At 33.9% G+C, this 144,179-nt stretch overlaps 2 protein-coding genes and 3 pseudogenes across 2 annotated transcripts; all 5 read right to left on the bottom strand.

The window, feature by feature from the left end:
- Positions 1-6,366: 6,366 nt before the first annotated feature.
- On the bottom strand, positions 6,367-9,023 carry LOC149555026 (uncharacterized). The gene is made up of 3 exons (XM_089833573.1): positions 8,393-9,023; positions 7,550-8,091; positions 6,367-7,164 (listed from the first exon to the last, which is right to left on the bottom strand). Exons 1-3 carry the CDS (start codon positions 8,955-8,957, stop codon positions 6,724-6,726), a joined length of 1,548 nt encoding a protein of 515 aa, XP_089689699.1. The 5' UTR covers positions 8,958-9,023; the 3' UTR covers positions 6,367-6,723.
- A 1,701-nt stretch (positions 9,024-10,724) lies between these two features.
- Positions 10,725-11,315, bottom strand: LOC149555025 (ubiquitin-conjugating enzyme E2 27 pseudogene; annotated as a pseudogene).
- Positions 11,316-33,029: 21,714 nt separating this feature from the next.
- Positions 33,030-110,075, bottom strand: LOC149555024 (ubiquitin-conjugating enzyme E2 27 pseudogene; annotated as a pseudogene).
- A 189-nt stretch (positions 110,076-110,264) lies between these two features.
- LOC149555023 (ankyrin repeat-containing protein ITN1-like) lies at positions 110,265-111,928 on the bottom strand. Its single transcript, XM_089833572.1, has 2 exons — positions 111,329-111,928; positions 110,265-110,975 (listed from the first exon to the last, which is right to left on the bottom strand). The coding sequence occupies exons 1-2, from the start codon at positions 111,891-111,893 to the stop codon at positions 110,860-110,862; spliced, it is 681 nt and encodes a 226-aa protein (XP_089689698.1). The 5' UTR covers positions 111,894-111,928; the 3' UTR covers positions 110,265-110,859.
- Positions 111,929-113,694: 1,766 nt separating this feature from the next.
- Positions 113,695-114,291, bottom strand: LOC149555022 (ubiquitin-conjugating enzyme E2 27 pseudogene; annotated as a pseudogene).
- Positions 114,292-144,179: the final 29,888 nt, after the last annotated feature.

The raw sequence follows: 144,179 nt of genomic DNA, 5'->3' as shown, positions 1-144,179 counted from the left end.
AAACCCAATGGGGATGATACCCATAAGATGATTCACTAAACAAAATAATCATGTTAAGGATATTGACCTTGTTAGGAGTCTATGAAGTACATATAGTGTCTCAAATTGTTGATAGAGGACTAGGCCCTGTTAAAAGACTCAACCCTATTAGGAGTTGCTTCAACCCTATCAAGATTTTCTTTAAAACTTTAAAACTTGCATATGAAAGTAAACAAATAATGCTAAACAATAAATATAACTTTACACAAAGAGAACTCATAACACCATTATTTTTTAACTAGGCTAACCCTAGCCAAGGGAAAACCTCAATGGGGATGATACCCATAAGATGGTTCACTAAACAAAAGAATCATGTTAAGAATATTGACCCTATTAGGAGTCTATGGAATACATATAGTGTCTCGAGTTGTTGATAGAGGACTAGGCCTTGTTAAAATCCTCAACCATGTTAAGAGTTGCTTCAAGCCTGTTAGGAGTTGGTAGATCATAAAAAATGTATACAAGAAGAGCCCACTACCCTAACATACAATTATACAATTAAGTTCCTTCACAAGAATAGATATATATACAATACTTTCTTACTATTTTATCTCATAGTTGCTCTGATTACAACTTTAGATCTCACATCATATAAGCTCACACATCATATATACTATCTTCACAATAGTTCACATAATATAAGCTTGCACATCATTTATACTATCTTCCCAATAGTTTGCATCAACATATATTCCTCGCACAACCCATACACATCGCACTCTTATCTATGCAAGATAAGATCTTCATATATACCTTGATGATTATGAAACTATGCTATGTCGGCCTTCATGCTCTCACAAGATTGTCCAATTATAGTTTAGGATGTCAAGTAATAATGATTAAGTAATTATTTTATTACCAAAATAATTCCTTAATTCATACAACTCAAAACTCTAATATTCTCTATTATGCTCTATTAAATACCCAAACTGGTATTTCAACTACAACTTGCACCATACAATCTATACAAGTATGTGCACTAGCATATTTCATCATGACATTGTCATATAGCTATCCTCAATTGCAAATAAGCTAATTCAAAGTGTGTCATCCATACTCATTACATCTGTCTCTATACTGCTATAAATTTTCTAACACTTAGACAATATTCTAACTCTAAATACATAAATGAAATGTTGAATACATGTTGCCATAAATGACAACACTCTAGACATATAGATGACCATACTACCAACAAGATCATGGGTAGTAATAAAACATGCATAATGTTTCTCCCTCCTACAAAGCCTTTCTAGTTCTTGGAAACTAGTTTATCCAAGATAGGTTTCAATCTGTTCACAAGGACTTTAGCTATTATCTTATAGATAGTGTTACATAGGATAATGGGTCGGTAGTCATTCATAGAGGTAGGGTCTCTAGTTTTAGGAATAAATGCTATATAAGTCTAGTTGGCTATATCCACCATAATGCCTATTCTAAATAAGTGGCAAATAACCTTTAAAATGTCTTCCCTATTATCTCCCAATACTCTTGCAAAAACATAGGTGGGAACCCATCATAACCCAAATATTCGTAATTTTGGAAGGAGAAAGAAGCATCTTTAATTTCTTCTCTTTTGACCTAGGAAGTCAACATTTCATTGTCTTCATTCAACAATAATAGGGGGCCAACACCTAAGGAGGTCCTAAGAGCCTTTCGCTCCATGGTCTTGTACTCCATTATAAATGAAGAAATCAATTATCTCATTATTGATATCCTCCTCTCCTATGACCACCACCCCATCAACACAAACATGGGATCTTATATGCTTTTTGCTTCTATGTTTCAAAGTAGTTTGGTGAGAGAACCTAGTATTTTTGTCTCCTTCCTTTAGCCATTTAATATGAGATTTTTGTTTCCAAAAGGTTTCCTCCTAAATTGAGAGAGTAATCCATTGGTCTCTAAGGGACCATTCCTACAAGCTCAGGACAATATATTGCTAGTTTTTTTATTTTAATACTTGAACCTCATCCAACCTATCCTCAATACATCAACCCTTTTTTTGTCAAAAATATTTACAAAGGAAACCTTTTTTCACTTTCTGACTTTATCCCTTACCACCTGTAGCTTCATCTCAAAATTAAACATCAGGGAGGTCTTAGCAAGCATTTTCCACCAAGATTTAATTAGGTCCCTAATATTGTGATTAGATAAAAACATATTTTTAAATCTAAAGGGACCACCTTCTTTCCAACTTTCCACTCCAAGTGGAGAGCATTGTGATCCAACCTGGTACGGTCTTTGGATTCCTGAAAAAAATTCATCTGTATTAGTCTAGTTAGGAAAGAGAGGCCCTGTCAAGATGAACTTTGACAAGACTAGTACCTTGTCTCCTAATAGACCAAATGAAATTATCCTCCCTTAGATCAAGGTCAACAAGTCCAAAGTCAACGAAAAACTCCCCTAACTTTTCCATGCTTTTTTAGAAGTCTTCAACACCACAAATCTTTTTAGAAGGATGAATGAGGGAGTTGAAGTCACCAAAAACCATCCATTTAGAATAACCATTATTTAAAAGATTAGAAAGGGATTCCCAAAGAATTTTTCACTGACCTCTATTATTTGGGACATAAACATTGACTATATTCCGTGATCACCCAGTAGATAGATCATGTAAAGTAATACTAATAGAGTTACAAGAGGAGTTCAAAAGAGTACTTGAAAACTTACTTGCATTCCATATTAGAGCTAAACCACCTGACACACCTTGAGAGTCCTGAGAAATCTAGGAAGCAATAGGCCAAACAAACTTCACAATCTTCTCCATAATTTCTCTACTCATTTTCATTTCTTGTATAAGAAATATATCTACTTTAAGATCTTGAAGAGCACACTTCAATATATGCTACTTTAGATGACTATTTATACCCCTAAGATTCCAAGATAGTATTCTAGCCATAATAAGATAAAATGAAACTGCTTTGATTTCAATAGACTAGTAGACATGAGAAAAAACACATAAAAATGATTAAACCTTAATTATTGCATTTTGATCTCTCTTTTCTAAAGAGGGGCCCAAGCTCCCCACTTCATGTCCCTTGGACATGGAACTAACTACCTTACTTTATGTCATTCATGCCTTGTTACTCTTTTCAACATCGAGTTTATACCTTTTTTTGTTCTTCTTATGAACTTTCTTCCACTGAAACTCCTCGGTAATGTCACCCTCTATAAAAAAAAAGATGGCATCCCAAAGGGAATTAGGTAGACTAGCTCTAAAGGGAACATGATGTAGTATCTAAAAACCTTCAAATGTTGGGGACATAGAACAAGGTAACACCACAAGGATACACGAGCTATCAACAAAAGGGGGGATGGCATCATCAAACCTAGAAGAAGATGAGGAGAAAGGGAGAAGAGATTTCACTAACTAATCCATAATCTTTTGTTGAGTTAGGGGTGAGAAGAGGGCTTGAGATGGAAAGAAGGGGCTTAAAGGCTTTAGGAACTTCCTTAACTATAAGAGAGGTTGTGATTGTGCTTTGAGTTAGATCAAAAGCATAGAGGGATTCTTAGGATCTACCTGAATTACCACATCTTCCTAGGCCTCCCTACTCAAACTTGGAGGAAGAAGAATAAGAGAGGTCAACACAGCCAAATTTTTTGTAGTTTACATAGAATAAGTCTTCTTTTTTCAAAAACAAACAATTATACATAAGAGCCCAACTTAGAGTCTAAAGTAATAGATATAGGAAGAATCTTGTTCACTGTAATGTTGACACAAATTCCTAAAAACAAAAAATGATATTTTATCTGAGTGACTTTATCCACCAACAATAAGGAACCAAAAGTTTGAAGAATACTTCTGAAAATCTAAATATCCTAGAACTCCAGAGGGAATCTTGGTAGTCTAACCCATGTGGATGCTAAAGTTCCCAAATCAATAGCTAGGTTGAGTTTACGTTTCCACTTAAAAAATTGAGAATGAACATCCTAGTATTAGATCCTAGGGACTAGGTCCCATTCATGAGAATGAAAAGAAAATCCTCCTTAATTGCAAAGGAGAAAAAGAAGAAGTCATTTAGGAGGGTGTTACCATTAACACTTTCTTTAAGATTCCAAGTGGTCACTACTCATTTTCTCATCTCATCAATGGTTGGTCGATAAAGAAGGAACCAGAGAACCAAGGAGAGCTCCACCTTAACCACCACCTCTTCAATGATATCATCAAGAACCAAAATCATGCTTTCTTTTATAGTACATAATCCCCTTGACTTGGGATGGGTAGACCCACCAACACAAGCACCCACAAATTTATCTACAAAAGAGCTTCCTCTAGATGGAAACACTACAGGGACGCTTCCCTCTATTGTTGAAGCACAAGGGGACAAATTAAAAAAACCCACAAAGGAATCAAATAGACCCATAAAGATAATTGAGGAACTATGAAAATCTCCATGACCCACTAGGAGAGGCATAGAGCCGAATCAGAGAGAAAATAAAGGGAATGGGAGAGGCCAATGCTAGGGGAGAAGGACAAAGGGCCAAAGGGAGTGGGAAAATGCACTTACTATCTCTATAATTAAGCTAAACTTTAAGCATATAATAATTAATTTTTTTTATTAATTATTATTATGTAACATTTTTCTATGGGATCCTAGTGGAGGTTGGGGTTCAATGCATTACTAGATTGCGATTGCTTGAGGACAAGCAATCTTGGGGAGGGAGGTACCTTTTAGGTTTTTGATCTCCTTCATAAGGATTTATCTCTCTTTGTAACAATTAATTTATTCAATATAATTGCAATTTCTTCTTTGTATTAAGAATGGATCTCTGAATTTGAGCCTCCATAGTTTTGTTTCTTTCAATCTCTGATAGGTGTTTGCATGTGATGATTCTTAGGAGCTATGGGTTGAGCTTTCTTCAACTTCAATATTACATCAGAGCTATGAACTTCCATGCCCATGCTCTCTTCATGAGAAGTATAGGTGTGTTATGAGGTGATCAATTTTAGGTACATCATTAGGCTATTGTCATAGAAAGAAAACTTAGTATGCAAAATAGATAGAAAATAAAGGTAAAACATCAACCCCCCATGACACTTAATCATAGTAGTGCATGTACAATAAGTTACAAGATATGGTGAATCCAAAGAATATAGTAATATGTATGAGTGCCCTCAGATGACATTGCTTGAATCAAAAGGAAAAATAAGGTAAAATGACTAAAAGAAAAATAAATAAGGAATATTACGATTTTTTATTGAATAGAAATTTATGTTTTTCACATTGAGAATGCCTCCTCTTCTTTGAATTTGTGAATTCCAGCCTCCATAGCTTTTCTCATCTAGATTTCTATGACAAATATTTGCATGTCGTGATTCTTTAGAGCTATGGGTTGAGCATTCGTCAACTTAACATGGTATCAAAATGCATAGAAAAATTTCCACTCTACTGCATTTCAGGTTCTTTTATCATATGGACACTCTTTTATTCCTATTTTTGAGGCCACAAACATACCTTCCATCTTTTATTAATCAACTCTTCAGACTTAGTCTTCTCTACCTAGTCTTTTTTTATACAGTAGATGTTATTCAAATCAATTGTTTGATAATGTTTGCAACTTCATGCTTCAGTGGTGTTCTTCCTAATCATCCTTTTATTTCCATATTCTAGGACATTCTTTCCATCTCTTTTTGGAGTAGAGTTTTTCCCATGTGGTTTTCTATATTCTCCTCTTTACAAAGATTTGGTTGTGATTGGGCACCTCATTAGGACCTTGTTGCTAGGACCCAAATTTACTTCCAATAGTAAGTTTCTAGATTTATAATTACTCCCTTAGTTTATCTTAAGGGGGTGTTAGAGTAATAAAGTTTTTCTTTATTAATTAAATCATTTTGATTTAATTATTAAGTCACTTATTATCTCCAATATACTCAAGCTAAAATTTAGGCATATAATAATTAATCATTTTATTAATTATTATCATGAAATCTAGGTTAGTTGTCTTTTAGGGTTTTGATATTATTCATAAGGATTGATCTCTCTTTGTGACAATTAATTCATTAAATATAATTGCAATTCATTTTTTGCATAAAAAATGTTTCCTCTTCTTTGGATTTCTAAATTTGAGCGTCTCTAGTTTTGGTTCTATCTTTCTATGTCAAGTGTTTGCTTGCCATGATTCTTGGGAGTTGTGGGTTGAGCTCCAAAAGCCTACCACAAGAACTAATAAGAAATTGTAAACTTTTTTTTTATGAGCACAATAATACAACACAATTAGAGATATAAGATAAAAATACAATACATGACCTTTCAATTATACATGTAAAATATTATAAAAAAATGAATTGAAATATTACTCCCTTTTATAAAAACCCACGACATGAATAAATAGATTTATCATTTTTATCTTCATATAAAAGCATACAATAATATGAATCTTCATTTACTAAGTAGTCAAATACATATTTCTTGTCTATCATCCTCGACAAATTTACTCAACTCATTAAACTAATCCTTTTGACTAATGTGACTCGAGAATAACCCTATTCTTGAATTTCAACTAAATACACCAAAGTACCCTAGCCAATTTACTCCACTATTGCAAGGCTTACAAGTAGCCAAGCAAGTAGCCAGAAAACACAAGCTGAGACGATTCCTCCTATTAAGAAGCTCCACGTTGCATAAGTCACTTCCTCTTTGAAGACGTGTCTTTTGGATTGGAAAATCAGATCTCTTACAACTAGGGAACGCCCACTGCCATGATCCACACAATTGCGCCCACAATACTATACGGTGATTGGACGGACATAAGAAAGGTCGTACCAAATGCCAAGCTCAACGCTACCAGTGCTGTCCACAATCCTTTCATAGAGCTCCTCAGAAGGAGGGAGTCTTCATGATTGTTGTAAACCGCATAAATGAGTATTATCGTTGTTGCGATTGCACTGCAGAATGCCATCGCGTCAAACAGCACAAATGCCACAAATACCGGTGTCTGGTTATCTTTACTTGGCAAATTCAGTGCCGTGTCGAAAGCAACGGTGGCGATCAAAACTGCACTCACTGAAATCATCTGGGCCTTGTCTGATTTTATATTACTTTCCAATGACCTCTCCCACGTTTCTTCCTCCACCATCTTTGGACTACTCCGAGCGCCATATTCTTCAAGCAGCCCTTTCATCTGGATTGGAGAAAAACCTTAATAACAAGAGTTTCTTTGGTTGTGGGAATATAAAAATGGGAATAAAAATACTTATTTTCAAATAGAAAATGAGGTTAAATATTTCTATTCTTATTTGGTTCACCCAAAATTATGTTTTTTAAAATAAAAAAAAATTAGAATACATATTCGTATTCCACTTATTTAGGTAGAATAGCAAATCCTCATTTTTAGGCTACATATTCCAATTTTATTCCTATTCCAATTCTGATTTGGTGCATTCAAACAGAAAATTCAAAATTTTAAGAATATAAATATGCCTATTCCACTTGTATTCCTGTTGCCAAATGATAATGGAAGTGATAATGCATTAGAAATGGGAAAAGATAAAATATTCATTGCTTACTGCAGAGAAAAGACGGTCGTCATTGTTCATTTTCTCCAACACAATGTCCAACGGTGTTTTACCATGCTTATCAAGATTATTGATGAGCTCTTTTGAGATTATTGAGTGCATCAAGTCTTTCATACGCCTCGAATTATTTTCAAAAATTTTAACTGCGTTCTCGGCCGCCAAGTGAAGAGCATTTCTGCCGTCTTCATCAACAATCTCTAAGCAGTCGTGGGCATGTGTCATTATTTCCTTCACTAATTCAACGTTCCCCTCTATAACTGCTGTTTGAAGGGCTGACCGCTTATTCTTATCCACTGCATAACAGAAAGAGCTATCTTTCTCCAACAGTAGTTTTGCAATCTCTGATCCTTTATCAACATGGCAGAGGCTATGCAGGCACGAAATTGGTAAAAAGTTAAGCAAAGGAACCCAAACTCTAGACTGGATAGCCACAGCCTTATCAGCATAGGCAGCCGCATGCAGTGGCGTCCTGTCAAATTTATCAACTTTCTTAAGGAGCTCGGGTCTTTGATCTAACAGAATCTGAATCACGCCTACACGGTAGGAATTAAATAATACATAAATGTTCTATCTAATATAATATTTAATGGTGTTGGCTACGTTCTAGACATGACAAATGCATACAGGCTAACACTCTCACACATCAGATACAACCGCATGTGTGGATATAATAAAGCCTGCCTTCTGATATCTATCCCATCAAAAATATGGGAAGGGCTATTCTCCAAACTGTATAGTTGATCAATTTTTAAAAAATTAAAAATTATCAGAATCACTTTTAACTTACGAATCAAACTTAGTATGTATGATACTTAAGCTATCCAATGGGAATACCTGTGTGCCTGTGGGAGACGGCAGCGTGGAGAGGTGTTCGACCATCAGATTTCCTGTTATCTGAAACAGAAGATGTAAGATGCACCAGTTTCAAGACAATTTCCTCGTGACCTTCCTCGGCTGCTTTGAATAGAGCAGTCTCACGAGCCTCATTCACGATATCAGCCAAATCATGATGAGTGCTTTGCTCCAGCAAAACATTGACTACCTGGAAATGTCCTCCTTTGGCCGCTTCATGGAGAGCAGTGTTACCTTGTAAGTTTTGGGCAGCAAGAAATTGGTGGTTTTCCTCCTCTCCAGCCTCAATGTCATCGTTCATACGTTGAAGCAACGCCTTAACAATTCGAAGATGGCCATTCCTGGCAGCCAAGTGAAGCGAGGTATTCTTGCCAGGCGTAACCTGGTGGAGAACGTCGAGGGAGGCATTAAAGGTGGCTGTTTGAAGGGGAGCACTCCCTCTCTCCTCTTCGGGGAGAATTTCATGTACTCCTCCATCTATCAATTTCCTCAGAGCCTCCACATCGTCGCAGATACCAGCTACAGCTGCATATAACCCTCCGTCCATTCTCTTGGGAAAGATAGAAGAGGATTGTAATTCACTCAAATTCAAGTCAATCAAACAACACTGGTGATCTATAGTAGCAACGCCATCTACTGTATGTATTTATAGTTTTTTCGTTTTTCTTAAATCTTTTTTTAAAAATTCGTTTAATATATTGTGGAAGATTCGAACTCATTACTAGTATGGATCTTGCTATTGAATCAAATGTCACCTAATTTAAAACAATCATAAATGTTTCATCAAATATATCAAATTCTATCATTCAAATTTTGAAGTCTTTTAAATTAAATAAATTAAAAAATAAAGATAAGGTCAATTTTTTAATTTTGGAAAAAATCACCTTCTCATCTAATGTATGCAATTCTACTATTCAAATTGCAAGTCTTCCTACCATTCAAACTTGAAACCTCTTGCCAATACACTATTGACCTGCTGGTAAAGTTGTCTAATTCTGAGTGAACCTGCCTAGAATCGAATCTTGAGCCGAGCCTTACTGAATGCAAAACGTAATGAAAATAGAATAAATATTATAAAAAATAAATAAATCACCTAAATATTACTTCAAATAAATTAATATATAAATGAATAGATAATAATAATTTGTTTAATTAAAACAAAAAAAGTTTAGAGTTTTTATTAACATATTATGTTCACCAAAATTTTGAAGTACAAATATAAATTTGATACCTATAACAAGAGTGCTGCTGTCGGCAGACTTGTCCTTTAGTAGAATTTTCTTTTGCGTGTGGAAACACATGATTTCGGAAGACTTACGGTTGCGTGGATTTTTCCAGTGCCGTGGGCTTAACAGGTACTTTTGAAGCTTCGTATTTCTTATTGAGTTTGAATACTGAGGTAAACATAAGACATTATTGAAAGGGATGGTTAAGTAATTTGGATTAAGCAAAGATTTTTATGAAAGACATGTAAGGGAGTATTGAATTCACAATTAATTGATTAAGAATCTCAAAAAAATTGGACTGTTTAATATCCACAAGAACTCTGGAGAAAGAACTTTCTGAATTTTCAAACACACAATCAAAGTAAATTAGACCACATAAATAAAATATTATAAAAAATAGTAAAGAAGAAATAATAATAGATTTTAAAAATTAAAATTATATTTGTAGTCATTGATTTGAATGACATAATCATTTTTTTAAAAGAATAGTAAAGATCACATTGATATAGAATGAAGTAAGATGTTAATTTTTCTATTAAGTATTAGAATTATTTTTAAAAAAATTTAAGCATCTCTAGTTAGATGTGATAGTGTTCTAAAATATATTTGTTGTAGATCGTAAGAATATTGCATTAATCTAGATCTGAATGATCTCCATAATATTATTTCAAGACACAATAATTATGGAAAGTGTGTAGCTAAATAGAAAATATATTAAATAATTATAGCTTAAAAGATTTTATGAGTCTTGAATCCTAATGTTAGAAAGGATCAAGCTAATAGATAAATCCCATACTACGGGAAGAATATTTTGAAGACTAGTCAAAAAATTGAAAGGTTCTTAAAAACCTATCAGAAATCAAGTCTCAACGAAAAAGTTGAAAAGGGATGAAGCTAATAGATAAGTCCCATACTACATGAAGAATATTCTAATATTCTATCAAGTCTGACGAGTGTGTCGTTCTGACACTGAATAGATGCAACTATTAACTGTCCAATTCTTGATCACGCATACAAAATTCAAATTCAATTCTCGTAATGTCTTATTGATCTCAAAATACAGATTTCATTTTTAATGAACTCGTATCTTAGCCGGTGCATAGCTTCTCAAGTGCCATATTCTCATCTCCTTTGAATTGCTGAAGAGCGCATCTGACTGCATCTTCATCAAAACCCATCTCGACAATTTCGCTACCTTTGAATTCCATTACAAGCTGTGCCCTCTTTGCAAAAGACCGAGTCCAGTGGCGAGCGGTGAGGAGGAAAGTAGGGAAGTCATTCAAGTACTGCTGTGCTACAACCGCATCCTGAGGATCGCGGGGCTCTGGTGTGGAAAGCAACGCTTGCAAGGAGATCAGCGCGGTTTTGAAGGAGAGAGCGGGGGCTGTTCTTCAAGATATCCAGGCATATCGCACCGTTTTGGCTGCTGATGTTCGGATGCCACACTTTTTAATGAATCGCATTTTGGGGGGATCGAAGGGATAGCCATCTGGCAAGCGAATGTCAATCTGGAAGGAGCCCCCTTCGTATGGGCTGTCTATGGGACCTGCGACCGTTCCACGCAAATGGGAGATATCATTCTCATCGCAGACTTCAACACTTATTCCCGATAAACTCTCATCATCATGATCTTTCTCTATCTGGGTCAATTCCCTCTGTACGCGCTTGCTGTCCATCATATTTCTCAATACAAATTTCTATTTATATATCAATAAACTGTGTATATCAAACTTAGAAAACCAATGACAATCTTCTCTCTGTAAATAAGAATCACAGGCGTATCAAACGTAATGCTTTAGAAAGTGTAAGTGCACTCCAAATATATATCTAGCTATTGTCGTTGTTTCTCTAGAATATGTTTTATATTCGCTGTTTGGTAATCTCAATCGGAATTGGGAATAGGAAGACATATTCCAATTTTGCCCCTAAAATGAGCATATGTCTATGCTAAAAAATATCTGTTATTGGAATAGGCCATTTCCATTCCCATTCCGATTTTTCATTAAAAAATATTTTTTAATTTTTTTTTTTCCAAAATTTTAAAAAAAAAAAAAAAAAAAAAAAATTGAATTTTTTTTTTTTTTGAATTTTTTTTTTTTGATTTTTTTTTTTTTTGATTTTTTTTTTTAAATTTTACTTTTTGAATTTTTTTTGTTAATTTTTTTTAATAACATTTTTTAAAATTATATCTATTTGTTTAAAAAAATGAAAATGAAAATGAATTAACTAAAAAAAATAATAAATTTTTAAAAAAATAGGAAAAATGTTTTTAAAAATACAAAACTTAACCTTATTCCTATTCTATTTTTGTACAGCCAAACAATAGATTAACATATTCCTCGAATTCCAAGTGCACCAAACATGATTGGAATTGCCTATTTCTATTCCCATTCCTCATTCCCATTCCCATTCCATTTTTCTATTCTAATTTTCTATTCCTATGCCAACAACCAAACGGAGCCCAAATGTTGTCAACTTGTCACAATGTTGCCTAATAACATTGACAACTTTTTGTCAATTCAAAATTTCAATGGTCAAATGGTTTGGAATCTAGTTTGGATAAGTTTTATGGGAGTCTAGTATATATTCCAAGACCTAGATAGTTCATTTATAATTTAAGAAGTAGTTGTTGAATATTTGATTGAAGAATTAATTTTGGTTTCTATTCTCTAACAATAATTTCATATTTTTAGAGCTTAATGTGTTTGAATCCTTATTGAGAAAAGATGGAAAATATTTGTGGCTGATAAGAAATTTAATTACCTTTATTTTGAACTTGGAATTACTTTGTTTGGTGAATATATGGTGGATATTCAATCAAAACAATATTGACAAGTTTAAAACCCTGACCAACTAGGGGTTTGGGAAAGAAGGTGCAATAAATCTGTTGATCTTATATTGGTTTTGATAATTGAGTGTCAACACACTTAAGCGTTTTACCAAGTTCATGCTGAGCTAATAACATATGCTGAGTATAATAGATGCCAAGTTGCAATGAGTGCCGAATCACTCATGTGCCAAGTGAATAGACAATGCCGAGTAGATAGACAGAGCTAAGCAAGTTTCAAGTGATGAGTGAAAAGATGCTAAGCAAGTTCAAGTGCTAAGCAAGACAAAATTTTAGTATGTGTCGAGCATCAGTATTATCAAGTGCCAAGTAACACAAAATTATCCTAGTTGTTTGTGATGGCATAAACAACCATGTAAACCATTTTTGAGCTGACATATGGATAGATCTCGAAGATTTGAAGATAAGATTGAATCTATTTGGATTCCCTATGCAATCTACATGCAACCAATCAAAAAAATAGAGGGAATTGAGCAAGAAAATTGGATGAATCTCAATCATAAATTCATACCTAACCTTAAGTCACCAAAGTCCTTTTAAAGGGAGACGAAGCCCTAGAATTTTAGTATGTGAGAGAGAATGCATGCAAGAAGGTGATGATAGTAGTGAAAGGGGTGAATTGATCAGCATACATTCAAGGTGATTTAGAAGAAGGATAGCATTAAAGAATTAGTTAGCTTTATAGAGGATCAAGGTCACAACAATTTCATATCAGATCAGAGAAGATTGAGATGAGCTAAACTAGGATTTGAAATTAGCAATATCAAATTGTGAGTGTATCAGATCAAAAATTCTACTGTACTTTCTAACAACTATATCAGTAGGATGAAATCCTTTGTATTAAGGTTGACATAATGGTCATAGTGAAATCTGTAACACCCCGCCAAGGGACCCAAAAGAATTAACCTAAAGTTTCACTAAGTTTGCTAAACATTTTTTTTTTTTTTAAAGTAAGAAAGTATGACATACACATCAAACAAATAGTAGCGGAAGCAATAACATGTAATCATCGACAAACATACATTGCAAGTTACATTTCTTAAAGATCCCAAGACGTTGAGTCACGTTTAAATTTAATTAATTCTAAGTCTAACAACTATCACATTCATATAAAAGAATAATCAGAAACTCCAATGTCCATAATATACATTTGTTCCGAATGCTCCTTGGCAAATTAATTCGGAATGCTCATTCATCCACTGTACGTGTCACAAGGTATGAAAGGCTTAAAAGAATATACATATGTAAATATCAAGATACAACATCCTCAAATCCATGATACAAAGTACAGTAAAAATATATGAAACTATTCACCATACATGATACATCCATACATCCATAATGATAAAACATCTATCATAAAATCTAACCATCCATCATACTAATCCAAGAACATAGTGTAGGTAAATGCCAATCACGAAAACTCTAGCCACGGTGACCACGGAACGGATCTCAATAGTAAGAGTAAAAGCACTACCACCCGACCGCGTGGAACCTAAATGGTCCACTCCCACCGCGCTGAGGAGATAGTCTCAAGTCCCAAATAGGATAACAAAAAAAACCTATAATCAAAATTACTCTCTAAGTCCAGGAAATCCTATAAGTATGCTAACTCAAGGGTTCCTAAAAAGATCAACATCTAAATCCCAGAGGTACCACAAGACACATAGGAAACCTAATATGCAAGTGGGAAAGTGTCATCGCAAAAGTCATGTAGAAGTTACCCGAGCAATCCCTTAGGAATCTCGGGTCCCTACTGATCCTGCAGCCACTAGTATCCTCTCGTACTGACGAGGCATACTATGGAATGCAAGGTCGTAACCAAGCGTCCTCTCTACCCCATCCTAGTCTGTACTAGCACTCATGGCATGGGAGAGAACATACAATTATCTTGTTAGGTTCATTTTCTCTCATTTAGTGTAAATGTTTTCACTTATTAAAAATGACTTACAATGGGTTTCTCAAGGCAGCCTCTTAGGGCTCCGACCCCCATTGCAAGCCACTTCCCGACTCTACACATAGATAACCTACCCTAGCTCATGAATTCGTAAATCAAAGAATCATAATAAAACCATCTCAGTCCTATACGAGCAACTGAAAAACATCATAAAAAGATAATCCACAAATTATATCAGTTCTTCATGAGCAACAGATAACATCAAATAGTAATCATGTAATCACGACAGTTCTCTATCAGCAACTGAAGGCATCAATGATAAGTCACAAAATCCAATGGTTCTCTAATGAGCAATCTAGAAAGTAATACAAGTATAACTGATCGAGACTCAGAAATGGTTATCAAATATAACTGATCGAGACTCAAAAATGGTTAAGTTAGGTATTCTCAATTACATACACCTCAGCTTCACACAAGGAAACTGGAAAGCAATAACAAACAGTAAACACAATCATGTCATAGAGCACTTCATCACATTACCATGGTCAGGTTAAGAAAGATCGAGACCAAATCATCATGACATCACATTCACAACCCCGATCCTCTGGTAACAACCTGAACTGGTCAACGCTAAACCAACCCCAAAAAAATTCAAAGTACAAAGACAACATCAAAGTCTCAGAGATTGGATCTGAAAGTATATTATTTAAGTTAAGGTAAGGTTTATGTTTTAGTTTAATGTCGAATTCAAGTAACAAAGTTTTCACAACTACCCTTTTACGAATAACTCATTTCTATAATAACTTTCATTAAATCAATATCCAAATTTATAATTTAGTCAAATAAAATTCATTATTAATTAACTTAATTAAACTAATTTTAATTAAATTAATCAATATTCATTTGATCTAATTACTTATTTTAATCTAACTAATAGTTGTTAATTTATTAATATTTAAGCAAAATTATTAATAAATTAAAATTTACAACTATATCTATGCATTTAATATTTATTTATTAAATGTTAAAAAAGTTTAATCTATTATAAAATTGAATATATTATAATTTTATTATTTAAAAATTTTAAATAAATAAAATTTGTTTTAGTAATTTTAAAAATTAAAAAAAATAAATAAATATAAAAAAAACGAAAACCAAGTTTTTTATTTGCTTAACATACACGTTTATAGCCCGTCGGCTTTGGCCGCAGGCCTGCGGTCGCAGTACCTGCGACGCAGGTACTGTTGGCCTTCGACAGTGGGGAGCGGGTACGGGATGATTCCCTCCCCCCCCACTATAATATAATTATAATAATTTTTTTTTTATATATATTTTTTTTAGAATTTCAAATATAATAAAATACATCCAATTTTTTTTTTTTTTTTTTTAAATAGTTTTTGTTTAATTTTCAATGAAACAATTTTTTTTTTAAAGGATATATATATATATATATATATTTATTTATTTTTATATCTAGAACTTTCAATTACATAAAAACAAAACCCTTATTAAATTAAATCTTAATTTCTAAATCAAGAAAACAATGGTTCTAATTAATTCATCCAGTCTCCATGGATACAGAAATTATTGAGGAACAATTAATAAATTCACAATATTGAAAGCTTAAAACTTTCATCATAGAGAATTCAGATCTACAAACCCCAGACACGAAGAAGGCAGGAAGGGATAATTGCATATTTAATGGATAATAAAAAAAAAACACAAGACCCTACCTGATCCTGATGCTATTATGCAATCTCCAGGAACTGTATGCGAATTCGCTCCTCTCAATAACCTTCCCCTCGAAGACTTTCTTCGTATCAGCCTTCTGAAATTTGCTTCCAAAATTTGTCCCCCAAAAATTCCCGTCCAGATTCCTATCCCTCAAAAATGAACCCCCAAAGTTGTGATAAGCAAATTCTCCTCAATTCGGGGCACTAATTGTGCGTTTACCCGAGAAGACTCTTTGCACAACTCAGTTAACTCCAATTTAACTTTTATTATCTTTTCTTATTTTTTTTGCATTCAACTTTCATGCACCTTAAGTTGAATTATTAAATAACTTTATTTAAAATTTCACTTGACTTCAATTCTTAATTAATGTATTACTTTAAATCTTATGTGCACTTTTAAGAAATTAAAATAACATTATTAATTTTTATAATTTAATCTTTTAATTTAATTCTTATATTTAACTCATGTTTAGATCATGCGATCTAGAATTCTTAATAAATTAATATCTTTCAACTTTTTAATTTATTTTAGAACTTAATTGATAACATATTTAATTAATTTAAATAACAATAATATTTAGCATTTATTTAAAAATGAACTCCAAATATATTATTATTAAATTAAATAAATATTATCCTATTCTAAATATATCTTGAACTTTAATTTCCAACTTTAATTCTTTTATTTAATTAATTAATTAATTAATTAAATATAAAGATATCATAATAATTCCTTATTAAATTAAATCATTAATTAGTCTTTTTAATTAGACTTAATTTATCGAAAAAAAAAACACCAAGGACTCATAAAGCAACATACGAAAACCCAACATAGAAAAATACATACCAAATCAAACAAAAAGGGTTATAATCACGAAATTACATCATTTGATGCATTCGGAGGGCACTTAACTCAGATACTTGTCCTAATTATCAATTAGGACAATTGGCTAAAGGGTTTAAGATTTGGACTTAAGAGTTTATCTCCCCTCTCTTACCATTGAGACAGTGCGATAGGGTATGCTCATCCTGACAATTCAGGGAAGTCGATACCCGGTACCTGCAACCTGCATAAAATCCACGCATGTACAAACACAATATTCTAAGCTAAACAGGCAATGGCAGGAAGTGGTGCATCGTGTAGATCCCGACTAGCAGGTGACTACGACTCCCTTCCTTAACCATATCAGAAACACCATACATAAATAAAACAACACGCACACCATACACATGCAGTATGGGGTAAGTATCCATAAGAGGCACATGGAATAATAAGCCATCTAACTAATCATCATCGATAACTAAAACCATTGAATAATCATCATACATGCATGAAATATAGAGTACCAAGTAATCTCATCATACAATAAACTGAGTGTAAACATCCTCTGATAATCTCTAAAATAATAATACTACTCATCAAACATAAATTGGCCTAAAAGAGTTTGGCAATCATATCATAAATGTAGCTCGAAAAATGTAAACTAGGGGCAGGCACTACAAAATCCTTTAATAGGGTGACATTCCAAGTGAATATTCTAAAGTCATTTAGCCATGCACATTTCTAACAGGGTGTTAAAATCCTTTAACAAGGTGGGATCTAAAAATCCTCTATAAGCCTTTAACAGAGTCGGCCTTTCACATGGTAGATCATGAGAATGGTCAGCTCATGTAACCTTAATTGGTAAACTTTATTGCTGCAATAGTGAAGAATTGTGGGTGTCATCCCCACCCTAGTTTTACCTTCTAATTGGAGGGTTTCTGGGTAATCATATCTGGTGTCAAGTGTTTATGTGGATGCATTTACTTTACATGTTATTTCAATATGTTTATGCATGAATTATTTTAAATTTGAAAGTTTTATTGGTTAGAGTTTAGTACTTCTGATTCACCCCCTATCTTCCTCTTAGAACTATACATTTTCCCATTTGTATTTCCAACAATTGGTATTAGAGCCGAGTTCTCATTAGGAGAAGACTCACAACTTGGAGAAAAGATCTTGAGATGGAGCTTTATAAGTTGGGAGAGACCATTGAGAATCAGGAGATTGATCTCTTACTACAACAACTGAATGAAGCCAGAGATGCCTTGAAAAGTTTGCCAAAGAGAAGGAAAGAGATTGCCATAACAGAAAATGACACTCAATACAAAGAGATTGACACCAAAAAATTATTTGTAGATGGTAACTCCTATGAATTTGATGTAGCAATAGAAGATCTCATGGACAAGAAGAGAGCAGAAGCTGAGGAGATCAAAAATCTCAAGTTAGAGCAAGAATCACAAGCTATATTGCTATGTGAGGTGACTAAGAAAAACAAGAAAGATATAGAAGACAAGGCCATGATTGAGGAGGACAAAAGAATTTTGTCAAATAGATTGGAAGAAAAGTCAATAGAGTTGTTTAGGATCTCAAACATGAAACTGGATACCCTAAGCCAAATGATGAATGCCCATCATGAGTTGAATGTCAAGGACATTGAGATAACTACATTGAAGTTGTAGAATGAACAACTCAAAAATGACCTAAAAAGAGAGGAGTTTGCTGAAAGTTTCAACAAGAAAAATCAAGCCATCAAGTACTTTGAGAAATTACTAAAATCCCCTAGAGAAAGAAACAATAAAGGTAAGAATTTGAAACCTACTTGTCATCATTGTGGAAAGAAAGGACATACAAGTAATGTTTGCAGGAGAAATAATGCTAGTTAAAATGTCAAGCCAAAGAATATGACACATTGTTACAAGTGCAACAAACAAGGTCATCAGGCACATGAATGCAAAACCAGAACCATGCATGCACCAAGATTTGAAGGTCGCTACTATAATTGTCAGAAGTTTGGATACAAAGCCTTTGAATATAGATCCAAGTCCACATGGTCATCAAACAAGGGAAGAAGTCATGAAAATTCCTACAATTGGGACTACAATACAAGACATAGATGTCATTACTATCAAGAGTATGGACACATCCTTGAGAATTGCATAACACATTTTAGTGGTAGATACAATGGTGGTTGAGTCAAACTACATGCTTTAGTTGTTTGAAGACTGGTCATATCAGCAAGCATTACCCAACAAGGACAAAGACACCTAACTTAGAGTTCAATAAGGGAAAAGGCAAAGTAGATGTTGAGAACATTAGAGGAGAGATGAACAAAACATGGAAAAAGAAAGATGGATGCAACACATCAAATGAAGGGATCACTTCACCTGAAAGGTCGAGTGATCACACCTCACCAAACTAAGCAAAAGGAGGTATGTGGAACTAGTATTTAAATGTTTCACCATACATCAGTTCCAAGATAAGTTAGTACTGAAAAAGGATAAATTAGCATGAATAAAGATGCAAGTCAACAAGGAAAAACCAAGATCAAATCTTTAATTTTTCATCTTAATGCCAAATGTGAAAAGTTCTCTTCGATTGCCAAGTAAATTCCAATGTGTGGCAAGTTGTTAGTTGAAGTTGAATTAGTAGTGGTTGTCAAGTAAATGAAATTACTATTGAAGTTGAGTAAGGGTAACTCTAATGGATGCCAAGTAATGGAAAATCAATGGATGCTGAGTAAAATAGAAATTGCATAGAAGTTGAGTTTATAGTTGTAGATGCACTTTGCATTAAATGTAATATTTTGAAAGGGTATAAGGAAAATTTTTACCCATTTTTCATCATTACAAACATAGAGAAAGATCGAGTAGAGTGCATAAGTGATTAGAAAGTAGAGATTGAAGCTTTTGCACAAATTCTAGTAGAGATCATGCATTGTTCCATCAATTTAAAAGGTATTCTTCACATGTTGAGCTACACAATTACACAGTTTAATATCTATTGAAACCCTATTTTGCAAAATGGCCTCTAGCTCTAGAAATCCTAAGGATAAGGAAACTTTTGAAGTTTAGTTGGTTTTTAATGAGGTTAAGCAACCAAATTTTAGGCCTATTCCTGAAGTTGCATATAAGATAGACTCGGCAGGGGCATTGTTAGTTATTCCACCCAAGGTCATAATGGTTCAAGAATAAGGAAATGTTACAACTACAAGGTTGGAGGGATAGGAGACTTGGAAATTCATCAGGAATATGAAAATTTATGTGAGAATGGAGTGTTGGAATAATTTCAAATCGTTGAAAGGAAAGGCTTAACTCGTGCCCTAGATTTTCCCACTATTTTTAAGACTGAATAGAATAAGAGAGGAATGTCAATTGATACCATCAAGGATCCACTTCTAGAATTTCTTGTGAGGGCTATATCTCATAAATTCTATCAATTAATTTGATTGAATAGTGTGACATGCATTGCACTTGATGTAGGGTACAAAATTATGAAGAAAGATAATACTTATGATCTAACAAAGCTACAACTATAGCAAATCAATTAGAATTTAGGAGCAATAAGGAGATCAAAAAATGATCAATGTAAATTTGGTTCAATTTTGATATGTATATTCTTTTATGTTCATAATGAGTTTCCTTCTTTTGGTAAAGTAGGATGGAAGACCAATAGGTCTATGACAGTACAAATTAATGAGTATGTAGAGCAAATGGGAGATAACTTTGAGTCTGTAATGACTAGTTACTTTGAAGATTGCAAACAAACCATGAAACAAAGATTGAGAATCCCAGTTTCCCTGGTGGAAAAGTACTACAATGACATTTTCTTCTTAGTAGATATTGACTACACATTTATCCAGGCTGCAATACCTAGAGTAAGATGGCTAAGGCCTTTGGGGTATGAGATTAATATAGATGAAGTATTAGCAGACATCACTGCATTACTTGCAAGGGAAATCAATAAGTTAGCAAAGATCTTTGGGAGCTATCATGTTGTGAAATCCAAGGTAGAAATGGAGTTCAAAATTGCCTCAACTCTCCAAAAGAAAGATAAATTGGTGAAAAATCTGAAAGCCAAATTTGGTGAGGAAGCTAAAGGTGAAGATGAAGAAGAAGAACAAGAACAAGAATAAAAAGAATAGGGTCAAGAACTTCTTTCCCTAACACAAGGAATAGGTGAAGATGAAGAAGAAAGTGTTGAAAAGGAATAAGCCAAGGAAGAACCATTAGTACAAGAGACAAAGAAAAGAAAGGAAAAGTCACAAGCAACAGGTCAGGCTAGCTAAACCAAGCCATGCTAAGCCTACTACTCCAACCACAAGAGCAACCACAAGAGCCACAACTTAGAAGGCTAAGGATCAAACAAAAGAGAACAATAAGGCTACTAAGCAACCAGGTCCAGTGCAGAAGAAAATAAGGAGGAAATATGTTGCACAACTAGAATCTAATGAAGAAAGGACTAAGTTAGATGACAATAGCCAGTTTAGAGTGGTAAGTCATGCACCCAAGTCTATTATTGATAATTTTTGTGAAATATTAGGGATAATGTAAACTTGACTAGTTTGAAAAGTACTAAATTCAATATATTAAGTATAGAAGAGCAAAATAAGGTGGAAGAACTAGTGTATGCCATGATGAAAAAATTCAAGAATACTCCACTTGAATTCACCACTACTATGCCTGAGGATTTATATTCCATTGTTGAGATAAATGGCATTATTTCCTAAACACGGAGAAGGAAATAAGGGAGTCTACATTGGCACAAGTAATGTTAGAATTATCAAAAGGCCAAATAACAAAAGAAAATAAGGAACATGGTAGGAAATTTGCACCTAAGTACAAGGCCTTCAACATTCTACAAAACAAGATTGAAGATGTTGTCAAGAAGTCCACTCAAATGTGGAAGATAATATATGGGCTAACTACTATTAAGGAAGGAAAGGAGGATACCTTTGAGGGAAGGAACAATGAAGAAGAGGAAGAGAATGAAAAAGAAGGATAAGTTGAGAAAGAAAAGATAGATAACATAGTGGAGGAGGCACCACAAAAAGAAGATGATATGGAAACTGATAAGGAGTAGCAAATAAATCAGAGTGTGCAAGACACACAATTGCCACCACTAAGCCCTCCACATAACAACAAAACACCTAAAAAGACAATCAAAGTAAAGGATGTTCCTAACAACTTAGTTCAGAACATCAACCCACTCACTCCAGAGGATCTAAAGAAGATCCTTGACCAATCAACTTTACAGGCAAAGTTGTGTGACAATCTAGTAGTGGTCAATGTGGATGAGTTGCAGAAAGCAGTAGCTGATATAACTAAGGACAAGGTGACTACACAAGAAACATCATTTTCCATCCCTATAGCTACAAGTGGACAACCTCAAGAGCAAGCATCAAAAGATTCATTAGCTAAGGTTGATACCACAGTGAAAGTTATCATAACTGGACAGAAAACTCAAATTGCCAAGGATCCCACAAAGGAACAAACAAGATAGATAGAGGTATCTATTCCTACTATACAAACTCAAGGTGCACCATAGATAATAGTGATTGATCAAGGAGGATCACAAGAAGAGAAGGACATTCCAAAAGAAAAAGGAGCAAGAATCCATTCAAACATTGGTTAATTTACCAACTACTAGCACTCCTACAAAAGTCCTTTAGAAGCTGAGCACCAAAGTAATGCCACTTCAAATTTCAGCACCAAGCTCAAGCTCTACAAAGGTTGTAAGGTTACTTCACTTTGGAGACCCAACATTGGATGAAGAAATTGGAATACCAAAATATGACTATGCAACCATGAACATTGAACAGAGCACTAAGGTGTAGGAGGCATTGGAAAGAAAGAAGAGCAAAGAGGTACTTAAAAAGGAGTATAAACAAAGGCAAGCATTACATGAAATCAAAGACATCTTTCTAGATGCATTAAACTTGCATACACCTGATGAAACCAAGCCAATATTGGAACAACTATTAGAAATTGTTGAACAGGTGACAAATGAAGACCAGGAGACTAATGGAAAACTTATGGAATGGTCTAAAAAGAAGTTTCAAGGAAAGCTAAATGAGACAATATCTAGCGGAATAACACTATCACAAATGGAAATGGCTACAAAAATAGAAAAAGTGAAGAAGGTACTTGAAACTATATTCTCACTATACACCAAATTGTGTGACCCCGCACTCTTCACACAAGAGACAAGCCACATGATTTTCAGTTTGGAAAGGAATTTGAAGGTTTCAAGCACACAAATACCTCAAAATCTAGCATAGAGTGAGAAGCACTTTCATTCCATGCTTCACACACAAAAGGAATTAGTTGTATTAATAGTAGAAGAGGCTAATACTAGAGACAAGTTAGTTCAAATTCAAGCCTCCCTAATCCCACACATGCAAATACTCTAGAAAGAACTAACCTATGCTGATACAGTACTCAAGAAAGATCCTAATCTTTCAACACTTGATGGATTAGTTTATCTTACAACTGAGACAACCATCCAAATCAAATCACTAGATGTTGCAATAGACAATTGGGATGTTGCTCTCAAGATTGTAATGAAAGTAAACAAGAACTTCTTAGATAAATACACATTTAGTGTATAAACCCTTTGAAATCGGTGTCAAAAAGGGGGAGAAATATTAAAGGAGAAGATTTATGCAATGGGGAAATATGTGAAAAAGGGAGTAGACGAAGAAAGCAACAAGAGGGGAGCAACAAGAAGAAAAGCAAAAGCAAGGCATCATATTAGAACATATCAGATAAAGAGTATCAAAATGAAGACAAAGATTATTAGCAAAGTCAAATCTTATTCTAAGAGAGATTTTGGATATAGAAAAGGCACAACAACTCAAGGGGAGTCTCAAAATTTTGAGGTATATAGTTCATTGCAAAATTTTGAGTAATTTTGAAGTTTTGTATATATGTCGAACAGAATGTATATTATACTTGAGGAGATTAGATTCATCATGTATAGTTAAGTGTTTTTGCCACTCATGTCAAAGGGGGAGATTGTTGATCTTAGATTGGTTTTGAAAATAGAGTGTCAACACACTTTAGCCTTTTACCAAGTTCATGTCGAGCCAGTAACATATGCTGAGTATAATAGATGTTGAGTTGTAATGAGTGCTGAGTCAGTCATGTGCCAAGTAAATAGTAAGTGTCAAGAAAATAGATAGAGCCGAGAAAGTTTCAAGTGCTGAGTGAATAGTAGATGTCAAGAAAGTTCAAGTGTCGAGCAAGAAAAAATTTTAGTATGTGTCGAGCATCAATACTATCAACTGTTGAGTAACATAGAATTGTCCTAGTTGTTTGTGATGGTACAAACAACTGTGTAAACCATTTTTGAGCTAGCATATGGATAGATCTCAAAGCTTTGAAGATAAGATCAAATCTATTTGGATTCCCTATGTGATCTACATGCAACCAATCAAAAAATGGAGGGAATTGAGTGGGAAAATTGGATGAATCTCAATCATAGATTTATACCTAACCCTAAGTCATCAAAGTATTTTTAAAGGGAGACGAAGCCCCATAATTTTAGTATGTGAGAGAGAATGCATGAGAGAAGGTGATGATAGTAGTGAAAGGGGTGAATTGATCAGCATACATTCAAGGTGATTTGGAAGAAGGAAAAAATTGCAAAATTAGTTAGCAGAACAAAGGATCAAGGTCATAACAATTTCATATCAGATTAGAGAAGATCGAGATGAACTGAATTGGGATTTGAAATCAGCAATAGCATATTATAAGTGTATTAGATCAAACATTCTATTGTACTTTCTAACAACTGTATTAGCAGGATGAAATCCTTTGTATTAAGGTTGACTTAATAGTCATAGTGAAATCCTTTAATAGGGTGACATTCCAAATGCGTGTTCTAAAGTCCTTTAGCTAGACACACTTCTAATAGGGTGTTAAAATCCTTTAATAGGTTAAGATTTAACAATCCTTTGTAAGTCTTTGATAGGGTAGGCCTTTCATAGGGTAGATCATGAGAATGGTCAAATCATGTAACCTTAACTAATGAACTTTATTGCTACAGTAGTAAAGAATTGTGGGTGTCGTCCACACCCTAGTTTTACCTTCTCAATTGAGGGTTTCTAGGTAATCATATATGGCGTCAAGTGTTTATGTGGATGCATTTACATTACATGTTATTTCAATATGTTTATGCTTGCATTGTTTTAAAGTTGAAAGTTTTATTGGTTAGAGTTTAGTACTTTTGATTCACCCCCCCTAGAATCATACATTCTCCCATTTGTATCTCCAAGAAAATCTTCATTCCACCATTAGAAATTTTTAATTTTCAATAAAATCAAGGCTTTATATGTACTTTTATTGTTCCATGATGTTTGAGACCAATCTCACTTGGTCATTGTATGGAATAAGTCAAACTAAGCCTAGGCATTCTTTATGTGACTAGCCTCAATCATAATGAGCAAGAGTGTAGTTTGATTGGGTTATGTGGTGATCATATTAGTGGTGGATTTGATGTTAAATTGAGTATATGTGACTTTTTGAAAAGGCACTTGGATTAGAGTAATTGAATTTTTATGACCTTTGTAAATGCACCAATTAGGCCTATTAGGGCTTATAAATGAGGGTTTTTGGGTTCAAGGGTCAAGACGACGAATATCCAGATCAAGAATTTTGAAATATTGTATTTCTATAAAATGGATATCTATATATGCCATCTTTTAGGGTTATGTGTAGGATGTGTTAGAGAAAAGTTTGGATTAGTTGATTTGATGACTTAATTCTAATAGGTCTTCTACTGTGCCAAATAGAGAAAATCATGTATTGAGCTTTTAAGAGTGGATCTAAGAGGTATATATGTAAAAATATTATTGCAAAGGAAATGTAGAACTTTTTTCAAGTCTTGAAATTGTCAGAATGATCTAGAATCCTAAAATGCAACCTGGGTGAAGCACTTGGTTGAATCTATTTGTTAATCTTATAATTAATATAATAACAAATTTAATCTCTCTCTCTCTCTCTCTCTCTCTCTCACACACACACACACACACACACACACACACACACACACACACACACCCTTACATGTATATGTATATACTATTATTATATTAATACTTTCTCATGTAACAATAAACATAAATCTCAAATATAATGAACACACACACGCACACACACACACACATATCTATTCACAAGTAAATTTGGACCTATTTTTCTACAAGGGTTGGTCAAATTTTTGACACTAAATGGTTAAAACATTTTGTCATTCAAAATTTGTCAAAATTTTGACACAAGACTAGGCTATCTATTTATCAATGAAATATGTCATAAAAAATGAGCCCAATCTCTAGTAGGAGGTGATGTCAAGCATGATTTGATTCCACATCAAAAATATCAAAAAATCTACCAAGGCATGTCAAAACTTTGATGATTTCCAATGGATTGTAATGTGGTTCCCATGCTATCGATGATAGACCTCGTCGAGACCTCTACCTAAATCCATCAAAACTTTGACAAAATCCTAGTAGATTCTGACATCGACATTTCCATGTCATTGATGACAAACATCATCAAAAGATCAATGAAAGTTCATTGAAACTTTGATGAGAGCCCTATACTGGAAAAAATATTGATAATGGATTACAATATTGTTAGTATGGGTAGGCTCAAGGTTATTAGAGGCACATGGATAGCTACATGGATTTCTTCAAAACCAGCTTCAATAAGTCAAAATGACAAGAGAATGCACATAAATTAGAAATTGAGTCATTGTATTCATTGATCAACAAAATAATTATAAAACTATACATATTAAACATATACACTAGAATAACAAGTGTGTAATAAATAAGGAACCTAGATTTAGTTCTCAAGTGAATTTTGATTTGGATTTAAAGTGTCCTTCAAATGAGACATGTAGCTAGATGGATGGATGTGTTTAGGGAAGCTTTGGTTCAAAAGGAAGAGTTGAGTGTGAATTTAGGGTGTGTTGATCAATGATAGAGCATCATGATTTGGACCTATTCATGTTGCAATGTATGATGTTTGATTAGATATAGAGTCTATATAAATCCACTAGGTGCATTGAAAAATTAACATAAAAATCATTAAGAGGAGAAGACTATAACATGCCATAGAGTTCTCAACACCTATCCTTTGATGATGCAATCTAAAATATTTCTCAAGAATTTATGTGTCATGAGCTCTTGACCATTCGAAAAAAGGCTCAATTTCAAAGGAAGTTGTATGCCATTTCTATCATTCTTGTAACATGGAAGAAAGGACATCGTTATTGAATCTTTACTCCAATTTGTACACAAATATTATAAAAGAAATGGAATGGTTTGACCATCTTCATTCTACCATTTTACAAAATTTGATATATGGGTTGCAGAGACCGTGTGGAGAGACATAGATGCATAGATAAGTATGGAAGATTTTATTACCAAACATTAATAATGAAAAATTGGAAATGTGAAGACTTATTAGCCAAAGTCTTATGTTTTATTAGCATCATGATCTATGATAAATTAAGAACTAACACCCGAATTGATGAAGGCAATTGGGACATATTTTCTATTTGAATGAACACTAAGCTATTACTAATGGAGCAACTTACTTTTAAGGGAGTAGTAACAAAGTTGGGAGAGGATTTGATCAATTTATATAAGAAAAAACTCAACATAGTGTTGAGACAAAACATAGAACACAAAATCTAATCAAAGACTAACCCAAGATTTTTAAAGTCTATATATGTTAAAGTTATTTTCAAAGAAGTATTTGATATTTTTTGAACCTTTATGCTAGGAGTAATATTTTAACAAGTTTCTTAATGTCTACTAGATGAAATTACATTGAGTTATATTCAAAATTGAGGATATGTGAGATCTTATTATATGGTAGTTGGGATTCTAGTGATGTTGATGTATAGAAGATAAAAAATAATACAATAATGCTTTTCCTTTTGTTTTTTTATATCACTTTTTTTGATGATTTTAGTTTGGGTTCCTTTGATGCACTCACTGATGCAAGAACCTTTCCAATACTTTTGGCTATAACTCAATTTTTAAAATCATAAAATCCTTGACACACTTACCAAACTTCACATTATCATGGTTTCTATTTTAATGGCACTTTTTCAAATTTCACATTATCTACATTCACACATTTACTAGAAATGGTTCTTATTTGTTAGAATACATGTTATTAGTAAGAAAAATGAGGACCACAAATCAAAGTTTGTGAGGTCAAGTAATCTTTGTCTTATCTATTTATACCTAGTTATACAAAGTGAGTAAGTTAATCTGGAAAAAAAACATGTAGTTTACAAAAACATGATAGCATGGAACATTCAATACACATGGCATAATAAATAGAAATCTTGTATATTGATATTATCAAGATCAAGCATATACATCTATCTTGTCCTTATTATCTCCAACAGCATTAGTACATATCTTTGTCTACCTTTGTCTTTCTTTATTCTATACACATCTTGTGTACACACATAACCTATATGAATCCTATCTATGCCCACATTTTTAGTTACTTCTTTTATTATACAGATATCTAGTTGATGGGATATGTTCCATCTATTCTACTTCTATTCTAGATGATAGCATTTATATATTGAAATCTACAAGGTTTTTCTATTCTATGTGTGTTTGGATTTGTGATGGCTATGTTTGCACTTACTATATTCTTGCCAACATCATCCTCTTTCAAAAAAATGGCATTTCCTTTAGTTGGTTGTAGAGGGAGAATATGCTTGTAAATCTCCTCTAGGATTAGCAAAAACATTGTCCCATTGTGTATTATATTGTCCGCACTAATCCATCTTACTTTCATTTTCCCACAAAGAAAAGTTTAATATTGAAAACATTTATTTTTAAGGAAACTGATAACATGTGGCTACATGTGACAAAATATAGCAAAAAAAGGTTCCAAACCTGCAAAGTGACATTATTCTCCCATGTTTTGGTGTATGTCCTTTATGTCTTTGACTTCTCTCCCTCCTATCTGAAATAAGATTTAGCCACTCTGAATTGAGAATGTATGTACAACTTCATTCCATATGCATGGACAATAGGTGGAGGTGAAAAATACACAACATTTACATCACTTCAATAGGTCTATAAGTTTTTTAAATTGATAGACCATCATGAACATTAGAACTCTAGTTGCTATGGAAGAGAGAATGTCCTCAAGAAGGCAACAAATAAAAGGTCTCAATTTGCTTGCATTCTAATGACATTGCCCTTGCTTATAAGAGTTAAAATTACAATGTTCATGATGGTCTACAACTTAGAAAACCTAGTTAATAACTTGTAACAAAAAATAAAATGTGTTACATTTTTCAATTCCACCTAATGTCCTATGCATATCAATTGAGATTGCATATTGAATTAGGGCCTCCTTCTACATGGCTTGAAACCAAGAGATTGACATAGTTAACATCTAAAACTAGCACCATATATACTACTACATTTCTATTCAAATACAAGTAACAAAAAACCTTCAATTTACCCTACTCCAAATATTTACCATTAAAAGTTTAATGTTGTTAATTTATTTACCACAACATTCCTATTGAAATCACATAGGAAAGACATGTGAACTATTTTATAGAATGCCTCAAAGAAATGTGGTCTCCTAGCAAGCCAAAAGTGTGGGATGTGCACAAAACTTATTTGTTGGTGTCCAAAATTAAGGTGTCAAGGTGTGAACAAATACATATTTTGTTGCAGGGTTAGGTGTTTTAGACAAGAGGATAGTCCTAGAGGCATGGACTAAAATTGTTAGATTCCTAGGTGGAGTTACAAAGTTTTAATGTAATATGTTAGTACTTATTCACACCTCACCCTTGTCTTCCTCCCTCATTACCTAACATATCAAGTTAACATTATCTCTATTAATTTGGTCCAGTCAAGGATAATATTTTAATTTTTGTTTGAAATAATTATCAAAATAACATTTTATCAATGAGGGGCTAAATATAAACACTAAAAAAAGGTCAACACCTATGAGCCCCATTTTTTTAACAAGTCTTGCATATTTTACATTTGATCTTTGTCATCCATTAATATTGTTTCATTCTTCCTTGTCATCGAATATTGATTTGTGTCCCTTGCATCTGTTAGTGAACATATTGTATTTTTCTATAAAATCCAATAATTCAATCTATGCCCAAGGAAAAAAATTAATGGTGCTCACAAAAGTTGGGTAAATGTTACTCTAAGCCCTTTACAAAGATTATCAATCAATTAGATATAACTAAAGAATAACAAGCCACACACTTTTTCCAGAGAGTGCTTAAGCATCTCTCATGTACTCTTAGATACAAAGGTGCAATTTCACAAATTCAAAAATTGAACAAGTAATTGAAAAGCACATAGTCTTGTCACAATAGAATAAGATTGGATAACAAATTGAATCTTACAAGAACTTAAATTGATTTCTATGAATAAAGGAAAGATACAACAATCTAAAGAAGCAACAATATATATCATCCACAATTAATCATCATAGCCCTCAAAGTAACTACTTACGATTTAGCTTGAACTCCAAGTTTCAAACCATGCAAAAATATTAATAGTTATATATATTCGATTAAATTTACCAAGCATAAAGTCTTTAAAGAAATGACATTTTTATATATCACTACCTTCTATCTATTACTATCTCCACAAAAGAGAAACTTCAAGCAACACTAATCTATAAAAGTTCTTCTATGCAACTAAAAGCTAACCCTTTCCTAGTTTAATGCTCTAGCATTTATAGTTTTTTACAAACCTGAAAAGGCCTTTATGAAAACCTAGCCTTTCAGTTAAAAATAGTTAGGTGAAGCAGTTAAAAATAGTTTTTAAATGCTTAGAACATAAAAGATAACCATCCATAACTATACTTCCTTTCTAGTATTTTTACCATCCACCATGGTTTGCTTGACGAACTTCTAGCTCCTGAAGGCACTCACAAATTCCTACATTGCGTGAGAATGAGGGTTCTTCAAACTAAGTAGCTTCAATCTGCAAGCATCCTTTTGCCACCTTATCTCCTGGATCCTTTGAATCTACCTTGGCATAAGCTCCTTATTCAAGTACAACATCGATTTGATGTTAGCTAGGGTGGTAAAGTCTCGGGAAGCAAAGGTGTCACTATGCTTAATCCCATGTATGGTGTCACCAAAGCTTTTGGTCAAGGTATTAGAATCCATGCTTCTATCATCAAATTACAAGATATCTATGGGGTTTATGATCTACATATCTTTTAGTATCTCTTTATGCATCCCAATGACTTCAAGCTCCACTACTTGTATTTTTTCTATATCTACCCTATAGATTGAATCTTTCCAACCCATGTTGCTTTTAAGGATGAATAACATGCATGAGTCCATGAATTTCATGGGGTTCTCACTCAAGAACTTCAAAACTACATACCTTTCAACATCATGGACATGAAACAAAATTTCCTTGCATCAACTCTGATCTACCTCCCATAACAAAATGAGTGTCTAGACCTAACCCAATAGTACTTTTTCCTCCATATATGTGGTAGTAAAATCTAGTATAAATTTACTCCCTTCTTTCACAATAGATTCTACCCATTCATTCACTTCCTCTGAGAGTAACCTCCCTTTCTTAATTTTCTTGACTAATTGTTGACAATCTAATGAATTAAGATCAAAAGATTGTGGTGTTTGAATCAATGGGAGAGCACCAATATTCATCAAAGAGTATATATACTCAGTCATGGTAATTATCATCTCTGTCTTTTTTTTACTATCCTTTTCAGACTGAGTCAACACATGTTCCACTACAAACTTGAAGAAATGATTCTCGGTGTCCCTAGAAATGGCCCCCAAATCCATGGTAGTGACCTTGAAACCTTCAAGATCAATTTCTCCAGAGCCTTCCTAATGCTAGTAGGTGGCCACTTCCACTATAACTCTACCAGTTACTAGGTCTTTCATTAACCACACAACACTTTTTGCCTTCTTGTTTTTGATATGCGGGCCACATATTTCATGACTATATCTTTAACAGGTATGGACACAGGTTAGAGATTGTGTTTCTTACTCATTGAGTTAGATAGCCAAGGTGGAATGTGGAAATGGCCACTACTGAAATAGATCAATAAGTATGTATGCTTTCTTGCTTTCTATTCAACTAGGTTAAACTATTACAAAATATGGGAGCATTTGGCTTCAACCCAAAATACACCAAAAACTTCAAACTAATAAAACTATAAAACTAAACTTACAACTCTAATGGTTGCATACAATGATGCCTAGAGAAATCACTGCTTCATAGGATAAATCACTATGAACTTACAAAATGACAAGAAGATTCAACATGTGCTACTATAAACACAGAAAGTGAACCTTCTTCCTATCCTCTTATCTTTGTTCTAAATATTGTTCCTCTACTTTGATCTGCTGATCTTTTTCCTTTCTTTGAACTTTTCTATGCTCTTCTCTAATCTCTCTAACTGATCGAATGGATTAGATTCATTCATTTTTTCTTACTGCAAAGTTTTCCCTCTCATTTTTAGAATTCAAACTCACCTATGGAGTTAATGAGGGTCAGGTAGGTAGGTGGGCATTTGGCTCTAGGAGCAATAGACCAACCACATTAAATTTCTAACAATAATAGCTATTAATATATGAAATGTTTGATTAAATCATATTTCAATTGACAAATAATCTTGAAAACTCCATCAAAAATACAAAACTATTATCTAATTTAAATATCATACACTAAGATTTGATTCTTAGATTAAACAAGTTTTAGTTTAAAATTGATAAGAATTAAGCAAGTCATAATTTAAAAATGCTAAATAGTCAAAGTTCAATTATTTTTCCAAATTTAAGTCCATTTTACTTTAACTAAGGGGGTCTATTTTATTAGAGAAATGATATTTCTAAGAAATTAATATTTAAAGTGCAAAATATATAGTATTCATTAGACAATGCTAATGATATTCTTGTTGGGTTTATCAATTTCAAACTTCTAAAAATTATGTGTCGATTTTTCATAGGTCATTTCCAATAAAAGATCAAGCTTTCATAAGTTCACAATTTCATGTTGAGAATAAATCTAAAACTTGTATATTAGCTGGTCCATGGCTTCTCAAGTGCCATATTCTCATCTCCTTTGAATTGTTGAAGAGCTCATCTGACTACATCTTCATCAAAACCCATCTTGACGAACTTTGCTACCTTCTCTTCCATTACAAGTTGTGCCCTCTTTGCAAAAGACTAAGTCCAGTGGTGAGTAGTGAGGAGGAAAGTAGGGAAGTCATTCAAGTACTACTTTGCTACAACCTCATCTTGAGGATCACAGGTCTTTGGCTTGCAAGGAGAGAGTGGGGGTCCACTGGTTCTTCAAGATATCCACACATATTGCACCATTTTGGCTATTAATATTGGGATTCCATGCTTTTGTAATGAATTTCATTTTGATGGGATCAAATGGATAGCCATCTGGTAAGCAAATGTCAATCTAGAAGGAGCCTCCTTCATATGGGTTGTCTATGGGACTTGTGATCATTCAACACAAATGTGAGATATCATTCTCATCCCACACTTCAACACTTATGCCTGATGAAGTCTCATCATCATCGGGATCCCTTTGACTTGGGATGGGTATACTTGCCAACACATGCACCCAAAACTTTGTCTACAAAAGAGCTTCCTCCAAGATGAATCATCAGAGGGATGCTTCCCTCTATTTTTGAAGAAGAGGGAAAAGGCTTAGTAGAACCCACAAGGAATCAACTAGCCCCATATAGACAATTGGAGAATGAGGAAAACCTCCATGACCCACTAGTAGAGGCATACAACAGAGTCAAAGAGAATAGGAAGGGAATGAGAGAGGTTGAGGCTAGGGATGAGGGTCAAAGTGCCAAAGGGAGTTGAAAAATATAGTTACTATCTCTATACTTAAGCTAAACTTTAGGCATATAATAATTAATTTCTTTAATTAATTATTATCATACAACCTTGGTTAGTTACCTTTTAGGAATTCCATATCTTTCACAAGGATTGATCTCTCTTTGTAACAATTAATTCATTCAATATAATTTCAATTTCTTCTTTTTATCAAGAATGGATTACTGAATTCAAGCCTCGATAGCTTTGCTTGTTTCTATCTATGACATGTGTTTGCATGTAGTGATAGGAGTTGTGGGTTGATCTTTCTTCAACTTTAGCATGGCATCAAAGCTATGGAATTCCTTTCCCATGTTCTATTCATGAGAGGTATTTGTATTTTCTAATGTGATCAATTTTAAATACTAGGCAAAATAGATGGAAAACAAAGGAAAAATATGAACCCCATAGACACTTAATCATAGTAATGCATGAGCACAATAAGTTATTATTGAAAGGTATAATTTTGATGCTGTCATTTATGGAAACATATCAGTTATGTGAAGAGGGTAGATCATGAAGATTCAATTATGTTAGTTATACTTTTAGTTATACTTCAAAAATTTTCTAATTATCACACAATTTATCTAGTAGAACAAATAGATTTTTGGTCAGTCAGGTTTATTGAGACATTATTGGCATGTGTGTCATTAGGTATGGAAAGGATGGAGTGTTAGGATGACATATGCATGAGTGAAATTCATTATAGACACTAAAAATCAAGTGATGGTTAAATTAGCAATCACAAAAGAGAACATGCATAATAGAGCATGACATGAAATATATAATTATAGAGTAAGGAATTATTATTGTTAAGAATTAATTACTTAATTAATTAGGGACAACATCCTAGATGTTAATGTTGTATAAAATTGATTAATTGTGTGTTGTCTTTGATATTACACAAATGTCATATCAACTATCAGTCAGTGTTTACCGATGTCAATTGGTCAATGAAGATAGTTTTCCTTTTCTATTGAGCATTCACAGGTTTACTCTAAATAGATGGCAATATCTACTGAGCTTACTTGGGTGTCAAAGGAATTTAGGCAGGAAAGAGTGTTAACCAAGCTCACTCGATTAACAAAGGGAAAGTTGGATAGAGTTAGTATCCACTGAGTTCACTCAATTTCTAAAGGATTTGTACAAGTTCATAGTATTAATAGAGCTTTTGTTGGTTAACACAGGAAATCCTTCCAAAGTTAGTTTCTACCAAGCAAGGTCAACTTGTGAAGGATTTTTCTTATTTTGGCATATGAAGCTTAATTACTTTATGTATTGATTCTGGCTGACTATGATGATGAATATTTGTTATTGTAATTTGAATTTGGGTCAACTTGATAATCTGAATGGTAAAAGTAATAGGTCAAGTTGAGATTTCTAGTGTGATGATTGAATTGAAAAGAAAAGTGAGGGAGTGAACTTGGAGGATAAGCAGGTATCGTCATGGAGCAAAAAAGTAATATTTGATTAGGAAGGATCAAGTTTAAGTAGAAAAGAGATTTGGATTCAGAAATTTAGTTACATTACAATTAGGTCATTTCATTGTTACTCTCTAACCATTTTAGTAGTGATCTAAAATCTCTTAATAGAGTTGGTTTAACAACAAGTTGCTAATCCTCTAACAAGGTGACAATTCCATTAGATTTTTTTAAGACCTCTAGCAAGTCCACTCTTAGCAAGGTGAACAAATCCTCTAATAGGGTCACACCTAACAATGTGTTTTGTAACCTTTGATAGGGTTGGCTCCTAACAGGGCTCACTTCAAAAGAGTGAAAAATAGTAACTAGTTACATTGGTGGTTTTTCTCAAATTGGATTTCCATGTTAGATCTTAGTGTCTTATGTGTTCATATTATTTCTCTCATGCTTGAAAGTTAAGTACTAATAATTTTAGATCTACTAAAAGTAATTCTCTTTGCATTTACCAAGTTACAACAATTTATGTTTGTTTACCGAGCATCAACAATAATAAATTTTCTCAGTCTAAATTTTATTGTTGATATCCAAGGGATTTGGGATCTATTTTAGTAGTAACTAATTCAACCCCCTCTTATTTACTCCTTCTATATTTCCAACAATTGGTATCAAAGCTTTTGGTGCTTGTAGGAAAGGTTTCAAGGACCTAAGATAAAGATTAGGATGTCTTACAAGAGAGAGATTCCAAAGCTAATCAAATAATAATTTTTAGCATGGTAGGGACTTGTGAAACTTCATCTAGCCACCATTAGTGATTCAGGCTACAAATACCTTAATGAAGAATACAAAACTCCTACTGACACATTATCTATTGGAGATCTTGCTGAGAAAAAGAACCATAACATCATGATGATTGATATTGCATCTACTCTTAGTTATGATGAATATGAGATCAAAGATTATAATACTACTTTTGATATGTGGAACAAGCTAAAGGATATCTATTATGGTGATGACAATGTAAAGAGAGCCAGAGTAGAAAGCCTTAGAGGACAATTTGATCAAATGAGAATGAGAGAAGATGAAAATGTTGCCACATATGTGGAAATAATCAAGGCCAGTGTTAGTGCAATCAGAGCATCTGGAGGAGAAATCAAAGAAGAAACTATTGTAAGTAAATTTCTCAAAACATTGCTTCATATCTATGTAATTAGAGTATCTACTATTCAAGAAAAGACATGTGAACCAAATCAAAAGTTGAGTTTGGATGCCTTAGTAGGAAGATTGACAACTTTTGAGCTAGACAACTTTGACAATTATGTTTCAGCTTCCAAAAATCTTGAGTCTACATTTGAAGCTAAACTTTCATTCAAAGAAAAAAGCAAGAAAATAAAGGACAATTAGTCAAAAAGTGAAGAGGAAATAGAGGAAAGTTCTAATAGTGATCTTGAAGTTGTTGAAGCTTTACTTGTAAAGAAATATTCTAGAGGTAGAGGAAAGTACAAAGGTACAGTTCTTTTAATATGTTTTTCGTGTGAAGAAATTGGTCATATTGCTACTAGGTGTCCAAATAAAGAAAGAAAAGATGAGAAGAAGATCCATAAGTACAAAGGCAAGAATGAAACCAAAAGTCACAAATCCTTCAAAGACAAAGGTAAGAAGACTTGTTTTATTGCTAAAGATTCTAATAATACTGAAGATGAAATAGTGTACATTGCTATAATAGAAGATAAGATGGCACTTATCTTTCATGTTAGTAAAAATGATACATGGATCATAAAGAGTGGATGTTCAAATCATATGACTAGAGAAAAAACAAAATTTGAACACTTTGAACACTATGATGCAGGCAATGTAAGGTTTGAAAATAATGAAACTTGTTGCACAAAAGGGAAAGGCCAAATCTCATTAACCAAAGAACTTGTATGTGACAATGCCTATTGGGTTGAAGGACTAAAATAGAATCTATTGAGTGTGGCATAGCTAATCAATATTGGATTAGAATTCATGCATGGCAAGGCAAGACTATTGGATAACAAAGGGAATCCGATTGGATCAGGAAAACAAACAAGAGGTAACCTATTTTATCTTGATCTTGGTGATTGCTCATGTTTTATTACTCAAATAGAAGAAAGTTGGTTATGGCACAAAAGACTACGTCATGTAAATTTTGATAATATGGTCAAAATAAGAAAATTCAGAAAAGTAAGAGGTATCCCTAGTTTGAAGAAACCAAATGTTGGTTTATGCAAAAATTGTCAGATTGGAAAAATGGGAAAGACTAGTTTTAAAAGAAAAAGCTATCATTCTAAATATGTCTTGGAAATTGTGCATACTAACTTATGTGGACCCATTGGTGTAGAAATTTATAGTGGAGAGAAATTATTTATTCTTTTTGTTGATGACTACTCTAGAATGATGATTGTTATGTATCTTAGAGAAAAGTCAGAAGCATTTGAGAAATTCAAATGGTATCTAGCAAGAGTTGAAAAAGAAACAAGAAAAAGATTAAAATGCTTAAGATTATATAGAGGTGGTGAATTCAATAATTTTTTCATTGAAAGAGGAATCAAAAGGAAAAAATTAACCCCTGCCACTGTTGAGCAGAATGGAATAGCTAAAAGAAGAATTAGATCCATCATGGATTGTGCAAGGACTCTAATGATTGAAAAGAATGTTGCTATTAAATACTGGAAGGAAGCCATTAGCACCACAATCCATACTTTGAACCAAGTATAGTTGAAGAAGGACTCAAGTAAAACTCCCTATGAATTATGGTATGGCTACAAACCCAATGTAAGTTATTTGAAAGTATTTGGTAGTAAATGTTATATCTTGAAAGTGTCTAGAAAAGGAAAATTTGATGTGAAAGATGATGAAGGTACATTCTTAGGATATTCCTGTAGAAGTAAGGCATATAAATGTTTGAATTTGTCTACTCATAAAATCATAGAAAGTGCACATGTGAGAATTGATGAGTTTTTAGAAAAGACTGAAGAAGAAAGCAAAAAGAAACCAGAAGATTACAAAAGATTTGTTTACTACGAACCTGATACATTGAAAAATAATAAGGAGACTTCATCTTCCGAGTCTTCCACAGTTACCAAGTTTCAAGAAGTAGAAATTGAGTCACATTTTGAAGCTATCAAGTTAATGTCTACTGAGTCTAAATGACCCGAGCCTAAAGTTGAAATTTAAAATGAAGATAGTGCAATTCATTCAAAAGGAAAAGAACCTGTATTGGCCAAGTATGTCAAAAAGCATCATACACCTGATCAAATTATTGGAGATAAATTAGAAGGTACTATGACAAGAAGCAAATTAAAAGGTACATGTTTACTTGCTGATTTTGAACCTAGAAGTATTAAGGATGCTCTAGAAAATGAAAGTTATATTGAGGTAGTGAACAAAGAAATAGAACAAATAGAAAAGAACAAAACTTGGATTGTTCCTAGGCTTAAAGATAAAAATGTGATTGGAACAAAATGGGTATTTAGAAATAAGTTGAATGAAGATGGACAAGTATTAAGAAACAAATCTAGATTAGTGTGTAAAGGATATTCTCAAAAAGAAGGAATTGATTATGATGAGAACTTTTTTCATGTTGCAAGATTAGAAGGTGTTAGAACCCTACATGCATATGTAGCTCATAGAGGGTTCAAAGTATATCAAATGTATGTTAAATCTGCATTCCTGAATGGAATTCTTGATGAAGAAGTCTATGTTGAATAACCAAAAGGTTTTTTTGATCCTAACAAAAGGGACATGGTCTATAAATTACACAAAGCACTGTATGGTCTCAAACAAGCTCCTAGATCCTGGTATGAAAGACTACACAACTACTTGATACAGATTGGTTTTTAGAGAATAAATGATACTAGTAGCTTGTACGTCAAGGAAGGACTGGATAATAAAATTGTGTTGGAAGAGATATTTGTGGATGATACTCTATTTATAGGAAATGATGACCTATGCAAAGAATTTTTAGAACAAATGAACAAAGAGTTTGAGATGTCCATGATTGGTGAAATAAAATTCTTTGTTGGATTGCAGATATAGCAGAACAAAAATGGTATCTATATCACTCAATCTAAGTATATAAAAGAGATACTCAAGAAGATTGGAATGGAAGATTCAAAATCAGTTGGTACCCCCATGTGTATTGGACTCAACCTTACCAAATATGACAACTCCAAGAAGTAGATTAGACCTTATACAGACCAATGATTGGAAAATTATAATATGTAGTTCACACAAGGTCTGATATTGCCTTAGTAGTTATGATAGTGGCAAAATTCTCTGCTAAACCCAGAGAAAATCACATGATGGCAATCAAAAGAATCTTGAGATATCTAAAAAGTATTGAAGGTTATGGTTTATGGTACAAAATTGGAGGAAACCTAGACCTAAAGGTATTTACTAATGTTGATTGGGAAGGAAATATTGATGATAGAAATAGTACTAGTGGTGGAGCTTTCTTTCTTGGTAAAAGACTAGTATCTTGGACAAGCAAAAAGTAAAACTGCACATCCCAATCCACAACAGAAGTAGAGTATGTGGCAGGAACAATAAATTGTTCCAACATTGTTTGGTTTAAACAATTTTTGGAAGGAATGAAGGTTGAAATCAAAGAGACAATAGTAATGTATTGTGATAACACTAGTGTAATAAACATACCAAAGAACCTAGTGATGCATTCCAAAATAAAGCACATTGCTATAAAATATCACTTTGTCAGAGAACTAGTGTAGAACAAAGAAATTAGATTGGAATATATCCATACAAATAAATAAATTATAGACATATTCACTAAGCCATTACCTAAGGATGCATTCTTGTATCTAAGAGGTAAGCTAGGTGTCATTCCCCTATCTGAAGCACACTTTTTTAGTGATGCATTAGCTAGAGCATACTAAAGATCAATCAGTTGATGTAGAGTTGGCAAGAGAATATTACATATGAATTAGTACTCAAGGTACACTAATACAAATTTGGCATTTATTTTCCTTGGCATGTGTTGTCAAAGAGGGAGAAGTTATACTATCATATCTAATAAGAAATTTCTCTAAGAGGGAGAATTTTGCAGTAAGAGGGAGAAGTTATGAAGATAGGAAGAGCTCACACTGATAGAGGGCATTTTCATGGATGAGAATCAAAATGAAACTAAGGATATGTTCCTCACTTTATGTTTGCTTTAAAATTTCATTGTGCTATGACATGTTGTATTTCCATCAATGCCAAAGAGGGAGATTGTTGGATACAATTGATTAATTGTGTGTTGTCTTTGATGTTACACAAATGTCATATCAACTATCAGTTAGTGCTTATTGATCTCACTTGCTCAGTAAATATAGTTTTCCTTGTCTATCCAATGTTCATAGGTTTACTCTGAACAGATGGTAGTATCTGCCAAGCTCACTTTGGTGTTGAAAGAATTTAGGAAAGAAAGAGTGTTAACCAAGCTCACTGAGTTAATGAAGGTAAAGTTGGACAGAGTTAGTATTCATCAAGTTCATTTGGTTGCTAAAGAATTTTTTCAAGTTTGTAGTGTTAACCGAGCTTTTATTGGTTAACATATGAAATCGTTCCAAAATTAGTTTCTACCGATTAGGGTCGGCTTAGGAAGGATTTTTCTTATTTTGGCATATGAAGCTTAATTACTTTATGTATTGATTCTAGCTGACTATGATGATGAATATTGGTTATTGTAATTTGAATTTGGGCCAACTTGACAATCTGAATGGTATGAGTAATAGGTAAAGTTGATATTTCTAATGTGTGTGCAAGTGTGTTGATTGAATTGAAAAGAAAAGAGATGGAGAGAACTTGAAGGATAAGTAGGTATCCTTGTGGATCAAAAAAGTAATATTTGATTATGAAGGATCAAGTTTAAGTAGAAAAGAGATCTAGATACAACAATTTAGTTGCATCACAATCAGGTTATTATATTGTTACTCTCTAACCATTGTAGTAGTGATCTAAAATCTTTTTATAGAGTTGGTTTAATAACTAGTTGCAAATCCTCTAACAAGGTGACAATTCCATTGGATTGTTTTAAGACCTCTAGCAAGGCCACTCCTAGCAAGGTGATTAAATCTTCTAATAGGGTCACACCTAATAGTGTGTTTTGTAATCTTTAATAGGGTTGGCTTCTAACAAGGCTCACTTCAGAAGAGTGAAAAATAGTAACTAGTTACATTGGTGGATTTTTCCAAATTGGGTTTTCATGTTAAATCTTGGTGTCTCATGTGTTCATATTATTTGTCTCATGCTTGCAAGTTAATTACTAATAATTTAAGATCTACTAAAAGTAATTCTCTCTACATTTACTGAGTTACAGGAATTTCTATTTGTTTATCGAGCATCAGTAGTAATCAATTTTCTTAGTCTAAATTTTATTGTTGACATCTAAGGGATCTGGTATTTATTTTACTAGTAATTGATTCACCCCCCCCCCCTTAATTACTTCTATTTTTCCTCCCACACCAAGAGCATGGTATGAGAGACTTCATAATTATCTTATGAAGATTGGATTTGAAAGGACTAATGATAAAAATAATCTGTACATGAAGACAAAAAAAGAAAAATGTATTTTGTTATCTAAAATATTTGTTAATGATGTCATATTTGGAGGTCAATATGCTTTATATAAGGATTTTGCAAATCAGATGAAGCAAGAATATGAGATGTCTATGTTTGGAGAGATCAAGTTCTTTGTGGGCTTGCAAGTATATTAGATGAAGTATGGTATATACATCACTCAGTCAAAGTATGTCAAGGAAGTATTGAAAACTTTTGGATTGGAAGATTCCAAAGTAGTAAGTATACCTATGGTGATAGGACACAAGCTATCAAATGATGATGATTCAAGTGAGGTGAATCAAACATTAAATAGGTCTATGATTGGCAAGTTTCAATATGTAGTACATAGCAGACCTAATATTGCATTATCTATAGGGATAGTTGCAAGATTTTTTGGGAGGATCATTTAATGGCTATGAAGAGAATAGTGAGATATTTGAAAGGAATAAAAGAATTTGGTCTATAATATAAGAAGAATGAAAATTTTGAATTAAGAGCCTACACTAATGCTAATTGGGCTAGAAATATTGATGGTAGAAAGAGCACCGATAGAGGAGCATTTTTCTTAGGCAAGAGACAAGTTACATGGACTACCAAGAAATAAAACTACACTTTACAATCTACTGCTGAAGCTGAATATGTTGTTGCTACTATAAATTGTACAAACATTGTGTGGATCAATAGTTACTCAAAGGAATGAAGGAAGAGATCACAGAACCAATGACACTTTATTGTGATAATACAACTGGGTGAACCCACAATAATGGGTTCCACTTTAGTGGGATGAACAAAAATGAAAAAAATTTCAAAAAGAGAAATTGAGTTTACCATATGTTTGTGCGAACACACTTATTGTGTTCATGCGAACTTTTTTTTTAATCATATTCATGCGAACATATTTCGTATGTTCGCGCGAACATATGTGATATATATGTTCATGCAAACATGATTTACATGTTCGCACGGACATAGGTTCATGCAAACATGGTAAACGTGTTCGTGCGAACGCCATGTTCGCACGAACATGCAAAATCACAAAAAATTTAACCTTTTTTTCTTTTTTTCTTTTTTTTGCTCTTTTGACTGCCATAATTGTAGGAGAATGATCTCCTACTGTAAAATTAAAAATGTCAAAATGTGCTTCTCGGAGCAAGCTTTCCAATGACTATAATTTTATTACATAATTTAATCATTAAGGCTTTCAAATATGAGTTTAACTCATTATAGGTTCATTACCGATTGAACATCAACCGACTTTGACACCTCAGGAAAATTAGTAAATTAGGTAAAAAAAAATTTGAAAAGTATGGAGGCACTGGCTTATTGAGATACCTTTCTATTCAAAAAAAAAAAATGGTTTATGATAAATTGACTTCAAATTATCTGTGTCAAACGGAACGTATGTCTGAATTACGGTTCATGTCACTTGAAGACTTCATAAACTATACAATATTCAAAAAAAATAAATCAAACCAAATGTAGACACTAGATATTGATGCTAAAAATCCAATGCAAAAAGAATTACTTCATTATCATTTCTAGAAAAAAAGTTATGTGTGTCAAATGGACTGTCACTTTTTAAAATATTGAATTTTATTATGTACCACTTTTTGGAGGAGATAAAAAAAATTGACATAAATAATTTTTTTTTTTAGATTAAAAAATATGGTTACAAAGTAGGAACAAAGTACTCAAAATCACTAGTTTATATCATCTTGAAATTATTTATAGTTTTGGAGATATAGTCACTTGAACGTGACGTTTGTTGCAAAAATATTGATTTCAGAGTCAAAATTGGTCAAAAAGTGGAACCCATTATTGTGGGATCACCCAACTGCTATCAATATATCAAAGAATCCATTGATACACACAAATACTAAACACATTGCAATCAAGTGTCATTTCTTGAGAGAATTAGTTCAAGATAAAGAGGTGAAGATGGAATATGTTAACATAAAGGAGAAAATTGCTGATATCTTCACAAAAACATTACCTAAGGATGCTCATGAGTATCTAAGAGATAAACTAGTGGCGATACCTAGATCAAAGGCTATCTAAGTAGTAAGAGGAGTGACTTGCATCAAACAAGTTGATGTTCATATGTTACAAATTGGTGCAGTGGATCTTACTTTAGGAGCTGCCTAAAGCAATCACAGAGCCAAAAAATTCAAATCAGTCACAAGCAAGGTGACAAAGGAAGAAACTGAAGAAACTAAAAATGCCTATATCTACATGTTTTAAATGACAAGTTTTTTGGCACATGTCTTTGGCATTGTTGTCAATGAGGGAGAAATTATATTAAAAAAACATCATCGAAGAAAGAGATTTACTAATCAGAGGGAGAAAGTATATCAAAGGGAGCTGATATTGTTGATCAGATAATGAAAGAGAAGAAAGAGGGAGAAATCCTAATCTACCTAGTAAGAGGGAGATACAAGAAGGAACTTAGAACGAGTTGTAGGAAAGAGTGTTGTAACCTATTCAGAAGATGGAAGTTGCTGATAGAGGGAGAGATTTTAATACAAGGAATTATTTTCTTTTTTCTATTGTCTTATTGTTTAAACCAAGTCAATTTGGTTGAACAACATGTTCATCACTTCATTGACTTAGTTGATCAATTTGGGTTTCCATTAATGCTAAAGAGGGAAATTATTGAGAATGGATTGAAGAAGCTAATAAAAGAGGGAGAGTATTGAGATCATTTTTGAGAGAGATTGTTGAAGAAGACTATGTGTTTCAATCATTATTTTTTTATTGATGTTAAACTTGCTATTTGTTGGTAAGACAACTACTTATAAGATTTAAGTACTGTCACTTATTTGATTGATGAAGAGGATTTGATCAAAAGATGTAACAATAGTAATAACATGATGCATTGATAATCTACTTAAGGTTACAAATGTTGGCTACACTAAGAAAGGTTAGAAGGACAAGTTAAACAAAGTTTGTCTACCAAGCTTAATCGAGTGGATCGTAGGTGTCAAGAAAAGCCAGTGCAAGCCAAGCATAAAGTTAGTTGGAGCTAAGTAAAAGAAAATTCTAGTGAATACCAAGTAAGATAGTAGATGCCAAGTAAGGTTTAGTTAATTTTGAGCAGTATTAAACTTTATTTGAGGTCGACTAATTTTATAGTGGATGCCAAGTAAGACAATATGTGTCAAGAATCGAAAGGTTGATAATGTTGAGCTACTACATTATTTTAAAGATCGTGGATTCGATGAATATGAGCTTACAAGTTTGATTTCTTGGATTGTGTGAACTAGGTGGAAGATAAGAATGCTGAGGTGGTGGCACAAAATTCAAGGTAAACCATTTTGAGGTGAATTCAAAGTGGATTCTAAGAGAAGTTTATAGAAGAGATATGGAATATGGAGTTGATACATTGTATCCTTCCTAATCCATCCAAACCATAAATTGGACAATAGAGAATGAGTGGCAAAAGATCTTAACTTCCTATTTATAGGAATGGCTAGTCATGAAGCAAGGTTGTCATGTGTGATAACCTAAGGAAGAGAAGGAATTAAGGGTTTTGCTTCATCAAGTGACCTAAGTAGAGTTTTCAATGGCATGTTAAGAAAAATGGCCTAAGGGGATGAATGCTTGAAGGGTGAAAAAAACTATCAGAACTACAATGAGTGAAAGCCAAGAAGAATGGAGGACTGAATAGAGATCTATAATTTGCAAATGAAGTTGTAAGTTGTATCAAATCAAAGTCTTACTATTACACTCTAATAATTGTATCAATCTAGGGCAAATCCTTTGGATTAAGGTTGACCTAATGGTCATTTGTAAATCCTTTAACTGGATGACATTCCAAGTGAATGGTCTAAATTCCTCTAACAAGACTCAATATTAATAGGATGATTGAAATTATTTAATAGGGTCACATTTAATAGTGTGTATTGTAACCTCTAATAGGGTTGGCCTTTAATAGGGCATCACTTTAGAAGAGTGAAAAGAGTAGCATGTTACTGGTGGTTTTTTCCAAATTGGGTTTCCACATAAATCATTGTCTCAAGTGTCTTGATGAATTCATTGTTTCATGCTTTACATTTCTACAAGTTGATTTGACAGTAACCTTCAAGTTTTAAGTGATTGCATAATCTTATGGATGCATGCATGAGTATAAATATTTTATGGGTTCACTGAAGTATGAAAAAAATTATTTATAAATCTAGACCTTTGATAACTGATTCACCCCCCCCCAGTTATTCAAAAGAATTCCAACACTAATAGGGTCAATATCTTTAACTAGATACTTTTGATTAGTGAATCATTTTGTGGCTATCATCCCCACTACGAATCTTCCGTTGGCCATGGTTTCCCTAGTTAATGAAATATGGTGTTATGCATTCTCTTATTACATGGTAATGTTTACTATTGAAAATAATTAGCTTACTTTCATATCCAAGTTGATTTGGCAGTAACCTACAAGTTTTGAGTGATTGCATAATCTTATGGATGCATGCATGAGTATAAATATTTTATGGGTTCACTGAAGTATGAAAAAAATTATTTATACATCTAGACTTTTGATAACTGATTGACCCCCCTCCCCCCCCCCCCCCCTCAGTTATTCTAAAGAATTACAACACTAACAGGGTCAATATCTTTAACCAGATACTTTTGATTAGTATCATCCCCACTACGGATCTTCCCTTGGCCATGGTTTCCTTAGTTAACGAAATATGGTGTTATGAATTCTCTTATTACATGGTAATGTTTACTATTGAAAATAATTAGCTTACTTTCATATGCAAGTTATAAGGCAATTAATAATATCCAATTTTGGGTTAAAGCTTGTAGAATACTCATCACCCCCCCCCCCTCATTATTGTCTATTTCTAATAATTTCTATTAGAGAACAGTTACTTAGATGAGGATTAATAGCTTGAGTAAGATCCCTATGGATATGGAACAATTGCAAAAGAGTCTAGAAGAAGCTCATGAGTAGATTGACATTCTCACTATAGAAAGAGATAACTGGAAAGAAAGATATGAAGATGCAAAAGACTACATTAGAAATATGAAAGACAAAACTGATAATCTCAAATCTAGAAAGGATCCTAAAGATAAGATTAAGGATAGTGATGAAGTTTCAAGATTGATGAAAGAAAATGAGATCCTGAAACATGAATTGAAGATCACTAAACTAAAATTGAGCTTAAAGAAAGATGATAGAAAAATTGAGTTAGATCTGAAATTTGAGAACATAAATCTAAGATCTCATCACAAAAGTTACATCTAAACTTGAATCCACCAAGTTAGAGTTTTCAAAACTTGAGAAGTGCAACATTATTGTGAAAGGGGAGAGCTAATTTAGACAAAGCAACAATTAGAAAAGTTATATTTTAGTATTGAGAAAATTGATGAGCAATTATATTTTTAGAGACCTTCTTATGATAAGATTGGTCTTGGATATTTTATTTGAGAAAAATCATTCAAGAAATTTGAAACTAGAAAGGAAACTAGTCTTGAAATTCATCTTTCTATACAATAGAGAGAGAGAGAGAGGAATCTAAACAAAGTTGAGCCAAATCAATCTAATAATATACCCAAGGAGATTGAACAAGTTGATCAACCTAAACAAACTGATCAACCTAAGCTAGTTGAGAAAATTGAATCACCCAAGGAAGTAAAGTATGAATTCAAAGGTAGATGTTTTGTGTGTAATGAAATTAGTCATATGAAAAGGGAATGCATAGGTAAGCCATTTAAACTTATTACTGATATTTTTAAAAATAATTTTCATGATTTTTGTCATATAGAAGTTGATTGTAAGAAACTTAAATTTGTTAATAATACTAATCATACAGGAGAAAGGACACCCAATAAAGGAACTAATGGAGCAAGGAACAACATAATGTGTTATAAATGTAACAACTTTGGAGACATAGCTAGAAATTACAGAGCATTTGTAAACCAACCTGGACCCATATTTGGAAATAATGCACTAGTTTGTCAGTTATGCAATAAGTTCAGTCACATAGAAAGATTTTGTAGAATGGATATGAGGAAGATCAACAAAAATCCAAATTTCAAAAAGAACACAAATAGAAATGTTAGAAGGAATGATAGAAATAATAACAATTAGAAAGATGAGTTGAAAGAGCATATAGAAGAATTCAATGAAGTATTTGTCAAAGCCAAAGATCCATCCAGTTCACATGTAGTATTAGAAGAGTGGTCATTTGATATACTTGAAGGAAGATTGAAGTCAAAATTTTTATGTGATTCATCCTATTTGAACTAAGTACTTTTCTATAAGAGATCAATTATCAGAAAGATATATGTAATAATAGAGAGTGAGTTAAGGGTTATGAAGTTAATATGAGGTAGAATAAGATATGTTGATACCTTGGTTAAATGAGAAGATGATTTGGATATTGCATGAGGTTATATGAATCAAAACAAGTTACTGATAAAGAATAAATAACTTTTTGTAAATTGTGTACTTGTGCAACTAATGATGTAGGTGGATGAAAAAGATTAAAGGCCAAAATCAAGATTTTGAGTATCATTTAAATGTGTGATGAGTTAAGGATAAAATTAAGTGTGAATCTAAGTAAAACTAAGCAACATTGAAGCAAATTCATCTAAAAATCCTACATTTTGAGAAATTAAGGTATTTATGAAATTTTGAGAGCTCATTTGTGAATTTGAAATTAGAATTCTTGATAATCATGGATAGGAGTTTGATTCATAATGTTTAGGATGAGGCTAAACCAAAAATGACTATGAACCCGATTACAGCTTTAGAATGAAACCCTATGACAATATTTTATGTTATTGTAGACAAAGTTATTTACTTAGAAGACATTGGAAGTTATCTTAAGAGAGAGTTTGAGATAGTTGGAGAAACAAGAATAACAAATGAGTTTGAACTCATCTACAATAAATACAAGAGTTTCAAAACTAGCTATGAACACCTTGACGAAAATAAAATGATAAAGTTTCTATTTTCACATGAGTATGGGAATGGAGATTGGGTAAAGATAGTATTGAGCATAATTCATGGTGGAAAATATTAGTTAGGAGATAATGTAGTAGATATTTCAGCTAACCTAATTCATGATAATGAGGTAAAATGATTATGTAATGAAGAATCTATTCTAGTAAATGAGAAGAATGTGAAGAAACTTATGTTTGAAAATACAAAGGTTGAATACAATAGAAGATGTATTGTGATTAGCAAGATAACACAACATGATGTAAGATACATAAGAAGAATTATGGCATCTAAGATTTTTGCTAGATATAGAGATGATGATGTGGCAATAGATTTTATCCATGTAGCTTATATGATGTGTGTTGAGGGAGAAAAGTTAAACATGTGTGAAATCTTGAGAGAGTAGTTGATGGGAACTTGGAGAAGATCGAAAAATAGTTAGTTCAAATTTAAATAATTGATTTTTATATGTTTTTTAATTTTATTAAGAGATTTCCATTCCTATTAGTTACTAATTTTCTTAATAGTGACAAATGCAGTATTGCAAATATAACTGATTTGTATATCAAATATCCCATTGATAAGATTGATAACAAAGAATATCCTGTGATGAAAAACTTTCGAGCAGAGATGAAAAAGAGGTACAGAATCCCACCTTCTATTGTAAGGAAATTCAAAAATGATATATCTTTTATGGTTGATATAGATTTCACCTACATAGAACCATTTGAACTGAGGATGATTTATGTTGAACCTCTTGGTTATGAGATCACTAAGGAGAAAATTGAAGGTTATGTAGAGGTAATTTTAAAATCGGCTAGAGATGAAGAATTCAATAGGTTTGGAACCTATGAAGAGATAATGCAAGTGACATCTCAAGCTCAGCTTGAGAAATCTTCAAAGAAAAAGGTTGAATCTACAATGAAGAAGATTATGGAGGAAGAAAATAGGACATTTGAAGAAATTGTAGCAATAAGGAAGACTATCACTAGATCAAAGAAAAGTGGGCAACAAGGAATTATGTATGTACAACCACTAGCAACAACAGAACCATTAGAGGGTATAACTATGGCAGAATTAGAGGTAGCAGCATTAACTATTCCTTATTTAGTTTTCTCACATGAATAACTAGTGGGTAAACCTTGTATTTAATTAGTAAAATCTTGTGGTGAAGAAGAAAAACTAAATATTATGGAGACAAAGAGGAAATCAACTAGATTAGTTGAAGTTAGAAAAGAGAAAGTATAAGGACAAAAACATAAAAGAATAAAAGAGAAGGCAATTTGATGAAGAAAAATGCAAAAAGGTCTTAATGGCCTCTAAAGGAACAAAGATGCAAGGACAAGTAGAATCACTTGAGAAATAAAAAGATCAACACAAGAAAAATAGACAAAACCAAATTCTGCGAGAAAAGGGAGGTAGCCATGGAAACCTAAGATTGAGAAATTGAACAACACAATTACCAATGAAGGTAACTTTGGTCAGTTAAACAATTTTTATGATTTATACATCAAGATGGACAAGTTATAGCTAGAAAATGCTACTATAAGATATATGATTTTGAATAAGAAGAAGTTTGAGGATATTAACAAATATATTCCTAATGATTTGTATGAGAGGCTAATTAATAGAAAGATGAGAGTGCAAGAGGAAGACAAGTAGATTAAAGAAAACATGATTAGAAAGCTGTGTGTTGTAGGAAGTGAAGAGCACTTGAAGAATTTGTTACAAAGTCTTGAACCCTTTCTAAGGAACAAGACTAGGGCTATACTAAACATGGGTGGAAACTATGAGGATGTGAGAGAAGAAACTCAGGAAGTAATTGTATAGATGATGAAGAACATTAGACATCCAGCCACCAAAATATATCAACTACATCAAAAACTCCATGAGTAATAATAGGTATAGATACCATGTAGATTGATAATTCTAATGTTATTGTTGATTCTAAAGAAGATCCTTTTAAGGATTTTGGAGAAAATGTTGACAATTTGGTTAGAGCTCAAAAGAAAAGGAAGATGGAGAAACAAAAATATAGGAAGAAGAAGAAAAAAAGGTAAAGGAAATAAGAAAGAAAGAAGAAGAAAAGAAGAGGAGAAGAGGAGAAGAAAAAGGTAGAAGAACATAAAAAGAAAGAAACAAAGGAAGAGAAAGAAATGGAGGGAAACAAGAAATCAAAAGAAGAATAAAAGAGGAAAGTAGAAGAGAAGAAAAAGAAGAAGGAAGAAGAAGAGAAAAAGAGGAAGGAAAAGGAAGGAAGAGGAAGAACAAAAGAGGAAGAAAGAGGAAGAGAAGAAGAGGAAAAGTGAAGAAGAGAAGGAGAAGTAAGGGAAGTGTTAGGATAAAACCACGGACAAAAGTAAAAACTACATGCAAATATAACCAATAAAAAAAAATAATAGATCACATAGAAATGAACACAAGACACCAAGATTTAATGTGGTTCACCCAATCCTTGGGCTATGTCCACCAAACAGCAAGTCCAATCTTATTACAATCCAGTGATTGCAACCTAATTACAATCCGTAATCCCTTACAGCTCAATACTGCCACAAGAACCAATTTTGCATCACAGCATAATGAAAATACCTAACCCTAAACCATTTTATACAAGTATTTTATCCATTTTAGGGTTACAAAATGTCAGCCATATGTCGGCCATAATATGTCAACTACAATGTTGGCCATGACCCAAAAAATATGTTAATTTTGTACAATACTTTCCTGATCAGTCACCATAATCTAACAATCTCCCACCTGGGGACTGATCAGGCTCCACATTAAACAACAATCTCCCACTTTTAGACTGATCCTATAGCAATACCACTACCACATGGGGCTCCCACTAGATCAAACCACCCTAGACTCTACTATTCTTTTATTCATGTTCAGTCTAGAAGACCAACCGAAGCTGAAGAGGAGCTCAGCTTCTCCCTTGTTACAACCTTTGTCAACATATCTACTAGATTGTCATTTGTATGGATCTTCTCTAGCTTTAACTTTCCATCCTCAAAATTGACCGAATGAAATGGTACCACAACTGTATGTGTTTGCTCTTAGAATGCAGAGCTGAATTCTTTGCAAGATGAATGGCACTCTGACTATCTGTGAACAAATAATTATCCTTCTGAGGATGTCCCAATTCTTCCAAGAAGAACTAAAACCATATCATCTCCTTGGCTACCTCTATAGCAGAAACATACTCTGCCTCTGTAGTCGATAGAGCATTAATCTTTTGTAACCTAGAAACCTAGATCACAGCTGCCCCACCAATAGTAAAGACATAACCTATAGTACTCTGCTTGGTATTGATATCCCCTACAAAATTTGAGTTAATAGAGCCCTGTAAATCAGTAGTAGAGCCCCCAAAGTGTAAACACTTTTTGGTTGTTTCTCTCAAATATCTGAGAATCCACTTGGCAACATTTCAATGCTCAAATCCTAGATGATTCATATACCTACTAACGACTCCCACTGCATGTGCAATATCTAGCCTAGTACATACCATAGCATACATTAAGCTTCCTATAGCTGAAGCATAGGGTGCCTTGGACATCTTATCCTCCTCTTCCTATGTCTTAGGACACATCTCCTTAGTCAACTTCAAATGACTAGGTAAAGGTGTGCTGACAGCTTTAGCATTCTCCATAGAGAAACGTTGCAACACCTTCTCAACATAATCAGCCTGAGATAGTGTCAATGTTCTGTTCTTCCTATCTCTACAAATCTTTATACCAAGGATTTTTTTTCTGCCCCAAAATCCTTCATAGAAAATGCATGTGCTAACTAGCATTTTAGCCCCTTAATATGATCCATGTTAGACCCAGTTATAGGCATATCATCAACATATAAACATTAAATAATGTAGCTATCATCATCCAACCTCTTAAAATAAACATAGTAATCTAAATGACACCTATTATATGCATGCTCATGCATAAAACTGTCAAATTTCAGATACCATTGCTAAGGTGCTTGCTTCAAGCCATATAAACTTTTCTTCAATTTGCACACTAAGTTCACCTTACCTTTGACCTCAAAATCTTGTGGCTGAGCCATATATATTTCTTCATCCAAATCACCATGAAGAAAGGTTTTTTTAACATCCAACTACTTAAATGCAAATCTTCAGTAGCCACAAGACTTAAAATAGTACGAATAGAAGTCATTTTAACAATAGGAGAAAATATCTCATCAAAATCAATTCCCTTTTTCTGTGCAAATCCTTTTACAACTAACCTGGCCTTAAATCTTTTCTTACCTCCTTCCTCTTCTTTCAACCTATAAACCCCCTTATTCTATAAAGCCTTTTTACCTGTAGCCAATGTGCATAGATCCCATGTCTTATTCTTCAGCAAAGAGTCAATTTCATCTTTCATTGCAAACTCCCACTAAATCTTAGTATTCACCTACATAGCTTCATCATAACTTTTAGGTTAACCAGCATCAGTAAGTAAAATAGAATACAAAGAGGGAGAAAATCTTTGTGCAGGTCTAATTTGCCTCATTGACCATCTAACATTCACCATTGTGTGGTATTTGTTGTTGCAGTTGTTGCACATCATGAGGAATGGCTAGAACATCAGCTTTTAGAGTATCATCCAGCACTACATAATCATCTTCTTTCTTCTCATGTTGCTGCAACAGATCTTTGTACAACACTTTCTCATTGAATATGACATCTTGGTTTCTTACAATTTTATGATTTTCAAAATCCCAAAGCCTATAACAAAATTTATTAATGCCATATCCAACAAAGACATATTTCTTTGATTTAGCTTCTAGCTTGGTTCTATTTTTAGAGTCTATATGAGCAAAAGCTTCACAATCGAAGGTTTTGAGAAAAGAATAACTCATCTTCTTACCAGACCATGCCTCCTCTAGAATACCACGGCCCAAAAGAGTAGAGGGGCCTCTATTAATCAAATATACAACAGTATTCACAACCTCCTCCCACATATGTAAGTGCAACCCAGCATGCAACCTCATGCTCCTTGCATGCTCCATTATAGTCATGTTCATGCGTTCAGCCACTCCATTTTTCTGTGGAGTCCTTGGAATAGTTTTTTGTCTACGAATACCATTAGTGGAGCAATAATCTTCAAATTAATGACTGCAATACTCACCACCATTATCAGATCTGAGACATTTTAATTTCTTACCAGTCTCATTTTCAACCAAGCATTTTCATTTCTTAAAAGTTTGAAATACATCAGATTTCTATCTAAGAAAATAAACCCATACTTTTCTAGTTGTGTCATCAATAAATCTAACATAATAATGAGAGCTACCAAGGGAAGATACCTAAGTTGGTCCCCATACATCTGTATGCACAAGCTCTAATTTCTCCTTTTTATTTTCCTTCCCAGTCTTTACAAAACTCACTCTCTTTTGTTTTTCATACACACAACTTTCACAGAAATCTATATTAACACATTTTAGACTTTGTAAAACTTTCTTTGAATGAAGTACTTTCATACCTTTTCCACTCATGTGCCCAAGTCTATTGTGCTCTGCTGTATCAGAATCTATAGCAGCCATTTGTTCTCCCTACTCAACTGCAGCAATTGTTCCTGAACATTCATTTTTCTCTGAAACAATCAAAGTAGAAGGAACAATATGACCTATACAAAGATATAAGGTGCCTATTTTCACACCTTTTGCTACTATAAGGGAACCTTTTGAAACCTTCCAATTTTTATCATTAAAAGTAACTACACAACCCTCATCACTGAGTTGCCCTGCTGAAATTAAATTCCTACTCAGTCTTGGAACATGTCTTACCTCATGTAGTAGCCAATGATTCCCATTCTGCAACTTAATCTTAATTTTTCCCTTTCTAACAATCTGAAAAGGTTCATTATTCCCCAAATAAACAAGTCCAAAATCCCCTTGGACATAATCAAGGAAATAACCTCTATGAGGTGTAGCATGAAATGAAGCACCAAAATCTAAAACCCATGAATCATCAACACTTTCTAAAGACAGAAGCAAAGCATCCTCTTCAGATTTGTTACTTACCACATTTGCCTCCTTGTCTCCATCTAATTTATCTCCTTCATTTTTCTTTTGATTCCAGCAATCTTTCTTTTTGTGCTCTGGTTTCCCACAGTACTAGTAGTCGTTTGGTCCTCTCGATTGAGACCTCTTCCCCTTTAAATTTTCTCTTGATTTCCCACGATTTCCAGAGTTACTTCCTCTCTCAGTGTTTCTGCCCTTGGTTTGTGCATTCAAAGCACTTCTTGATGTAGATCCACCTGAGGATTTCCTAGGAGTTTCCACACTCAAAACAACACCGATCACATCATCATATTTTAGTGTACTAGATCCAGGAACAGAATTACTCACAGCCATTTCAGCTTTCAAGAAAAGAACACAAAATCAAGATAGCCCTAATTTCTTCATCAAAATTGATGCCCATAGAAGATAACTAACTAGTAATTGTATTAAACTCATTTAAATGATCTGCAACAGATCCACCTTCTACCATTTTCATATTAAATAAATGCTTCATGAGAAATACCTTGTTTGAAGTGAAGGGCTTTTCATACAGTGTTGCTAGTGTTTTCATCAACTCTTCTATCATCTTTTCTTTTGTAATATTAAATGCCACTGGTGGTGCCAAGCATAATTGAATGCTTTCAAGTGCCTTTCTGTCCAAAAGATCCCATTCAGCATCTGACATGGATCCTTGATTCTTGGCTTTTCCCTCCAACAGTTTCCATAAATCCTTCTAATACATATAGTCTTCCATTTGCATCTTTCATAATTGAAAGTTCTTCCCATTAAACCTATCAACCCTCAGTTTACCCTCATTTTCCATTGCTCCCACTCAACTATGAGACTCCCACTCAACTGTGAAACTTTCCTGTAGAGGATAACTAAAAAACAGCTAGGCTCTGTTACCACTTGTTAGGATAAAACCACAGACAGAAGTAAAAACTACATGCAAATATAACCAATAATAGAAAATAATAGATCATACAAAAATGAACACAAGACACCAAGATTTAACGTGGTTCACCCAATCCCTGGGTTACATCCACCAAATAGCAAGTCCAATCTTATTACAATCCAATGAATACAACCTAATTACAATCTGTATTCCCTTACAGCTCAATACCACTGCAAGAACCAATTTCGCATCACAACATAATGAAAAAACCTAACCCTAAACCCTTTTATACAAGTATTTTATCCTTTTAGGGTTACAACATGTCGGCCATATGTTGGCCATAATATGTCAACTACAACGTCAGCCATGGCCATAATATGTTGGCCATAATATGTCGGCTACAACATGTCAACCATATGTCGGACATATGTTGGCCATATGTCAATTATAATATGTCAGCTACAATTTCAGCCACAGCCCCAAACCCCACTAATTATGAAGTATGTACAGTACTTTCCTAATTAGTCACCATAATCTAATAGGAAGATGCCCCTAGTAACCACATAGGAGAGCTTAACTAACGATGATGATCAATAAGGTTTGATTTTATCATTAAGTTATTTGAAAGAAATAAGAAAGACAAGAGTTTCGAAAGAATATTAAGTGAGGTATCTAACACACTACAAGAAGTTGTATTTGTCAAATTAAAAGATGTTGATCCTTAGGTAAGAGAAACAAAATTGATAAGTTCATTTGATAGTGGGCTTACTCAATTGGAAAAATTTGCAACCAATTAACCAAAGATAAAACATGATGCACAATTGTTGATACTCTTTGCACAAATGTGAGGAATGACCTACAATAACTTGATGCTTGCATCAAGGAGGTAGAAGATATTTTAAAGAATGTGGAAAATTATATGGATAGAGTACCTTGTCATACAATTACATAAAAGATATGAATGATGAGTTCAATGCCAAATTGAATGAGCTACAAGTTTTAACACCTATATTGTAGTAATTAGACACAAACATAGAAGATTTAGAGGCATAAATTGAATAGTTACTTGATGATATGAGAATTATTGAGATAATAATAGAGAGAGTGATTAAGAGGTTATCTTTTCTAAGAGAACATGTGACACTAAAAATTAGTAATGTGCAGAAACAACTTGAGGAGTATCTTGTAGCTAAGACATCCTATGAAAAAATTGTATTTATAGACATGAATATTAATGAGGTGGCATCATATGGCCTATGTGCATTACTAAGAATATCAAAGGTAGTAAGAGACACCTAGCAAAAAGAATTTGAGAGCTTGAAGAAAAGCTTTGTAGACTATATATATAGAGTCTCAAATTCAACATAAGAAGAGGTAAAACAATTTTGACTTGTAAATAAGTTTAGACACCTTTTTCATTGATGTCAAAGGGGAAGAGAAAGGTAAGGAAAATTATATAGAAGGTGTGTAGATATACATGGAAAAGAAAGATAACAAATGTACATATAAACTATATATGTATAAAGGAGAAAAAAAAAATATGATAGGGGGAGTAATGTAATAGCTAGAACTATAGTCAAAGGGGGGGTTATGTAATTATGATATATAAGGAAAGATGGTTAAATACATAGATCCATAAGTTTTATACTTTGAAAATTTTGATAAGGGCAATTTAGTAACATTTTGAAGTTGTAAGTTTTTGGGACTTAGCCAATATTCTCACATGTTTCCATCAATTCCAAAGGGGGATATTGTTGAAAATTTGGTTAAGGTATACATTTGATGATGTCATTTGTGTTAACATATTAGATATGTGAAGAGGGTAGATCATGAAGATTTAGTTATGTTAGCTATACTTAGAAAATTGTCTAAGTATCACACATTTTATCTGGCATAACATATAGAATTTGGTTAGCAAGGTTTACTAAGATATTATTGGCACATGTGCATTTAGGTAAAAAAATAAAAAAGTGCAAAGATGGCACATACATAAGCACAAGTTAGTACAAACAATATTGAATGAGTTATGGGCACAGTACCAATCAAAATAGAGAATGGGTAGAATAGAGCATTACAAAAAATAGATAATTATGGATTAAAGAATTATTTTATTTAAGAAATAATTACTTAGTTAATTAGGGATGACATCCTAGATGTTAACCCTAAGTCAAAAAGTTATAATAATATATTGTTTAAAGCATGTGAAAGCTTGAAATCTGTCTAGACAATATTTTGTAAATTGTTAAGGTATATGAGAAGATTACAATATGCAAAGTTAAGTGTACTTCTAAGGAAGACTATGATAACTATATATTATGTGAATTCTAATGTATGATCAAAGGAATACAAATTTTGTGAAGAGCAACTAGAGCTATATCAGATATTGAAGATATCAACAACAAGTGAAGAAGTTTTTGTATCTATCTCTTTGTATCAAGGAACTATATTGTATATTGCTTGTTTGGAAAGTGGGCTATCTTTGCATACATTTGTTTTAATTACAATAGGAAAGGTAAAATTTTGAGTGGGGGTGGTGAATCAATGCTTTAAACTTTTACCCATAAAACATTCACCACACATCCATCTCATACATTCAATAAGTAAACTGAAATGTCATGTAAAGCATGTACATCTAAATCATGTAAACAAGTAAACATTTGCACATATATGACACTAGATATGATTACCTAGAAAACCTCCAATGAGAAAGTAAAATTGGGGTGGGGATGACACCCACAAATATTCACTACTACAGTAATAAAGTGTATCCAATGAAGGTTACAAAGTTTGATCATGAGACATGATCTAACCTATGAAATCTCTACCCAGTTAAAGGATTACAAAAAATATTAGGTCTTACCCTGTTAAAGGATTTCAACACCCTATTAAAAGTGTGCCTTGTTAAAGGACTTTAACTCATAATATAGTAAGCACCTTGTTAGAGGATTTCAATACAGCCTATTAGGACTATGATGTTAAGAGATTTGACTAATTCACATGTTCGAATGTCTCAGCATTGATCTTGCAGTTAGCACTTTGTTGCTTGATAATATATCACCTCTAAACTAATGTATTCTTGATCATTTTGATCAGATGTCTCTCAGTTGTTCACTATTTCCTTCCTCTATTCTCTTTTAACTAATTTTGCAATGCAATTTCAACTCACAAATCCTTAGCCACCATGAATACTCTATTTGTGCATGCAAACTTCTCTCTTCACTCCTACATGCATAAGAATTTTAGGGTTTTTCTTCCTTAAGAAGACCTAGGTGACTTAGGTTTAGGTATGAATCAATGATTATGATTCGTCCATTTTGTTGCTTAAATATTACCTTTTCCTGATTGGATGCATGTACTTCATAGTAATTCCAACTTAACATTTGTCCTTATCACCAAAATATCATAATTCAATCTATAAGTTAGCTCAAAAATAGTTTACATAATAATTTGTGCTAATAGAAACAACTATGACAAAACTGTATTACTCAGCAACTGATGTCTCTAATACTTGGCATATATTGATTTCTATACTGTGACTCAACATCTGAATGACTTGGCATGCATTGCTTACTCATTTCCTAAATAACTCCAAATACACTATCTACTCAGCACTTGAGTGACTCAGAACTCACTTTGGACTCAACATGCTCTATGTTATACATGTTGTGCTCAACATATCCTACTTGTTCAACATGAACTAAGTAAATGAATTAAGTGTATGGATACTCACTAGTCATTTGAAATGAATTTGAGATGAACAATCTCTCTCATTGACATGAATGTTAAAAACACTTGGTCATGTATTAATACTTTTATTATTATGACCATAATATATCTCTTATTCAACTTTTGTACAAAATTTCAAAATATCAAATTTTGCAACAACTTATACCTCAAAATCTTATAACTCCCCTCGAGTTGTTTGATATGTTTTGTACTCAAAATGTTACTCATGCTGAGTAGATGTTCAATAATTGATACTCTTTGCTTGCCCCCCCATGCTCTACTCTTACTCTGTCTTAGCTGATACTCTTTCTCCCCCTTTTGACACTGATATCAATGGGCTCTACACTTATACTGTGTTTTTCCAAGAAATATTTATGGACCTCAAGGATAATCTTAAGATTTGTATCTGAATTGTCACAAGCTACCTCCAAAGACTTAATTTGGATGGGCAGCTTAGCAACAAGGTCAACTAGGCCATTTAATGTAGAAAGATTGGGGTCTTTCTTCATAAGATTATTTTCATAGCCTAACTCCTTGTGAAAAATCTCCATGTGAGGAGTCAATGTAGTTTGGATGCTAATTAGTTTGGCCCTTATGTTGGCTTCATCTACAGATAATGTTGTTGACTGACTCTAGGTTTACAATAGAGTCCTAAAATGCTTTTCACTTTGAGCTAGATTCATAACAATTTTGCACCTAATGAATTTATATTGAGTTTCCAAGCTCAAAATGTGACTCCTTGTCTCTTGTGTGAAGAGTGTAGGATTACATAGTTTTGTGTACAGAGATAAAATTTTCTCAAGTACCTTCTTCACACTTTCTATCTTAGTTGCAAATGAAAGTTGTGTAAGTCTTATATCACTAGATATTTTCTCATTCACTTTACTTTGAAATTTCCTTTCAGACCATTCTAATAATTTTACATTAGTATCAAGGTCTGCATCACTTATCTTTTCCACTATGTTTGTCAATTTTTCAATAAGTGGCTTTGTTTCATCTAGATTAGGAAAACTAAATTCATCTAAGAAGATGTCTTTAATATCAAGAAAAGCTTGCTTCTTCCTATGCTCCCTTCTGAGTAGTTCTTGATGTTTCTTTCTAGCCAAAGCTTCTTGAAGTATACTCATCTACTCTATTGTCATTGTGGCATAATCAAATTTTGGTAAAACAATTTCTTCATCTAGGCTTACATCACCATATATTAATACCTCTTCTTCCTTTGATGAACTTAGACTTAGTACTGAGAATTGAAAAGGTGTTGCATCTATGCTTGGCCTTTGAAGAGTGTAATTGAAAGGAGTGCCAGATTTTGGTAAAGTTACGACTACTTGAATTTTTTCAAGCTCCTTCAGCTTGGGTGTCAACTCAATCTCTTTAGGCTTGTCCTTTTTTACCATAATGCCTTGAATTGCACCTTGAACTTGTGCTAGAGGTGTTGATATATCTACTTGACCTATTTGAATCTACACTTCAATAGTAGATTGAGTTTCTACTTTATCTTCTCCAATTGTCTCAAACTTTTCTAATATTACTTCTAGTACTTTATCTAAAGGTTTTACACTAGTGACTTGAAGGGTTATGGTAGGTAGTTCTAGTTTTTTCATCTCTGCCCTTGTAGTGTTAGTCACTAATTTCTAAATTTCATCTACACTCACCAATATAGTGTTGTCACACAGTTTAGCCTGTACTGTAGATTGATCAAGTATCTTTTTCAACTCTTCCTCTATTAGGGGATTGGTGTTCTAAGTAGTGAGATAAAAAACATCCTTTACTGTAATATCTTCAATACTTACACTTGTTATTTGTTGAGGACTGACAATTGGTAGTTGTGTATCTTGTACACTTTGTTCTTGTTGTTGCTCTTTCTCAATTATTGTCTGATCATCTATGTGCGTGGTAGTGTCTCCCTCAACTATGTCATGTTCATTTTCATCATCTCCATCATCTTTAACCTCAATGGGTTCTTTTTCACCTTCTTTGATTGTAGTTAACCCATATGTAATTTTCCACATTTGTGTGGTCTTCTTTACAACATCTTCTATATTGTTTTGTAATATGTTGAAGCCTCTATATTTAGGAACAAATCTAATAGCATATTTCTATATGGATTTAGCAATTTGTGCCTTTCTAAGTTTAGGCATAACTTGAGTGAGGGAAATTTCTCTAATTTTCCTTTCAGTATCTAAACAAAAGTGCCATTTTTGTTCAAATCTTTCATATAGGCTTTTAATTATGGAGTTGGCAATCTCTAGAGGAGCTTTCTTGAAAGTAGCCATCATGGCATATATTGCCGCCTCCACTTGATTCTTTTCAAATTTTCCAAGATTTTCAAAATAAATGTGAGAAAATCTTGATAGATCTACATTATTTCTAACATTCTTACATAGGTAATCTATATTAGAAGATGGATTATGACCCACCACTTGGAATTGGTTGTTATCATCAGATTTAGTTCTTTCCTCATCAAATTTAGCTTGAGCAATGTACTTTCTCCTAGGTATTTTCTATGCTCCTCCTTCTTGCTCTGTAGGTTTGGCTTTCTCTTTAGTCTTTTGTGTAGTGACATGTGCACTAGCCCTTGTGGTAGGTGTAGTAGGTTTGGACTGGCTAGGTTTAGCAACCTTCTTGGGTCTTGTCACTGTTTGTGCCTTAGCCTTTCTCTTCTTCAATTCAGTAGGAGTAGGTGCTTCCTTAGCTTCTTCTTCCTCAACACCTTCTACAATCTCTATTTCTTCCTCTTGTTGATCTTCACCCTTTCCTTGTGTCAATGCAAGTGGGGCTTGAATGTAAGTGTCTTCATCCTCTTCATCCTCTTCTTGCTCAGTACCTTCACTAAATTTTTCTTTCAATTTCTTTTCTAATTTCTTCTTCTTCATGATGACAGAGTTAGTCTTTACTTCCATAGTAATCTTAGGTTTGGCCATCTCATAATTACCAAATGCTCTAGCATCATTGTCCATCTCTTCTACAAGTAATGTTGTTATTGTTGTAGAGGCCTCATCTACATTAATTTCATAGCCTAATGGCCTTAGCCATCTTACTCTTGGAGTTACTGCTTGAGAAAATGTATAATCAGCATCAACTAGGAAACAAACATCATCATAATATTTTTCCACTAATGATACTAGAATTCTCAATCTCTTCTTCATAGATTGCTTAAAGTCTTCAAAGTAATTGGACATTACTGACTCGAAAGTTTTACCTAATTGTTCAATGAACTCTACTATTTAAACTATAATAGACCTATTTGTCTTCCACACCATAGTGCCAAATGTAGGAAATGTATTCTAAACATAGAAGAAGATACATATCAAAATAAATCCAAATTTACACTAAGCACTCTTTGATTTCCTTATTACTCCTAGGTTTTCAATCAATTATTGTAGCTATAGCATGAAAAGATCATATGTATGATCCTTCTTCATGATCTTGTAACTCATATCCACTACATTACAAGGTACATTGTTCCATCTACTTGATTGGTAAAACATATGTGCAATTACCCTTATTGCAAAGTCAAATAGAGGATCTGTGATGGTGTATATGGTCATTCACCTCTTATTCCACATAGCCCCTATGTTCTTCTCAATAACTTCCTTAGACTCACTCCTCGTAGTCTTTGGCCAATCTAGGGTTGGATACCCAATTACCCTATGGATTATTCTCTTTGATATTTTGATTGGCCCATTGTCTAACCATAGTGAACTATCATGAATCCTACTCAAAACAATCCTAATCCATTTAGTTTTAAAAACATCAGAGAAATCTAGGGAAGGAGTTAACCCTTTCTTTTCTACAATTTTAACTTCTTCCCTTAACACACCATTTTCAAAAATTTTATCATATACTTCTCTGATTTCCATGTCACTATTACTGCCAATTTTACAATTGTAACATTTTCTAACATCCTGAATCATTAAAACTTTTGATGGTGTCATAGATAATGCACCAGAGGGATGTTGTTTATATTCAATGTCTAGTATGGCTTTGAAAATAGGTTGTTTAATTTATTGCTAACTAACTAAACATTTGAAATCTATTTTCCCTCTACACCTTTTGCCTTCAACGAACTAGATGCCATTTTACAAAACTAGGGTTTTTGAAATTACAAATAGCATAACTCAGCACATGATAAATACCTTACAAAATCTGATGAGATGATGTTGAATAGTTGTTCAAATCTCTTGTAGATGCTTCAGATGAATTTCTTAATTTCCTCTAGCTATTCTTGCACTCTCTCAATTTCAAATTATGTTAAATGACAAAAAATTGAGCAAATACACTTTTGAAATACCACAATTAATGTTGAGTGTTTACATAGTTGTAAGCTTGGCATTAACTATTTTTTGGCTCACTTGGCATCCGCTAGTCTTTCCATTTGTTCAACAACCATTTTTTAGCGACATCAACTATCTAGTCTATTATCTTGGCATCCTCTAACATTTCACTTAGCAGTCATAGGGAAATTTTCATGCTTGGTAGTAACATGAAAAACTTAAAGATTTTTCTTTGATTCCTAATAACATCTTGCATCTTTATTCATGCTTATGTAAACTTTTCAAAACTAAATCTTTTGGAACTGGTGTATGATATAACTTTTGAATATCAATCCTACATACCTCTTGATTACTTAGTTTGATGAGGTGTGATCACTTGACCCATTGGGTCAAGTGATTCCTTCTCCACTTGATGTGTTATAATCTTCCTTTTTCTTCCATATCTTATTCATTTCATTTTTGAAATTTTTAATGTTTGCCTTGCCTTTTCCTTCATTGAACTCACAACTTGTTGCATTTGACCTTTTTGGATAATATAGACTTATGTGACCAACCTTCAAATAGCTGAAACATGCAGTTTGACTCAACTATCTTTTGTAGTCACTTCTAAAGTGTGTTCTGATACAATTATTAGGAACATGTCCATACTCTTGACAATAGTGACAACTATACCTTATATTATAATCCTAGTTATAAGAGTTTCCATTGTTATTTACCTTCATTTGCTTGTTTGATGACCACATGATTTTGGATATTCACTCAAAAGCTCTATGTCCATAGTTTTGATAGTTATAACAATATACTTCAAATCTCTAAGTGTGCATAGTCTTAATTCTATATTCATGTACTTCATGACCTTTTTTTTTGCACTTATGACAATGAACCGTGCTCTTATGCTTGACATTCTAATTTATAAACTTGCTCCTACATACATTTGCAGTGTGTCCTTTTTTACCACAATTATGATAGGTAGGTTTGGAATTCTTACCTTTGTTGCTCCTTTCTTAAGCAGTTTTGGATGACTCTCCTTTTTTAGTACTTGTGTATCCCAGTCTAGATGTATCATTATTGGATCTAGGGGATCTCAATAATTGCTCAAAGTATTTTATGGCTTCATTGGGTTTATTAAAACTTTTAGCAAATTGTTTTTCCCTTCTTAGGGCATTATTCAATTTCTCATTCTACAACTTCAATGTTTCTATCTCAATGTCCTTGACATTCACCTCATAGTTGGCATTCATCATTTGACTCAAAGTATCCAATTGCATGTTAGCAATCCTAGTTAGCTCTAATTATTTTTCTTCCGATCTTTTGGTCAAAATTCTTTTGTCATCTTCAATCATGGCTTTGTCTTCCATAGCTTTCTTTTTATGCCCAATCATCTCAGATAGTAGTATGACTTGTGATTCTTGCTCTAATTTGAGATTTCTAATTTCTTCAACTTGGGCTCTATTCTTTTCCATTAGATCTATAATTGTTGCATCAAATTCATTAGATTCTCCATTATCATATAGCTTAGTAGAATCTATCTCTTTGTATTGTGTGTCATTCTTCTCAATAGAAATTTCCTTCCTTCTCTTTAAAGATTTATTTATGTCTTCTATTGCTTCATTCAACTGATGTAGAATAAGATGTATTTCAATCTCCTAGTTCTCAATAATCTTTCCCAACATGTAGACTTTTATTTCCAAGATCTTTCCTCAAAGCTACAAAGCTTCTCTTTCAGAGAAAAAATCTCTGATACCAATTGTTGGAATTATAATAGAAAAGGTAAACTTATGATTGGGGGGAGGGGGGGGGGGGGGGGGATGAATTAGTGCTTTAAACTTTGACCCATAAAAAATTCACCACACATCCATCTCATACTTTCAATAAGTAAACTAAAATATCATCTAAATCATGTAAACAAGTAATCATTCACACATATATGACACTAGATATGATTACCCAAAAACCCTCTAATGAGAAGGTAAAACTAGGGTGGGGATGACACCCACAAATATTCACTACTATAAGAGTAAAGTGTATCCAATGAAGGTTACAATGTTTGATCATGAGACATGATCTACCTTGTGAAAGATCTACCCTGTTAAAGGCTTACAAAGACTATTAAGTCTTACTCTATTAAAGGATTTCAACAACTATGAAAAAATTTTGTTACTCAACAATTAATGTCTCTAATGCTTGGCTTATACTAATTTCTATACTATGACTCAGCATTTGAATGACTCAACATGCCCTACTTGCTTGGCTCCTAAATCACTTGGCATACACTATCTTTTTGGAACTTGAGTTACTCAGTGACTCAACATGCTCTTCCTTTTTCAAGTGAGTGTTCCTTTCATGATATTAGCCTTATGTTGTATTGATGATACATTCCTTTATAGGTGTTTGTACATCCTTTGCACTCTTGATGCTCCTAGTTCTCTATGTTGTATGAGTTTATATGTTCAATTTTAGTATACCTATCTTACATCTCAACATTATTGGGAGGGGGGTGGGGGGGTACATTGGAGGGGTTCTATTGATTCTAATATTTTCTTGGTTTGATAGACTAATCTATGCATTTAATATTTATTCCTATGTATTAGGTGGATGTAGTGACTAGATACCTACAAATTTCAATGAGATGGATCATTTACCATATAGACATTCTTTCATTCCTATTTTTTGAGGCAACAAAGATACCTTCCATCCTTATTGATCATCTCTTCAGACTTAATTTTCTCTAGTTGGTCATGTTCTATACAATAGATGTTCTTCAAATCAATAGCTTGGCAATGTTTGTAGCTTCATGCTTCAGTGGTGTTCTTCATGATCATCCTTTTATTCCTATTTTTTGGGACATTCTTTCCATCTCTTTTTGGAGTAGGCTTTTTCCCATTTAGTTCTCTCTATTCTCCTCTTTTATGAAGATTTGGTTTTGATTGGGTACCTCATTAGGGCCTTGTTGCTAGGACCCAAATTTACTTCTAATAGTAAGTTTCTAAGTTTTCAGTTACTCCCTTAGTTTATATTGAGGGGGTTGTTAGAGTAATAAAGTATTTCCTGTTAATTAAATCATTTTTATTTAATTATTAAGTCCCTTATTATCTCCATTTTAATCAACCTAAAATTTAGGCATATAATAATTAATTATTTTATTAATTATTATCATAAAACATGGGTTAGCTATCTTTTACGATTTTGATCTCATTCATAAGGATTGATCTCTCTCTTTGTAACAATTAATTCATTCAATATAATTGAAATTCTTTTTTTTGCATCAAGAATGTTTCCTCTTCACTAGATTTCTAAATTTGAGCCTCCATACATTTGCTTCTCTCTTTCTATGACAAGTGTTTGTATGCAATGATTCTTGGGAGTTGTGGTCTAAGCTTTCCTTATGAAAAATGAATATCACTCCACAAGACCAAGATGAAATAGAAAAGGTTACACAACCTATTGAGGAGGTTGTCCCCAAAGTTGAAAAGGATAGTGAACGAACAACTAAAAGAAACATGTAAGCAAAAAAAGAGAGGAAAGAAGAAATTATCTAAAAATGGTATCTTACTTTGGTGGTTCACTAACTATGGATACACCTACTTAATAAATTACAAATCCATCTTTGAAATATGCAAACTATTAGCTATTTGTCCAATAACTAATTTGTAAAGCTATTGATATTGAAATTTTTGTCTCTTTTTGTAACTATGTTTTGTATCCTATTATTAGGAAAGATGTGTCTATCACTCCTCCATATATGAAGCATGTTGCAATTATTTCTTAGAAAAGGATTTCTAGGACTGGGATTGAGGGTCTGAATCTTGGAGAAGGAATGTATGTTATATTCTATTTTTAGGTTGGTCCATGATTATTATTTAGCAGAGCACATTTGATCTGGTTATTTGAATGCAAGTTTAAGAGTTATAGGGTGTTATTATTTGGACTCAAATTATTTTCACCAAACTTGATACTTGGACTGTATTGTTTTAAACAAATTAATACAAATGAAGATAAGCCTAGTTATGCAATTAATATATTATCTTTCTTTGTGTTATCTTGCAATTTTATGAAGTTCAATAACAAGAACTTTGAATTTTATTTGTAATTCATTACTTATTTCATATTTTCTATTAATCAAAATGATTATGTAAATTCTTGATATCACTTAAGAGAGTTGAAAGTGTCATAAGAAGTTTTTGATAAGTATGAGATTTTGAAATAGGTATTGATTTGATTTTCACAAAGTGAGAAGATAGATATATTGTAGTGTGTAATACTTTGTGAGAAATTGGCCCAAATGGATAAAGCACTAACCATAAATCAATGTTGGGCATTTTGTAAAGTTACATAATATCCAAATTTATAAACCAAATCTTTAGTATCTTATGTTCAATTTGTAGATCTATTAAGTTAGCTTATTCTTGATTTAGAAAGGTGTATGGTATGGAGAATTAGCTATTTTGCATCTTTCATTAGAATCTAAATGGTGCAGGAGCACCCACATAAAGTATTTAGGTCAAAGATTTATATAAAGTATTTAGGTCAAGTTTTATGTATTTAGGTCAAGTAGGTCAAGTCTTATGTATTAAGGTCAAGTTTTATGTATTTAGGTCAAGTTTTATGCATGAGCCAACTTGAGAAATTTATGTTGATTTTGTAATTAGGATAAGATAATTTTTTTGGGATTTATATAGATCATTGTGAGGTCATTCTTCCCCATTCTATACTAATCTAGAATTTTCTATTTTGTAATAATCTAGAATTTTCTATAGACCATCTTAGCAAGTATAAGTAGAGTCTTAGGTTTAGGTTTAGGTCAGGCTTGAGAGAAAAGTTTCTAGAAACAAAGTTACGAAGAGAAGAAATCTGCAGGAAGAGCTAATGTATGTACGGTTCATTTTATAAATTAAATAGAAGAATTTTATAATATGTCTCTTGCTAGTGCTAGTTCCTATTTCTATTATGTTTGCTTCCATTGTGGTTTACCTCTGCATCATTTTTGGTATCAGAGCTTGGGGAAAGCTCTTGAGGCAATTAGATTTTATCTCTAGATCAGAGTCAGAAGCTGAAACATCAAGCATGGTCACTAATGCTAAATTGGCAAAGAAGATGCAAGAACAAGAGAAAATCAATAAGTGGTTATTAGATGAATTTGAGAAGATGAAGGGCCAGATGGAAAAGAAAGCAAAGGTCTCCTCAGAATAAGAGGAAGAAGGGGAAGAAGAGGATACCCCAGAATAGGATGTGGTTAACTTACCTACAAATCAGAGATACTTTATAGAAGCCCTTGAGAGAGTTGGTAAGAAGGATGCCAAAGGTGACCTACCCATCTTCTTAGGAAAGATGGATGCTGATGTTGTTGTGGATTGGATAGAAGCCTTGAACAACCATTTTGAATGTGAAAATATAGCAGAGAAGGATAAGATTAAAATTGCAAAGTCAAAGTTGAAGGGACCAACCCTCACTTGGTGGAATTTCATTCAAGGAGAGAGGGTCAAAGAAGGTAAGAACATGATAACTTCATGGGAAAGGATGTGTGCCAAGGTGAGAGAAACATACTTACCTAAGGATTATGAAATCCAACTTCATCGAAGGAGATAAAGCTTAAGACAAAAGGAGCTAGATGTCACTGTCTATACTGAAGAATCTCAAAAAATAAGCCTGAGGTCAAAGCAGAGTGAATGTGAAAGTATAAAAGTTGCTAGATATCTCAATGGATTGAGGTTGAACATTCAAGAAGAATTTAATTTATTATGTCCAGATACAGTACAAAAATGTTATCAACTAGCATTGAAGGTGGAAGCCAAATTGAAAAGAAGACAAGAACAAAATAGCAGAGGAAGAGGAAGAAATCAAAGGGGAAGAGGAAATTTCCAAGGAAGAGGACAAAACCATGAAGATCATAATGAGATAAAGCAAGAAACCAGTCAAAGTGAAGGAAATTTCAGAGGTAACTTTAGAGGTAGAAGAGGAAATCCAAGAGGTGGATTTGGTGGTAGAAGGGCAAGTTCAATTGTTTGTTTCAATTATAATAAGGAGGGACATTATGCATCTAGGTGTCCAAATAGGGCAAGTTCAAGTTCACAAGGTGAAAGAAGAACCCATTTAGTATAAGATGATGACTACCAAGAGAAGGAGATGGCTGACTCAGATAGTGTACTTGAAAGAGGAGAAAGTTTAATGATGAGAAGAACACTTTTGAAAGTGCCTACTACCATGGAACCACCACAAAGGAAAACTATCTTTAGGACTGCTTGCAAATCTAGAGGTAAGGTATGTAAAGTCATTATTGATTCAGGATCTACTAAGAATTAAATTTCTCTTGAGATGGTTGAGAAGTTAAAACTTAGGAGAATACCTCATCCTTTTCCTTATAAGGTTTCATGGCTAACAAAGGGTCAACAAACTCTCGTAAATGAGCAAGCATGGGTTGATTTTCAGATTGGAAAGTATAAGGACAGAATTTTGTGTGATATAGTTGATATGGATGCATGCCACCTATTATTTGGTAGGCCCTGGCAGTATGATTTACAGGCACAATATGATGAAAAACTCAATATATACACCATCAAGAAGGATGGAAAGGTGATTAGATTGATTCCATTTGTTGATCATGAGGAAGTGGAAGAAAATAAGGAGAGGGAAGCCAAAATTATGATGGTTAATAAAAAGGAATTCTTACAAGACATAAAGGATGAACCTAAGCCTTTTTTTCTTTTGATGCCTAACCCACATCCACAAGAACTCATTAGAAAAGATAGAAAGGAGGTTAAAACAAAGAAGGCAATTCCTAATGAAGTGAAAGAACTTTTGGATAAATATGAAGGTTTGATTTTAGAAGCTATGCCAAAATCTTTACCACCTATACAAGACATTAGTCATTGTATTGATTTCATTCCTAGAGCTACTTTACCCAATAAGGCTGCATATAAGATGACACCAAAATAAAATGAAGAGATTGCAAGACATGTAAAGGAGTTACTTGATTCTGGCTTGATTACAAAAAGCTTAAGCCCATGTGTTGTACCTATTGTTTTGGCACTTAAGAAGGAAGGAACCTTGAGGTTTTGCATTGATTCTAGAGCCATTAATAAGATTACAATCAGATATAGGTTTCCAATGCCAAGAATTGAAGATTTGCTTGATTGTTTGGGAGGTGCAAAGTATTTCTCCAAGATTGACTTAAAAAGTGGGTACCATCAAATAAGGATAAGAGCTGGAGATGAGTGGAAGATAGCATTCAAAACCAATGATGGATTATATGAATGGAAGGTAATGCCATTTGGACTCTCTAATGCTCCTAGTACCTTTATGAGACTTATGAATGAAATACTCAAGGACTTCAATGGCAAGTTTGTCATAGTATATTTAGATGACATATTAATTTTCATCAAGACAAAGGAGGAACACCTAGAGCACATTGACATCGTTTTGAGAAGACTTTATGAGGAGAGATTGGTAATAAATTTAGAAAAATGATTTTTTATGCAAGAGGAGCTGATATATCTAGGTTTTGTGATCTCTCAAGGTTTCTTGAAGATGGATAAAGAAAAGGTAAGTGCTATACTATCTTGGCCACCCCCAAAAATAGTTGGAGATGTTAGAAGCTTTCATGGTCTTGCTACATTTTATAGGAAATTCATAAGAAATTTCAATCATATATGTACTCCTATGTTAGAAACTATTAAAGGAGGAAGGAAGTGTAAGTTTGCATGGAGTCAATTAGCAAATAAAGCTTTTGAGTTGCTTAAGAAAAAGGTTAGTGAGCAGCCAATTCTTTCTTTACCTGATTTTAAAAAAGTTTTCCAAGTAGAATGTAATGCTAGTAAGGTTGCTATAGGGGTAGTTCTTAGTCAAGAAGGAAAACCAGTGGCTTTTTCAAGTGAAAAACTCAATGAAGCCAAGCAGAAATACTCTTCATATGACTTAGAAATGTATGCATTGGTTCAAGCTCTCAAAAAGTGAAGACATTACTTATTTCCAAAGGAGTTTTTTGTGTATACCGATAACCAAGCACTTAGTTTTCTAAATAGCCAAGACAAATTAAGTCATAGGCACATGAAATGGATGGAGTATTTACAAGCCTATACCTTCACCATCAAGCATAAGAAGGGCATATCAAATAAGGTTGTTGATGCTCTTAGTAGAAGGAATTTGACTATCTCCCAGATACAGCTAGAAAGTGTGGGCATTGAAGCACTCAAGGACATGTATGTAGCAGATCCAGATTTTGGTGACATCTACAAGGTATGTATGAAGTTTGGTGAGAGATACCATGCTGATTTTCTTGATTTCTTGATACAAGTCAGACTTCTTTTCAAAGGAGGACAATTATGTGTACCCAGGTGCTCTACGAGGACAAACATTATCAAAGAGAAGAAAAGTGGAACAATGGGTGGACATTTTGGTTTGGATAAAACCTTAGAATTGGTTAGAAGGTACTACTATTGGCCTAAACTTCAAACTGATGTGAGAAACTTTGTGGCAACATGTATGATTTGTCAAAGGGCCAAAGGAAGGACTACAAATGTTGGGCTTTATCAACCTTTGCCAATACCATCTAGACCTTGGGAAAGCATAAAAATGGATTTTGTAATAGGGCTACCATGGACACAAAAGGGGTATGATAGTGTATTTGTTGTAGTAGATAGGTTCAGAGAAATGGCTCACTTCTTACCCTGTAAGTCAACCAATGATGCTTCTCATATAGCAAATCTCTTTTTCAAGGAAGTCATAAGGATTCATGAGCTACCCCTCATTATAGTTTCAAATAGGGATGTGAAATTTGTAGGACACTTTTGGAGAACTTTATGGAGGAAACTTGGAACCAATTTATCATTTTCATCAGTCTACCACCCTCAAACTGATGGCCAAACAGAGGTAGTTAATAGAACATTGGGAAATTTGTTAAGAACCCTCACAAGACAACATGCAGCAAAATGGGATGTAATCCTACCCCAAGATGAATTTGCATATAATGACTCCACCAATAGAAGTACAGGAAAATCACCATTCCAAGTGGTATATGGAATTCATCCTAGAGGGATTTTTGAGTTAAGGGATATGAGTTCATAGCCACAAGTTAGTGCCCAAGGAGAAGAATGTTCTATTGCCATAAAAGCAATCCATGATGAAGTCAAAGAAAAACTTCAAAATAGCTCTGACAAGTATAAGAAGCATGCAGATCAAAAATGGAGAAATTTAGAATTTGAAGTGGGAGATTTAGTATGGGCAAATCTCAAGAAGGAGATGCTACCAAAAGGTAAATCTACCAAACTTATGTTGAGAAAACAAGGACCTTGTAAAATATTAAAGAAGTTTGGACCAAATGCGTATGAGATTTAATTACCACCTGAGATTGGCATTTCTCCCATCTTCAACATAGCAGACCTCACACCATTCAAAGCACCCATTGAAGAAATTGATATAGGATAGATTGCTGATACAGAAGACATTCAACATATACCCTTTAAGCAGACACCACCATTAGACAGGATACTTGACACCAAAGTCATTAAGCAGTGAAAAGGATAGGAGTCCAATCAGTATTTGGTAAAACTCAAAGGTTATTCAGATGTAGATGTTGTGTGGATGACTGAACAAGATATCAAGAAGCAAAGTACCACTCTACAAGAGCTCATCTCAAGTGGGCTTGAGATAAAATTTCCTAGGGAGTATGGTGTAGGAGCACCCACATAAAGTATTTAGGTCAAGTAGGTCAAGTCTTATGTATTTTGGTCAATTTTTATGTATTTAGGTCAAGTTTTATGCATGAGCTGACTTGAGAAATTTATATTGATTTCGTAATTAGGATAAGATAATTTTCTTGGGATTTGTATAGATCATTGTGAGGTCATTCTTCCCCATTCTATACTAATCTAGAATTTTCTATTTTGTAATAATCTAGAATTTTCCGTAGACCATCTTAGCAAGTATAAGTAGAGTCTTAGGTTTAGGTTTAGGTCGGGCTTGAGAGCAAAGTTTCTGGAAACAAAGTTACGAAGAGAAGAAATCTGCAGGAAGAGCTAATGTATGTACGGTTCATTTCATAAATTAAATAGAAGAATTTTATAATCTATCTCTTGCTAGTGCTAGTTCCTATTTCTATTGTGTTTGCTTCCATTTTGGTTTACCTCTACATCATTAAATTAGAAGAATCAAAGGAAAACAATCTACTATATATGAATTTATGGTTTTCATATAGGGAAGTAAAAACAAAATCCAAGGTATACCTGCCTAGATCCTATAGAATTCAAAGGAAACAAGATGTAAAAGTCTTGCTAGTTGGTCTTACTAGCTTGCATTAAGTTATCTATTATGGGTTTTAGCTAATTCCTAGGTATTCACTACATTCTAAAAAGGTATTTAAATTTCTATCAAATTAGGAGCTAATGGGTCATTTCCAAGAAAATGATCAAGTTGTCATACTTTCACCATTCTGTGTTGAGAATAAATCTAAAACTTCTACCTTAGCTATTGCATAGCTTGTTGAGTGTCATATTGTTGTAGAGCGCGCGTGCACACACACACACCCACACACACACACACACATACACACACACACATGTATGTATGTATGTATGTACATACATACATACAATACAACTCAAGAGTTCGAAGGAGAAAGTTATAATTATTTTCACTTACTCTGAGATCCAAATAAGGAATAATGTGATAAAAGAACACAACAAACTCAAATGCATCACTTAAATATTGCATACTAAGGAGGAAATTAAGCTTGAAAAATAAGTCAACTTTAACTATTTACTGCTATTAGGAACCAAGTTGTGTGTGATGTTTAAGTTGTTTGAAAATGAATAACAATTGTAGAAACATAAAATTTAGTAGAAAAATATGTAGAAAACCCATGGAAAGAATTTTTTTAGATTAAAAAACACAATGTTGGTTCTTAAATTTTTTGTTTGTAAAATTTAGTTAGTACTATAGACACCCAAAATTTGGCAAAGACTTAAATCATGCAATCTCGATCATTCAAGACAAAATTAAAGAGAAAATCAAAAGAAAAACAATGGACTTTCAAAATAAAAAATTGCATTAGGTCATTATAGTGCTCCTAAGAGTACTGTGACACATTTAGCCATTTCTACAAAGCATCTAAAGCATCTCGTAGTGCATTTAGCTTTCTTATAGCACATCTACATAATATAATAGTGCATTTAACCATCTTTGTAGTGCATTTGAAGTATCCCATAGCACTTTTGACTTTCTTTTAGTACATATGCACAATAGAATAGCGCATTTGAGGTTTCATATAATGCATATGAGCATTTCTATAGTGCATTTGATAAAAGTTGCAGTTTCCTAAATCTAACTCTTAGATCCGAACATTTTTTTTCTTACAAGCCCCTTTTGCATCAACATACAAGCTTTCAAATTGCAAATGGTGCACAACAAGAATGAAGACCCTCATAAATGCACCTAGCCCTTGCTACCTTTGAGTTAGGTAGGTGGAGCACTGCTCTTGTCAATTAAGAGTGTGGCATTTTTGAGCTTTCAAACATAGTTTAATTAGATCATTTAAGCTCCATGATCTAATAAAGAAGTAGGCCTATGCTTTCAACTCTTTTGAGTTGATCAGAATTCCTGACCTTCTATAAAGATCAGTTATAGTTGAACGAGGAAAAGAACCCACACATAGTCTAATTAGGAGCTCCCTTATTTTTAGTAGTATAAGGGTTGGAAATAAATCCTTTGTATCTGACATGTTTGGGGAGCCAAAGTAGTAGGAATATGCTCTCACTCTCTCAAGTGATCAGATTCCTAGACTTGTCTATTGACTTCCATTTCTCACTTTTCACTAGGTAGAATAATCTAGCCATAGAAGGGCTACCTCCCAAGTTACCTTAGTAGGGCCAATGAGAAGGATTTCCCCCAATCTTGTATTCTTAATCAAATGCACGCCACCCATGTTTGGCACATAGCCTTCCTCTAGTGGTCTCACAAGGGATTGTGCCAAACCTCCCTGGCATTGGTTGGAAGCTCTTTGTTATAGGAGAGGTAAATCTAAACACAGCTGGAACACTAAAACCTACTAGTCACCAGCCTTAGATAAGCTTGCTAGGAAGCCCTTTTTTTTTCTAGGTGCGTGTGATTTTTCATTTTTTTTTATCCCACTACTATTGTGCTTGAGTGCTTTTAAACTTAATAATGAATACCAGTGCAGATCATAAATCTTCCAAAATGACAAACCGCAAACCAATGGTGAGAAACCAAGAGTAAAATGAAGAAATTAGTGGACAATCCTTGAAATTGTGCATACACTACATAAAATAGTGCTTCTAAACATTCTTTTAATGCTTCTGACTATTGTTATGATGCATATGCCTATGAAATAGTGCAATTGAGACTTATAACAATGCATCTAATTTAGAGAACAATGCATATAAGAATTAAAATAGTGCATCTGAGCATTTAAATAGTGCATATAAGCAACAAAACAACATATTTGATTACTAAAATAGCACATCTAAACATTCATGTAATGCATTTGAGCAATAACATGAAATAGAGGCTATCTACAAACATGATACTTGCAAACAAACTATAAATTTGGATACCCTTTTCTGTGCTAGCATTTTACAAAGACTGAAATTTTCTGTATCTGACCAAAAACATATTTTGAAAATAAGCAAAGCTACATCATCATTAACCCAACAATCACCATTATCTCACTTTGCACATCAAGCTAGGAACATTCAAAAACACACATCTATACCTGACTTCATAAAAGTGGACCTCATCTTATCAACATTGGAAAACACCTTATGCAAATTAGCTTGATGCTATGAACAAATCACGGTCAAGAGAAACTTTCACTTCTTGAAAATGTTTAAAAACTAAAAGGATCCAACTCACTTTTCATGCCAGCACACAAAACAAGTGTACCAACAAAACTGAAATAGTCGCTCATATGAGTATGTGCCAAAATATCAAGTAGAACTGTCAAGCGCATAGAACTTCTAAACCTCCCAAAATCTAATACAGCAATGGATTGTGCACAGAATGAAGTTACTCCCAAGTCACCCTTATTTGATCAAAATTTAGAATCCTTAGCCATGATGGGCTCATTTCACATGTGGGATGATAGAAGCATTGAATCTAATATCAAATATTTTCAACAAAATCTCAAACTTGTTGACATCATGGACAAGATTCTAGAAAAAGACAAAGAACGATACATACTCACATTAGCACAACAAGGTACAAAATTGCCATCTGATTTTGATGTGACCAATTTGAAACAAGATCAAGAAGAATCACCCTTAGATGTAGTCACACAAAAATTGCAAGACCTACAATTAGAAATGGAAAAAATAAAAAGAGGAAAAAGACAACCCACAGAGTTTAGCCTTGAAAAAGTGTGTCCTCTACTATTTGACAAAAACATTACCTTCAGACCTTTTCCTCCAAATGTGCAAATACCAAAGTATGAAAAGTATTTTGGCACGTCAGATCCACAAGATCACTTAGGCAATTCTACATGCTAAGCATGGAGTTTGTCTATGACACAACATACTTGATGCATCTATTTGCTAGGAGCCTTGGAGGGCAAGCCATGGAGTAGCTTTCCAAATTACCCTCCAATATTAAAACTTTTGACCAATTGACCTCCATTTTCATCACCCAATAAGTCTTTATAGGTGTTTGTACATCCTATGCACTCTCAATGTTCTTTGCTCTTAATTTTGTAGGACTTTATACATTTGATTTCAGGGTATGTGAAGGATCACAGTGTGCCAAAAAGTGGCAATGAGAAAAACATATAGTTTTGAAACACCTAAAAGTGTTTCAAAATGTGCTATGACTTTTCTCCCACCCATCTTGGTACCAAACCAAAAATGTAATACCTTACCTGATTGGGTATTCAATTTGAGAACGGGTATCCGATTTGGGAATGTGTATCCAATTTATGTTCCCAAATTCTGGTGCCAAATTCAAATGTAAAGGGAGTGGGAAGAAATTTTTAAGATAAATATTGATTTTTATTTACCAAACTCAAAGGGGGGACTAATTTTTAAGTTATATCAAGTCCTAGTATAATATAGTTATAGCATAATTGGGGGAGGGGGGGTAATTATTATATATAGTTACTAAAATTTATTATATAGTTTTAAATAATAATAATTATTTATTATATAATTATTTTATATATAGTTATTACTTATTATATATTATTATTATATTATATATCATATATATTATTATTATTATTATTATTATATATAACTTAAGTTAATAAACTATATGATGATGTATGTTCCTAGGGGTCCCCCTAGGGACATACATGTGTTCTAATGAGTCCAAATCAGTCATGGGATACCCTGTGACCCATTTTGACCCATTATATGACAACATATCTTCCTTAGGGTCAAAGGATGCCTAGGGACATATATCTTATATTTTAATAGGTAGAAAGGGGCTATGGAGTATCCCATGACCCCTTTGGACCTAATACATGATAACATATATTCCTAGGGGTCCTACAACCCTTATATACATATATCTTGTGTTCCAATGGGTCAAAAGGGTTCATAGAGTATCCTATGACACTTTCAAGCCATTAAATGACAACATACATAACATATGTTGTCATGTAATGGGCTAAAAGGGGTCATAGGGTATCTGTTACCCCTTGTGACCCATTGGAATAAAACATGTATGGTCCTAGGGTATTAGGACCCCTAAGAACATATGTTATCATGTAATGGGTCAAAATTTGACCCATTGGAGCACAATGCACATGATGATAAAGGTCTTAGGACCCCTAGCAGCATATGTTCTTGTGTAATGTGTCAAAAGGGGTCATAGAATACCCTATGACCCCTTTCTAAAAATTGGAATATAAGAGCTATGTCCCTAGGGGTGATATGATACCCTATTACCCCTTTCTATCCATTAGAACACAACATATATGTCCCCAGAGGCCCTAGGATCCCTAGGAACATAAGTTGCCATGTATTTGATTAAAATAGGTCATAGGATAGAACCCATTTCAATACAACATGCTTGTCCCTAAAGGTCTTATGACCCACAAGAACATATTTTGTCATATAAAGGGTCAAAATGGGTCATAAGATATCATTTAACCCAATTCAACCCATTGGAACACAACAAGTATGTCTCTAGGGTTCCTACAAACTGTATGAATGTATTTTGTCATGTAATAGGTGAAAATGTGTCATGGCATGATCTATGACCCCTTTTTACCCATTATAACACATCATGTATGTCCCTAAGGGTCCTAGATCCCCTAGGAACACACATCATGTGTTTGAAAGGGCCAAAAGGGGTCATAGGGTTCTCTATGACCCCTTTTGACCCATTAAATGATAACATATATTGATAGGGGTCCTATAACCCCTAGGAAATATATCACATGTTCAAATGAGTCAAAAGGGGTCATAGAGTACCCCATGACCCCTTTCAATACATTATATGATAATATATGTTCTTAGGGGTCTGAGAAACCCTAGGGACATAAATCATGTGTTTAAATGGGTTGAGAGGGGTCATAGGTTACCCTATGACCTATTTTAACCCATTAAATGACAACATATGTCTCTAGGGATCTTAAGACCACTCAAAGCATTTTATAATCATTTATATGTGTTGAAAGAGGTCATAGGATACCTTATGAAACCTTTCAACACATTTCATTACAACATATGACTCTAGCAATCCTAGGAACCCTAGGAATATATTATAATCATTTATATGAGTCGAAGGGGATATAGGATAACCTATTACCCCCTTTGACATATTTCATTACAACATATGTCTTTAAGCTTCATAAGATGCCTAGGGACATATTACAATCATTTTTATGGGTTGAAGGGGGTCATTGTACAACCTATGACCCCTTTAGACACATTTCATTACAACATATACTTTAGGGGTCCCAGTACCCCTAGGCACATATTATAATAATTTATATGGGTCGAAAGGGGTCATAGGATAACTTGTTACCCCTTTCGACACATTTCATCACAACATATGTCTCTATGGGTTCCAAGACCCCTAGGAACATATTATAATTTTTTATATGGGTCAAAAGGGGTCATAGAATAACCTATGCCCCTTTCAACAAATTTCATGACAAAAAATGTCTCTAGGGGTCCCAAGAACCTAGGAACATATTATAATCATTTATATGGGTCTAAAGGGACCATAACATGACCTATAATCCCTTTCATGACAACATATGTTTCTAGGGGTTCGAAGATTCCTACGGACATATTAGAATCATTTATATGGGTCAAAAGGGGTCATAGGTCCTTTTGACACATTTCATTACAATGTATGGCTCTAGGGGTCCCAAGACCCCCAGGGACATATTATAATCATTTATATGGGTCAAAAGGGGTAATAGGATAACCTATGACCCCTTTCAACACATTGTATGACAACACATGTCTCTAGGGGTCCTAGGACCCCTAGGGACATATTAGAATAATTTATATGCATTGAAAATGGTCATAGGATAACCTATGACCCCTTTCAACACATTTCATTACAACATATGTCTCGAGGGGTCCCAAGACCCCTAGGGACATATTATAATCATTTATATGAGTTCAAAGGGGCCATAGGATAATCTATGCCCCCTCTTGACACATTTCATTACAAAATATGTCTCCAGGGGTCATAGGATCCCTAGGGACATATTATAATCATTTACATGGCTTGAAATGGGCCATAGGATGTCCTATGACCCCTTTCAACACATTTCATTACAACATATGTCTCTAGGGGTCCTAGGACCCCTAGGTACATATTGTAATTTTTTATATGAGTCGAAAGGGGTCATAAGATAACTTATGGCCCCTTTCAATAAATTTCATTATGATATATGTCTCTAGGGGTCCCCTAGGGACATATTATAATCATTTATATGAGTTGAAAGGGGTCATAGGATAACCTATGACCCCTTTCAACAAATTTCATGATAACATATGTCTTTAGGGGTCCTAAGACCCCAAGGGACACATTAGAATCATTTATATTTATTGAAAGGGGTCATAGGATAACCTATGACCCCTTTCAAGATATTTCATTACAAAATATGTCTCTAGGGGTCATAGGACTCATAGGGACATATTATAATCATTTCTATGGTTTGAAAGGGGTCATAGGTTATACCTATGACCCCTTTTCACACATATCATTACAATGTATAATCTATGATTCATAGGAATGATTTGATTTGGCGTACCTAAGAATGTTTGAGCACTCAATAGGATAGCAAGATTTTGGAGCTAATGTTTAGCTAGCCATTTGGAGCTAACAAAATAAACAGTTTGATCCCACAATGAAAGATGAGAGAGATTTGGCAATTGGCAACTTTCTACTTGCCAACACTATAAGTTTTAGCATCACCCAAGATGGCATTATAAAATCAAAATAGAGTAAGATCACCAAAAAGAGAGAGAGGTTATGTAGGTCTCCATAACATGGTTCTATATCACCTAGAATCACATCCATACCTCACACGAGCTCCAATATATGCCCTATCAAAGATAATCGCCCTATGGCATTTAGTGACTCTTAGGGACAATTTGATTCAATGTGCTCAAGAATGTTTGAACACTCAATGGGATAGGAGCTTGGTACTATCATTTAATCAACCACTTGGAGCTAATGTAATAGATAGTTTGATCCCACAATTAATGGTGAGGGAGATTTGGAAGTTGGCAACTTTGTACTAGCCAACACTACATGTTTCAGCATCACCTGAGATGGCATTGCAAAATTTAAAAAAACTAAGATCTCCAAAAAGAGAGAGAGGTTATTGTAGGTCTCTACAACATAGTCCTATGGCACCTAGAATCACATCCATACCTCCCATGAACTTTGAGATATGCCCTATCAAATATCACTGCCCTATGGCATTTAGTGACTCTTAGGGATGTTTTAGTTTGGCATGCCTGAGAATGTTTGAGTGCTTAACAAGATGGGATGAGCTTGGGGATAGAGTTTACTCAGCCACTCAAAGCAAATAGAATAAATAGTTTGATAACATAATGAATAGTAAGGGAGATTTGGCAGTTGGCAACTTTGTACTGGCCAACACTATGAGTTTCAACATCACTCCAGATGGCATTGCAAAATAAAAATGGAGTAAGATCTAAAAAAATCAAGAGAAATTATTGTAGGTCTCAATAAAAAGGTCCTATAGTATGTATAATTTCACATCCATACCTCACACGAGCTCTAAGATATGCCCTGTCAAAGATCATTTTCCTATGGCATTTAATGACTCTTAAGGACATTTCAATTTGATGTGCCTGAGAATGTGTGAGCACTCAACAGGATGGGATGAGCTTGGGGCTAGGGTTTACCTAACCACTTAGACTTAATAGAACAAATAGTTTGATTCCATGATGAATAGTGAGGGAGATTTGGTAGTTGGTAACTTTGTACTGGCCAACACTACAAGTTTCAACATCACCCGAGATGGCATTGCAAAATCAAAATAAAGTAAGATCTCTAAAAAGAAAGAGATATTATTTTAGGTCTCTACAACATGGTACTATAGCACCTAGAATCTCATCCATACCTTGCATGAGCTCTAACATATGTCCTAAAAAGATCACTGCCCTATTGCATTTAGTGACTCTTAGGGACATTTCGATTTGGTGTGCCCAAAAATGTTTGAGCCCTCAACAAGATGAGATTATCTTGGGGCTAGGGTTTAGCTAGCCACCTAGAGCTAATAGAATAGATAGTTTGATCCTACGATGAATGGTGAGGGAGATTTGGTAGTTAGCAACTTTTTACTAGTGAACACTATGAGTTTCAGCATCTCCCGAGATGGCGTCACAAAATAAAAAAGGAGTAAGATCTCCAAAAAAGAAGAAGTTATTATAGGTCTCCACAACATAGTCCTATAACACCTAAAATTGCATCCATAGCTCACACGAGCTCCAAGATATGCCCTGTCAAAGATCGCTACCCTATGAAATTTAGTGACTCTTAGGGATGTTCTGGTTCAGGGTGCTTGAGAATGTGTAAGAACTTGATGGGATGGGACAAGCTTGGGGCTAGGCTTTACCTAGCCACCTAGAGCTAATAGAATAGATAGTTCGATTCTATGATGAATGGTGAGGGAGATTTGGCAGTTGGCAACTTTGTACCAACCAACACTACAAGTTTTAGCATCACCTAAGATGGCATCACAAAATAAAAATGGATCAAGATCACCAAAAAGTGAGAGGTTATTATAGGTCTCTACAAAATAGTCTTATAGCACTAAGAACCACATCCATACCTCGCATGAGCTCTGAGATATGCACTATCAAAGATCACTGCCCTATGGCATTTAGTGACTCTTAGGGACGTTTCAATTCAGTGTGCCTAAGAATGTTCAATAACTCAATAGGATGGGATGAGTATGGCACTAAGGTTTACCCAACCACTTGGAGCTAATGAAATAAATAGTTTGATCACACAACAAATAGTGAGGGAGATTTGGTAGTTGGCAACTCTGTACTAGCCAACACTATGAGTTTTAGCATCACCTGAGATGGCATCACAAAATCAAAATAGGGTAATATCTTTAAAAATAAAGAGATGTTATTGTAGGTCTCTATAGCATAGTCCTATAGAAACTAGAATTGTATCCATACCTCATATGAGCTCTGAGATATGCCCTATCAAATGTCACTACCCTATGGCATTTAGTGACTCTTAGGGATAGTTTGGTTTGGCATGCTCAAGAACATGTGAGTGCTCAACTAGATAGAATGAGCTTGGGGCTAGGGTTTACCCAACCACCTAGAGCTAATGGAATATACATTTCAATCCCATGATGAACCATGAGGGAGATTTGGTAGTTCACAACTTTATACTAGCCAACACTATGAGTTTCAACAACACTCGAGATGGCATCACAAAGACAAATGAGAGAGGTTATTGTAGGTCTTTTCAACATAGTCCTATATCACTAAGAATCACATATATACCTCACATGAGCTCTAAGATTTTTCCCTATCAAATATCACTATCCTATGGCATTTAGTGACTCTTAGGGATCTTTTAGTTTGGCATGCCCAAGAATGTTTGAGTGATCAACAGGATGAGACAAGGTTAGTGCTAGGGTCTACCTAGCCAATTGGAGCTAATAGAATAGATAGTTCTATCCCATGAAAAATGGTGAGGGAGATTTGGTAGTTGGTAACTTTGTGCTAGACAATACTATGAGTTTCAACATCCCCCAAGATGGAATCACAAAATCAAAATGGAGTAAGATCTCCAAAAAGTGAGAGAGGTTATTATAGGTCTTTGCAACATGGTCCTGTGCCACTTGGAATCACATCCATACCTTACACAAGCTCTGAGATATGCACTGTCAATGATTATTTCCCTATGGCATTCAGTGACTCTTAAGGATGTTTTAGTTTGGCGTGCCTGAGAATTTTTGAGCTCTCAATGGAATGGAGAGAGCTTAGGTCTAGGATTTACCCAAATAACCAGAGCTAATGGAATAGATAGTTTGATCCCACAATAAATGATGAGTGAGATTTGGCAGTTGGAAACTCTATATTGGCCAACACTACAAGTTTTAGCATCACCCAAGATGGCATCGCAAAATTAAAATAGAGTAAGATCCCCAAAAAGAGAGAGATATTATTGTAGGTATCTACAACACAATCCTATAGCACCCAAAATCACATCCATACCTCACACGAGCTCTAAGATATGCCTCGTCAAAGATTTTTGCCCTATAGCATTTAGTGACTCTTAGGGACATTTTGGTTCGGCATGCCCGAGAACCTATGAGCACTTAAAGAGATTGGACAAGCTTGGGGCTAGGGTTTACCTAACCAACCAAAGCTAATAGAATAGATAGTTTGATCCCATGATGAATGGTGAGGGAGATTTGGTAGTTGGAAACTTTGTACTATCTAACACTACAAGTTTTAGCATCACTCGAGATGGCATTGCAAAATAAAAATAGAGTAAAATCTAAAAAAAGAGAGAGAGGACATTATAGGTCTCTGTAACATAGTCCTATAGCACCTAGAATCACATCCACAGCTCACATGAGCTCTGAGATATGCCCTGTCAAAGATCACTGCCCTATGGCATTTAGTGACTCTTAGGTATGTTTCAGTTTGGCATTCCTAAGAACATTTGAGTGCTACTAGGAAGGAATGAGCTTGGGGCTAGGGTTTAGTTGGCCACCTAGAGCTATCAAAATAGATAGTTTAATCCCACAATGAACTTGGAGTGAGATTTGGCAGTTGGCAACTTTTTACTAGCAAACACTACGAGTTTCAGCATCACCCAAGATGGCATTACAAAATTAAAATGGAGTAAGATCTCCAAAAAGTGAATGAGTTTATTATAGGTCTCCACAACATGGTCCTATAGCACAAAAAATTGCATCTATACCTTGCACGAGCATCGAGATATGCCCCATCAAACATTGTTTCCCTATGGCATTTGGTGACTCTTACAAAAAAATTTGTTCGATGTGCCTGAGAATGAAAAGTGCTTAACAAGAAAAGATGAGTTTGGGGCTAGGGTTTACTCGGCCACCCAAAGCTAACAAAATAGATAGTTTGATCCCACGATGAACGGTGAGGGAGATTTGGCAGTTGGCAACTTTGTACCAGCCAATACTATGAGTTTCAGCATCACCTGAGATGGCATCACAAAATCAAAATGTAGTAAGATCTCCAAAAAGTGAGAGAGGTTATTATAGGTCTCTATAATATGGTCCTATAGCACTAGGAATTGCATCCATTACTTTCACGAGCTCCAAGATATGCCCCATCCAAGATCACTAACCTATGGCATTTAGTGACTCTTAGGGATGTTTCATTTTAGTGTACTTGAGAATGTTTCAGTGCTCAACAGGACAAGATGAGCTTGGGGCTAGGGTTTACTTAGCCACTTGGAGCTAACAAAATGGACAGTTCAACCCCACAATGAATGGTGAGGGAGATTTGGTAGTTGGCAACTTTGTATTGGCCAACACTACAAGTTTTAGCATTACTCGAGATGGCATCACAAAACCAAAATAGAATAAGATATCCAAAAATTGAGAGAGGTTATTGTAGGTCTAGTCCTATATCACCTAGAATCACATCCATACCTTGCATGACCTCTGAGATATTCCCCATCAAAGATCATTTCCCTATGGCATTTAGTGACTCTTAAGGACATTTTGGTTCAATTTGACTGAGAACATTTGAGCACTAAATGGGATGGGACAAGCTTGGGGCTAGGGTTTACCTGGCCACCCAAAGCTAACAAAATATAAGTTTGATCCCATGGCAAACGGTGAGAGAGATATGAGCAAGATATGAGTAAAAGTTGCTAATTAGGCCAAATTAAGACTTTTTTAATTTTTTGCTCAAGATAGCCTACGATTAGGTGTTTTTATTATTTTTTAATAGTTTGGAACCTTTTCCAAGTCCTAGAAGTGAAATCTAGTGAACTTTGCATTAGTTGCACTCTTTGTGCAAAATTGCAAAAGTTGTAAAAGTTGCTTTAAAATGTAAATCTGACTAGAAGCCTTCTAACCTTTGAAAAAAAATTTCCCATGCTCATATACCCAAGCATGGATAGTTACAACTTCCCAAACTTTCATTTGCAACTTTTTTGCAAAAATTGCAAAAGTTGCTTGAGCAACATTTCAACTTTTGAGCAATTTTTGCTCTTTGCATATTTAGGTCAAATGGGTCCATATAGGAATATTTTTGGACCCTAGTTAAGATTCCTAGGACATATTAGGTAAATAAATACCTTAGTATCCCATGAATATTGAAAGAAAATGAATAAGTAATTGGATACCAGCTACGGATATTTCAAAGACATTGAAAACAATATATATTATTCTTTCAAGAAAAATGAGGTACTAATTCTGAAAATAAGATTGAAATGATTCCCATTAGTGACATGGCCAAGAACTACCTTTTTAATATAGTTACCAATAATTTTCCTCACTCCCTATGCCTTCTCATTTGTATGGAGGAAAGAATAATATACAGAGGAATATATATAGATGAATTACAACTACATCAATTAAATATACAAAGGAAGATATAGAACACCTGCTTAATAGAGAGATTAATTTGAGAGAAAATGAAATTTTAGAAGAAAATGGTTATTTTAGTTTCATCCAAGGTATGCTAATTACTTAGGATGAAGAGAAAAAACCTACAACTATTGGGAAAGAGTGTACATGTACATAGACACAAAATTTTCAAATAGAGAAGTAATAATTGTTATAGAATTATCCACAGAGCAATGTAAAGTGAAGCCTCATATTGGCTCATTAGTAGGCAAATAATCTAGTCATGCACTTGATGCAAATGGTCAGGGTACTAACAATGAAGGTTGGGAGAGTACAACCCACAAGAACATCTAAACAAATTTTGAAAACCTAAACTAGATCCAAGACCTTGCACTTGCACCTTGACAACAATAAAGGCTTAACACATAAAACCTACTCTAGACATGGAACCAAGAACTTGGACTCAAGGATATTGTTCTTACATCAGCATGGACATGTGGACTGAAATTGAAAACTCCAAACTAAGAAAATGGCATAGTTCATTCATTATGCCCTTGAATTCCTAATAGCCCAAGGAATCAGATTTTGGCCTATAACTTATATATTTTTAATAGAAGAAAGATGTTAATCAATAGGGATATTTTCTATTTTTGATGTACTATTAGAACCCAAAAGCATAGAGATCCCAAGAGCAAGAAAACTATCATAACCCGTAGGATAGTAACTAGGCCTAAAGGGCTAATTAGGCCACCATTACAAAACAAGTACCCTTTCCAAACGTGCTATAAATATGAAACTAATTAGGTTAGTTGAGAAATTCAAAAAATGTGTTAAATGGAAAGTTACAGACTAGGACATTGATGCAGAGAGCAACAATGGAAGCATAATACAAAGGCCCAACCTGAAACAACACTCAAGATGTTTCAAGGCTTGAACTTATGGTTTTTTCTACTTCAACCAGTGTCTATGCCTCCTATGAATCACTGAGAAGGTTTCAAGACTTGCCACACATAAGTACGACACAAAGCAACTTGATCCCAAATCAAGCCTTAAGGACAAATTCCCTTAAATTGGGTAGAATAGGGATTTTATGGTTCTAGGCCTTACAACCTTCAAAAAAGGCTAGAAACTACTTAGTCTCAACCTAACTAAACCAAATCCACCACTAGTTAAACTCCCAACAACCCACAACACAAATTTCAAGAAAGGACCTAGAATCCTATTAGGTCTCCAAACTCTGATTTTTGCCAATAACTTCAAAAATTTCCAAAAACTTGAGTAAAAAATTATAGTTTCATGTACCCTTTTCCAAGTTCTCTCAAACCCCAAAGTTGTAGAGATTGACTCCACTTTAGCATGTCATAACTTTGACTAAGTCCACAGGCCTAACTAGCTAGGTTAGGCTTGGGTTTCAAAGAAATAGGTTAAGAATGCATAGAACCAAAACTCTACTTCAAATATTTTCTACTAACTTAAATAACGGCACTTTGTTTGATCATCAATAGCTCAAAGTCTCACCATCTCCACAACTAATCTAATTTCTTCAAAACTAGGTCAAATACATGGTAATATTTGATCTAGGCTTGCTCCAAAAATTCAATGCCTTCAAATCCTATTCTAAAACTATAAGAATATAATAGTATACATCCCTAGTTTGCATCACACAAGTGGAGAATAAATTCCACTGGTGGGTAAGCAAGTTAGGGCCATTTAAGTACCCAAACCCTGAAATTGAGGGTTTCACAAACCAGCAAATTAGTAAATTCAATTAATTTTGAAAAAGAAAGGATGGAAACTTCTAACCAATGCCAAAAACTTTCAAACAATTAACTTCAACTTTTAGATCACAAAGGTCATCCTCCAACCCTTATTCTTGCATATTGTACTTGCAAAATAGCAAAAAATTACACTAAAATAGAAATATTTTATTGATTAGAAAGCAATGTCAACATTGGATCTTCTTCTCTAATCCGTTTTTTAACTTCTCAAGCCTATATAGGCTGGTTGTGACCATTTTACCCAACCATAAAATTGTTTGTACTATTGGGTCTCTTAAATAAAAAAGTTGCTTAGCAAATTGCAAAAGTTGCTGACAACTTTTAAGCAATTTTTGCACTATAGCAAGAAATGTTGCAATTGGACTTTATTGACACTTAGGAACCTTATTAGGCTTAAAAACCCCTAAGACACACCTATAAAGACATAAAATGACTAAAAATCACCCATTAGGACCAAATGATGCCCAAGTTTTATAATTACACCAAGGGGTCTTGTGTCCTTACAAAATGGATGAGTCATAGGAAGATCATTAGATCTATCCCTAGACCTTATTACAAACATATAAATGAATGAGAGTTAGGTGCTCTACACCATACTTCCTTGATCAAAAGGAACTCCAATCTCTAGAGTGGTGAAATGGGAAGGATCAACTCCATGTTCTTTGAGAGCCTTCTTAGTCATCCAAGTAGCATCTGCTTTGTTTGTCCTTGCCATTGAACTAGGTACTCATAATATGTGTATCTTCTTGTTTTCTTTTTTATCCTTCTATCTAGAATAGTTTCCACTACTTGTTTTTTCATAGGTGGTATGGTTTTCTTCAACACTTCTTTAGGATCTTCAAGTGTACCTACATCCACATTAGTTGATATAGCACCTTTGAAAACATAAAGATCAAAAACATTGAATATAGGAGACAAATTAATGTCAAAGTGCAAATCAATTTGGTAAGCATTATTGCAAAAAAAATTAACTATCTTGAAAGGGCCAAATTTCTTTATTTAAATCTTGGTATTCATCTATTTTGGAAGCCTTTCTTTGTTAAGGTGTTCCATCAACATATCCCCTACTTTGAATTGTACTTTTGTCCTCTTTTTATCTGCTTGCTCTAATACCACTTAATGTAGAGAGAAACAATGGAAGTACAATACAAAGGCCCAACCCCAAAAAACACTCAAGATGTGTCAAGGCTTGAACTTATGGTTTTTTCTACTTCAACCAATGTATATGCCTCTTATGAATCAATGAGAAGGTTTCAAGACTTGCCACACATAAGTAAAACACAAAGAAACTTGATCCCAAATTAAGCCTTAAGGACAAATTTCCTTAAATTGAATAGAATAGGGATTTTATGGTTCTATGCCTTACAACCTTCAAAAAAGGCTAGAAACTACTTAGTCTTAACCTAACAAATCCAAATCCACCACTAGTTGCACTCCCAACAACCCACAACACAAATTTTAAGAAAGGACCTTTAATCTTATTAGGTTTCCAAACTCTAATTTTTGCCAATAGCTTCAAAAATTTCCAAAAGACTTAAGGAAAAAATTACAATTTCAAGTACCCTTTTCCAAGTTCTCTCAAATCCCAAAGTTGTAGAGATTGACTTCACTCCAACATATCATAACTTTGACTAAGTCCACAGGCCTAATTAATTAGGTTAGGCTTGGGTTTCAAAGCAAGAGGTTAAGAATGGGTACATAGAACAAAAACTCCACTTATAGGATGTTCTACTAACTCAAAAGAGGTCACTTTGTTCAATCATCAAGTCCTCAAAGTTTCTCTATCTCCATAACTAATCTGATTTCTTCAAAACTGGGTCAAATACATGGTAATATTTGATCTAGGCTTGCTCCCAAAATTCAATGCCTTCAACTCCTATTCTAAAACTATAATAATATAATAGTATACATCGCTAACTTGCATCACACAAGTGGATAAGCAAGTTAGGGTCATTTAAGTGCCCAAACCCTAAAATTGAGGGTTTCACAGACCAACAAGTTAGTAAATTCAATTACTTTTGAAAGAGAAAGGATGGAAACTTCTAACCAATGCAAAAAACTTTCAAAAAATTAACTTCAACTTTTAGATCACAAAGGTCATCCTCCAACCCTTATTCTTCTGTATTGTACTTGCGAAATAGCAAAAAATTACACTGAAACAACAATATTTTATTGATTAGAAAGCAAGGTCAACATTGAATTTTCTTCTTTGATCCATTTTCAAATGTCTCAATCATATATAGGTTGTTTCCAACCATTTTACAAAACCATCAAATGGTTTGGACTGTTGGGTCTCTTAAACAATAAAGTTTCTTAGAATATTGCAAAAGTTGCTAACAACTTTTAAGCAATTTTTGCGCTATAGCAAGAAATGTTGCAATTGGATGTTATTGACACTTAGGAACCTTATTATGCTTCCAAACCCCTAATAAACACCTATAAAGACATAAAATGACTAAAAATCATCCATTAGGACCAAATGATGCCCAAGGTCTATAATCACACTGTGGGGTTTTGTGTCCTTACAAAATGGATGGGTCATAGGGAGATCATTAGATCTATCCCTAGACCTTATTAAAAACATATATATGAATGAGAGTTAGGTGGTCTACACTAGACTTGAAGTTTTGGGGTCTTAAAATGTTGTTACAACAAGACTGTGTGTTGATGCATACAAGGTATATGCATCTAGGGCATCATCTTTTTCCCTTCTCCCTACATATTATCACTTGAAACCAAAAGAATCTCAATTTGAATTAGGAGAAAAATTATTTCACCAAAGGCAATGAAATTCTGATGGTGGAATCTAGAGTTATGAAAGAATTTCCTTCAAAACCCTACAAATCCTCAAAATCTAGGCTGTTTGCACAAAAATGGGTGTAACTTGAGTTTTATAAAGCCTCGGGACCTCAAATCAGTTGCATTGGAATGATAACTCAATGGAGAATTAAAAAATATTAGGCTCAACCTTCTATACATATGTACACATCCATACCATTCAAAAAACTTGCCCATAATGTAGAAAACAAGGTTACTTTTATTGATTTCAATACCAAAAACTTACATTCTACCTTCCACCTACCTAAAAGAGATATGTGAAGGTCTTCCCCAACTGATCTAACCAAATTTGAAATGTTGTGACCATTGGGGGAATGATTACAATTATATTTGCATAGTTATGCAAAAAGTTGTAAAGTTGCATAGCAACTTTTGCACTTTTATTGCATTTTTTGCATTTTAAAGCCTTAAAAACATTGTAACTATCTAAATGAATCCTAAATGACTTAAAAGAAGTGATAGATCATAAATTATAGAAAATGTATCCAATTACATCAAATTTTTGCCCTTGTGACTTCATTGAGCAACAAGTTTATAAAACACCCAAATTGCTAATGGGCCACTGAAAAGGGTTAAAAGTGAACTTATGAATCTAACAACATTGTCTTATTGAAAACCAAGAAAAATAAACTTGAACAAGGTCATAAAAGATCCAAATACCCTTATTTCATTATTTCATCGAAGAGTGCTCCTGCACCAGCACTTCATTCCAACACCATAGATGTTTCAATTAGAAATGCCTATTCATCAATGGCCTTGCATTTACAGGACTTGGGAAGCTAGGATACTCAAGTTGGGCATGATCCCTCAAAGTTCTCATCGAATTATATTAATGATCCTAACAAAACAACAAAAATATCATTGCCACCTTTAAACAGAGACTTCAATTTAAATTGAGATCATCAATTCCCAACCATGTCCTAGTCAAGTAGATGATTGGTGCAGGAGCAGTCATTCTAGACTCATCAAAGAAGGCACAGGTAAGGATCCTAGATGGTTCACTTAGGATATGTTGTGATGTAGCAATGCATGGTGGAAGCTTCTAAAAGGCAAGCCACTAGGAAAATTAGACAAGGTTGGAATCCTTCAAATTTCCCAAAAAGAGGGTTTAGTGTTGGGACACTTATCACAAGCATCAATAATGAACTTATCACAAGTTATCACAACCCAAAAAAGGTAGGGAACCTAATCACTAGGTTTTTCTAAGTTCAAAAGCACCAAAACATAAGGATTCTCCAAAAACCTAATAAGGGAACTGATGCAGAGAGCACAACAAAGAAGCTTCAAATGGGCTTCCAATTCTTGAAATCAACCAACTAGCTATCAAATCTTTAACCTTACTAAAATGTTTCAGCACACTTCAATCCTCCAATGGATCAAAGAAACATTCTCTCCAACTTCGCCAAGAATCCAAGGACAAAGAACAAAACTTGCCCACTTTATGGGTTTTGCACCAATCTCCCACAACTAGGTAAATAATAGGAAAATTCCCTAGATGTTTGTCCCAAGGGTTCTAAGAGGTTAAATGATCTTAGGGCACCTATTTGAAATAGACTACACCACTAGTTTGAATCATGCATTTTCACAAAGTCTCAATCCCCAATTTGGCCTAGTAACCCTGTGAGTTGCTTTTAGCCTTCCTGAAATGGATTTTGGGATCTAACTTCACAAATTTTCAAACAAGACCCCAAAAAAATTAGGTTTTTGAATACCCTTTTCAATTTTACTTCAAACCCCAAAGCATCAAGTTCTAGGCCCGCTCCAGCATTCCCTTTCCTTCATAAAGCAACATAGACCTAAGTGATCAAGTTAGGCATGGTTTACAAAGCAACCAGTAGGAAAAAGGTCATGGAAATGAAATCAATGCTCAAAAAGGTTATGAAACACTAAAAAACTTATTTCCAAATTCTTAGCCCTTCACCAATTCCCAAACTCCTACCATTCACAAATCAACAAGCTATAAGACATCAAATCCTTCATGGTACTTGACCTAGGGCTTGATTGGAAAAATCACAAAAAATGTCCTCCAATCTTGAAACCATGGAATCTTCAAAAGGACCCTACTAACTACCATTTCCTAATTGGCCATGAAATTTCAACCAAGGAAATTACAGTTAGAGGCCCATTTTTGCTGTGTGCACCAAAATGTTGTCCTAAAACCTAGTTTCACTAAAAATATAATAACTTGAGTTAGAAAACATGTACAATGATGAGACTAGAAAGAAAAGAAATCTGATTCAAATATCTATCTCAAAAATCCATCATATATAGTCTAAACATCAATATAGTTCATGCAACATGCAAACAACAGTAAAAATGACTCCAAAATTGAATTTATTTCTTTGCAACTTCTTCCAATCTATACATTAATGCTTTATATACCTCACAAATGATGCATATATATCTCCTATATCTATTTTAATGGTTATAACAAATATTTTTATAATTATAACCCTTTTCCCACTAAGTTGCAAATTTGAGCAACTTTTTTAACTTTCAACAATGCAACTTTGCACAAAAAGTGCAATTTTTTACATTTTTCACTTGATTCCACTTATAGGACTTGAAAAGGGTTCCAACTTAACTAAAACCAACTAAAAAAAAATAATCCTAGGATTTTTTGACCAAAAACATTAAAAATCTTGAATTTTTCTAATGAGCAACTTTTGCTTATAAATTGCATAAAGTGCCTTATGCATACAAAATAGTGTCTTTCTTTTACAACCATGGACTTCTCATCTAAGGTTTGTTTATTCTAGCCTAATTAGGTATAAAAAACATGTAAAACAAAATATGAACCAACTGCCTTGGTTCTCTGCACAAGGAGCATACCCCAAAACATGAATGAAAAGAGAACAATGACCATGGAATGGAATACAAACACACCTTAGACCTATTAAGGTCTGTATACAGTAGATAAAATGATTTTGTTGTGTCCAAACAAAACTGATATACAATTAAAATAGTTTTCCATTGAAAATGCTAGTAGCCCTTCAAACTATAAATTGAACATAATATGGAAAGACCTCACATGAAGACATAGTTTAAAGTGAGATTCAAACACCCTTTTAGGACATATGGAACATATGTAAGCATCACAAAATGGAAGAGACTAGAAGCTACTACTGTAAAACTATTTAGAAAGTGTTGATAGGCCTAATTAGGCTATAGTTACACTACAAGTACCCTTTCATACATGCCAATCTACAAAATAATTATTCAAACATCTAGGGGCATGTGAAACAAGTCCAAATCCAAAGTTATATAACCTGGAATGGTGCATGTATGGAGCCATACACCTAGGGTATGGTGGAAAAAATCATTCCTTACTTGGCCATTTGTAAAACCTACAAAATCATGAAGTACACTAATAGGGCTTGCATTCCACTAAGGGGACTTAAAACATGATAGGGCTTGCATTGAATAACTTGCAAAATACAAAGGATTGAAACATGAAACTAAATACAAATGAAAGGTAACTCACCCCTCTAACTCCTAGGGTTACTAGCACATATCACAATACCTATACTAGTTTGTACCACCCTCTCTCTCCCTCTCTCCCTATTCAATCTAATGAAACAACTAGATCTATTCTACATTTTAATGTCTCAAGTATTGCCTCATGGTCTGACTCACAAACTTTCCAAAGAGTCTTATTATGTGGTTTTCCACCATATTTTATCAAGTGGACATTGATGAGACAACAAGGTTTGAATAATGAATAATCTTCCTCTCTATTTTTCAATCCTCAGATAACCACAAGTTAGGGTTCTTCATAGAATATTGTCTAAGCCATGTGTCAGTTACAACCATTGCACTAATATGTTACTCTAAACCTTCACCATCTATAACTGAGTGATCCAATTTTTGTTTGGCTTGGACACAATGTCACAAATAATAATTTTTCCCTTCTTCATTGTCTCCAGGTGCAATAATAGCAAAAATATGGCCTGTAGTAATAAATGTACAAAATGCGGTCATTAATTCATAAAATACTTAGGTAAAAGTGATAAAGTTACATATTGAAATTACAAAGATATATAAATATATATTACCAGGTTACACTAGATTAGACAAGCAATCAAAGTCAATGGATAAATCCATCTCTACCATTTCTAGTACTTGTGGGGGATTATAGGTGTCAATTGGGTCCAAAACCTATATATCCCATTTGTCCACCCATTTAGTCAACTCATAGTCATCCCAATTTTCCTTTGCACATGATGGACAATAGGATGCCTTTTTTCGTGTGTGGATACTCCATGAACCTACATTAGAGCTTCTAAAAGAGTGCAACTCACTTGATCTTGTTAGTGTACAACAATCCTCATATGGATCAATATTAGTATTATCTATCAACAAAAAAAATCTACGAACCATAGACTCACCTTCCTTACTTTGACCCATTGTAGTGTTACACCACTGAAAAATGGATTTTGCATATGTCACTATTACTCCATCTTTATACTTTAGCCTTAGAGTTTTTCTCTTTCTCTTCATCTTGATGATGGATCACTGTGTGTGATCCGAAACATTGATACTAAAAAAATATAGGCACAATCAAATTCCAGAAAAACTTTGATTATTGCTAATGGATTGTGTAAATCAAATGACCTTAGAATGCATGAATGTCATGTGAACAAATATGGAAATCTGTTGAGACATATAATACTTTTCTTACACCTTATTTTTTGGTTGTAGTGTGTAGTTCTCTATGAAGTCTACAACTGAAACAATGGTATCCAGGGAAAATGTATCCTTGCACAACTTGAATTGCAAATCTAGCCATCGAGCTCTATGTGTATGCCTTGCATACTCATAAATAATCTTTTCACAAAAAATATTTGTGAACTCATACATTGGAACTTTTTCAATGAATAAATCACATCTTTTACCTTATTCCCATCTTTTAGAGCATATGTCACTGTGTTATATTTTTTGTAATCTACTATTTCATTTCCAATTGCATGTGTACTATCCATATGTTCACAAGTTGATAGAATTTGCAAAGAATGACAAAATAAGCATGATGTCTTGTAAAAAATTTGGTTGTCCCCTATTTCATATAAAATGTTGGATATGAATTCCCTTGAAGATCTAGGTGGCTCATTCATGTCACAATCCTACAAAACAAACTTAGAATGCAAAAACACACATACATGCCTTAAAACATCAAAATGCTTAGAAAATTCAATGTGTATCCTACAACAAGTTGTGCATGTGTGATTTATCTTCACATAAAAAGTCTTACCCATCTCAAAAAATCTTTGACTTATTCAAATTTGAGGATACATACCAATAAATTTTACAAAAAATTGTGTTTGAATTGAGTCCAAAAAATGTTTCACATGTGGGTCATGATTTTGGCTAGCAATCTTCCTTACAACATCTCTTTGATTAGGGGATACATATGTGTTATTTGTCCAAAAATTTTCAATCAATGATTTCAAAGCTTCACTAATTTCTTTATCCTTTTGTGGTAGTCTACCATTAAATGTCCATAACTCATTTTTTGTTGGATCTTCCAATCTCCCACACCTTAGCATGGCTCTTCTTAGAGTACCTCTACCAATTTTTAATGGTTTTCTTGTCTTTCTCATGACTTGAGCTTTCTTCATTTGGGTACTTACTATTATCAATGTAAGTACTCGTCTTGTGATATTACTATCTTTGGTGCATGATTTAAAACCCATTTTTTCATAAGCACTCATTAGATTCTTTACAATATTTTTTAAATTTGAAATGTCAATCATTCTTAGCCCAAGAATCTTCATGATAGGCCTAAATTTAAAATTCTTCATCATTTCAACAATTAATTGGCATTGACCTGTAATATTTAATTCTTCAAAGAATAATCTCCACGTATGATTAACTTTTCTTTGACAAGTACGCTTGCTAATCTTGTCAGGCATTGATTTCAAAATGTTAATATCAATATCAATCAAATATTTTGGCCTTCTAAAATGATTTCTAGAAGGTGTTATAATCTCTTCCATTCCTTCAACATTTTGAACATCAACATGAGGTTGAGTGCTTTTCATACCTTGAATCGAAGATGATGTGCCTTGGCAATAAGATGCAAAAGATGGAATATCACCTACTTGATATGTTGATGTTGGGCCTTCAACATGACATGATGGAGTGTGTACATTTTCGAATATACAAATTATCATCTCTTCAACATGAGATGATGATATGACTCCAACATTGGAAGATGGTGTAGCTTCACAATTCAATTGTCTTCTTGAGTGTAAAAGTCTCATTTTTTCTATTTGTCTTTCCAATTCTTCCTATTTGTTTCTTTGTATTGGTGGTTCTTGTTCCTCTTTGAAAGTCAATTCTTCATAATTTCTTTGCAATTATCTTTGTTCACGTAGTAGTTTCATTTTATCTCTTTTAATTGCCAAATCTCTCTCCCTCTCTTCCATTGTTTTAGTTTTTGGTTTCTTCCTTGGCATAATGATGATTTTTATATGTCAAATTATTCAAACATCAAAATTATTTACAATTTGTAAATTACAAATTTTTCAAATACATATACAAATTACAATTATTTCAATGAATACACAATATATATTAAACAATTTATCAAATTTCTAACCATTTCCAAATAACAATTCATTCAAACATACAAATTTCAATGAATTCACTATATATTAAACAACATGTCAAATTATAATCCAATTTGTCTCTATATGACAACAAAGAATATCTAAAAAGGATTGCACTAGCCTTTTCTATAGAAAGAATATTCAAAAAGCCTTCAAATAGTGTATCCAATGATTGAGTTTGGTGTTTGCTAGCTTCAAATAAAATGAAAGAATATTTAGAAAGTCTTCAAATAGTGTTTGCTAACTTCCAAAAACTTGAAACGAATGTTTTCTATCAAGACTATAGAATGCACAACAAATAAAAAGTGGACTATGGATCAGCAGGGACCCAAACTTGCATTATGATTTTTTTTTTTGTTCTCATATAGTGCGTATGCACTATAAAATACATGTATACTATGTGGAGAATAATCTCTACCCCTTGTCCCCTTCTCTCTCTCTCTCCCTACTCTCTCTCTCTCTCTCACTCAATCCTCTCCCATCCCATACTCTCTCTCCTCTCCCATTCCTTACTCTCTCTATTTATCTCCCTCTCCCACTACCTACTCTCTCTCTCTCCCATTCTCTCTCCCATCCCCTACTCTCTTTCTAACTCTCTCTCCTCTCCCATCCTCTACTCTCTATATCTCTCTCTCCTCTCCCATCCCCTACTCTATCTTGCTATCTCTCTCCTCTCTCATCACCTAATCTCTCTCTATCTCCCTCTCCCACTTCCTACTCTCTCTCACTCTCTATCTCACTCACTCTCTCCCATCACCTACTCTCTCTCCTACACACACTCCCATTCCCCCTCTCTCTCACTCTCCCTCTCACACTCCCTCTCCCATGGCTACTCTCTTTTTATCTATCTCCCATCCCCTACTCTCTCTCTCATTCTCTCTCCCCCCTCTCCCATCCCCTACTCTCTCTTGCTTTCTCTCCTCACCCATCCCCTTCTCTCTCTCTCTCTCCTCTCCCATCCCCTACTCTCTCTCTCACTCTCTCTCTCTCTCTCCCATCCTCTACTCTCTCTCTCTCTTACACACACTTCCATCCCCCTTCTCTCTGTCTTGCTCTCCCTCTCACACTCCCTCTCCCACCACTACTCTCTCTATCCCACTCCCTCTCCCATTTCCTACTCTCTCCCACTATCTACTCTCTCTCCTAGTCCCTCTCCCACTACCTACTCTCTCACTCTCTCTCCTATCCACTACTATCACTCTCTCTCTCCCATCCCCTACTCTCTCTTACACACACTCCCATCCCCCCTATCTCTCTCTCACTCTCTCTCTCACTCCCTCTCCATGTGCCTATTATCTCTCTCTCATCTCCTACTCTCTCTCTTACACACACTCCCATCCCCCCCCTCTCTCTCTTTCTTTCCCTCTCTGACTCCCTTTCCCACTGCTACTCTCTCTATCTATCTCCCTCTCCCACTCCCTCTCCCATCACCTACTCTCTCTCTCCCATCCCCTACTCTCTCACTCTCTCTCCTCTCCCATCCCCTACTCTATATCACTCTCTCCTCTCCCATACCTCACTCTCTCTCCCATCCCCTACTCTATCTCTTACACACACTCCCATCCCCCCTCTATCTTTCTCTCCCTCCCACACTCCCTCTCCCACTACTACTCTCTCTCTATCCCACTCTCTCTCCCATCACCTACTCTCTCCCATCTTGTACTCTCTCTCTCGCTCTCCCTCTTCCACTACCTCTCCCACTACCTACTCTCTCTCCCCCCCATCCCCTACTCTCTCACTCTCTCTCCCATCCCCTACTCTCTCTCTCTCTTACACACACTCCCATCCCCCCTCTCTATCTCCCTCTCTCTCCCACTCCCTCTTCCACCACCTACTCTCTCTCACTCTCTCTCTCCCATCCCCTAATCTCTCTCTCACTCTCTCTCTCTCTCTCTCTCTCTCTCTCTCTCACAAACACTCCCATCCACTTGAAGCTAATGGAATAGATAGTTCAATCCCACAATGAATGGTGAGGGAGATTTTGCAGTTGGCAACTTTGTACTAGCCAACACTATGATTTTCAACAACACTCGAGATGGCATTGCAAAATCAAAATGCAGTAAAATCTCCAAAAAGTGAGAGAGGTTATTGTAGGTCTTTGCAACATGGTTCTATATCATGAAGAATTGCATCCATACCTCACATGAGCTCTAAGATATGCCCTATCAAAGATCACTATCCTATGGCATTTAGTGACTCTTAGGGACGTTTTAGTTTAGCATGCCCAAGAATGTTTGAGTGATCAATGAGATGGGATGCGGTTGGAGCTAGGATTTACCCATCCACTCAGAGCTAACAGAATAGACAATTTGATCTCACAACAAATGGTGAGGGAGGTTTGGTAGTTGGCAACTTTGTACTAGCCAACACTACAAGTTTTAGCATTACCTGAGATGGAATCAAAAAATCAAAATAGAGTAAAATCTCCAAAAAGAGAGAGAGAGAGAGGTTATTATAGGTCTCTACAACATGGTTCTATACCACCTAGAATTGCATCCATACCTCACACGAGCTTCAAGATATGCACTATCATATATCGGTGCCCTATGGCATTTAGTGACTCTTAGGGAAATTTTAGTTTGGCATGCCTGAGAATTTTTGAGTGCTCAATATGATAGGATGAGCTTAGGCTTGGAGTTTACCCAACCACCTAGAGCTAATGGAATAGATAGTTTGATCCCATGATGAACAATGAGGGAGATTTGGCAGTTGGCAACTTTGTAGTGGCCAACACTATGAGTTTTAGCATCACCTGATATGGCATCACAAAATCAAAATGGAGTAAGATCTCCAAAATTAGAGAGATTTTATTGTAGGTCTCTACAACATGGTTCTATAGCACCTAGAATAACATCCATACCTCATATGAGCTCTAAGATATACCCCATCAAAGATCACTGCCCTATGGAATTTAGTGACTCTTAGGGACGTTTTGGTTTGACATACCTGAGAATGTGTGAGCACTCAAAGGGATGAGATGAGCTTGGACCTCAAGTTTACCCAACCACCAAGAGCTAATAGAATAGATAGTTTGATCCCATGATGAATGGTGAGGGAGAGTTTGCAGTTGACAACTTTTTACTGGCCAACACTACGAGTTTCAACATTACCCAAGATGGCATCACAAAATTAGAATAGAGTAAGATCTCCAAAAAGAGAGAGGTTATTATAGGTTTCTACAACACAATCCTATAGCACCTAGAATCGCATCCATATCTTACACAAGCTCCAAGATATGCCCTATCAAATATTGATGCCCTATGGCATTAAGTGACTCTTACAGACGTTTCAGTTTAGCGTACCTAAGAACATTCAATTGCTCAATGAGAAGAGAAAAGCTTGGGTCTAGGGTTTACTTAGCCACCTAGAGCTATCAAAATAGATAGTTTGATCCCACAACAAATGGTGAGTGAGATTTGGCAATTGGCAACTTTGTACTAGCCAACACTACAAGTTCTAACATCACCCAAGATGGCATCACAAAATTAAAATGGAGTAAGATCTCCAAAAAGTGATAGAGGTTATTTTAGGTCACTATAGCATGGACCTATAGCACCCAAAATTGCATCCATACCTTGCACAAGCTCTGAGATATGCCCCATCAAATATTGCTACCTTATGGCACTTAGTGACTGTTAGGGGCATTTTGGTTTGGTGTGCCTGAGAACATGCAAGCACTCAGAGGACAAGATGAGCTTGGAGCTAGGGTTTACCTTGCCACCTAGAGTTAAATAAATAGATAGTTCAATCCCACAATGAATGGTGAGGGAGATTCGGCAGTTGGCAACTTTGTACTGGCCAACACTATGCATTTCAACATCACCTAAAATGGCATCACAAAATCAAAATGGAGTAAGATCTCCAAAAAGTGAGAGAGGTTATTGTAGGTCTCTACAAAATAGTCCTATAGCACTAGGAATTGCATCCATACCTCACACAAGCTTTGAAACATGCCCCATCAAAGATCACTGCCCTATGGCATTTAGTGACTCTTAGGGACATTTCAATTCGGTGTGCCCGAGAAAGTTTGAGTGCGCAATAGGATAAGATGAGATTTTGGTTAGGGTTTACTTAGCCACTTAGAGCTAACAAAACTAATAGTTTGATCCCACAAAAAATAGCGAGGGAGATTTGGCAGTAGGAAACTTTGTAGTGGCCAACACTACAAGTTTTAGCATCACTCGAGATGGCATTGTAAAATCAAAATGGAATATGATCTCCAAAAAGTGAGAGAGGTTATTTTAGGTCTCTACAACACAGTCTTATAGCATCTAGAATCAAATCCATACCTTGCACGAGCTCTGAGATATGCACCATAAAAGTTTGTTGCCCTATGGCATTTAGTGACTTTTAAGGATGTTTCGGTTTAGCATGTCTAAGAATCATCGAGCACTAAATGGGATGGGACAAGCCTATGAATTGAGTTTACCTAGCCACTCAGAGCCAACAAAATAGATAGTTCAATCCCATGGAAAATGGTGAGTCAGATATGAGCAAGATATGTATCCCTGAGCCACTTTGTGCAAGATACAAGAAAAAGTTGTTAATTATGCCAAATTGGGTTTTTTTTGAGTTTTTGGTCAAGATAGCCTAGGATTAGGTGTTTTAAGTTGTTTTTTAATAGTTTGGAACCTTTTTCAAGTCCTAGAAGTGAAATCTACTGAACTTTGCATTAGTTGCACTTTTTGTGCAAAATTGCAAAAGTTGTAAAAGTTGTTTAAAAATGCAAATTTGACTGGAAACCATCTAACCTTTGAAATAATGTTTCCCATGATCATATACCCCAGCATGGATAGTTACAACTTCCCAAACTTCTATTTGCAACTTTTTTGCAAAAATTGCAAAAGTTTTTCAAGCAACTTTTTGAGCAACATTACAACTTTTGAGAAATTTTTGCTCTTTACATATTTAGATCAAATGGGTCCATCTAGGACTATTCTAGAACCCTACTTAAGATTCCTTGGACCTATTAGGTAACCAAATACCTTAGTTTTCCATGAATATTGAAAGACAATGAATAAGCAATTTGATACCAACTACAAATATTTCAAAAACATTGAAAACAATATATATTATTCTTTCAAGAAAAATGAGGTATTGATTCTAAAAATAAGATTGAAATGATTCCCATAAATGGCATGGCCATGAACTACCTTTTTAATATAGTGACCAATAGTTGGCCTCACTCCCCATGTCTTGTCATTCATATAGACGAAAGCTTAATATTCAAAGGAATATATATAGAGGAATTGTAGCTACATCAATTAAATATACAAAGGAAGATACAAAAAACCTACTTAATAGAGAGATTAATTTGAGAGAAAATGATATTTGAGAAGAAAATGGTTATCTTACTACCATCTAGGGTATGCCAATTAATTAGGATGAAGAGACAATATCTACATCTATTGGGAAAGAGTGCACATGTGCATAGACACAAAATTTTTAGATAGAGAAGTAACAAGTGCTATAGAATTCTCCATGAAGCAATGTGAAGTGAAGCCTCATATTGGTTGATTAGTAGGAAAAGAATCTAGTCACACACTTAATGAAAATGGTCAAGGTACTAAAAATGAAGGTTGGGAGAGTACAAACCACAAGAACACCTAAAAAAATTTTCAAAGCCTAAACTAGACCCAAGACCTCGCACTTGCACCTTGACAACAATAAAGGCTTAACACATGAAATCTACTCTAGACATGGAACCAAGAACTCTGAATCAAGGAATATTGTTCTTACATTAGCATGGACATGTGGACTAAAACTGAAAACCCCAAACCAAGAAAATTTCATAGTTTTTTCATTAAGCCTTTGAATTCCTAGTAGCCCAAGCAAAGGGATTTTAGCCTATAACTTATATATTTTGAATGGAAGAAAGAAGCTAATCAACAGGAATATTTCTAATTTTTGATGTCCTATCAGATCCCAAAGTGTAAAGATCTCACGAGTAAGAAAACTATCATAACCCATGGGACAACAACTAGGCCTAAAGGGCTAATTAGGCCACTATTACAAAGCAAGTATCCTTTTCACACATGTTAAAAATATGAAACCAATTAGGTTAGTTGAGGAATGCTAAAAATTTGTTAAATGCAATGTTACAAACTAGGACATGAAGTTTTTGGGTCTTAAAATGTTTTTACAACAAGACTGTGTGTTGATGCATACAAGGTATATACATCTAGGGCATCATCTGTCTCCCTTCTCCCTACATATTATCACTTGAAACCAAAAATATCTCAATGTGCATTAGTAGTACAAGGATTCCACCAAAGGTCATGAATTTCCTACAGTGGAATCTGGAGTTATGAAACAATTTCCTTCAAAACCCTACAAACCCTCAAAATCCAAGTTGTTTGCACAAAAATAGGTGTAACTTGAGTTTTATAAAGCCTTAGGACCTCAAACTAGTTGCATTGGAAATATAACTTGATGGTGCATCCAAAAATTTTAGGCTTAACATTCTATACATTTGTACATGTCTGTACAAGTCAAAAAAGTCTCCCATAATGCAGAAAACAAGGTTACTTTTATTGATTTCAATACTAAAAACTTACATTGTACCTTCCACCTACCTAAAAGGGATATATTAAGGTCTTACCCAATCGATCCAACCAAATTTGAAAGGTTGTAACCATTGGGGGAATGATTACAATTATTTTTGCATAGTTATGCAAAAAGTTGCATAGCAACTTTTGCACTTTTATTGCATTTTTCGCATTTTAAAGCCTTAAAGGCATTGTAACTATCTAAATTAATCCTAAATGGCTTAAAAAAATTTATAGACCCTAAATTATAGAAAATGTATCCAATTACAGAACACCCAAATTGCTAATGGGCCACACAAAAGGGTTAAAAGTGAACTTATGAATCTAACAACATTGTCTTATTGAAAACCAAGAAAAATAAACTTGAACAAGGTCATAAATGACCCAAACGCCCTTATTTCATTGTTTCATGGAAGAGTTCTCCTACACCAACACTTCATTCTAGCACCATAGATGTTTTAATTAGAAATGCCTATTCATTAATGGCCTTGCATTTATAGGACTTGTGAAGCTAGGATACTCAAGCTAGGCATGATACCTCAAAGTTCTCATTGAAATATATTAATGATCTTAACAGAACAACAAAAATCTCATTGCCACCTTTAAACAGAGACTTCAGCTTAAATGGAGATTATCAGTTCCCAAACATGTCCTAGTCAAGTAGATGATTGGTACAGAAGCACCCATTCTAGACTCATCAAAGAAGGCATAGGTAAGGATCCTAGATAGTTCACTTAGGATATGTTGTGATGTAGTAGTGCATAGTGGAAGCTTCTAAAAGACAAGCCACTAGGAAAATTAGACAAGGTTGGAATCCTTCAAATTTCCCAAAAAAAAGGTTTAGTGCTGGGACACTTATCAAAAGCATCAATAATGAACCTATCACAGGTTATCACAACCCAAATAAGGTAGGGAACCTAATCACTAGGTTTGCCTAAGTTCAAAAGCACCAAAACATAAGGATTCTCCAAAAGTCTAATAAGGGAACTAATGTAGAGAGCACAACTAAGAAGCTTCAAATGGGCTACCCACTCCTGAAATCAACCAACTAGATATCAAATCTTTAATCTTATTAAAAAATTTTAGCACACTCCAATCCTTCAATGTATCAAAGAAACCCACTCTCCAACTTCACCAAGAATCCAAGGACAAAGAACCAAACTTGCCCTCTTCATCGGTTTTGTACCAATCTCCCACAACTAGGTTAATACTAGGAAAACACCCTAGATGTTTCTCCCAATGGTTCTAAGAGGTTAAATGATCTTAGGGAACCTATTTACCATAGACTACACCACTAGTTTGAACCATACATTTTCTTAATTTCCCTACGATGAAGTTCTGAATGTAATTCCCTTACTTTTTCTTCATATATACCACATCTAAGGCATTCAATTTCCTTTTCTAACTAGAGTATGATTTGTGCATACCCTTCTATGAGTTCTACACTCATTTCATATCCCATGGGTTCAATGAATTTCACCCTTGGTTCTACTACTTGGACATACAGGTATTGTATATTTCTAGCATGGAGCATAATTCATCTCTGTACTTCTCCAACATGGAGGGAGGTATTTTGTACCTCTACTTCATCCTAATCTGAAATTTCTTTATCATTCTATCAATGTCACTATCTCTAACATTCTCCAACCTGGCCCTATAACATTGTGTCACCATCTTTATAGAACATTCATCACCTTCCCAACTAGTCATATCAGGGAACTACTTAGTTTCATAGAAGAATGGATGTGTCAACAAAGACTCAAATCTAAAAATTACATTCTTGGTCTTCTTCAACTTTGCAATGTCATCCAATAATTGGGTTCTAATTATCTCACATAGGTTTAGCTTGCTTCTCTCAACTACCATGACATAGCCTCTATGCATAAATCCTGCTGGTACCAAGTTAACCCTTGAACTATGGTTAAACTTGTATCCTAAAATTTTACTTAATACTTTGACCTTTTTTTCCTTAATCATGTCCACCTTCATATTTCTTCCATCAAACCTAGTATACAAGTTTATCTCAACTAAGATACTCACATTTTTGTCATTCACTGGGTTGCATCCCTCATTACTTAGACCTATGACCTTATGAATTAGATCATTGTCAATTGTGACTGGTACATCACCTATCCAAAACATCTCATCATGAACTTATCTTAGAATGATTCTGGTCCATTCATGATTATCAAACTCTATGTAGAACATATACTTCACTAGGTTTAACTCGTTTAGGTGTGCATTCTTGGATTTCAAGGATAGGTCATTATTACACATTACTCCTAAATCCTTGTGTATATCCTCATCTCCAATGGTTTGAATCTTACAATGAATATAACTTCAAACATCTTCTAAGTGAAGCACATTTGCTAAGATTTGGGAAAATTCTCCTAATGGACGATCCACTAAAGAAACAAATGGGTGTTTCTTGAACTTATACCTTGGCCTATCACTGACATCATATACTATCTAACTTTCCATAATTCTTGACTATATACACTAGAAATTCAATTCAAGCTTCATTAAATAACTCAAAATATCACATTTAGGGCTTTTTCAACTTTACACTTCAAACATGTTTCTTTGCACTTGAGTTCACTTTCAAATCACACTAAAATTGCTCTAAACACTTCACATGAAAAAATGGTACTCACAATCTTGTTTGTAATCTTTAAATCATTTCAAATTAGACTCCATATTAAATGCACATCTACCAAATATTCAAATACTGTCACTAATTAATAGTAAACTTGTTTTATGTCTTCCAACTTACTTTGATCATATCTAAGCCTGTGCACGTGAGCATAGCTTTCTCTCTATGTCCTCTACCTGTTGTTCATTGCACAACTTCTCATTCACTCTCTAAAATTAGTTATGTTTAACTAATGTTCTGACTCTTCAAAAATTACTTAATTCAAATAAGATGAGTCATAAACAATTTTTGAGTCAAATTTCCCTTCACATGCATCAAAATATCGATCTTCCAAAACTATATAAGAACTTTCTAGATTACAAGATTTCAAAAATGCTTCTTTGGAAGCATCAACATGTCCTTTGATTGCTTCCTTCTTATTTTTGTCACTACCATTATCATTCCTTCTATCATTTCTATTATTTTTTCTTCTATGATTAGGATTCCTATTGAAGTTCCTTCTGTCCATTCTGGAAAATCTTGTTGTGTGTCCAAAGTTATTGCATAACTAACATATCTAGGTTCATTCCTCCTCTGATTAGTTCCATTCTAACTATCAAGTGGTCTACAATTCCTTGCAATGTGTCCATGATTGTTACACTTATTACATACAATATATTTCCTTTCACCATTAGATCTTTCTTCATCATTAGATTTAATCTAGGATCTTCCTCTTTCATTACCTATAGGGTTAGTTTTCCTAAACATTCTACCATTCCCATTATTACCATCAAATTTAAGTTTCTTACAATCTACTACAATATATCCATAACCATGACAATTCTAACAATAGAAATTAGTAATAGTTTTAAAAGACTTACCTATGTAATCTCTCCTCATATGTTCAATTTCAATGCATATGAAATAATTATCTCTGAATTTATGTCTAATTTTCTTCTGTGATTCAAGTTTCTTAGGATGATCAACTTTCTCTACTATCTTAGGTTCATCAGACTTCTTAGACACAACTATCTCAACTCTTTTAGATGACTCGATCTTATTCTGATCAGTTTCTTTAGGGGTTTCTACAATTGGATCTAGTTCTTTCCTAATTTTAACTTTCTTGGCTAACTTTTCTCCAATAAGATATCCAAGCCCTATTTTTTCATAAGAGGGTCTCTAAAAAATTATATGTTCATCAGCTTTCTTAGAACTTATATAAAGGTTTCTCTAACTATTGTTTAGCCTGTGCCAACTCTCTTTTTACAATAGTGTCATATTTTTCTAACTTAGCATGTTCTATCTTGATAGAATCTAATTCAAATGTTTCTTGACTCAACTAGGATATAAGGTCTACATTCTTAGATTTTAGATTAGGCTCATTCTTACTATCATTTTTCTTAAGGCTCAACTTAAGTTCAACAATTTTGAACTCATGTTTCAAGATCTCATTTTCTTTCTTGAGATTTCCTACTTCATCATTGCCACTAGTCTACACATTTGATACACTACCGTATTTCAAATCATCAATCTTGTCTTTTAGTTTGCCAATGTAAAAGTTTGCATCATCGTACCTATCTTTCAAGTTACCTCTTTCTTCTGTAAGAAGGCCAATTTGTTCAAGAACTTCTTCAAGATTTCTCTTTAACTACTCTATATCCATAGGGATCTTACTCAAGTTGTTAAGTCTCTCAAAATAATTGTGCTCTTATACCAATTGTTAGAAATAGATAATACTGAGAGGGGGGGTGAATCAACATTTACAAACTTTTGCCCACAACTAAATATTGTTAATTACTTTATAACTTACATATGAATGTAAACCAATGATGCTAAACAATAAATATAACCATACACAAAAAGAACTCATAATTCCATTATTTGTTAACTAGGGAAACTCTAGCCAAGGGGAAAGCCCAATGGGGATGATACCCATAAGATGATTCACTAAACAAAAGAATCATGTTAAGAATATTGACCATGTTAGGAGTCTATGAAGTACATATAGTGTCTCGAGTTGTTGATAGAGGACTGGGCCCTATTAAAAGCCTCAAACCTATTACGAGTTACTCCAACTCTGTTAGGATTTGCTTCAAAACTTTATAACTTTCATATGAAAGTAAACCAATAATTCTAAGCAATAAATATAACTTTACACAAAGAGAACTGATAACACCATTATTTTTTAACTAGAAAAACCCTAGCCAAGGGAAAACCTCAATGGGGATGATACCCATAAGATGGTTCACTAAACAAAAGAATCATGTTAAGGATATTAACCCTGTTAGGAGTCTATGAAATACATATAGTGTCTCGAGTTTTTGATAGAGGACTAGGCCTTGTTAAAATCCTCAACCATGTTAAGAGTTGCTTCAACCCTATTAGGAGTTGGTAGATCAAAAAAAATGTACGCAAGAAGAGTCCACTACCCTAACATGCAATTACATAATTAAGTTCCTTCACAAGAATAGATATATATACAATACTTTCTTACTATTGTATCTCACACTTGCTCTGATTACAACTTTAGATCTCACATCATATAAGCTCGCACATCATATATACTATCTTTACAATAGCTCACATCATATAAGCTTGCACATAATTTATACTATCTTCCCAATAGTTTGCATCAACATATATTGTTCACACAACCCATACACATTGCACTCTTATCTATGCAAGATAAGATCTTCATATATACCTTGGTGATTATGAAACTATGCTCTGTCGGCCTTCATGCTCTCACAAGCTTGCCCAATTATAATTTAGGATCTTAGCTAACCATGATTAAGTAATTATTTTGTTACCAAAATAATTCCTTAAGTCATACAACTCAAAAATCTGATATGCTCTATTATGCTCTAATAAATACCTGAACTGGTATTTCAATTGCAACTTGCATCATACAATCTATACAAGTATGTGCACTAGCATACGTCATCATGGCATTGTCATATAGCTATCCTCAACTGTGCATAAGTTAAATCAAAGTGTATCATCCATACTCATTACATCTATCTTTGTATTGCTATAAATTGTCTAACACTTAGACAATATTCTGACTCTGAATATATAAATGAAATGTTGAATACACGTAAATGACAACACTCTAGACATATAGCTGACCATATTACCAACAAGATCATGGGTAGTAATAAAACATGCATAATGTTTCTCCATACTACAAAGCCTTTCTGGTTCTTGGAAATTGGTTTATCCAAGATAGGTTTCAATCTGTTCACAAGAACTTGAAGTATTATCTTATAGATTGTGTTACATAGGATAATGGGTCAGTAGTCATTCATAGAGGTAAGGTATCTGATTTTAGGAATAAATACTATATAAGTTTGGTTGGCTATATCCACCATAATGGATGTTCTAAATAAGTGGCAAACAACCTTAAACATTTCTTCCCTATTATCTCCCAATACTCTTGCAAAAACATAGGTGGAGCACTTGCAAAAACATAGGTGTGAACCCATCATGAGCCAAATATTTGTAAGCTTGGAAGGAGAAAGACGCATCTTTAATTTCTCCTCTTTTGACCTAGGAAATGAACATTTCATTGTCTGCATTCAACAATAATAGGAGGGCACACCCAAGGATGTCCTAAGAATCTTCCACTCCATGGTCTTGTACTCCATTATAAATGAAGAAATTAATTATCTCAGTGTTGATATCCTCCTCTCCTATGACCACCACCCCATCAACACAAACATGGGATCTTATATAATCTCTGATCCTTTATCAACATAGGCAGCCGTATGCAGTGGTGTCATGTCAAATTTATCAACTTTCTTAAGGAGCTCGGGTCTTTGATCTAACAGAATCTGAATCACGCCTGCACGGTAGGAATTAAATAATACATAAATGTTCTATATAATATAATATTTAATGGTGTTGGCTACGTTCTAGGCATGACAAATGCATACAGGCTAACACTCTCACACATCAGATACAACCGCATGTGTGGATAGAATAAAGCCTGCCTTCCGATATCTATCCCATCAAAAATATGGGAAGGGGCTATTCTCTAAACTGTACAGTTTATCAATTTTTAAAAAATAAAAAATTATCGAAATCACACTGTACAGTTGATCAATTTTTAAAAAATAAAAAATTATGAGAATCATTTTTAACTTACGAATCAAACAACTTAGTATGTATGATACTTAAGCTATCCTATGGGAATACCTGTGTGCCTGTGGGAGACGGCAGCGTGGAGAGGTGTTCGACCATCAGATTTCCTGTTATCTGAAACAGAAGATGTAAGATGCACCAGTTTCAAGACAATTTCCTCGTGACCTTCCTCGGCTGCTTTGAATAGAGCAGTCTCACGAGCCTCATTCACGATATCAGCCAAATCATGATGAGTGCTTTGCTCCAGCAAAACATTGACTACCTGGAAATGTCCTCCTTTGGCCGCTTCATGGAGAGCAGTGTTACCTTGTAAGTTTTGGGCAACAAGAAATTGGTGGTTTGCTTCCTGTCCAGCCTCAATTTCATCGTTCATACGTTGAAGCAACGCCTTAACAATTCGAAGCTGGCCATTCCTGGCAGCCAAGTGAAGCGAGGTATTCTTGCCAGGCGTAACCTGGTGGAGAACGTCGAGGGAGGCATTAAAGGTGGCTGTTTGAAGGGGAGCACTCCCTCTCTCCTCTTCGGGGAGAATTTCATGTACTCCTCCATCTATCAATTTCCTCAGAGCCTCCACGTCGTCGCAGGTACCAGTCACAGCTGCATATAACCCTCCGTCCATTCTCTTGGGAAAGATAGAAGAGGATTGTAATTCACTTAAACTCAAGTCAATCAAACAACACTGGTGATCTATAGCAGCAACGCCATCTACTATATGTATTAGTTTTTTTGTTTTTTCCTTAATTCTTTTAATATATTGTAGAAGATTCAAACTCATTACTAGTATGGATCTTGTTATTGAATCAAATGTATCACCTAATTTAAAATAATCATAAATGTTTCATCAAATATATCAAATTCTACCATTCAAATTTTGAAATCTTTTAAATAAAAGATATTAAAAAATTAAGATAAGGTCAATTTTTCAATTTTGGAAAAAATCACCTTCTCATCTAATGTATGCAATTCTACCATTCAAATTGCAAGTCTTCCTACCATTCAAACTTGAAACCTCTTGCCAATACACTATTGACCTGCTGGTAAAGTTGTCTAGTTCTGAGTGAGCCTGCCTAGAATGACATCTTGACCCGAGTCTTACTAAATACAAAAAGTGATGAAGATAGAATAAATATTATAAAAAATAAATAAATCACCTAAATATTACTTCAAATAAATTACTATATAAATGAATAGATAGTAATAATTTATTTAATTAAAACAAAATAATTTTAGAATTTTTATTAACATAGTATGTTAACCAAAATTTTGAAATATAAATATAAATTTGATACCTATAACAAGACAAAAACAAAGTTCAGAAATCCGGTCACACACGTTCCCAAGGTATGAAGAGTGCCGCTGTCTCTGGCATCGGGAGACTTGTGGAATTTTCTTTTGCGTGTGGAAACACATGATTCCAGAAAGACTTATTGTTGCGTGGATTATTCCAGTGCCGTGGGCTTAACGGGGACTTTTGAAGCTTCGTATTTCTTATTGAGTTTGAATACTGAGGTAAAGATAAGACATTATTGAAAGGGATGGTCAAGTAATTTGGATTGAAGCAAAGACTTTTATGAAAGACATGTGAGGGAGTATTGAATTCACAATTAATTGATTAAGAATCTCAAAAAAATTGGACTGTTTAATATCTACAAGAACTCTTTACAAAGAACTTTCTGAATTTTCAAACACACAATCAAAGTAAATTAGACCATAGAAATAAAATATTATAAAAATAGTAAAGAAGAAATAATAATAGATTTTGAAAATTAAAATTATATTTATGGTCATTGATTTGAATGACATAATCATTTTTTTAAAGCAATAGTAAAGATCGCATTGATATAGAATGAAGTAAGATGTTAATTTTTCTATTAAGTATTAGAATTATTTTAAAAAAATTTCAAGCATCTAGTTAGATGTGAAAGTGTTCTAAAATGTATTTGTTGTAAATCGTAAGAATTCTGCATTAATCTAGATCTGAATGATCACCAAAATATTATTCTAAGACACAATAATTATGGAAAGTGTGTAGCTAAATAGGAAATATATTGAATAATTATAACTTAAAAGGTTTAATGAGTCTTGAATCCTAATGTTAGAAGGGATCAAGCTAATAGATAAGTCCTATAGTATATGAGAAATATTTTGAAGACTTGTCAAGAAGTTGGAAGATTCTTAAAGAATCTATCAGAAATCAAGTCTCAACTAAAAGTTGAAAAGAGATCAAGCTAATAGATAAGTCCCATACTACATGAAGAATATTCTATCAGAAATCAAGTCTGACGAGTGTGTCGTTCTGACACTGAATAGATACAACTATTAACCGTCCAATTTTTTTCACGCATACAAAATTCAAATTCAAATCTTATAATGTTTTATTGATCTCAAAATACAGATTTTATTTTTAATAAACTTATATCTTAGCCGGTGCATAGCTTCTCAAGTGCCATATTCTCATCTCCTTTGAATTGCTGAAGAGCGCATCTGACTGCATCTTCATCAAAACCCATCTCGACCAACTTCGCTACCTTCTCTTCCACTACAAGTTCTGCCCTCTTTGCAAAAGAGTGAGTCCAATGGCGAGCGGTGAGGAGGAAAGTAGGGAAGTCATTCAAGTACTGCTTTGCTACAACCGCATCCTGAGGATCGCGGGGCTCTGGTGTGGAAAGCAACGCTTGTAAGGATATCAACGCGGTTTTCAAGGAGAGAGCGGGGGTCCACTGGTTCTTCAAGATATCCAGGCATATCGCACCGTTTTGGCTGCTGATGTTCGGATGCCACACTTTTGTAATGAATCTCATTTTGGGGGGATCGAATGGATAGCCATCTGGCAAGCGAATGTCAATCTGGAAGGAGCTCCCTTCGTATGGGCTGTCTATGGGACCTGCGATCGTTCCACGCAAATGTGAGATATCATTCTCATCGCAGACTTCAACACTTATTCCCGATAAACTCTCATCATCATGATCTTTCTGTATCTGGGTCAATTCCCTCTGTACGCGCTTGCTGTCCATCATATTTCTCAATAGCTTTGATAAACTCGGTATTGTATGAATATCAAACTTAAGACCACAAATGCCAATCTTATCTCTCCAAATTACAATCAGAATCTTATCAAGTGTAATGCTCTCTGTATTATCAAGAAACCCCAAATGCAGTCCCAATATATACATAATCTTCTTTGTTGCATTTTTTTTATGAATGGTTTGTTTGGTTCCAAGGCGGTTGGCCGACGAGCCTTTTCGAATATTTGATGTTTGATATATACCGAGCAATTTAAAACAAATAAAATAATTATTATTAAAGAATGAAATAAAGTAAAATAAAGGATTTTCCATGTTCAAAGAGATCTAAGATGATTTATACACTGTAATTTAATAACAAGTTTTATCATTTATCATTTTTTAATATTCTTTCAGTTGCCTTCTTGTTGAATACATATTGGAAAAAGTTGATATTATTTTCTATATGATTAGAGAAGTTTTAATCCAATTTGATAAGTGAGTGACAATGTCTTCAACCCTCTTCAAAGTAATACTCAAAATATAGTATTTGTTTAATTTGTGTCAATAAAATCATTTTTTTCCTTCTAGAGTTCCTCAATTTTGTATTATGCTAATTACTTCACCATTATAAAAACATTAATGCATTCTTCAATTTAATATAGTGCAATATAATCATGTCACTACCATAATATAGTGTGTTTGTCTCTTTATACTTCAACACAAATTTATCTATTTCTTTGTTTAAGATATATTAACTATTTTCTCTAGTATTCTATTAAAGCATTTCAACTCTTGGGTCAAGGAGGTTTTTAATATCATTAGCTAACAGTAATGTGGACTATAATCTTTATTATAGAATGTAATAAATGAAAGCTTTTGGATGGAAATATCTTCCTATGTTGAGTAAGAAGGAGCTAATTTAATTAAAGGAACCTAAATTCCTTGCATTTGAGTTCAAAACACAATAAAGAATAAAATTTTATGTGATCCTGAAGAGGGAGCCAAGGATAATCACAAGGGAATTTGGTTCATCTCGTCCAACTTTCAAAGTGGTGGGAAAAGGATCTTTTGTAGGCTTGTCCAATTTTATGCTAATAAAGAATTCTTTAGGTTTGAATTGGGACCTCATGGTGCCCCAATTACATTGATCTCATTTTCTATTCAAGATTATCACCCTATGCTCACATATATCTATTATGTAGGGAAGATTGAAAAAGACCTAGGTAAAAGTGACAACTTCTACTTTAACACCTCCTTGTTGGAATATGAAGAAGTGGGGGTTGCAGTGAAGATTATAAGATGCTTCAATAAAAATCTTGAAATTAGATTATCTGCAATAGAGTCTTGGAACAAACAAGTACTATCTTGGAGGGCCTTATTTTAGATAGTTGGTCTAAAGAGAGTTATGGATTGAAGAAATGAAGAATTGGAATTTCAAAATAAACTCCTTCAAGCAAAAAGAGATATTCAAATGAACTTAGAATGTGTTATTGTGAATGAAAGGTTTTCTATAGCTAGAGATTCCTTGAGAAGATTGCAGCACCATAAGATCTAAGGACCTAGAACTAGAGAAAGACTCAACTGGTTTAGTATAGGAGATAGAGGCTCAAAATATTTCTTCAACGTGCTCAAAGAAAAAAAAATCTAGGGTAAGGAATGACTACAACAAAGAAGGAAACTTGGACCTGCATAATTAGGAGGATAACCTCCATGCCTTTGCAAGATTTTTTCAGAACCTCTTTACTTCAAAAGATGTAAGAGATAAACTAGAAAATGCTAGAGTAAAATTTGTTGGACTCATTCCTAAGAAACTAAATATATTAGATATCCTTCGATAAGGATTTAACTAAAGCATTCATAACATCAACAATGATAAGGCTCCCTACCCTAATGACCTACCCATAGAATTTTATAAACAGATTAGTGAATAGATTGGTAAGGAACTGCTAAGAGTATATAATGAAGCATTCCCAAGAGGGTCACTAGGAGAAAATCTTAATGTTGGATTTACTAAGTTAATTCTTAAAGAATAAGATAAGAGGTAGATTGAAAATTAGAGACCCATAACTATCCTAAATGTATCTTACAAAATTCTAGCCAAAATATTAACAGCTAGCTTGGAAGATATATTACCAAAAATTATTAGCAAAATCCAAACTAGATTTGTCAAGGGTAGATATATTTTGGAAAACCTAATTAATTGTTGGGAAGCATTAGACTAGGAAAATGAGTCTAACCAACAAGCTAATATATTTCTTCTAGAGCATGAAAAGAGTATGATAGAATTGAGTGGGGATTTAGTAAGATGACAATAAAGCATTTGGGTTTCCTAGGAATCTATTTTATTACCGTACAAAACCTATGTAGAGACACAAATTCTAGTGTTGAGTTTAGTGGAAGAATATCTAAACCTTTTTCACCAACTAGATTCATTAGGTAAGGTTGCTCACTAGCACCTACTCTCTTTGTAATAACAGTTGATGCTATGTGACACATTCTTAAAATAAAAACTTGTCACCATGTGTGAAAGCTATCACCCTCCCCAATGGAGATGAAGTTACCAATGTCCAATTTTTAGGTAAAATATTTATAAACTTAATAATGGATGAAAGCAATATTCATAACCTAATGATGAACTTGGAGCTTTTTTCACATAGTCTCTTGCAGAAATATATCACTTCACAAATCTATTATGTTAGGATGGAAAGAAGATCTCCCACTATGTTACAATAAATATGTTTTTTTCTTGAGAAGGACCTAGTCATATTGTCACATATTTAGGGATCCCCTTTTTAGTATGCCCAAACCTAGGAGGAATATGGAGTTGGGTTAAGAGAAAACATGATAAAAAAAAGCTCAAAATATGGAATGTTAGGTATCTCTATTTGGTAGGGAGAGGCTTTGTATGTCAAAAGATCCTTTCCTTATATATTGTATGTTATACTTTAGCTTGGATGTTTAACCAAAATAAGATTAACTACTTCCAAAAACTAATAAGGGACCTCTTATGGTCAAATGAGTGTGGTAATAAGAAAGTACATGTAGTCAGGTGGCAATAGTGCACCATGATAAAAACTATGGGTGGATTGTGTCTTAAAGACCTAAAATTACAAGATGTATCTCTAGCAGTGAAATGAACTACCAAGGCTATTAAAGGAAATGATTCCTATAAGGTGTTTATTGTGAATATTATATCAAGGGGCATCCTTCAAAAGTTTCATACTGGAAGAAATTAAACACGTGTGACCTATTATTAGGAAACTACTCAATAAGAGTCAAAGGCTCTAATGTCTTTAGAGAAATATGGAGATGCTAACATGACATATTAATGTTATTAGAGCCATCAACAAGGATAATTAAATATGTGGGAAAAATATATTTGGTGGAACCTAAAACATAGGGAAAAACCCTATCATTGGTACAAGGTTTCTCAAATAAGAAGTGAGACATCATGGGTATCATCTCATTCAAGGATATCCTTGAGGAAGGAAGACTTACTAGTTGGGATATCTTATGTTGTATATATGATCTTAGAAGAGAACTTTTGCAATGATTGAGAATGCCTACAGGAGCCAACTTCTACCTAGATCCATTTCTATTGTAGGTAAAATATGCTTGACCTTATCTTGGAAAGATGGAACTCCTTTACCCTGTACTAAAGTAATCTAATTTATTAAAAAAATTATCTTCCAACCCAATTATATTTGATCATATGAATGTATCCTGAATTTCTTTCTTCAGCCTAAAGAGAGGGAGACTATCCTCTTGAACCTATGGCATAGACCAATTGAACCTAAAAAACTATGTTCTTTACACATTTCCTCTTGCACAAGTTACTTGTTATTAAACCAAATAAGGACATTAACATCTTCTCATGTTGCAAGAAGCTTGAAACTCTCTATCACATATATTCTTTGACAATTTTTTTTCCAACAAAATATGGTCCTTATTTTGTTCTAATATTGATCAAAAATCTTACATTCATAACATCACATAAGTGAAAATATTGAGCACCAAAGACAATTTTATCTTTTATAGCTATACTTTCAATTGAAATTCTATGGCTTTTCTAGAAAAAAAAAATCATGTTCATATTCTTTAGTTTGTACAGAAATCTTATTGGGTATCTAAGGAGACTCATTTACTATAACATGTCCTTGCAGGTCACTTTCATTCTAAAACTTGAGGAGAAAAAGCTCAAAGAATTGTTGCAAGATGTAAGTACTACCATGTTGAATAAAGAAATGAAGTTTGTATAAATAATAGAGGAAAATGCATAAGTATCATTCACCTTTGATGAAGAAATGAAGGAGATGGAGAAGCTTGTTTAAGAAGCTAGAGGACTTCCTGTTAGTAGAACTCTAGTAAGAATATTGGCACCTACGATGGTTATAGTGTTATCATGAATGTTGATGGTATTCCTTTGGGGGAGTATCCTAAGAATTGGTGAGCATGTGGCAATATTGATATGTTGCATTCATGACTGTGATTATCATTGATGTCAACATAGCAGTAATTCTATGAAGACTAGTAGAGTAGCTATTAGAGATCAAGGTCATATGGACATATTTTTTATTGTTAGGTGATGTGTGGGTAAGGACATGTTCCATATTGTATTTTGATGATGATGTTAAATGAGTGTAAAGTGAGTCAAAGATGTACGAAAGTTATACCTAATTTATAGTGAACAATACAAAGAAACATTCCCAGAGAAGCAATTTCTAGTGATTGCATTATGTCTTCTAACAGAGATATAATCTAGAGATGCACAGTTAGTTATTGATAGGAAATAGTCTAATGGTGCTATTAGTGAGTGTGCAAGCCCTAGTGTTGCACGTGTGAGAATTTGTATAGACTATGAGCCAAAAGTATATTGTAATTATGAAATAATTAATTATCTTATTATAATTAATTGGGAAAGCCTTAAGGCTAACTCAAGGAATTATTTTGAAGATACAGTATAAAGGAAAGATGTTTTCCTTATTTGTAATGTATAGTAATCAAGTATCTTAATGCAAACTTATCAAGGAAGTGTGAAAAAGGAGTAGAGTGTTTGGTGAATGTGAGTGAGCAATCCAAGGAGTTATTGGATGTGAAGTTTGTAATCTAGTATTGAGATCAGAAGGAGCATAGGTCAAGTTAACAAGATAGAGAAAGAGGAAGGAGCAGTACAATATAATTCTATTATTCTATAAGGAAGAATACAAAGATCATTTTGACATTGGGTTCATTGATCTTACCCCTAAAGCTATTTGGACAGTGGGTCCATCTTCCTTATACAACTCCTAATAGGGTTGGAATCTCCTAATAGGGATTCAAAGTCTCCTAATAGGGATTCAAAGTCTCCTAATAGGGAATGATATGTACTGAATTTTCTTATAGACTCTAATAGGGTCCATCCTCTAACAAGGAATATTTATATTAGTACATCATCTTGTGGGTATCATCCCCACTGGGGTTTTTCCTTTGATCCAGGGTTTCCCTAGTTAACATATCTAGTGTTATTGTCCATGAGTATCTTGTTATGGTTTCTGATTATATTGCTCACATGGTTAAGTTTTATTAAGGTTGATAATTGTGATAATAATTGGATAATCGATTCTCTCTCCCTCTCAGCTATATTGGTGGACTATATATTCTAACAATTGACCAGTATTAGAGCATGAGGTCCTTGAAGGGAAATCTTAATAGGTTTACGAGATCACCGGTGAGTCATTTCAAAAAGGATAGTCCTAAGTTTGATGGAGGAAATTTTGACACCTAGAAGATGGAGCTTCTTGGTGAGATATCATAAATGTGTAAAGAATTAAGCATCTTCTAGATCCAAAATCATTTTATTGCATAAAAAATAATAGAATTACAAGTAAAGATAGATCCAGATTTGAAGAAGACAAGAAGATCAAGGAAGGTATTGATCTGCTTATGGAAAGATAGCCAGAAGGTATGAATTTTTTTATTTTTTGGACATATAAAGAGTTTGGTCATTTTTCATCCAAGTGTCCTAAGAGAGTAAGAAAAACTAGAAAGAATTCACTTTTTGATAAAGATGAAGAATTTAAAGAAAGATTCTTGAATGATTGTGATGATAAAGATAATGAGCTTGAATTAGTTAAGAAAGAGGAAGTAGTAGAAGAGATAGCTTTGGTAACTATTTTTTATCTAGCGACTAACCATGAAAACATGGAAGTGATCATTGAGACTAACAATTATTTGCATAATTGGAATTAGATTGAAGAGCAGAGATCTAAGCCTAGAGCAAAAGAAAGAGTTGAGTTTACAACTCCTAGAAAAAGTATATCAAAGAATCACCCCCTAGAGAAGATAATTGGAAGAAAAGACAAGGGAGTGATGATAAGGAACAAAGTTAATGAGGTGATATCTTTGATTTCTCAAGTTGAACCTAAGAGTACAGATGAAGTATGAAGGAATAAGTAAATCAAATTTGAAGAATGATACAAGGGAATTAGTTCCAAGACCTAAAGAAAATAAAATTATTGGAACCAAATGGGTATTCAGAAAGATGATGAATGAACAAGGTGAAGTTGTAAGAAATAAGTGAAAAGGATATTCACAACAAGAAGGGATAGACTATGAGGAGACATATGCCCATGTAGCCAGAATGGAAGTAGTAAGAAAGTTCCTATCTTATGCTAAAAATAAGAAATTTAAAGTGTATCAAATGGATGTCAAATCAGCCTTCCTAAATGGAGAACTTCAAGAAAAGGTATATATTGAGAAGCCTGAAGGCTTCCCTCTGACAAAAGAAAAAGACATGGTATGTAGATTGAGGAAAGCTCTATATGATCTAAAGTAAGCACCTAGAACCTAGTATGCAAGGTTGGACAATTATTTGGAAAAGCTTGGATTTGTTAAAGGTATGATAGATAGCATCTTGTATTTGAAAGAAATAGAGAATGGATTGTTGATAATAGTAATGTTTGTTGATGATATAATATTTGGAGGTAATGATAAAGCAAGTGATAAGTTTGCTGAAGAAATGAAGATTCAGTTTGAAATGAGTATGATAGGAGAAATGAAGTTTTTCCTAAGTTTTTAAATTGTACATAACAGTGATGGAATTTTTATTTTACAAGCTAAGTATCTAAAAGACTTATTAAAAATATTTGGATTGGAAAGTTGTAAACCTATTGCTACACTAATGATAACTAATCACAAGTTATCTAGAAATGTTGAGACACCTACAGTTGAGTAGAAGAAGTATAGATCCATGGTTGGAGGTTTGAAATATCAAACTCACACTAGACCAGATATAGAAAATGTTGTTGGGATTGTAGCTAGATTTCAAGCTGGTCCTAAGGAGTATCTTTATGTAGAAGTAAAGAGGATATTCAAATATTTGGAGGGAACATCTGATTAAGGAATATAGTATGATAGATCAAGTCATATTACTTTGTGTGCTTATACCAATGCGGATTGGGAAAGTAGTATAGATGACTGAAAGAGCACCATTGGTCGAGCATTCTTTCTTGGAGGAAGATTGGTTTCTTGGCTAAGAAGGAAAAATGATTGTATTTTGTAGATTACAGCCGAGGTAGAGTATGTAGCAGCAACAAATAATTATATTCAAGTGATGTGGATGAAGCAGATGCAAAAGTATATTAGGATAAAAATTTAGAACCTATTATCATATATTATGATAACACAAGTACAATTGTATGTCTAGGAATAATGTATTACATTCTAAGACTAAGCATATATCTATTAACTATCATGTTTTGAGAGAGAAGGAAATAGAAAAGGAGATAAAATTGGAGTATGTGAGTACTAAAGATTAGATTACAGGTATCTTTACAAATCCCTTACCTAAAGATCCATTTAAGTACTTGAGAGGCATGCTTGGGGTTATGCCCCTACCTACTTCATAGTAGATGGTGCAAAGATTGCATCAATCCAATGGTATAGAGAACTATTGTTTGACTGGGCTCAATGCTGATGCTTCCTATATGGGGGAATATATGTGATGAGTAGAGTCATTGAGGACTCTTGGTAATTGGTATTGAACAATTTCTTTGGACACTTGAGCTGGTTGAAGTTTTGAAGGTGTAAATTGACACAATGAAGCCTTTTTAATTGATGTTAATGGGGGAGAGAATGCATGAAAAATATCTCCTAAGTATGAATGGGGGAGAGATAGTTATTAGAAAGTTTAAGAAAGATTCATGTACGTAAGATAAAAGAATATCTCTGTGGGGGAGATATGCAGCATGAAGAATTTTGATGAATGGGGAGAAGCTAAGAAGTTTCTTATTGAACGTAACATAATGTCAATCTAGAAGATGTGGAACAGAGCAGTGTTCCACAGGATTTCATATTTGATTGATGAAGAGGATTTTGAAAGAAACGAAAAGATAGAGCAAGGAATGAAAAAAATCAAAGTAAGCTAAGTGTGAAACAATGTTACCATGAGATAAGCAAAATCCAAGAGCATACACCAAGATGGTTCAACAATGGAGACAATGATTTATAAGGGGAAAGCAAAGAAAACCCCTTGTGAGTATTATGAATGAAGGCAAATTCCTAGAGAAGAGAGAGAGAGAGTGTTGGAGCAAAATAGCTCAATACAATAAGATCAAAGTGATGTGTAGAGAAGAAAGAAGGAGGAGCATCTCTTTTAAAGAGATGAGAAAGGAGTTCCATGTGTTCGCATGTGTAACTCCCATTTCTATGAATGCCACATTCATAATAGGTGTGTGTAAAGTTTCAAGATCCTCTTAAGGAGGATAAACTAAATTCCTTAATAAAGGAATTATAAAAATGAGTTGTCCTCACATGTGGAATAAAGGAGAAATAATGACATGTCCTCCACATGTGTACAATAGGACAAACTACATTTAGGGATTCTTGGAATATCCCAATTAAATACATCCATGGGAAGATTAACCTTTCTAACACCCGCCCTTAATCTTTACTTGTGGAGCTTACATCAAAGGGTTGTAAACCCAAATTTTTACAATGAAATTGAAATCTCTCTTTAGAAAGTGGTTTTGTCAAAATATCAGCCATTGATGTTCACCTTTACAATAAAGAAGAGTAACTTTCTTGTCTTCAACTTGTTCTTGAATGAAGTGATGTTGAAGTGAAATACGTTTGGTCCTTGCATGAAAAATTGGATTCTTTGCCAATGCAATAGCACTTTGATTGTCATAATGTAGAGGGGTAGGTGCTTGTTGAGGTAGACCCAAATCTTCAAGAAGTCTTCTAAGCCATAAAGCTTCCTTAGCTGCATTGGTACAACCTTTGTATTCAGCTTCAGTTGAGCAAAGGGAAATAGAGTGTTCTTTTTTACTTTTCCAATAAATTGCACCTAAACCAACAAAGAAACAATAGCCACAAGTGGATTTCCCATCACTGGGATCTCCACCTAGATTGGAATCAGTATAGCTATGTAAAATAAATTCAGAATTGGCATCATAAAATAATCCCATATTAATAGTTCCTTTAATGTACCTTAAGATTCTTTTAACAACTTTAAAATGAGTTTGTTGAGGTTTAGACATAAATCTAGAAACTAAACCAACATTATAAGCAATATCAGGTCTAGTAAGAGTTAAATAATTTAAACTTCCTACCAATTTCCTATACAAGGTTTCATCAACAAAAGGAGTATTCATATCAGCCATTTATTTAGTTCCTAATTCACATGGAATTGAAACATGGTTAGAATCATTCATTTTATTTTTTTCTAAAAAGTCATGAGCCTACTTGCTTTGAGAAAGAAAGATACCCTTAGGAGTTTGCCAAATTTGCATACCTAAGAAGTAATGTAAAATACCTAAATCAGTCATCTAAAATTTCTGTTTAAGTTGAAACTTAATATCAGAAATCAAAGCATCTGAACTAGAAGTGAGAATTAGATCATCCACATAAATAATAACAATGATAATATCATCTTCAGTATGTTTAATATACAAATTAGGATCATTCTTACTTCTAGAAAAGCCTTGAGAAATAAAGAAAGAATTAATTTTAGAATACCATTCTCTAGGTGATTGTTTAAGACCATAAATAGAATTTTTTAATTTGCAAACCCGATTTTCACTACCTTTCTTAACAAATATAGGAGGTTGAGCCATATAGATTTCTTCATGTAAATCACCATTTAAGAAGGCACTTTTAACATCCATTTGGTGAACAGGTCAATTCATTTTAGATGCTAAAGAAAGAACTAATTTAATAATAGGCATTTTAGCAACAAGAGAAAAAGTTTCATTATAATCTAATCCTTCTATTTGTGAAAAACCTCTAGCAACTAATCTAGCCTTAAATTTACTAATTTCATTATTAGCATTCAATTTTGTTTTGTATAACCATTTACATGAAACTATATTCTTCCCATGAGGTAAATTGACTAAGTCCCAAGTTTGATTAGCAATTAAAGAGTCATATTCCTCTTGCATGGCCTTTTGCCAATGAGGTTGAGAGTTAGCTTGATCAAAAGACTTAGGATCATTAGAATTCATAAGAGTAGTCATCAAAGCATAATTACAATAATTAATCCTTCTATGTTTAATTCCACCAAATCTAGAAATGTAGTCATCACTTTCATTGATTAAGTTTTGAGCCCATTTAGGTTTACATTTAGTTGTAATAGAATCATCAATAGAGGAAGAATCATTATCAATAAAAGCATCATTAGTAGCTACTTGAATATCATTATTAGTAGAAGCAAAAATAATAGGTGGTGCTTGAGTTGTAGGTTTAAGAGGAGGAGTAGGGTTAAGAGAAGGAGGTTGGTCCTCCACCAGCACAATTTTAGTGCCACTGAATTCTGCATCATGTGTAGTAGAACAGTCATGGACACCATTTTCTGCAATGCAAACATCTCTTGCAACTTGAACTTTGTTAATAGTAGAATCATAAACACGATAACCCCTAGTGTTTTCATCATAACCAACAAAAATATAAAGAGAAGACTTAGCATCTAACTTATGCCTTTTCTGTTTAGGAGTATGAACATAAGCAATAGATCCAAAAATCCGCAAATTATGTAAATCAGGTTTCCTACCAGACCAAGCCTCTTCTAGAGTAATATCCTTGAGAGCTTTGGTAGGAGTCCTATTAAGAATATAAGTTGCACAAAACATGGCTTCAGCCCAAAATTTATAATGCAGATTCTTAGCATGCAACATGCATCTAGCCATTTCAACAATGGTCTGATGCTTTCTTTCTGCCACACCATTTTGCTATGGTGTATAAGGAATAGTAAGCTCGTGTTTAATTCCACATGATTTCAAATAAGAATGAAAATCATTATTCACATATTCCTTTCCATTATTAGTTCTAAGAATTTTAAGTTTAAAACCAGATTGCCTTTCAACATATAACTGAAATTCAATGAATATATCAAGAACTTGATCCTTGCTAGGAAAAAAATAGATCCAAGTTCGTCTAAAAAAATATCAACAAAGGTAAGTGCATACCGAGAACCTTGGATGGAGTTATTCTCCATGGGGCCCAAAAGGTCACTATGGACAAGATGCAACTTATGAGTTGCCCACCATGATTTACCACTTGGAAAGGGCTCCCTATGCATCTTACCACTCATAAAACCAGTACAAGAAATCTTAGAAGGAATAATGTGAGGCAAGCCATCAACCATATTTCTATTGTGCATTAAAGTAATATAATTCAAATTTAAATGGCCAAGTCTTTCATGCCATATATTGAAATCAATGGAAGTATGTAAAGAATATCATGAACTAGCAAATTCATGGAATTTAAATAAGTTGTCATTATCTATTTCAGCATGAGCAATCACTTGTTTAGTTTGAGGATCTATCACATAACATGTATCTTTATAGAATTCAACTTTATAGTCCTGACATAACTTTGAAACAAAAAGCAAATTAGTTTTCAGATCAGGTACATACAATACATCATGCAATTTACCATTAGGAATGTTAGCAATATTAGGTTGCAGAGAATCAAAAATTTCTTTATGAGAAGTTACATGTTGTGATGCACCACTGTCAACAATCTACTCTAAAGGTCTACAAACATTAAAGCTACAAGTAAAAGCATGATGAGAATTGGAACCATTAGAGTTACCTTTTTATGATTTGATTTTTGATTATGGTTACTGTTGTTCATAGGTTTTTTATCATTTTTCTTTTTAAAATAGTTATTGACAACATGACCATCTTTGCCACAATAAGAACAATGAGGTTTGGAATTTGAATGATTCCTTTGATTATTACTATTACGATTGTTATTATGATGATTGTTATGGTTATTGTTATTATTGTTATATTTAATATGAGATTTATTATTGAAATTATTAAAATTATTATTATAGTGTTTGTTATTCTGATTATTATTATTATTATTATTATTTGAATGAAAACTATTTTTTTTGAATTTCGAGACATAAATGCATGTTCAGTTGATTTAAGAGTACCAAACTGAATTAGCTTAGCTTCTTCCTGTCTTAATAAATTTTGAAAAATAACATAAGTTAACTGAGCAGTTAGTGTAGGAATAGCAAGTTGAGCATGAATATTAGTTATAAACTGTTGAAACTGTCTAGGAAGACACTTTTTAAGAATAATATGAATTAGGCGAATGTCATCTAACTAAACACCTAAAGAAACAAGTTGACTTTTAATAAAATCAAATTTTAACAAAAAATCATCCATGGTCTTAAAATCTGTATACTTGAGATCTTCAAGTTGATCCTACAACTGCATTTTGCGAGATTCATCTGCACTGTCATATTTGGTTTGTAAAATTGACCAGGCATCATGGGCTTTAGAACAATGTGCAATTAATACATATAAATCTAGAATAATAGAAATACCAATTAACCTCAAAGATTCTTCATTTTTAAGTTTCTAAGTATCTTTTTCATCTTGGGTAGTCGCTGAACCAGGTTCAATAGAAGGATCAGTGGCTATCTTGAACAAGTGTTTAAAATGAAATATGTGTTTTCCAGGAGTGATAATTAATATGATTAAGTTTTATTTCTGGAATCAAGGTTGACATTTTTATGGGAAAAAAAATGTCCCCCACACACAAAAATATGAATGAAAAAAAACTAGAATTAATTAAAAAACTTGCTGATGAAACAATGATTAAGTTTCTTAAAAAAATGATACAACCCTGCAAAGAAACGTTAGACTAATGATTAATAATTATTAATCTAAAATAGAATGATAGAACCCTACAAACAGATGTTAGAAATAATTATTATTCTATAAGAAAAGAATAAGGCAAAGGCATTTTAAAATAATGAAATGATTATTAGGTTGAAAAGAATGACTAACTGACAAATCCAACTAGCTATAATTAGGATTCCCAATAATTCGGAATGATTGGAGAAAAAAAACTATAAATAATTATTAAAGGTCAAATTTTTAAGTTATAAATTGATTTTATAACTTTGAAATAAAACCAATAAATTTAAAAAAATATTTAAATGATAAACTAATAAAGTCCTTAATAATGTTTAATACTTTAAAACTTAAGACTTAAGAACTAAAAAAACTTTTTAAAGCTCTAAAAAAACTTAATATTTCTAAAACTTTAAAAGAAACGTAATACTAACTTTTCTTAATAAAAGATTTTTAAAAAAACTTCAAAAGTAAAACCTTTCTATGAAAACATAATACTCTTTAAACTTTAAAAAACGTAATATACCTCTTTTAAAAGCTTAATAAGCCTACAAAAAAAAATGTTATGACAAAACCAAACAAAAAAGATTTAAAGAAGGTTTAATGAGGATTACGAGCCAAACCAAAATAAAAGAGAAGGTTGAATCTATCCCCAGCTATCGATACTGACATTAACACGGGTTAAGCAAAAAAAATGTACGGCGAGTCAAAGAATCTTGTCCTAAGAAAACTGTCACAAGCACAGGAGTGCTGTGTTGCTGCTTTGGTTTGCGGATCCCAAGCACTCACACAATTTTTGGAGAAAATTTAGCAGGTGAGAATGAAAACAATGCAGGAGATACACACAATAGCAAAACGTAGAATGCAGATCTAATAAAGGTAGCGCGGGGGTTCGAAAGGTGGGATATGAAAGGTGACAAAGAAAAAAAAACACTATAGACAAACAAAGGAAGTTGGATTCCTTATTCAAGCATCTGAGAGCAATAGCTAAAGTGGGAAGAAATTGAATGCATACAAATTCGATCGCTGGATTAGGGCAGAAGTTTCATGCGAAACCAAGATTAAGATGAAGGGAAACCACGAGAAAGATGAAGTCTGAGCTATTTAAAAATGAATAAGAAAGATGCTAAAAGAGTAAGAAAGATGAACAAACAAAAAAATAGGGAAAGAAGCTAACCAAGAAAATTGAAAAGAAAAGGTAAGTTTCCGATTTGGCAGAGATATTTAAGATCTCATATATTAAATAAATATATAAATTAAGAGATTTTTGTAAAAAAAGAATAGGAAATATTTAGATTTTTTATAATATATATATATATATATATATATATATATATATATATATATATATATATATATATATATATATATATATATATATATATATATATATATATATATATATATATATATATATATATATATATATATATATATATATATATATATATATATATATAATATGATTTAAATTTCAAAAATGTATAGATAATATTTCAAAAATTGTAAAAAACTAATCTATTGTGATTACTTAATATTTTTAATAATCTCACATAAGATAATTATGTCCTTAATATTATTGAAAAAATAATAATTTTAATGAAATGATAATAATTAATCTACAAAAAATTGCACAATTAAATGCTATTGCATCACGAACACTAGAATAAATGCTTAAAATATTAAAAATTAAAAATTGCACAATAAATGAGAGTTATGTGAGAAATGCTCCTTGTTTTGGTGGCATGCCTTCCAAAACAAGAGCAAATTTTTTTTTGAAATTTTGATAGGAAAACCCTTTGGCGGCAAGCCTTCCAAAGAGGGTTAGTAAAAAAGGATAAAAAATGATAAAATAAAACCTGCACACAAAAGATGTTAGAATGAGCAAACAACCCCAACACAAACTTCTTCTTTCAATAACATCTCCAAATAAAGTGTGCTCCAATGAATGGAAACCTTCAACACAAAACTTAAAACAAGGATTAGATACCAAGCTCTAATACCATGAAAGAAATGAAAAGATAGAGCAAGGAACAAAAACAATCCAAGTAAGCTAAGTGTGAAACAATGTTACTATGAGATAAGCAAAATCCAAGAGCATACATCAAGATGGTTCATCAATGGAGACAACGATTTATAAGGGGGGGAAAAAGAAAACCCCTTGTGAGTATTATGAATGAACACAGATGCCTAAAGAAGAGAGAGAGAGTGTGTTGGAGCAAAATAGCTCAATACAATAACATCAAAGTGATGTGTAGAGAAGAAAGAAAGAGAAGCATCTCTTTTAAAGAGATGAGAAAGGAGTTGCATGTGTTCGCATGTGTAACTCCCATTTCTATGAATGCCACATTCATAATAGGTGTGTGTAAAGTGTCAAGATCCTCTTAAGGAGGATAAACTAAATTCCTTAATAAAGGAATTATAAAAATGAGTTGTCCTCACATGTGGAATAAAGGAGAAATAATGACATGTCCTCCACATGTGTACAATAGGACAAACTACATTTAGGGATCCTTGGAATATCCCAATTAAATACATCCAAGGGAAGATTAACCTTTCTAACAAATTTGAAAACATGAGAAAAGTAGCATCAACAAAAGAGTATTATATGGTATTCTTGGAAGCTAGATGTTTTTCATCTAGATTGCCACCAATGCCAAATAGGGAGATTGTTAGCTCATGAATGTTGATGGTATTCCTTTGTAGGAGTATCCTAAGAATTGGTAAGCATGTGGCAGTATTAAAATGTTGCATTCATGACTGTGTTTGTCATTGATCTCAACATAGTAGTAATTTTGTGAAGACTAGTAGAGTAGTTGTTAGAGATCAAGGTCATACAGACATATTTTTTATTGTTGGGTGATGTGTGGATAAGGACATGTTCCACATCATCTCCTAATGATGAGGTTAAATGTGTGTAAAGTAAGTCAAAGAGGTATGAAAGATATGTTTGATTTACAGTGAGCAATACATAGACAAAGTACCTGAGAAGCAGTTTCTAGTGATTGCATTATATTTTCTAACGAAGATATAAATTGGAAATGCATAGTTAATCAGTGGAAAATTACAATTTGATGGTGATGTCAATGAGTGTGCAAGCTCTAGTGTCACATGTGTGAGAAGTTGTATAGAGTGTGAGACAACAATAGTATTGTAATTATGAAATAATTAATTATCTTATTATAACTAATTGGGAAAGCCTCAAGGAAAACTCAAGGAATTATTTTGAAGATACAATATAAAGGAAAGATATTTTCCTTGCTTGTAATATAGAGTGATTAAGTATTTGAATGTGATCTAATCAAGGAAGTGTGAAAAGGAGCAGAGTATTTGGTGAATATGAGTAAGCGATCCAAGGGATTATTGGATGCAAAGTTTGTAATCTAGTATTGAGATCAAAAGGAGCATAATTCTAGTTGACAAGATAGAGAAAGAAGAAGGAGCAATATAGTACAATTCTATTATTCTGCAAGGAATAATATAGAGATCATTTGGACAGTGGCTTCATTGATCTTTCCCCCTAAGTTGCTTGGATAGTGGGAACATTCTTGTGTAGATGCACCAAGGTGTGATAATTTGAGATAGGAAACAATGCCATTGAGGAAATTGATGCCTATTTAAGAGGCTATAAATTTCCAACTGGGCTAGCCAAAACATATGACATTTGCAATATAGTTAGACATGCATTAAAGAACATGAGAGGATGTAACCTACCCACTAAAAACCTATGTGGGAAGAGGATGTCATTACTGATAGGTTAAATGAGGATGTATGTAGGGAGAGGATGATTAAGTATAGAGATGTTGTCAGCTTTGAGCAGGAAATGAAAAAAGTAGATCCATCCTTCAACAAATTCTATCCTGAAGAAGACTAATGGTCAAAATTGGACAAGTGTATAGAAAGTTTTGATGAAATAGTAGCACAAGTCCTTGAAGAAATAAGGAAAAAGGTTGACCCTAAATATTTTGATGAAGACATAGCACTTGAAGTTACTAATGAAGAAGAGGATCCACCTAAGAACTCGAAGTGGGCAGAGCAAAGAAGTAAGAAACAAAAGATGGTAGAAGTTACACAGAAAGCTCAAGCAAAAGACCTACAAATTATGCCAAGGGGTAGTCAATACTTTGATGATATTAGAAGGAGATATTTGGTATCACAGGCATCTAAGTATGAACAAAGGGCCAAGAAGTTGCAATTGCAAGCCTAGATGATTGATGACAAAATCATAGAAGTAACTAAGTTCATGAGTGATGACAACTTCATCAAAACTAAAGAGTTTAAAATCTTCTTATTTAAGTTGAGACAAAATGAATTTTCCTTGTAGATGAAATTAGGTGATTCTGATGAGGTAGTTGATGAGCTAGTTAAGAAGCTACAAGAATATGATCCTACCGGTGAAACCCTTACTATGGAAGAAGCAAGAGACCTAGTAAGAAGAAGTGGCATCATTGTTTCCCTGGTATGGGATATTAGTTCATATTTTCTATTAGACCAGATGAGAAGAAAAGATAATTCTATCTCATTTGAAGATGAAAATCAGCATGGAGAGCTAAGAGGCTCTAGATATAACATTGATGTCGAAACAATGGCAATATGGAGTTTAGCTCTAGAGGACCAGAAGCCTACTCTGATGGAAATCAAAGAATCCCTAAGGGAGAATTTTATTTTCTAGAATATACACTCCACCTATAGCAGCCTAATTTATGGGATGCACACTCCAGTGGCTTTATTGGATAAGAAAAAAATGGATACCTTTGAAGCACAGTTAGAGGGAGCTTATGAGAGATACATTTAAACTAGGAGGAGCTATGAGGAAGAGATTAAAAAGACCTATGCCTTGGAGTATAAGACCCTCAAGTTAGAAAATGAGGTAGAAACATTAAATAACATTGTTAGAACAACTACAAAAGTTCATGACAAAGGTATTCAAACCGAAGAGAAAGTACCTAAAATAGGGGAAGCATCAAGCCAAGCAATGGAAGTTGATGAAGAGCACTTTGAATCAGGCATGGAAATTCAAATCAAAACTATTAAGAACTTGTTGGTTCACAAAATAAATGCCTTGAAACTAGTCTCACAGAATGTGCAAAAGAACTACCTTGTGTTGCAAGGAGCGGAGTATAGATGTTCAAAGGTTGTTGCTTTATTATCTCCACTTTTGACTGCATAGGGTCCATATACTCCATTTTTTTATAGTCTGGTACATGGGCTAGCATAGAAGAAGGATTTGCCTAAAGTAACCATTATAAACACAAGAAAAATGATAAGTAAAGTGAAATATCTAAATAGTTTCTTTGGTGGAAAAATGTAACTAATCCAGAATAAAATGAAGACAATTTCCACAGGGGCACCAAATTTTGTGCCTACAATTTTGGAGAATGATCAGAAAGTTAAGGAGTGGATAGAATGGTTAGCATCTTTTGATAGCATTTTGGATCATCCTAGATTCGTAGCTTACTAAAATAATGAGGTAGGTGTAACAGTAGTATATGATTTAATTCACATGCTTTATAGGTTAGAAACAAAGATGTATAAAATAACTGCAGAGGTGAAGGCAATAACTGATGCCAAATAGAATAAATGCCTTGTATAATTAGATGCAATTAGGGATGCCACTTGGCCTAACATAAATACAAATATTTCAGTATGGGAAGTCATTTTAGATATCAAATCCCTACCACTTGGTGATAGTGATTAAGTAGTGTAGTTATGCAGTTAGAGGCAAAAAGATCTAAAAGGAAAGCCAAGGAAAGTGACAGGAGCATAAAGACAAACATAATCATGTTGGAGACACCTATTTGAAAGTGCCGACTATTAATTTTGTAACTACATCCAAAGTTTTGAACAAAGTGTAGAGAATATTTTTCATGAAACAAAACTAAAATATCTTTGTATTTTTTTTCCAATAGTTTTTTGACATGTGTCCTCCCATCTAAAGCTTGTTTCAATCCTTCCTATAAAAGTATTTCCAAGATGTGGAGTTGAGGTATAAAATCTATGTAATTTTTAGTATTATGCTATTTTGGATTTGGTCTAGATAGCTCTTGTGTCAATATTATATGTTGTATTCAATTTTTGAAATCAACGAATACTAGTGAATCTTGATTGACATTCTATCATATTTTGAGTTATTCTTGGGTTATACCAAAAAATATATTATTTTCAAGGAAGTTTTATATAAAGGAAAGTCCAACCATATCTATGTCTCTGAATTCTTTCTCCATTTTTATGTGTTGGCTATCTTGGAATTAAATGAGCAAGGTTCATACAATTTAATACAACTAGGATAGGTTGTATATTAATTTTTTGTTGCTTTTAATTCAATGAATTAAGTAAATGCTTCAATAAATTGATAGGATTTATAGTCATATGAGAGGGATATTCATAAGAATGGGGTTTAGGGTTAACTATTGATGATCATCAGTTCAGATGCATATTGAAGAATTCATATGGTTATAGTTCTCTATGTGTTACAATTAGCTGATGTCACCAAGAACTATTTGTAAAGCTAAGAAGAAATGTGACCATTGTTTGCTATAGGGGATAGATATGAAGAAAGAATATAAATGTGTGAAGTGTAAAGAAAGTATCAAGTATCCAATCATTTTCATCCCTAAGGTGCACCTACCTTGGTCTTGCAGAACCAAAAGTGTAGAGAATCCCAATGATTCTTTTGAAGTTGATCCCAATCTAAATATTTCCTAGTTGAATATAGGAAGTAGCTACCCTTAGACTATTTTTATTTTTTGAACCCTAGTATTAGATCTTTTGTTGCCTAGTAGTTTTCAAACACCAACAAGTTTCTTAGCTCCTAGCTCCAAGTCTTTCTTGTTATCAAGAGATAATTCTTGGCAGAGGATTTCACTTCCTTTAAAATACTAGTCAATGAAAGGTTTGGCTCCTTCTAGAAAGCATTGGATTTTCTTATCATCATTAAATACTTTCCATGATTTGATATTATCAAGTACATTGGGTATGAAGAGGACTTCAACCTTGTATTCTTTATCTTTGAATTCTGGGTGAGGTAACAGAAGGGATGAAGAGGCAGCTAACATATCAACACTTACATTTTTCTCCCTTGGAACAACTGGTATAGAGAAGACATCAAGGTCTTCTATCTCATCCTAGACTCTATTCCTATAATTTTGAAGTCTAGGGTTTTTCATAGTATACTGAGTTTGAACTTATTTCACTATGATTTTGGTATCACCTTGGGCTTTTATAATTTTTACTCCTCTTTTTTTTGCAACAATAATGCTAAAAGTAATGGTTCATATTTAGTAGTGTTGTTTTGTATTTTTGAACTATAGCTTGTATGCTAGTTGTGTCAAATCACCCTTAGAGAAAATAAGCACCACACATGCTCTTGATCCAATAGTTGCACAAATTCCATCAAACTCTAAGGTCCAGATTCTTTGATCATTGGGAGGGCCTAACTATTCTTCTAGAGTACTAAAATTAGAAAACATTGTATATTTCCCATACTCCATCTCTTGATATAAGATTTGAGCTGTAGGATCATCAAATTTCAATACAATAAATTTAGCCTTTTCTTCAAGTTCAAGCTTGATCTTTTTTGTTTCCAACAAGAATAATAGCATGAGACTAATCTAGTTTAATTTCATTTTCCATATCCCTGCAAAAACTCCTACTTAGTAGCATGCTATAGCTGGTAGGATGTTAGCCACAAGGATAGTTAACTTCATTCCTTTTGTTAGGTGTGTAATTAAGGCTACTTGGGCATCCTTTACTTGACCTATTAGGGGAAATTGTTTTGCATCCATAGAGTAACAACACCCAAAGGTCTTAGTTAAGGGAAAGCCTAAGACACAAGAAAAATTAGAAGATGTGACATTATCTGATGCACCCAAGTTAATTATGTAATTACTTAGTCTATGACCATTGACATACAAAGATACATAAAATGGATCAGGTTTTTGGCTAGGGGAGGTGGTTAGGACTAGAGATTCTTCTTCATTAAACAACACTAGTAGGACTAGCTCTTCATCGAGAGGGGGAAATGTACTGGTACTAGGCTTATTATCACTAACAACAATATTGACATCTGAATGAGCTCTATTACTAGCTTCTCCTTTGCAATAGTTGACTAGCTTTTGCAATTCAACTGGAGTAAGCAACTCTAATTTAGCACATGGTGTCTACAAAATTGGAGTTTGCATAATTAACTAAGTTTTCATATAGACAACATAGTTATTTGCACTCCTAATTTAGCACATGGTGTCTACAACATAATTTTGTGTGCTACACCTTTGTAGGCTTATCCTCTCATCATCGCACTTACTCCTATGCTTAATGGAGGATAATCCACACCTGGTGGACATGTACCTAGTTGTATGACTTATCATGTTGTTGACACCTAGGCATTCTAGAAGCATTCTAGAGGCCTTTATATACAGACACTCCTAGTGTACTTTCATACACATTGAATGAATATCATATCATCATTCTAATCATATTCTTTTGGCTATTGTTGTGCTTATGCTTGAGTTCCTTAGTCTTGGGTAATTTTTCCCTATGTCAAATTCTCACATGGTATCAAAGTTTAGGGAGATTCTCTTCACATAGTCATTCGAGACCATTCTTGCTTCAACACCTTGACCCAAATCTAGAGAATCTATAGATATTTAGAGCTTCTAGAGCCTAAATGAACCTCGTCATTATGTCCAAAATGTCAATTTAGTTGAAAATTGGCTATAAATTTGTCTATATTGGGCCAAAGTCAATTTTGATGCAAAAAAATTATAAACCGACACCCAAAGGCCCCAATTTCCAAATCTAATATGTTCTATTAAATATTTGCAACTATTTTGTTCAGATCTACAATTATTTTGTCTCTGCAATTATTTTCTAAATTCTATATTTTTTGGAAATAAATTTATCCAGTAGGGCTTGCAGAGAAATTTTTTTTTGTAGGAACTAAGTAGTGACACCCTAGAACCTACAAAGAATATTCGCAAAATATTCTTTATTTGGCACTTCAATTTATAGTAGCCACAATACATTTTCCAAGCATCGGGTTAGTTATACCGATGGGCACAATATTTTGATCCCAACAAGCGAACTAGAAATTAGCCAATGAATTAACACACTCAACGGTAAATCACACCTGTACCAACCATTCAAATTTGGCATATATTTCAATGATCGATGGCCTTGTTGTTTGTTTATGCTCTGTAGGGCTTTCTTTTTAAAACTTGGAGTATTCTTCATTTGCATGAATGTGGGACTAATCCCATGATTTTTTGGCTTAGAAAATCTGATCCTTGACAATCTGGAAAAGCTCTTGACATGGCATATGTCTTCTAGTGATTGCTGCTCACAATCACCGACTGCCACACTATTGAATTCTGGCAATGATTTTTAAAAACTTCCAGACATGCCACATTTCCATTTTGGATGCTACCACACAACATCAACTGACACAACCATGGCAAACACACCTAGATAGTTTGTGCTTCTGCCACATCCTCCGGACAACAAGCAGACATGTCATAACATCCACTACAGAGATCACCAGTTCACCTACCACATACACATGACACATCAACAACACATCGAATTTCCATACGAATCCATACAGAGTCCTTACATCTGTACATTCAATCAACTACCATGTCACCCTAGGAGGTGATTTTTTGTTGACATCAGCAATTCACTATCTTAAATTTGACAATCATTTGACCATCATTCCCAACCAATTTTGACCTGTTGTGATGGCCATTTGATCATCAAATTTAACCTCATCTTTTTCAGATCCATCCCCTCTCTAGATTCATTTTTTATTTGACAGTTCGACTTTGGGAGGCCATATCTCAGTCATCAGAGCTCCAAATCAAGTGCAATTTTTTTTTTTTGGCTAGAATTTCCTAAAAAAATTAGTTGTGTAGTTATTTTTTGATTTTGGTGCATAGATTTGTCAGAAATTATGTCTTTTGGTGATTGTACCTATCTAATCCTGCATTTTACAACTTCAGTTGCTCCTTACAAGCTCATCTAGACTTGAAAACAAGTTCCATTTTTTTTGAAAGTGTGTTAATTTTTGTCTACTTTCCAAATCTATAATTAGATTATAGGGTTGTGTGGACAAAAGTATCACTTCCATAATTAGGTCTTTTTCTACATTGTAATGCTTTGATATATCTTTATAATTGTTGTATATCTAAGATACATTGTAATGTTCCAGTTTTGAACTCCAAAAGGAGGTTGTAAATAGAAAAATTAGAAGACTACTAAGGCCAAAATTGGCAAGTGGCTATTGTAAATGCACTAAATATAAAGTGCCGAAAGCATCCTTTTTGGGGGGGTTTTGATTGAGTGAAAGGAGGGGGGGGGGGGGGTGTTTCTATTGTTGTGTTCCTCTTTTCCTACTATTTTTTTTTTCATTTCTTACATCATGGGAAATTTCAAGTCTCCAAAATTAACACCACATAACTATGCTACATGGTCAATTAAAATATGGTGTCATTTGATCGTCTATCAGATTCGAAAGTCCGATACATCCAAGGAAGCTTGGGATACCCTCAAAAACCTATATGGTAAAGTTTTTGAGGAGAACATTTACAAAATTAAAGATGATCTTATTTCCTTACAACACCATAAAGACTACATCAGGCGTTACTATCAGAAACTCTCTTTTGATCGTTATGCTCAACTGTTGGATGAAGAAGAATAGAAGTTGAAATTAATGGGGATTATCAATTCATCCAAGTCTAAGTCATTGGTGGAAAATAATGACGGTTCTCAAAATTCAGCTGGTCAATCTTCAAGTAGAGGAAAGGGCAAGAAGAAGAAGTAGAAAAATAACACACAAGAGGATACAGAAAATACAACACCACCATCAAATCAACAAGGCAAGTCTTCCTCAAATTCAACCAAGAAGGGGGACACTAATAAGAAGAAGAAAACGTATGCCTATTGCAAGAAGTTGGGTCATGATGAACACAAGTGTTATCATAAAAAGATTGATGAGTTAATGAACATCATAAAGAAACACAATGTTCTACTATCTAATGCATATAAGGAGAAAGGATCTTCATCTTCAAATTCAAAGGGTAAAGCGAAAGCATTTATGGAAAACTCAAGTTCTTCAATGGAATGGATTCTTGACTCAGGTACCTCATACCATATGGGTTCTTCAAAAGGAGACTTTTCTTAGTTGAACTAGTCTAAGGTACCAGACATCTTTGTAAGAGATAATAAAAAAATGGAAGTTGAAGGGAAAGGACAAGTGAAGATGGAAAATGGGGAATTCAAAGACATTCTCTATGTTCCCAACCTAAGCTCTAATCTCCTCTCAATTTACCAAATCACTCACCTTAGAGATGGAAATAAAGTTGACTTCCTTCCAGATTCAGTAATGGTGTGCACTCTCAAAGATGACTCATTGGTTGCAGTGGGGAAAGTTAATCATGACACAAGGTTGTATTCTTTCTCCCACTTTGTGCCTAAGTCTCCTTCACATGCCTTGTTGACTCAATCTCATCCACAAATCAAATTATGGCTTGAGTGGTATGGTCATCTTGCCTTCTACTATCTTTAGCAACTTTTCTCAAACAATATGGTCAAAGGTCTACCTACAATCAACTTTTCTAAAGGTGAATGTTCAACATGTTTAGTGGACATGCATCTAGAGGAGAAGTTTACTAAAGGGAAGTCTTCAAGAGCACTAGTTGTTCTTTAGTTGGTTCACATGGTACTAGTAGGTCTTTTGTAGTGATATTAGTTAGCTAGGGTGGCTACATACTTTCATTGATGACTTTTCATGCTACACATGGGTCTACTTTATTCATCACAATAATGAAGTGTTGGACAAGTTTCTAGCCTTCAAGACTCATGTTGAACAAAAATCAAGGAAATTCATCAAAGTTCTTAGGATGGACAATGAAAAAAAATATGTGAACACAAGACATAAAGACTTTTGAAAACTTGAGGGTATTGATCTTCAAAATCCACTAGCATTCAATCTGCACAAGACAAATGTTGTAGAATTGAGATTATGAACTCTTAAGTCTATGGCAAGTTGCATGATACAAGCCAAGTCTCTTGATCCTACACTTGAAGTCAAAGCTACAAAAAATGCCAATCACATACTTAATAGGTCTCCTCATAATGCCTTAGATGGAAAGACTCCTTTCGAGGCATGGTGTGGTAGAAAACTAGTTGTGAAACACTTCAGAGTCTTCGGTTGTCCAACATGGGAAAACATATCTTCCAGGGGATACAAGGCACTACCACCTAGGCCTTGTACCTTCATTGGATATGAAAATAGTGTTAAGGCATATAAACTTATGGATCCTAAGACACATGAGATTTTTATAGAGAGGAATGTACACTTTGAGGAAAGTTCACCCAACTTATCCTCTAATCCTCTCCGCACTTCATGCATTGTGGAAACTGATAGTGACACGAGCAATAGTGATTCAACAAACTCAGATATGTGGAATCCTATTGACAGATACAGGGAAAGGTCACATCATCAACACATTCCACATGCATATATTTCCATAGTGATAGGTCCAACACAACAAGGTACACCCAGTCTTCTAGCTCCAACATTAGAGGATGACTACATAGCAGATATGTCAGATTTTTTTGTGGAGTCATACATAGTAGATTTGGGAGACATCATTAATGATATACATCTTCTCTTTGATGAAGAAGATCCTTCTTCAGTTGTTGTGAGGGCTCACTGTGACCCTTATGTCCATTCTCTACATGATTGATCTTTACAGGTTGATATGATTGTGGATCCTTATGTATAGCAATTGTAGGAGGTCTCTTTATCATTTGAAGAGATAGTAGGATCTTTGGGATAGGTTCTACATCCATCCTTGCTAAATTTGACATTGTTTTCTTTAGCAGCATTGGAAAGGGCAATAGTCAGTATTGACACAAGGATAGTTGAGCAAGTTTCAAAGGCATCATTGATTATCAAGATTCTTTCTATGCACAAGGGAAGCATCTCTTATGTACCTATGATATTATTTTTAGATTAAGGTAAAAACAAGTTTTGAAGGGGCCCCAAAACCCTTTACATAAAAGAAAAAGATATACCATGAAGCACTATCAAGTTTTACTAGGACCTGAAACCAGTTTTTAAAAAAAAACAAAACCAAGTTTTACAGGGACCTGAAACCAAAAGATAAGACCAAAAAAAGAAACCAGATTTTATAGAGATCTAAAACCTAGAGACTAAACAAATTGGCAAGCAAAATTTAGCAACCAACACACCAGTACCATAACCTGCACAACTGCTCAGTAGCCAACACCTCACCAAAAAATCCAGTGACAACAAGGGAACTTATGATTTTCCTTTGAATTTAGTGTCTTCCTTGTGCGATCGAAGGTTCATATCTAAAGGAGGAGTAGAAGGCTTAGTTTGCTTTCTTTTTACTGAAATCCAACCATCCTCCATCTTTACAACCAAAACCCTAGAAGAAATGGAATGGTGGAACCCAAGGGAAGCAGAAGCCACAACAATCTCCCTAGGAGAGCCAGAAGATGATTGGCCCTTAGGAAGAGCATCCGATATAGGGGTGGGAGCTAGAGTGGGAACAAGGTTCAAACCTAAAGTCCAAACATCTTCCTCTACCATAGGCACCAAATGATTGCCAGAAGCATCATTAGGGGGAGAATCACCCATAGGTTCTAGGGGCGCAACTAAAGATTTATGCACTATATAGTGCTCAGAAGAGGCCTCTGACCACCAAGAAGGTGGTCACCTTGATTTGGACTTCTTAGCACCACAACGATCAGCAATATGACCTATGATATTGTTTCTTCCAAAGGGGAGGAACATTATTTAGCAGTCATGGATCAGCTTCTACATCAAAGTAGCTATCACTGATTGGCACTCTACTTCTTTTTTTTTTTGGTGGAGGGGGGGGGGGGGGGGGGGGAGACTACCTTGTCTCCTTTCTTCTTCTCTCTTATGAGGGGGACTTTTCCTCTTATGGGGTTTTGTCCTTTTTATATTTCTCTATTGTATATACTTGATGTATGTCGTAATGGGGGGGTCTTGATTACTCCATCCATCCATGCATCTTATTTTTTACATCTCTCTTTTTGGGGGATGGTTTTTCCCATGAGGTTTTCCCTCTTTCTCTACTTTATGAGAGATTTTATTGCATTATGTACATGGGTACCTAACATGGCCCTAGTAGCTAGGACCCACTCTTTCATCCTAGCTTTCCTAAGCTTAAGCGCATTCCCCTAAGTTGCACTTAAGGGGGGGTGTTGGTGTAAATAAGTATTTACTTATTACACTTTGCTTAAGTTTTCTTAGGTTAATGCATTATTTTATTATTTCTTAGGTGAGAAACTTAGGAGCTTGCGTACTCTTATGAGTTTTCATGTTGACAACACTGGAGTAAGGAACTCTAATTTAGCACATGGTGTCTACAACACTGGAGTTTGCATAATTAACTAAGTTGTCATGTAGACAACAAAATTATTTGCACTCTTAATTTAGCACATGGTGTCTACAACATAATGTACTACACCTTTGTAGGATTATCCTCTCATCATTGCACTTACTCCTATGCTTAATGGAGGATAACTCACACCTGGTGGACATGTGCCTAGTTGTATGCCATATCATGTTGCTGACTCCTAGGCATTCTAGAAGCATTCCAAAGGCCTTTATATATAGGCACTCCTAGTGTACTTTCATACACATTTAATGAAGATCATATCATCATTATGATCATACTCTTTTGGTCTACTGTTGTGGTTGTGCTTGAGTTCCTTAGTCTTGGGTGATTTTGCCCTAAGGAAAATTCCTACACTTACATTCATCTACTTGTATCTATTCATTTCAGGGTAAGAGTCACCATCATGATCTTATCTCAAGTGGAATATGAACATGCTTTTCTTCTTAGGAGCTTCCTCAATGGAAAGCTTTTGTTGAGAAGCTGGTTATTGTAAGGCCTTTCCTTCATGTTGTCTTCTAGACATATCTTGATAAGGTTGCTAAAATGAGGAAGTTGGCTTACCCATTTTCCTTTTCATGAAAATCATCTCATTTGACAATTTTTGAAGCATTGCTTTTGTGTTGTTGGTAGTGCCAGTAGTAGTGCCTACAAAAGTTCCACTTTAAATGTCTCTCTTTTATTTCCTGGCTACTATCAAATCATCTTCTAATTCTATAGCTAGACTCTGGGCATCTTGGAGATTTCCTGCATGCACTCTTCTCATTTGAAAACTAATATCTAGAGGTATAGAACTAATGAAGAACATCTTTTGATTATTTGCAGTTGGTCTACTTGTTGTAGGAATTCTATTAAGTAACTTTTTGAGCTTTGCAACAAATCTCTCATGGGAATACTTGGTTTCTTTTTTATCTAATTCAGTTGAGACAACAATGTATGCTCATCTTCTATGCTTTTGTGGCGGGCTTCAAATCAATTTCGCATGTTATCCCAAGTTTTTATGCATCCAATAGGAAGATGTTGGAACCAATCAACCTCATTTTCAACTAGTATTTCAATAAACATTCTTATGGCTACATCTTCATGTTGAGGGGAGACAACACTACATGTCACCAAGAAAGCAATAATATGTTCATCTATAGAAACCTTCCCAGGTAAAAGCACAAACCTGTGTCACCCTTTTGTAAAGGAAAAGGCTAACAAAAGTATAATTGTTCACCTTCAATGGTATAAAACTAGTACTCTTATTCAGAATTTGAAAATGGAGTAAACTAATGAAATGTGTAGAAATTGATCAAGTTTAGGATTATAATTTTTAGTAGTTATTTGGAATAAGAATTGATATATTTACAAAAAAATTATAAGATAATTTTTTAGTTGTTGAAAAATGTTGAAAATTATGGGTCTTATTCCCACCACAAAACTATATGGAAATAAACTTATTTCCCTTTGATCTCAGACTATATTATAGATAACACGTATATCTAGAACATTCAAAAATAAAAATAGGTTTTAGTCCTATATTTTATCTTTTATAATGATTCACAATTCAACTCACCTGAAATTCATAGTTTTCATTTGCCACCACATTTTTCAAAACAAATCTATTCTAACCAAAATAAAAATTATACATTCTAGAACAAGATTCTCTCCTCTAGAATCTCATATAATTTTTAATTTTTTGATATAATTTAATACTTTTTCTTTCTCAAAATCAACATCTTTTTAGTGTTAAAATACATGCTTGTAGTTTTTTTAATTACAATATATTATATCTAATTAAAACACTATAAACTATATATGAGAATATTCTTGACTTTGAGCTCTATAAAATGGTATTTATAAGTTATTAAAAATATATCATAAAAAAAAGTAAGAGTTATTGAAATGTCAGTTTTCTGAAATAATTATATTTCTTTAGTAATTGGAAGCAAACTAATATAAAACGTACATTTAATAGACATTTACAATTGGAAAAATGTGAGACCGTATATAACTTAGGTATAATGAATTTATCTAAATCATATATCTGAGAAAAATGATTTTTAGAAAGAAAAACTCAAATACAATGATTTTGATAAGTCAACCTGAAAGGTGGCATAGGTTTATACTTTTACCCTCGGACCATCACCATAAAACTTGGGTAAATTATTTTAGGGGGCTCTTGGTAAATCGTTAATGGTAGCAAGGCACAAAGAACCAATAGCATTACTCCAAGGTATTTTCATTGATGCAAGTAGAATAACTAGGATTGGCTGGAAAGTAACAATAGTTGGGACTCTAATAGGGTGTAAGGTAAGAAAATTAAACAATGAAGGAG

Source organism: Cupressus sempervirens, chromosome 5 (genome assembly GCF_028749045.1).
Source record: "Cupressus sempervirens isolate cs-2001-9-10 chromosome 5, ASM2874904v1, whole genome shotgun sequence".
NCBI lineage: Eukaryota > Viridiplantae > Streptophyta > Pinopsida > Cupressales > Cupressaceae > Cupressus > Cupressus sempervirens.
Note: the sequence above shows the minus strand (reverse complement) of the source record. Positions and strands in the feature narration are given on the sequence as shown.

What these genes read in the sequence shown, in the direction of transcription:
- LOC149555026 (XM_089833573.1), bottom strand. Translation starts at nt 8,957, where the DNA reads ATGGACGGAGGGTTATATGCAGCTGTAGCTGGTATCTGCGACGATGTG. An exon ending in CGTCTCCCACAGGCACACAG is followed by an intron (nt 8,092 to 8,392) that starts GTATTCCCATTG and finishes CCTACCGTGTAG; the next exon opens with GCGTGATTCAGATTCTGTTA. An exon ending in ACGACCGTCTTTTCTCTGCA is followed by an intron (nt 7,165 to 7,549) that starts GTAAGCAATGAA and finishes TCTCCAATCCAG; the next exon opens with ATGAAAGGGCTGCTTGAAGA.
- LOC149555023 (XM_089833572.1), bottom strand. Translation starts at nt 111,893, where the DNA reads ATGGACGGAGGGTTATATGCAGCTGTGACTGGTACCTGCGACGACGTG. An exon ending in CGTCTCCCACAGGCACACAG is followed by an intron (nt 110,976 to 111,328) that starts GTATTCCCATAG and finishes CCTACCGTGCAG; the next exon opens with GCGTGATTCAGATTCTGTTA.